Here is a 144,179-nt window from a genome sequence, read left to right on the forward strand (position 1 = left end):
AACTAATACATTCAGAACTATCTATCTGAGAAAAATTTTCTACTTGAGATCAAACAAAATGTTCTATGTAAGGTGAAGTGTGAGCATTAAAACTTCCTAGGAAAGAATCAACAGAATAGTTGCCAATTATATTATTGTTGTATGCTACCGGTTCATTTTCTCCTTCCAATTATGTTACTATGTATTTCTGATGTTTTTCTCGCTCAACCATTATCTGATTCCGCTTACCATTGTAAGGGACCCACATATGCGACCAATCGGTTGCAAAGTATCCATGAAGCTTTTCTGACCAATCCCTGCTAAGAATTAAGCCATAGAGTTCTGGAATGTCTACAACTAAAATATCGATAACTTGACATACCTTTGGATTAGATGACAGCCTTATGGTAACCTGATTTAATCCGCTGATCACTTCAACTTGCGACTGATCCAGCTGCACTATGCGCACAATATATTTTTGACGTTGAACGTTCAACTTTGCACAAATCGATTTAGGTAAGATGTTGGATGAGGCTCCTGAATCAACTAAACAATTATGCAAATTTTGATTGAAAATTTCATAAGTAAGAAGAAATGGCGGAGTATGAGATCTTGACCTTCCTCTAATGAGCGCGATGTCATTTGGATCAAATTTGTTAATCACAGTATTTGGAGGTCTTTCCATCTCATGGGAAGCTTGCGAGATTACGACGACGGGCAGAGGTGCAATTGGTACTCCATGAAATTCTTTCAAAAGGAGCTTTTTTTTATGTTTTAACTTGCTCAATTCATAAAAAGTGATGTTAGCCCTAGTCTTCTTCATGTCGTCTATGATATTATACTCCATTTCATCCGAAACAATCAATGTTTTAGATGGAGTTGGTGAATCTTTTTGGACTGGGCTTGTTTGAGACACTTTGGATGTCGTTTTCTTGGCTGCAACTTTATCCTTAGGCGTTGAGCTTGCGCTCTTTGGCTTAGGAGTAGATTGAGGAGGATCGGGTTGATTTCTACTTCGAGTACTATCTGGAAATGCCTCTTGATCCTCTTCATCAGGGAGGATGAAATCCCACATACATTGTAATTCTACAACTTCTTCTTCATCAGTAGGTACATCAGTAGTAATTTCCTCTTCTTCTTCTTCTGATTCAGCACTTGTAATAGCATTAGGCGGCTTTGAATCAGTCGAAGGATTTCTTCTATAAGGCTTGTAAGGCTTTCTCGAAGAAGTCTCTGCTACTTGTTTCTTTATATCAACCATTTTGTTAGACATGGTTTTCAAAACTTTTTGCAATCCTTCTAAATCAAATGGTTCTTTGGGTTGTTTTTTCTTTGGATCTTCTTTGAAAGAAACCTTTTTATACTTATGGTCTTCAATGGCATTTTTCTTTTCTAGAGCTGTTTTTCTTTTCTAGAGCTATGATACGTTTCTCTACCGCTATTGCTTCCTTCATATTGTCAGCTAAATTTGTTTTGTTAGCTCTATCAACAAAGATTGCTATGTTTGATGGTAACGCAGAGATGTACCATTCACTTCGCACTTCTTCGCTTGGTTTAGAAGCAGTAGGAATTTTGTTCTATAGTTTAGTAAAATGTGAGTTAAAATCTTTGATAGGTTCCTTTGACTCAGCTCTAAGGTTAGACAGGTCATTAATTAATGTTGCAGTGGACCTGTCATCACCAAACTTAGTCAAGAATTGTTCTTGGAAGATCTCCCAACTAGTAATAGACCCGGATGGTAATGAGAAATACCATGATCCAGCTGCTCCTTGCAATGTGTAAGGGAAAAGCTGAATGACAGTGTCTTCATTAGTGACCCTGTTGAGATTTATGGATAACATAAAATTATTTATGTGTTCTTCTGCTAGCATGCCTGCTTCATGATTAAACTTAGGCAGCCATTTTTCAGGATGGGCTGGTATTTGACTCAAGGGTGCAGGCATTAAGACTACCCCTGGGTTATTCCATGGCATTTGGGCCATCGTTGAACTGCTAACAGAGGAAAGAGCAGAAGATGATCGCTGCAGTTGGGAAGATGAGCATATTACAATTCCAGATGTTTGAGAAGGAGATGTTGAAGTTCCAGTGGTCTGATGAATGATGATTGGAAGTGGAGGAGTGGATGGTTGACTTCATGGTGGGGAATTTGAGATGGATGATGATGACGAAAAAGTCTCACTATTAGACCCTTTAGGTGATTTCCTTTCTCTCTTCCTTGTAAGTAGAGGTAACTCAGTGGACTCAATACCAAACTTTTCACTCTTTAATCTGGTGAGAGGATGAGCAGGATTATATTGTGAAGTCACACTACCTTGAGATTTATCAGATCTTTGAGGTGATATTGAAAATCACTGAAGTTTATGAATTAAAGATTCAACTTCAGGAGGTTCAATAGTATATTTTTCTGAAATGTCAGGGTTTTTGGCAGTGGTTATTGTTCTTTCGACTTCTTGCTCAAGATTTAAAGATTATAAGTGCGATGGAGAAGTCGAGGGAGATGGTGAGGGAGATTTACTCTCAAAATGGCATTTAGATTTAGACTTACTTGCCACTCATAGTTCGGGGCCCTCCTTGTAGTGCCAAATATGTTGAAGCCCCGAAAATCGGGTCTACAACAAGGGGGGATACCCACCCGATCTAGACCTTGGTTAGCAGCTCCTTTTCCGTTTGGTATAGTGGGTCCGACTAGGGATATGGGACCAGTTTCCCAATATATGTGTGTGTGTGTTGAGAATGGATATTTCTTTCCTAATGATTCCTAAGTAAAATGCTTTTTATTCTAAATCTAATCTAACAACATGCAATTATATTCTAATAAACATAAAAGCCTAATTCTAAACTAACCCGGGATGTAATCTTTCCGTTATGCAATCTAAAATGATTTCAAACGACAGTTGGTAATAAAGATCATTCAACTGCTATGAGAAAAGAAGTCAATAAAGATAAACCATTTCATATAAAAAGTTAGATGAAACAGTTGTGAAAAACATATCGCATAGTAAGCTACTCATATACTAAGCATAAATAAATAGCTATCACCGTACAAAAGTGCCAAATGATAACTCAAGCATTTAAGCATTCATATATAAATAACTGAATTTAAATATCACCATAACGCATAAGCAGAAACAATTAAGAGATAAAAGTACCATTTATAACTAGTTCTACTCATGAGCTGCAGCAATAATGGTCTATTTCTTCTTAATCTAACATCCACTAAGAGTACAGAAGTGCAACATCAGTAGTAGATATTAAACGCAGGTATCAATAAATATTGTTCCATTCATTCATCAAAACCTCCTCGAAGGGTGCAAAAGTGCATGTTTTGAGGACAAGTTTTTGATAAATTTCTGGACCCTTCTCTAAATGCATGAGAAGGGTTTAAATACTACTAACTAATTATAAAAACAATTTATTACAAAAATGTAGGATGTGGTTTAAATGACCGTCCTCATTTCAGGCAAAAATAAAGCAAAATTAAAACTAAAACTGAATCTAAAACTAAAACTACTAACTAACTATTTATGTATCTACTCCTTGAAGTCACAAGCGTTCAACATTTGCTTAAGGAGAGTTGGATGGCCGACTTCCGATTTTAGTTTTTCTACGAAAATGAAATCAGTAAGAGCTGGTGCCATCTTCTCGGCAAAACTGATGACACATTTGAGGATCATGCACTGGCTGTGTGGTTTCACCAAGTATGCCTAATAAGAATCCCAATTCAACTTGGTTAACCTTTGGATTGACTCTGCCTTTTCTTGAGCCTTCTGTCTCCAGCCTGTTTGTAGATGCTACACATTTGGTAGATATTTACATACCACTTGATGATATATCTGATAAATATCACTGGTTTTGATTTCCAGTTTCACTTTCCGTCTTTAGCACTTTTTCCTACAAATTTTCGCGCTTATAGCGACTGAGCAATTTGAGGCTTCCCAGCTCGAGGGGTTTTGCCTGGCGATGCGTGATTAGTGAGGTGCTAATCGTGCATCAAAAACTGCCTCCGTTTCTTGATCCGAGCTTCCCTGGTGTGAATTTCGCCTCTTGCACGCTTTTTTATTAGAGGATATAAAGCTTAAATTTTGTGGGAAGAATGACTTTATACGTTCTTGGTTCTGAGATTTAAATTCTCCATATGTGATATCAGCAATATCTAGTATCCATTTAACCATGTCTGTATACGGGATAATTTTGGGTCTCGCCTCTATCCTATGCAAGAAGGAACATGCTAGATCTGTAATAGACGCCTCAGAAGATCTATGTGAGCCTGCAGTAGCCATTACCTTGGGATATTCTTCCCCAAGTAAACTACACATGCCTTCCCAAGTAGTGATACCGACGTCTTTGTTACAGGTGGTGTCTGTGTACAAGGGAGTCATCTCTTTATCTTCAGCATTGGGAGCTTTACCCTTCTTTCCCATAATATCTTTAACTCTACTCTGTATACTTCTCAGTTCTTCGCTCCTCCAGTTTACAAATGAGGTGAGAACGATGATAAGAAAAGGTGACAGGAAAGCTTTAAATGCAGAAAACATATAAAATATATCATGTTACGTGAAATTTCTCCTTGATAAGATCAAAACCCATATTTTATTAATGATTTCCAACTAACTCATTGATTAAAATTAACGCACATAACTAGGCCTCGGTTTATGGAAAAAACTTTCTCGAATAACGGGCCATGCAGATCTGCGATAAGGGGATTTTGCAATTTTCTTCGCAATATCACAGATCGTAGTATCGCAGATCATAATATGGCAATATCGCAACATCGCAAATAACAGTTCCTCTATGTGTGGCAAGTGTCCATCAATGTGCTTTCTGCGAAATGTGATTCGCGAGATGCACCATCGCATATCAGCTTTTTAAGGCACTTCAGCGTAGGTGATGTTTAACGCATGCAATGCGATGAGAGTTTTTCGATGCGTGATTTCGAATCGCAATTTTTCATTTTTAGAATTCAGATTGTGAGAAGGTATACTTTACCTTTTTTGCAATGTGACGTGTTTTAAGATGTGATTTCATTCTAACTTATCATAAAACTTAATTATTTTTAGGTTTTTGAGGGTATTCTCCTAAGTTTATGATAGTAAGTTTTATTAAAATAGGAAATACAAGCAATAATCAATTTTTTTAAATTTTGAATAAGAGTCCCCACTTATTTATTATTATCACTAATACCAATTAAGAAGGGGGGTTGTTTCTAGCCACAACACATTCCCATGTCTGTTTTGGTAATACATTCGCATCTGACCCCAAATCCAAGATGACCTGGTCCATCTCATACTCACCAATTTGAGCTGTCAATCACATTTCCCGTCCGGTGCAAAAGGCATGCTTTCCCAGTTTCTGGACCACACATGGCTCTCCTAACCCTGCGCACCTAGTGATCAGTTCTTGTAGTCCCTTAACTACCTTATTGTCGTGCAATAGCTTCATACAGGTCTCGAAAAAGGTAGTAAGCATAAAGGGATCCATTCCTGGCTCAAGTGGATCCCTACTACCTGGAGTAGAGGCTTCCGTGAAGCTCTTCTTAGCTTCCTTAGATTTTCCCTTCCCATGTTCCATCTCATAGTCAGGTTCCTTTGTAGGAGCATCACAAACCTCCACATCTTCTTCGGGTTGTTTCCTCACATCTTCTCATGTAATTGTGCCACTCCTAAGTACCATGTTCACGCTAGGGTTCCCTTTGCGTGGCTCAGACCTCATCATTTGGATATTTTGAGTTGGAGTAGGCTATAGTACCCCCTTTTCACGTATTGGGGCAATCAATGTTGGACAATCTACCATTTCATGGTCAAACTACTCATAGTATGGACAAGATATTATCATCGGGGTAGTACAATCACAAGCGTAGTGCCCTGGACGTCTACAATTATAACAGATCAACTATCCGCACCCTCGTCCAGGTCCCATTCCTCCTCTCCCTCGTCCGCGTCCTTAGAATCCACCACGCAGTCCCACGGCTGGATTGAAACCTCGCATTTCAGTCTGCTTTCAATAGGCCAGGGTCCTTTCCATCATTAGCTCATAGTTTCGACATGTTCACTCGTCATGACTCACTGATCTATAGAAGTTGCAATACAGTTGCTGCGGAATCTGGGTATACTTCTATAATAGGTGACAGTTGTCAGTTGCATGCTTTCCTCCTACTTGACAAATCACGCACTAGAGCGCAGGTGCTGCACTTGTCCTTGCTTTTATCTCCAGTCTTAATGGCATTAGTCCTCCCACCAAATAGTTCACGAATACAGGGTAGTGATCCTTGTCGTGACCTTGGCCCTTGCATTTGATACACCACACTTCTTCACACGCCTCTGGTCGGGGTGCCTTATCTTGCTTCAAGCTTTGCATCTCCATGCATAGGTTTTGTAGTTACACGTGGATTTTTTGAACTCCCAACCCAGGATCCTGTATTGGAGTTTCATGCAACCTCATCACTATCTCTAATGCTTCAACTTGGGTTGAGATCTTTTGTTGTGACAGCGTCGTCCTCAGGTGTGGTGTTAGAGAGGCCACAGACCAAGCGCGATGCTGCACATCCGTTAGCGTCATGTGAACCTCGCAAATCATGCTCTTCAAGCACTGATCCAGATCCCAAGGGGTTTCACCCAGCAGCATCATTATTTCCTTGAATCCGATGATCGACTGCGTCTCTGATTTAGGCTGGCTAAATTCTTTGTTCAATGCATCCTGGATCTCTACTATTCCCACATTCAAATGATCATTATAGTGCTTTATATACCACGTCAACACGCGGTCCTGGAGCATGCTTACCAAAGTATCCTTTTTGATGTTATCATCCGTTATGCCTTGGGCTTCCCATACTGCCTTTACCACCAATCAGAACTGATCTATTTCCTCACTTCCTACACCTCTAAACACAGACAACTTGATCGCACTCACCATTCCAACCCTCAATGGCAGCAGAGGTGGGGTAGAAAAAGATGGGGTGGAAGTAGGCGGAGTGGGGGAGGGCTTGGATGGCGGCGGTAATAGTGGAATGTACTACTTTATCAACCTGACTACGCTTCTTGGAGAGAACCCTGCAAACTTCTCCTCGCTTTCTCATGAGATTGAAATCAGGGGAATGTTCTCTAACCCTTCAATCCCTTGAGAAAGTGCCTTTCCGCTTCGTTGTAGATCACAGTTGTATCTATCACGAAGTTAGTGATAAACCCTCCTATCACCCTATCCAACCAGTGATCTACCGCCCGTGTGATTTTATCTTCAGATGCCTCTAGCGTGCATACCAACTCTGGAGTTCACACGATGGGATGATCAAGTCTGCACCTTCCCTGACCGTCAACAAGCCTCACCATCCACTTATGAAGTTCTATCGAGAAAGACGCGAAGAAGATCTCGTGGATTTTCGTGTATAAGTACCGATCGAGCCACCTCTCTTCAAATATCTGTAGAGTTTTGTTTTCCTGTACCACGAACTCATGAAGCTCTGATGCAACCAATCTTCAAGTTCTTTCTTCGTAGGGTTCCAGTGTTTTGACATCAGACATCCCTTATGTAGATCCCAATCTTGGCAACGGAACCATTTGTTGGCTTGTTGGGGCCTGACCCAAGTTTGGAAGTTTTTTAGCCAAACAAATCCCGCACTACCGACCCTTTCGGCAACAATCCGTAGAGCGCGGACTTAAGTCTCACTCGAGGTAGTAGGTGAGGGTGTTGGAACCAGGTTTCCGCACCCTAGGGATATCTAGATGGGGACTGGAGGGGTCGTGATCCTATTGGTGCACTCGCACTACTCTGTGCAGCTGTCCGTCCTTAGCGTAGATCCACGACAGGTGCTTCCTTGATTATTATTATTATATGTGTTTATTATAGATCTGATATACTTCTAACAGTCTTTAAGCAAACATTTAATAGTAATAACTAGTGCACACAAACATAAACATGCATAAATTAAGAACATAGGAAAAAGATAGGTTTACGATAAAACACACAAAGATTCAAAAACTCTTATCTTTATTTATCTCCTATTTCGTACAACTAGATCCACCCTATTCACTCAGCTGCAGGGGTCCGCGCACATAGCTGTGGACTCTACCAGGCCTCTGCGCACATAGTTGCAGAGCCTTTATCTATCTACTATCACCCTTGACTCAGACTTATAGACGTAGAGAGAATATCATTTTCAGAAACCCATAAAATTCAAATCCAAAACCAAAAACTAATGTCTACCCTTAGAGCCTTTCTCTATTTATACATTCCCATGGTCCGTGGACCAAGGGCAGGCAGACTCACTTTCTATTTTCTTACATTATTTTTGGGCAGACAACCCTTTGACTTGACTCATTACATTTTGCGCACTGTGCACTTCGCGTAGCTTTTACCACACTTTTACCCAAAATTGTGGGCTTTAAGCCCCAAACCCATTACGCAGGACCTCCACTACCCAACACTTGGAACCCCTAGGGATCTCTTGCCAGATGAACAATGACAATAGGCAAGACTTTCACTTTTACTTGTGCATATAGAACTATCACCTCCAAGTTTGTACAAACCCTGGGTTGATAAGTAAAGTTGGTATCCCTGGGAGTTGCAGAATTATTGTTGCAATACCTAGGCTCATCAATTAGAAAAGGCTAGCGCAAGCGACATATCGAAACTCGAATTTTGGAAGGTTGGTCACTTTGGAACTTTGGAGTTCCGAATCACGTAATTTATTAATAATCGTAATTCTTTAGAAGCATCGAGGTAGCGAGAAGAAGGGATTTATAAAGGAAATCATTCGCAAAACCAAGGACCCCGGGCACCCTTTTCTCTCTCCACAAATATGAAACATGGTAGCAGGTGATTGGCTATGAGAACTTGACAAAGCAGATGACGTTAGCATGACGGGGTATTACGATGGACATTTGGCAGTTAGATTCAACATTTTTTGGGGCCCTAATGGGGTGAATCGGTGTGACACATTTCCTCACTAAGGAGACGCACGTGGAGTTAATTACATCAACATGATGTCATCTCGTAGGTGAGATTTTTGGAAGTTGGAATTTTCATAAGCTCTTGTCTAATTGTCTTATAGAAGGTTTCATTCCTATGTGTGGAGCTCTAATGTGACTACCATTGGATCATGGGGTCCCAAAGGACCAAGGGAATAGAGCAGGCCATAACACCTAGTACTGTGAAGATACCACGTGGAAAGTAACTCGGAGGTTTGTATTTCAGACAAGGTAGATCTCGTAACTCTTGTGAAAATTATATTTTAAAAGGTTACCATGGAAGGGGGCTCCGATATTTAGTAGCACTTGGTCGTAGGGACCCAAAATAACTAGAGGCATAGAACAAGGCTAAGTGTGCAAGTGCTATGGATAATATCTGGTAGTTACATATCGTAACTCAAGTGTGAAAGAATTTTGAAAAAGTTACGATGAAAGGCGCTTCAATGTCGAATAACATTTTGTCATGGAGCTCATAAAAACTAAAGGTGGAAAGAAAGTACACTAAGAAATAGGCCCTTAGCAGGACGCTTAAGGCCTTAGTTCCTAAGCGCTAAGCTTCTTATCATGGAACCCATTTCTATGAAGGAAATGTGATAAGTCGCTAAGCATAAAGGGGCTAAGGCATTGAAACTTTTTGATTTCATAAAGTTTCTTTTAATAGAGTTACGATATGTTAAGACTCTCATATTGCAGTAAAAACGAGTATGGAGGATGAATGGGTCAGCAACTATGAGCTTCATTTACCTAACAGCGAATGCATAGCACCTTCAATGACACCACACCAAATCACGACCAATTCCAAAAAGTGGCAGGCGAATTGGAAGGTAACCCTAGAAAGAATATAATAATAGAGGCATGGCCAAATCATCAACCCACCACGTACCCAAATAATGGATCCCAAGCCCAACTTAGTAAATAAGACAAATCGGCAATGGAGATATTTTGTTGTAACAATAATGACACCTTGTGTTTTTCATGTTGTGTTGATAATGCATTTTAAAGAAAAGAATAAAGTTTGTTATGTAATAATTATGATAGTTAGGCTAGTCACACAGTCAAATAGTTATGTAACTCATACAAATGGAACATTCGAAGGTATTTTGTAAGTTGTTCTTATTTTGGTTCTCCCTATAAAAATGGAGGAAAAACTCATTAGAAAGGTTATGCATTATGTTTTTAGAAGGAGGTTCCATGGTTTGATTCTCCTATTCTAAAGGTTGTAATTGTTTTTCAAATTGCACAATTTTGGGCCTAGGACAAGTATTTCATTTTTGAATATTAATGAAGAATTTTATGGTGATTCCAAACATTGAAATAGGTAGTATGTTTTCTTCCTCTCTCTGTCACTTCATGTGCTTTTTTGTTCTTCAATAATTGTGTAATTTGTAGTTGTAGAATTCACTCTAAAATCATATATTTACTTATGTTGGGTTGTAGCAGAAAGTACCTGTGAGATATTGAGTTGAAAGCCTTAAAATGTGCTCCATAATTTCTGCACTTCATTTCGTTTATCTTTTCATGATTCTACTAGGATTTTTTGCATAGGATTTTATGTATGTCTAGCCCTTTTCAATAGGTTCCTTCCTTATATTTCTCCTCTCCATATTTAATGGAACGACCAATCAAGATGCATTTTCTGTGTGTAGGCCACAAGACCTAAACATTTACTCTTGGGAATGATATACATTGTTTATGTGTATATGTTATGGAACCAACTCACAAAAAGATAGAAAAGATAGATCGTCGCCTTAGAATTCAGCCTCTTCGAGGGGGCAACCTCCTTTACATTGCATAAATGAAAAATTCTTGGATGATTCAAATGAAAAAACCTCTTTTCTATATATAGGAGTATAAGGAGTCACAATATAACCAAGCTGGCCTAACAATAATTATATAAGGGCACAAAAATAACAATAGAGGGATTCTATGGAGCATAGTAATAATAATATGGGGACAATAGGGGCACAACAATATTAATAAGGGATACAACTACAATATTAATGGGGGCGTCACTAGAATTATAGGGACCTAACATGCCCCTCTCCTTCAAAAAAGTGTTGTCCTCAATGCTTGAGTAGTTCTAGATGCTTCTGTATAAAATTCTCATCCTCCCATGTGGAATCTTCAGAGGATAAGTTCTTCCACTTGATGAGATACTCTGAAATGGATCGATTTCATAGTTGTTGAGTTCTTGTTTCTATGACTGCCTTTGGTTCCAATATAATCAAGTTCTGGCAATATTGTTTGAATTGGAAGCTTGTCACCTATAACCTTTTTTAAACATGAAACATGGAAAACAGGGTGCACTCGAGAAGCTGCAGGAAGCTCCAATTTGTATGCCATAGTACCAATCTTTTGCAATACCTTGTACGGACCATAATATTTTGGTGACAATTTGTTATCCTTCTTAGCTTGATTGAGGGACATTTGTTTATATGGTTGTAGCCGTAGGAATACCCAATCACCTACATCAAAACATATTTCACTGCGATGTTGATCTCCCTGTTGTTTCATTCTATTCTGTGCCAACACAAGGTTATCCTTTAAGAGTTGGAGAACTTGTTGTTGATGCTCGATGTGATGTTCCACTACTTGAACCTTAGAATTTTATCTTAAATATGATGTGATGGACGGTGGCTGATATCCATAAAGTGCCATAAATGGGGTCATTTTTGTTGCAGTATGGAAGTGTTATACCGCCATTCAGCCAGAGGCAACCATTTGACCCATTATATATGTTTATTAGATACAAAGCAACAAAGATATCCTTCCAAACATTTGTTAACTATCTCCGTTTTCCCATCAGATTGAGGACGATAAGATGAGCTATGAGCTAACTGAGTACCAAGACAAGAAAATAATTATGTCCAAAATTTTCCTGTAAAAATGGGATCTCTGTCACTTACAATAATTTTTGGGTTTCCATGTAGCTTTTGAATTGTTTTCATAAATTTCGTAGAAATTGTACTAGAATTAAATGGATGTGATAATGCACAAAAGTGTGCATACTTGGTAATTCTGTGAACTACCACCATGATGACACTCTTTCCCTCAGACTTGGGTAAACCTATGATAAAATCCATTGAAACCTCCTCCCAACATTGTCTTGGAATGGATAAAGGTTGTAATAGACCTGGTGTCTTAATTGTTTCAGCTTTATTTTGTTGGCATATCAAACATTCCCCCACAAACTTTTGAATATCCAATTTAAGGCCATCCCAAAAAAATTCCTTCCTAACCCTATGGTAAGTTTTTTAAAATCTTGAGTGCCCTCCTAAGGGAGAAGCATGCAATTTTAGAAGAATCTTTTGTTTGAGTTGGGAATTCTTACAAAGGTATAAGCGATCTTTGTACCATAGTGCATCATTTTTCCAAATAAATGTATCAGATGTACTAGAATGTTGTTGTAACTTTCGAATAAGTTCCCACACTTCTTCATCATTCTTCCATTCCTCCCTTGCTTCATTTATCCAATCTGGTTGGATAATAGAAATGGCGCACAACAATGCTTCCACATCCTCGTCCTTTCTTGAGAGTGCACCTGCCACAACATTTTGCTTCCCTTTTTTGTATATGATTTCAAAATCATAACCCAACATCTTTATGACCCATTTTTGTTGTTCTTCAGAGGATAATCTTTGTTCTAAAAAGTATTTAAGGCTATCATGATCCATTTTTACCTTGAAGTGTCTTCCCATTAGGTAGGGTCGCCATTTCTTAAGTGCATGTAGTATTGCCAACATTTCTTTCTCAAAAATGGATTTGTGTAAATACTTTCCCTTGATTGGACAACTTTTGAAAGCAATGGGTCTTTCATCTTGCATTAAAATATCTCCAATTCCATTTCCATAAGCATCACATTCCACAATAAAGGTTTTTGTGAAATTTGGTGTAGCTAAGACCGGTGCTTCGCACATTGCCTCTTTAAGATCTTTGAAGGCCTTTGTTGCTTTTGGAGTCCATGAAAATGCATCTTTCTTCAACAATGTTGTTAGAGGTGCTACTATTTTCCCATAATTCTTAACAAACTTGTGATAATACCCTATCAACCCGAGAAATCCTCACAAATGCTTTATGGATGTGGGGATTTCCCATTCCTTAATGGCTTTAATTTTGCTATTTCTACCTTAACTCCTTCATGAGATACAATATGACCCAGATATTCCACCTCTTGTACTCCAAAGAAACATTTGGATCTTTTTGCATATAATTGATTCTCCTCCAATAGTTGTAGCACCCTGTCAACGTGTTCAACATGATCCTTCCAAGACTTGTTGTAGATTAGTATATCATCAAAAAATAATAACACAAATTTTCTAAGGGTTTGAAAATGGAATTCATCAAACCTTGAAATGTTGAAGGTGCATTGGTAAGGCCAAAAGGCATGACCAGGAACTCATAGTGACCCTCATGAGTTCTAAATGTTGTTTTCAGAATGTCTTTAGTCTTCATTCTAATTTTATCATATCCTGAACGAAGATCTAACTTGGTGAAGTAAATTGATCCCTGCAATTCATCCAATAATTCATCAATGACAGGAATGGGAAACTTATCTTTAATAGTGAGATTGTTGAGCTCCCTATAATCCAGACACATGTGCCATAATCCATCCTTCTTGTGCACCAATACTACTAGAGCAGAGAAAGAACTTTGGCTAGGTTGAATTATACCAGCCTCAAGCATTTCTGCAACCATACGTTCAATTTCAGTCTTTTGGGCATAGGGATATCTGTATGGCCTCATTTTTGGAGGAACACTTCCTGGAATCAAATGAATAGCATGATCATGATCATGAATAGGTGGGAGACCTTTGGGAGTCTCAAATACCTTGGAATGATTGTCCAAGAATTTTTCGAGATCTAGATCAATAGATGAATTTTATTTGGAAACATCTAGCAAACATAATTGCGAAATTACACTTCGTTGTTCCTTTTTTTAGAAGCTTTGTCATACCGTTAGAGCTTATTATCTTTCCTTGTTTCTCTGCAATACCCCTTAATTCAACTTCCTTTCCTTCCGCATAAAATTTCATGAAAAGTTCTTGAAAGTTAAAAGATATTATACCCAAGGATTGTAGCCATTGGACTCCTAGTACAACATCAGCACCTCCCATTGGAAAGGAAAGCATTGGGCTTTCTCCCATGGATAGCTTGATATTATGGAACTTTCCAGAGCAATTAATCATTCCTCCGTTTGCAACCATCACTTAACACTCTTGTGCTAGATATAGGAAGCAACTCAATTCTTTTGCTATCTTACAGTGAATAAAATTGTAGGTACTTCCTAAATCAATCACCACTATCACCTTTTTCTTCTTGATTTGTCCTTCTATCTTGATGGTTTGAAGAGTGGTAATTCCAGCCAATGCATTACAAGATATGGTCGGATTCATTTCTTCTTTATATAGGCTTTTTTTCTGGAGTATATCCTCTTCTTTTGACCTTTCTTGCTCCTTTTATTCTTCCTCTTCACAATCTATGTAGAATAATTTCTTCTTAGCACACTTATGACCTTTAGTGTATTTTCTATCAAAACTGTAACAAAGCCCTTTTACTCTTTTTTCTTCCAATTGTTGTTGTGTCAACCTTATAGGTTGTGGAAGGCTAGGGGCAACAACACTTCCATATTTATAGTTGTGAGTGGTATGCTTCCTGGTTGCCATAATTTTGCTTTCCATTTTCCTTGCTAACCTGAATTCCTTCTCTACTGAATCAGGTTCCCAAAGGTGAAGATCATGTTGGATATTATCCTTTAAAGTCCCTATGAACACATCAATCCTATGATCCTCTAGAATATTGTTTACCCTTATGTTCAATTTTTGGAACTCCTCAATGTGCTCCATTATTGAACCCTTTTGTTTGAGTCTTATCAATTGGATAAAAAAAGTGTTGCTTTTTGTATCCTCATAATGTGCTGTCAATTCTTCCGTAAAAATTGCCCTAGTGATAATTTTTTTATGAGAGCAAAGCCATTGATACCATACAAACTGATTTGGTTCCAAATATAAAGTTGCAATATGTACCTTTTGTGTGTTTTGCACGTTATTGGGATCGAAAAATTACTTCATCTGTAATATCCATGTTGCGGGATCCTTGCCAACAAACTTCCTCATATCGATTTTTGGAATATGGTGGGTCTTGGATCCAACATTAGAATATATGGAATCATGATTAACATTTCTTTTGTTTTCATCATGAGTTTCCTTTACTACTATTTCACCATTAGTGACCATTTCTTGTAGCAACTTATTCATATTTATCTTCAATTCTTCCATCTTATCATCCATGCCATCTATTTTAGCATCCATGCCATTCATCTTAGCTTCCATGCCATCCATCTTAGCTTCTACACCTTTCTTTAAACAATCTATCTTAGCTTCCACACCTTTATTTAAACCATCCATCTTAGATTCTACATCTCTCTTTAAACCATCCATCTTAGATTCTGTTACCTCTTGTGCAAGTGACACTTGTTGTGTTGGGTCCCTATAATACTAGTGATTACCCCATTACTATTGTAGTTGTACCCCTTATTAATATAGTTGTGCCCCTATTGTCCCCATATTGTTATTACTGTGCCCCATAGAATCCATCTATTGTTATTTTTGTGGCTTTATATTATTATTGTTAGGTCGGTTGAGTTATATTGTGACTCCTTAGACTCCTATATATAGAAAGAAGGTTTTGTCATTTGAGACATCCAAGAATTGTTCATTTATGTAATGTAAAGGAGGTTTCCCCCTCGACGAGGCTAAATTTTAAGGCGTTGATCTATCTTTTATATCTTTTTCTTAAGCTGGTTTCATAACATTTGGTATCAAAGCTTTGGATTCTAGGGTTTCGCTACTCCAAACAGGTCATCGTGGCATTTTCGCTATAACTTTTTTTTCTATGACATTTCCAAAGCTTAAAAAACAACCCATTTGAGAAGACATCATGCTGAAGCTCGGGTCTGAATTTCATAGTTTTTTGCGCTATATTTGCAGAGATATGAGCTGAGGAAGTTGGTCTTTTTGCAGACTCCTGAATTACATTCCAAACAGGTGACCTGGGAAAAATCATCATAACTTTCTCTCTAAGAATCAGATTGAAATTTTGTAAGAAGTTACAGAAAGAGGACAGACTGTAGTTTCTTATATATATTTTTCGGAGCCAAATGTCAAAACAGGGACACGTGGCATGTCGTACAGGTTTGCTCTACTAAATTAGTCTATAATCAGGTCATTGTGGGATATTTGGCATAACTCTTCATTGGAGAATCCAATTGGAGTCAGATTGGTGGCATTGAAAAGAGGACACAGAGGGCTACCACATGTCACAATTTCAGAATTAGATGATTCGAAATTACAGAGATACATCAAAGGAAATATCGAGCTCCTACAAAGTGAAAAAAGGCGTGTAGATTTTTTAAATTTTTGCTTAAGCTTGGTTTGAAAAATTATTTTGAAGGAATTCAAAGGGCATAGTAGAGCATTAGTATCGGTAACTGATACCCTGAAGAAAGAAAACGCAAACACCTTGTAAGAAATCTGAAAGCTCTAGCATGACTCAGGAAGAGGAGGAAGAAATGCTACATGGTATATCAAAATTATAAGACCAAGTGCAACAAATTTCACTCTCACAAAAGCTAACAGAAGCTAAGATAAATGGAGTGGAATCTAAGATAAAGGGCGTGGAAGCCAAGATTGACGATTTGAAGATAGATTTGAAGGTAGATTTGACAAATTTTCTACAAGAAATACTTACTAATGGTGAAAGGGGAGGAAAGGAAACTCATGATGCAAACAAAGGAAATGTTAATCATGATTTCATAGACTCTAATGTTGGATCGAAGACGCACCATATTCCAAAAATCGATATGAGGAAGTTTGATGGCAAGGATCCCAAAACATGGATATTACAGATGGAGCAATTTTCTGATCTCAATAATGTGCAAAACACACAAAAGGTACGTATTGCAACTTTATATTTGGAACCAAATCAGTTTGTATAGTATCAATGCCATTTCTCTCGTAAACAATTTATCACTTGGGCAATTTTTACGGAAGAATTGATAGTACATTATGAGGATACAAAAAGAAACACTTTTTTTATCCAATTGATAAGTCTCAAACAAAAGGGTTCAATAATGGAGCACATTGAGGAGTTCCAAAAATTGAACATAAGGGTAAAAAATATTCCAGAGGAGCATAGGATTGATGTGTTCATAGGGTCTTTAAAGGATAATATCCAACATGATGTTCGCCTTTGGGCACCTGATTCATTAGAGAAGGCATTCGGGTTAGCAAGAAAAATGGAAAGCAAAATTATGGCAATCAGGAAGCATACCACTCACAACTATAAAGACGGAAGTGTTGTTGCCGCTAGTCTTCCACAACCTATAAGGTTGACACCACAACAATTGGAAGAAAAAAGAGCAAAAGGGCTTTGCTAAAGCTGTGATAGTAAATACACTAAAGGTCATAAGTGTGTTGAGAAGAAATTACTCTACATAGATTGTGAAGAGGAAGAAGAAAAGGAGCAAGAAAGGTCAAAAGAAGAGGATATACTCCAGCAACAAAGCCTAGATGAAGAAAAAATGAATCCGATCATATCTTGTAATGCATTGGTGGGAATTACCACTCCTCAAACCATCAACATAGAAGGAAAAATCAAGAAGAAAAAGGTAATAGTCTTGATTGATTCAGGAAGTACCCACAATTTTATTCATTGTAAGGTAGCTAAAGAATTGAATTGCTTCTTATATCCAGCACCAGAGTATCAAGTGATGGTTGCAAATGGAGGAACAATAAATTTCTCTGGAAAGTGCCATAATATCAAGCTATCCATGGGAGAATATGTATTGACTAGCCCAATGCTTTCCATTCCAATGGGAGGTGTTGATGTTGTATTAGGAGTCCAATGGCTACAATCCTTGGGTACAATGGCTTTTAATTTTCAAGAACTTTTCATGAAATTTTCTATGTAAGGAGAGGAAGTTGAATTAAGGGGTATTGCAGGGAAACCGGGAAAGATAACCAGCTCTAATGGTATGACGAAGCTTCTAAAAAAGGAACGAAAATGTGTAATTGCACAATTATGTTTGCTAGATGTTTCCACATTGGAATCATCTATTTCTCCAGATCTCCAAAAAGTCTTGGACAATCATTCCAAGGTATTTGAGACTCCCAAAGGTCTCCCACCTATTCGTGATCATGATCATGCTATTCATCTGATTCCAGGAAGTATTCCTCCAAACATCAGGCCGTATAGATATCCCTATGCCCAAAAGAGTGAAATTGAATGTATGGTTGCAGAAATGCTAGAGGCTGGTATAATTCAACCGAGTCAAAGTTCTTTCTCTGCTCCAGTAGTATTGGTGCACAAGAAGGATGGATCATGGCACATGTGTCCAGATTATAGGGAGCTCAACAAGCTCACTATTAAAGATAAGTTTCCCATTCCTGTCATTGATGAATTACTGGATGAATTGCATGGATCAATTTACTTCACCAAGTTGGATCTTCGTTCAGGATATCATCAAATCAGAATGAAGACTGAAGACATTCCGAAAACAATGTTTAGAACTCATGAGGGTCATTATGAATTTTTGGTCATGCCTTTTGGCCTTACCATTGCATCCTCAACATTTCAAGGTTTGATGAATTCAATTTTCAAACCATTCCTTAGAAAATTTGTGTTAGTATTTTTTGATGATATACTAATCTACAGCGAGTCTTGGAAGGATCATGTTGAACATGTTGACATGGTGCTACAACTATTAGAGGAGAAACAATTATATGCAAAAAGATCCAAATGTTTCTTTGGAGTACAAGAGGTGGAATATCTGGGTCATATTGTATCTCATGGAGGAGTTAAGGTAGACCCTAGAAAAATTAAAGCCATTAAGGAATGGAAAATCCCCACATCCACAAAGCATCTGCGAAGATTTCTCAGGTTGACAGGGTATTATCGCAAGTTTGTTAAGAATTATGGGAGAATAGCAGCACCTCTAACAACACTATTGAAGAAAGATGCATTTTCATGGACTCCAGAAGCAACAAAGGCCTTCAAACACCTTAAAGTGGCAATGTGACAAGCACCTATCTTAGCTACACCAGACTTCACAAAAACCTTTACTATGGAATGTGATGCTTCGGGAAATGGAATTGGTGTTGTTTTAAAGCAAGATGAAAGACCCATTGCTTTTGAAAGTCGTCCAATCAAGGGAAAGTTTTTACACAAAGCTATTTATGAGAAGGAAATGTTGGCAATACTCCATGCACTTAAGAAATCGCAACCCTACCTAATAGGAAGACACTTCAAGGAAAAAATAGGTCATGATAGCCTTAAATACTTTTTAGAACAAATATTATCCTCTGAAGAGCAACAAAAGTGGGTCACAAAGATGTTGGGTTATGACTTTGAAATCATCTACAAAAAAGGGAAGCAAAATGTGGTGGCAGATGCACTCTCAAGAAAGGATGAGGATGTGGAAGAATTGTTGTGCGCCATTTCTATTATCCAACCAGATTGGATAAATGAAGCAAGGGAGGAATGGAAGAATGATGAAGAAGTGTGGGCACTTATTCACAAGTTACAACAAGATTCCAGTACGTCAGATACATTTAGCTAGAAAAATGATTCGTTATGGTACAAAGATCACTTATACCTCTGTAAGAATTCCCAGCTAAACAAAAAGATTCTTATGGAATTGCACACTTCTCCCTTAGTAGGGCACTTGGGATTTTTAAAAACTTACCACGGGGTTAAGAAGGAATTTTTTTGGGATGGCCTTAAATCAGATATTCAAAAGTTTGTGGCGGAATTTTTGGTTTGCCAACAAAATAAAGTTGAAACAATTAAGACATTGGGTCTATTACAACCTTTATCCATTCCAAGCCAATGTTGGGAGGAGGTTTCAATGGATTTTATCATAGGTTTACCCAAGTCTAAGGGAAATAGTGTCATCATGGTGGTAGTTAAGACACTTACCAAGTATGCACACTTTTGTGCATTATCACATCCATTTAAAGTCAGTACAGTTTCTATTGCATTTACGGAAGCAATTCAAAAGCTACATGGAAACCCAAAGATTAGTATAAGTGACAGAGATCCCATTTTCACTGGAAAATTTTGGACAAAATTGTTTTCTTGTCTTGGTACTCAGTTATCTCATAGCTCACCTTGTCATCCCCAATCTGATGGGCAAACTGAGATATTAAACAAATGTTTGGAAGGATATCTTCGTTGCTTTGTATCTGATAAATAGACACAATGGGTCAAATGGTTGCCTCTGGCTGAATGGTGGTATAACACTTCCTTCCATACAACAACAAAAATGACCCCATTTATGGCACTTTTTGGGTATCAGCAACCATCAATCACATCATATTTAAGATAAAATTCTAAGGTTCAAGCAGTGGAACATCACATCGAACATCAACAACAAGTCCTCCAACTCTTAAAAGATAACCTCGTGTTGGCACATAATAGAATGAAACAACAGGCAGATTAACATCGCAGTGAAAGAAGTTTTGATGTAGGTGATTGGGTATTCCTACGGCTACAACCATATAATCAAATGTCCCTCAAGCCAGCTAAGAAGGATAATAAATTATCACCAAAGTATTATGGTCCATACAAGGTGTTGCAAAAGATTGGTACTATGGCATACAAATTGGAGCTTCCTGCAGCTTCTCGATTGCACCCAGTTTTCGATGTTTCATGTTTAAAGAAGGTTACAGGGGATAAGCTCCCAGTTCAAACAATATTGCCAGAACTTGACGAGGAAGGAAAAATTATATTGGAACCAGAAGCAGCCACAGAAACAAGAACTCGACAGCTACGAAATCGATCAATTTCAGAGTATCTTATCAAGTGGAAGAACTTATCTGCTGAAGATTCCGCATGGGAGGATGAGAATTTTATACAGAAGCATCCAGAACTACTCAAGCGTTGAGGACAACACTTTTTTGAAGGAGAGGGGTATGTTGGGTCCCTATAATACTAGTGATTACCCCATTACTATTGTAGTTGTACCCCTTATTAATATAGTTGTGCCCCTATTGTCCCCATATTGTTATTAATGTGCCCTATAGAATCCCTCTATTGTTATTTTTGTTGCTTTATATTATTATTGTTAGGTCGGCTGGGTTATATTTTGACTCCTTAGACTCCTATATATACAAAGGAGGTTTTGTCGTTTGAATCATCCAAGAATTTTTCATTTATGTAATGTAAAGGAGGTTGCCCCCTTGAAGACGCTGAATTTTAAGGCGTTGATCTATCTTTTCTATCTTTTTCTTGAGCTGGTTTCATAACATGTTGCACTTTGTCTCGTAATTTTGATATATCATGTTGCATTTCTTCCTCTTCTTCATGAGTCATGCTAGAGCTTTCAGGTTCCTTACTAGGTGTTTGCATTTTTTTTCCTTGGGGCATCAATTACAGATAATAATTCTTTACTATGCTCTTTGAATTCCTTCAAACTAATTTTTGAAACCAAGCTTATGCAAAATTTTAGAAAACTACACACCTTTTTTCACTTTGTAGGAGCCTGATATTGAATCTGATGTATCTTTGTAATTTCGGATCATCCAGTTTTGAAATTGTAACTTATAGTAGCCCTCTATGTCCTCTTTCCAATTCCACCAGTCTAATCCAAATTGGATTCTCCAAGGAAGAGTTATGCACAATCTCCCAAGATGACCTGATTATAAACCTTTCTAGAAGAGCGAACTTGTATGAAGTTCCACATGTCACTGTTTCAACCTTTGGCTCTAAAAATATATACAAGAAACTATGGTCCTTCCTCTTTCTGTACCTTCTTATAATATTTCAATCCGATGCTCAGAGAGAAACTTATGATGATTTTCCCCAGGTCACCTATTTGGAATGTAATTCAGGAGTCTGCAAAAAGACCAACTTCCTCAGATCATATCTCCGCAAATATAGTGTAAAAAGTTCTGAAATTTGGACCCGAGGTTCATTACGATTTCATCTCAAATGGGTTTTTGTTTTCTCCTCTGAAACGTCATAGAAAAAAGTTATAGAAAAAATTCCACAATGACCTATTTGGAGTAGCGAAACCCTAGAATCCAAAGCTCTAATACCAAATGTTATGGAACCAGCTCACAAAAAGATAGAAAAGATAGATCAATGCCTTAGAATTCAGCCTCTTTGAGGGGGAAACCTCCTTTAAATTACATAAATGAACAATTCTTGGATGGTTCAAATGAAAAAACCTCCTTTTTATATATAGGAGTCTAAGGGGTCACAATATAACCAAGCCGACCTAACAATAATAATATAAGGGCACAAAAATGACAATAGAGGGATTCTATGGGGCATAGTAATAACAATATGGGGACAATAGGGGCACAACAATATTAATAAGGGATACAACTACAATATTAATGGGGGCATCACTAGTATTATAGGGACCTAATAGTATATTGAATATGTCTCTGAGAAGGGTAATTGAGCCAAATTTTAAATCATTTTACATTTATCTCTTGGTTATTGTTAGGTTCCTACACCAATAGGAGTCATAATTTTGAATGACTAAGGTTAAGCCTTGTAATATTGTACATACCTTTGCTTTCTGCAAATGTTTTCCATATTAAAAAATTAAAAAATGTAAAGAGGGTATGTTCTAAAAGAAAAATAAAAGAACAAAAAGAATAAGAGAAGGTCAAAAAAATGAAAATATATGAACCCCGAAAACAAAAAGAGGCCATGGAAGTGTGCAAGTCTAAATGCCACTACTATTTACTTTTATGCATAATAATGATTGTGTGAAACTTGTTATTCATGCCACAATCCATTGTAATCAAACTATTTAATCTTGGTTACTTCATGCTTTGAATTTTATGTTTATAGCTAAAGAATAAAATCTGACCAAACAATTTAATCTTGGCAAATCATAGATATGTAGAGAAAATAAAAGGAGCTCATAAGCTTAATCTGAGCCCTTGGATGATATAAAGTTAGAAATAGATAGTTTGTTTTATAAAATAAAAGATAGAATAACAGTTTGCTAGCCTAAATGCACCCAAAGACATGAATAAAACATGTTAGAGTAAGAAATGGGTAAGTAGAAGAAAGGTTCTTGAACTACAAAGTTGATTGAATAAAAACACATGCATCATACTTAGACACATATTTCAACATGTATGATCAGTTATAAAGGAAAAGGCAAAGGTTTTCAAGTTATTGTGATTAACTCCCCCTCATTCATTTTTCCCCTATACTTACTAATTTCCTATCCACAAGTATGTTCTACTACTTTAATCCTTCAAGTCAAACACGGTCAGAGCATTTCTCTGACTCTTGGTGGGATTGGACCATCGGCTCAATGACTCACGGACATCAAGTGCTAGAATCCCCTTCATAAATTCCATTCCCCCTTCATTACCCCAATAAAAACCCTTTTCCTAAGATTAAACTTCATTTTCCTAGGAAAAGTGAAAACCCCCCATGTAACTCCTATTTCACCCAAAAACCCACAAAAAGCACTTTATCCTAAATATAAAGTGAAGTGTGAAAATATTACATTTTACCTTTTTACTTAAGGAAATACCCACTCCACCCATAGCATTTCATATTAATTATTAACTTTATTATATAAATCCTAATAAAAACTTTTTACCATATATTAGTTAAATCCCTATGTAAATACCCCCAACCCTTAGTTTTAATAGAAGCTATACATTTACCCCTTATCCCGACAAACAAATAAATCCCCTCGTTAACCCTAAATAACCACAAATTACTTGTGATTAAAGCATTGAGCCCCCTAAACCTTCGTACATTTCACCCATGCTATTTCACCACCTAACCACCGTTCATTCATTTGCGCCCAAATCCTATGACATGCAGCCATATCGAGCTCACCTGATGCCTGACCTTTACCCTAAGCTAAATTAAACCTTCATTAATCCTCACCTGATCATTTTAAACCTGTGATTAAACCTTAAATAATCCTATATCACTGAAGTTCAAAGCGTTGGGCCCCCTATAAACACATGCTTTTATCACCCGCGCATTTCCCTTGCCCGATTCCCATCCAATCAACATCCCACTCATCCAATGGTCCACAACCATATCGACCATGCCCGATGGCCGAAAGTTACCTTCCCGATAAAGTGGTTCCCCAACCCCCCTAAGGCTACGTGCCAGGAGCTGGAGTATATCGAGTGATTCCTCCTAAAATCCGCCTTCGCCTCATAAGCAGTGTGATGACCTCCAATACTACCTCCCTACCAACCCGATAAACCTCCTATTATCCATAAATATGAATTTCTGCGCCATATTTAAAAAGTTGGCCGTTAAGACTTAAACATTGAAAACTCTTGTTTTTGTGCCTTTCGCCCGTTTCACAATATAAACCCATTAAACCCTTCAACGCCACCCTGAACCTCTGTAACATAATTTGACCTTCGATTACATTCAAAACACTACCACAACCCCTTCCCCAGACATCCCTATGCTAGAAAGCCATCAATCGCCTTCCCTGCGAACCTGTGTTTTCTTAATAATTGTTGAATTTTGCAGGTAATCCGTAGAAGACTAGACCTTGGATAAACAATTCTGATACTAGTTGCAGAACTTGTTTACTCCAAGACTCGACAAGAAACCTATTCAAAAACTTGTATTCAGAAGAAGAACACAATTATACAAGGAACAGAGAAGAAGAAAATTACACACAGAGCCGAGAAGAAAACATTCACACAGAGCCTTAACTGTTAAAACAGAAGAATCAGACAAAATATGTAGTTAGAAGACAAATGGATAAAACATATAGAAAGTTGACCTATATCCATTACCCCATGTTGATACACATAAAAACAAAAGAATTTACTACGGAAACACATAGTAAAAGGTTAAAATGTAAAGTAAAAGGAAAAACTACAATGAAGGATAAAGATAGGGCATCAAAGTGAAAGAGTATCAGTGACAGAGAGTATCAGATGAAATCCTCAAGTAAATGAAGCCTCCAACATGAAAGATCCAAACAAGAAAGAGCATAAACAGCTAAAACCAAACCATAAAATCTAGCAGTACCACAATAAATGGGACAACATGAAAGTAGTTCAATAGCTGCCTCTATCTTCTTGCAAGAAGATATTTTGATTTCCTAGATTAAATCTCAAGTTAGTTTGGGATATTTTGTAATAAAACCTGAGTATAAATACTTCACAATTCAAATTTTATAGGGTGGATTCTTAGACATTTCTATAGACTTCTTGATCAAAAGACTGTAAATCCATTGGAGCATTGACTGAGCCAGCAAGCTGGATTGATGAATAAAGACTAGATATTTCAAAGGATTCATGTGTTGAACGAAGTGCAGACAAGTATTTTCTCACGTTGTTGTTATCTTTCTTAAATTTTTTCCATAATGTTTATCTAAATATGAATGCCATAACTAGATTATTATCTCAGAATTTGTTTAATTACACTATGTTTTAACGGTTATGCAAATACATGTTTTCTATTGATATCTAAGTTAAGGAATTCTTAGTTTCTCCTTAGTTTAGGTTGTTTCTTTATAATCTATAGCAAAGGATTCTTAATTTCCCTTTGTTTCTGATTACCCTTTGTTCCTCATTTCAATCCCAGTCTGAAAATTCTTAATTTCTCTCTCACCCTCGTTAAAACCTTTTCACCCCTCTGGCCCTAAGACTTGCACTCTACTCTGCTATCTTTCCCTTTGAACATTCCCTTTAGTGAGTTGATCTAGTTCTGCTACCCTTCTTTTGACTCCATAGCCCAATGGTCTAGAGACATCATTCTATCCATCTGTTTAAAGAATCCCACCACCCAATCTTCAATACAAATCAAAAACCCTTGAACATACAGAACTAGCCTAATATCCTAGAAAACAAATCTAAATCATATAGAAAGAGCCCTCTCTAAGCTTAGGTTGGCGAGAGCCTATGCCCAAAATTCGGTTTGTGGTTACCTTAGTGATTGTCTTTCTTCTAATAACTTCTAGAGACAATTCTGAGTGATAACAGGTAGCACTGATTCTTCTTCAAGGGAGACTAATATGTCCTAGGTACTGACCTCACCTCAACCTAGGGGTTATCTCTAGGAGAAAAAACATCTTCTGGCACCATTTCCAGGGATGAATCAAAACATTTTCCCTAGGTACAACACTTGTACACCCCTTTGTTAGGTGAGAAATAGTGGATGTGGGTTGAATATCTCTTACCTTGACGACTTGATTGTTTAAATCTTCTTTCAATCACCCTAGATTTTAAAAGGTCTCATACGTGTTCTAACACTTCTCAACAAAAAACTCGCCCTCTGTTCGACCCTGAAAAAATCATATCTATAAGGGTTTGGAAAGATAAGATCCTTATTACTCCAGATCTTGTAGTCTCATTTCTTAAAGTGTCAAACTCCATCTCTCAGAAGGTTGAGATAAACTACTCTATGTGCCCTTTCAAATCATTTGAATATTCAAAAGAATGTTTCCAACTATTTAACTCATTTTCCTTGAGAGTTAAATAAGAAGATTCTTCAACCCGTTCGCCTCCTCTCACAATCCCTACCTTACCAGAACCTAAAGAAGTCAAATATATCCTCGTAAATAGTCTGACTCAGAGAACTCCAAGCACTCCATCTCAATGTCATATAGCCATAATCCATACAACTCCTCAACCAGACCTTGTGGTAAATCTTCGATCACCTCCATTGTAACACATGGTTGTCCCTAGTTTTCTACTTAATAGGTATGGCCCACGAAAATTGCCACAACCTCTGAATGGAATGCCAAAATATTACCTTAAACTCATGCCAAGGTTCACAAGAGAGGATTATATTTCAGCCCAAAATTATGTAGAAAGTTTATGTGCATTTAATGAGGATTTGAAAGTGGAACATTTGGATGTCTTCCTAAGACTTTTTGTTTAGTCTTTAGATGGAGAGGCCAGGAAATGGTTCAAAATCCTAGCTAATGCTTATATTAATACTTGGAAGGAGATGGAGAACTATTTCATGCAGAAATGTGGTGCGAAGAGCGACCATGGGTATATCCTAAAAAAGTTTAATGGAATGAAGAAAAAGCATAATGATGATGTCTCAGAATTTATAATGAGATTTAATAAATTGTATGTAGGTTTTAACATCGTACAAAAATTTCCTACATACTAATTCTAAAACACAGAAAATAAACAATGGGAGAGGATAACACATAAAACACATATTCACACAAAGTTTCCCCTGGATCCCAAAACCAGGACTACTAGCTTGATTTTTCATTATGTTCCTTTCAATGTTACAATACATATTTATACATTCTGAAGCATCCAATACCATGGACCAAAAACCATCGCATCCAAAAACATGGACCAAAAACCATCGCTTCCAAAACCATGGATCGAAAACAATCATGTCCAAAACCATGTGCGAAAATCACGCACAAAACCATAGGTAGGTCCGCCCAACCTAATATAGGGTCCAAAAAAATAACACAACCCATCGTATAATAGCCTTCTTCCTGAAATTAAATGTAAGAAACCTGGTGAAAATTCCATGTAATAAAAGGTAATAAAGGAAAAAATAAGACCATGATTGAGGGACATGTATTCCAAGCTGAATGTTGGGCAAAGATATCCTAGTGTGCATCACTGGAGGTTTGTTTTGGAAAAGGAAAATTGGCAAAGGCATTAAAAGGCAAAAGGCATTTTTGGCACATTTATTTATGAAAATAAAAAAAATTAGGAGAAAAGTAAGGTGAAAGGTCACAAGGTTCATGTGAAGAGGAAATTGAAGGAAAATAATGGAAAATAAAGAAAACAGAGACTGAATTAATAAAAAGTCTTATGAGGATCAGTGGGAAACGTTTTGGGCTAACCTTTTGTAAGTCCAAGTTTGGATCACTCTCGTTATTCCCTCTCTCACTCACTCTTGATCAATTACATTTTTCTTGGATCACTCTAGCTTTGGATCAAGGAAGGAAAAGAAAGCAAAGGGAAAGGAAGGAAAGCAAGGATTAAGTAAGAAGAGAAGGATCAGGCACCTTCAATAGGAATACCTCCAGGAAAATTTTTGCAGGTGTGATTTCCTAAATAGTTTGGACATGCATGGATTTACCTGTTGGTGTATGTTTCTCTTGTTGCTGATGTCATGGTTTTTTCAGGTTATGGCAGTAGTTTTTAGCCTAGCCTTGCCTTTTTCGGATCCCATGGTATGTTTGGATGTTGATCATGGTGTTGAGCTTTGGTTTCCTGGATGGATTTCGGAATTCGGTGTGAAGGTGGTCTCAAGGTTCATTCGAAAAGGCCTAGGAATCCCTTGACCCGTTTTGTCCAGATACAAAGTAAAGCCTGAGGGAGAAGTCTCAGTTTAGGGTCTAGTGATCTGGGTTTTGATTGCAATAAAACCTACAAGAATAGTGTTGGTTTAGGGCATAATGATCTGGGATTGAGTTGTGGTAAATCTTGAGAGACAAGGATATGTAAAATTCTTCAAGGGTGGTGATGGATTTCAGATGGAATTCTAGGTTTGGTTCGATTGTGGTCGGAGCACTGATTTTGGTGTGATGAGGGTGGAGGTGGTTTAACCTCTGGATTCCTTTGGTTTTTCTTAGATTGGTTGTTCTATGAGATCCCACATTCATGTTTGGAATATGGCATGGGGGTGACTGGTTGAAAGATGGATTTGGTTTAGCCATGTCAATGGTCAGGTGGTACGTTGAAGTCCTGAATCTGGTTGGATTTGCCTATGATTAATAAAAGCTAAGTTCTCTTAATTTTTCATTGGATTATATGTGAATTTAATAGCTATCATATATGTGATATTTATATAGTTTTATACTAGTTATAAGCATGGTTAAATGAGTAATTCATGTCATGGTTATTTCATGTATTTACATGTAATTCTTAAACTGATGGACACAAGACCTAACTGATGATATAATAGCTCAATGGAGAAGGACGTGATCCTTTTAGTTATGTTTCATAAGTAATTAGGGGATTTTTGAGGTATAAAATGGGCCTCATAAGAAAATTATAAAATAATAGTGGAAATAATAAAATAATATTAGATTATGTAATCAAATTTTAGAGGAAAAAAAGAAAAAACATTTTTTCAACTCATATTTTCAACTTATCTCCCTATGGGTTTAGTCAAATTTTGAGAAAAAACACTCATTGGATGCAGAATTTGATTCATCATCCAAGCAGTATACATGATGCATACTTTTTATGGACATTGCTATATGAAAAATGAGAAATACATGAAAAACGTGATTGCGATCACGTTTTTTCGTGTATTTTTCATTTTTTGTGTAGTGGGGTCCCTCGAAAGTATGCAACATGGGTCCTCCTTGGATGAGGAATTAAATTTTTCATCCAAATAGTATTTCCATTCAAAATTTGAGTAAAACCTTCAGCAGATAAGTTGAAAATACGAGTTGAAAAAGTAGTTTTATTATTTTATTATTTTTTAATCTTTTTACTTTTTTATTCCCAAAATGGTGAATCATCCCTCATGGTTGACATCATCATCTTGAATCCTATTTCTTCTTAAAAATATTCTTTTGGTTGTACTTTTTTCTTAGGAGACCCATTTTAGACCTCAAAACTCCCTTAATGATTCCTCAGACCTATGCAGTTGTGGATAACAGACGAGTAGATCATCAAGCATCGATCATTGAGATGGACAGTAAGATTTTTGATCAAGTTGTTTCTATTTTGATTGATCATAGATCTAAATATAGTTATATTAATACTCACCTAGTGGATAATTGTGGTTTGAGAAAATAAGTGCATGCAAAATCTTGGTTGGTACAGTTGGCTATAGGTGCGAAAAAGACAATTCACCATTGGGTACGAGCTTGTGCATTTGAGTTAAATGGATGTTTACAACAACACATTTTAATGTATTTCCATTGTGTTCATATAATATGCTTTTGGGTATGCATTGGCTATACCTTCACAGAACCAAAGTGGATTTCTCTGACAAGGCCATTCAGTGTGTGGATGATAGTGCGGAAAAGAGGACTTTGTAGGGGAACAAGAATCCTACATCAGTGAGGATGGTTACAGTTGTGCAAGCTAAGCATAGTTGTAGCAAAGGTTGTGTGATGTCTATAGTACTCATTTCTAGTGACAAGGGTAAGGAGGTTGAGGATGCCAATGTGTTGAGAAGGTACCTATTTTTGCAGCAGTTTCAAGATGTATTTTTTGAGGACATTACAGAGTTGCCACCTCACAGGGAGGTAGAATTTTTTATTGAGTTGTTGCTAGTGGCAACCCCACCATAAAAAGAACCTTACAGGATGAGCACACCTGAGTTGGTTGAGTTAAAGTTGCAGCTGAAGGAAATGTTGGATAAGGGGTATATTAGAATGAGTGTATCACCTTGGATGCACCAGTGTTGTTTGTGAAGAAGGAATATGGTACTCATAGATTGTGCAATGACTATAGACATCTAAAAAAAGTAACGATCAAGAACAAGTATTGGGCATTTGGTTGATTAGTTGAAGGGAGTAGTAGTGTTATCTAAGATCAACTTGAGATTGGGATACCATCAGGTACACATCAAGGAATACGATATCTTCAAAACTAGATTTAGGACCAAGTATGGGAATTTTGAGTTTGTTTTTGTTCCATTCGGTTTGACTAATGCTCCAACTACATTTATGTGTTTGATGAATAGTGCATTGCATCCTTATCTGTACAAGTTTGTTATTGTATTCATTGATGACATATTGGTATATTCTAAGGATGAGGAAGAACATGTCAAGCATTTAGCAGAAGTGTTGAGATTTATAAGAGAGAATCATTTTTCTGCTAAACTTAGAAAGTGCAGCTTCTTTCAGAGTGAGGTACATTATTTGGTGCATGTTGTCTCCAAGGATGGCATAGTAGTGGATCCAGAAAAGATAACGGCCATAATGGAGTGGGAAGCTCCTAAGAATGTGGATGAGGTGAGACCATTTATGGGATTGGTAGGTTATTACCGAAGGTTCATCAGGAAATTCTCATGCATTGCATATCCTATGACATCATTGCAATGGAAAGGTAAGAAGTTCGAATGGACAAAAGAATGTGAGGCTAGTGTTTAGAAGCTTAAGCAGTTGTTGACACATGCACCAGTGATAAATATTGTGGATCCGAACAAGGAGTTTGTAGTGTGTATAGATGCTTGCAATACAAGACTTGGTGGAGTTCTCATGCAAGAAGGACAAGTGGTGTGCTATGAGTCATGAAAACTGAATGAGCATGAGAAGAACTACTTGATGCACAATCTTAAGCTAGCAACAATTACACATGTGCTGAAGATGTGGAGGCATTATCTTCTTGGCATGATGTTTACATTGATGAGCGATCATAGTGGGTTGAGGTATTTGTTTGATCAACTGAATCTAAATGTAACGCCAATGACTAAGGGGTCTCCCCAATGTGAAATCCCTATTAGACCTCACACTGTTTGGGATAGGAGCCCCATCCGGTATGTGGGCCTGGCTGCCACCATGAATATTTCTACTTTTGGTTATCAAATAAGAGGGTGGTAGAGTGGGACAAGAATGAAATGATGAGAAAGTGAAACAAAATCAGCCGAACATTGAAAAATTGCAGAAAGAGGTACAAAAATGTCTCAACAATAATAATAAGAGATATACCATGAGAAAGATCAATGAGCTAAAACCTCATCAGACATAATAAAGAGGAACATGCCATAAGTTAATTTCAAATTAGTTCACAATAGGTCACTAGCATGCAAAGGAATAAGTAAACATAGATTCAGAAGCGAAACATACATGTAACCACTATGTATCAGTCCATAACATTTGTGTGTATGTAAGCACACATACAAATAAAGTGAATTACCAGACAGTTAATACAACCACCATGAGTAAGCATGGGAATCAATGCCAAAGATAAATAATATCTTACTAATATTGCTGCAAATTCGAATACATGTCATGCAATTGGTTAAAACCCAATAGTGGAACATGGGTTATTCATAACATTATCCGATGCCTAAACCTTAGCCCCACTTCAAATCCACTCTACTAGCTGCCAAAATATGAGTGGCTCTAGCTCTCAAGCATAAACAAGCTATCTCTAGTCTTAGCTTCAACTCAAGTGCCAAAGTTCCCCCTTATGAGTGAGGGATGAGGGAACATTTATAAAGGTTAGGTGATCATTCACCTACCCTAACCTTTGGCCTTCCCTCATGCCCTTTTAGCTACCTTCATGCCTCTTGATATTCTTCACTGCTCTCTCATGCCTACTGCCTAGTACAAGCTTAATCAATCTCAGCTTAACTATTGACATCGTAGGAGAACATTTACATTATGATGAAAAAAAAAGAAGATGTAGAGGGTTATTGTAGACCCTAGAATGCTTGTCATGAAGGTTTTTGCTAGAGTACAAGACCAGATCGTATGGTTCCTTGGCTGCATGGAATGCCATTGTGGTTTCCATAGTGTCTCGATTAGCTATGAAGAGCTGACTTATTTACTGGTTGGGCATCCTAGCTGAAGGGCTTCCCACAAGTAACCTTAGATCTCTCCTCATAGGTTTAATTTCTTGCTCTCCTATACCCTGTAAGAAAATAACCATAGTTATACACGATTATAATTGAAGAGCCACACCATAAATGTAAAAATAGATAAATAAATAACAATAAGCACGAAAAACAAAAATCAACTTGGGACCCCTCGATAATCCTATTGTGTGCTATGGTAGGGCCAAAGCGAGTGGATTTCCTAGGTCTTCCCATACTTCCATATCATCCTTCATGGGTATAATCATAGTGAATATAAACCCTAACCTCTTCCTTGCTTTCAAAAATCAACTTTATATAATTGGCTCTTTGGGCAAGGGTGTGAGGAGCATGTGGTTAGCCATTGCATTTCAATGCATCATGTTCCTTCAGCTGGTGCATAGTAGAAAAGGTCCCTTATGCTCATTACACGACATATATCTAGATTTTGTTCTGGTAGGAAAACTAGCAGGACCTATTTTCGTCAGGCATTGACCTCCTTCCTTCAAGATTTCAGGAAGATTTTCTTAAATAAAATTCACCAAAATCCTCGGGGTTTTCCCTTGGGTGATAATTATACTTCATATATAGGGAAGCATGGCCAATCCACATTGGCACCTAAAGTGCATATAGATGGACCAACATTTTTTATTCTTGAGTGTGGAATACCACTGGATAAAGGAGGACATGTTTTATATGAGAGGCGTTTGCTTGTCTTTCATCAACCAACCATCAACTCTTAAGCACCCAGACTTCACACTCAGTTTCATTTTCCTCTTAGGATTGGGCCTAAATTATTTTCCATGATTTGATAAGCTATGTTGGGGAAATTCACTTAGTTTCTTCATAACAATGTACCATCACCCTTCCAGTGAGTGATTTGTGATTTTCCCAACATCGCATAGTCGCACTTCTAGTAAGTCATATTTCTAGCTAGATGCCTTCAATTAGGCACAACAAATGTGACCTAGCGACCTGTGTGAAGGTCGCATGGTCACAACTGATGGTTGGTTTTACTTATGTGGATCTCGCCTAAGGAGTTGTAATGCTACCTAGCGACTTGGTCGAAAGTGCGAACCCGTGGAGGTCACTAGGTCGCAACAAAGCGCATGTTTGATTTTTATTTTGGTGGCTTCCATGACTCCCTGATGCGAATTCATGATTGGTTGCACTCAACTGCAATCACAATTTATCTTCTGCATGTCCTAAGCCCTTATAGTGCGACTTCTGCCACTTGGGAAGTATCGTAATCAAATGATGCGACTTTGGTGAGTTGCACAATCATTGCACTCTATGGGTCACATTTTAGACTGCATGACTGGGGTCACCCTTACGACTTCACACTCTGGATGAGAAGATCGGGTCGTGTTTTACCAATTTCTTTACTTGGGACAAAAAAACACGTGATGATTGTTTACCTGCTTTCCTCTGCCATGAACAAAAATCTGTTGAGTGATAATGACACCACTTTGGTCTTTGTAGATGAAGGGGATATGCTTTCAATTGGTATTTATTGGAGACAATGATGATGATGGTCTTGGGGATGCCAGCTTGGCCTTTCTTGTACATCGATTCCTACAAGTTTTATGTGCCCACCGACTACGGAATGGTGATCTTAGTATGATGCAGATGTAGTCTCAGATGTATTATTTTGCCATGTTTAGTTGCGAATTGAATTTTAAAACTACTGTTCTTACAACCTTAAATTTGGAATCCTCCAAAAGGATTCCTTCGATGCACATGGTTGTAAAGAAACGTATGTGTAACGATCCCTCCAGTAAATCGAAACACTACCCTATAGCTCTGTGTTGCATTGTCACCTTTGATAGAGTCAGCTCACCTTGCAACGAAACATATTGAGCCAACGATGGTTTGCTTATTCTATTTACACAACAAATCATTACAAGGAATGAAGTTGCATGCTGGTCTTCCTCTGCACATGTTCTGATTCTTGGATTTGAGTACATCATATCACACCTGAGGTCGATACTTGAAACCGTCTTTCTTATTCTCATCCTCTCAGAATGACAGTTTGCAAGGCCCTTTTCTTTTGACAGGTTGTAATATGAAATTATGGCATCGTATTCGACTAATTTCAATGCAGCCATTCATGTCCCTTTAATGCCTTCCATTATAGAAAGTTACTGATGCTATACATGGTCTTGGATGGTTCAAAAGGCAAATCTTGATGCTCCTTCATTCGACGTGAATTTAACATGTCCTCTCAACACACACTATCGATGATCTATGTTCTAGTTGTGTTAGATGTGTTGGTCTCATGAGCGTATACTTCAACCAAACTGGCAACGCTATGAGTAGGTCAAAAACCCACGTTATTCTTATATTAAACCCTTGATGGTGCCACTTTTTCCTTGTGCATATTTTGAGCGTGGTTTGGCCATTGTGATGGCACCATATGTGCTTCAAGAGGGCTTCGAACAAAGGTGTTTTCTGATGCAAATTCATCGACAAAAGAATTCCACTAAACCATAATTCTTAATAATGTGATCGTGCCTCAAGGTGACATGAAAAGGGTGAATAGGGATGGCCCCGCAATCACATTCCTTTACAGTTACCAAGATGAAATGTGAATACATAATTCTTGTAAACCATAATGCACATGTTGAGTTGAAGGATCTATCAAGAACCTCGGAAAAATGCTCTACAATTATCTTTACCATGAATCCATGCGATGTCGATGAGGATGCACCCCAGAGGCATGTGAATTATGTAACAACATGGAGGGGATCACTCCTTTCACAATCTAGGGTTTCTCCCAAACCATAATATTATCAATTTTAAGGCAATCCAACTTGAACGCATGCTTTTTTTAAATATAGTACATCTACTGATCGCGATGCATATCACGCGAAGATGAGTTTCAAAATCATGAGAGACTCTTAATGCATCAATGAAGGGATTAACCTTTGAAACCCTAATGTGATTTTAATTCATATGCCTGAGATAAAACATGATGTGTAGATGCAATGTATGAAATGTGAGTGGGCACACCAAAGGGGTTGGATAGGCAAGGTCATGGGGAGAGTAACTGGTTTGGGGCCTTATCGAAACCCTAGTATCTTGGGGTGAGTGGTGGGGTACCCAAAATTTTGAATATTCCCAAACATTTGGGTGGTGTTGTAGCAGCTAAAACAATTGGGAAACCACTGGTAGAATCCATTATCTATATCAACACTCCTATAGTAGTCTGAGTGTGAATAATGATGCAAGTAAATGTTGAACAAATGTTATGGGCACCTCTTGTGTTGTCATGAACTTTTCAAATATGCCTTCCCTTTATGTCTCAGCTAGGTCTTTCCAGTCAATAAACACCAAATTAAAAGTTCACACGTGTTGGTAGTTTATGATCATGCAAAGAACAGGGAAAAGGGATTATTGTATTCAAAATTTGAAAACTAAGTTTCAAGTGTTTCTCCACTACCAGCAGGCATGGATAGTACCCTAGCGGAGTCACTCCAAGAAATCACAAACATTGCTCCACTGCCAGCGAGCCTGGTTAGTACCCCAGCGGAGTTGTTGCATTACCTCTCTGTGTAGGAAGCCTTTCTCGATCCTTTATCCTTTATTTAATCTCATTTTCTTTTACATGTGCATTTTCACTTATTAATCGACATTCATTGTGCAAAGGAGGATGAGGGATGCTAACTTATTTTACAAGACAGAGAGGTTGCTTCTTGTTTGACATAAACTAAGAGATATCATGATTCAGGTTTTCCCTCATGCTAGGCCTCCACATCTCACCTCTAGTTAACATGTGAAAAAAGAATATGATTCATCAAAACAGTCGAGACCATGCTAAGGACGAGGTTCAAGTTATGGGAACAGGTCATTCAAACTTATTAGGGTTCCCCATAAGAAATATGTTCTTATCTTCCTTGTTAATAAATTATACTCATAGGAGAGATATCTAGGAGGTAACTTTGATGATTGGTTCCAAAAGAGGCTACCCATAGGCGTAACCATCACAACTTCACACAATCATTAGGGATAGGGTTTTAGTTCTAGGGTTAGGTGATCATGGAACTCTCCTATGGTTTCAACACGTGTGAGGAGGTAAAAGCCATCACTTTAAGGTTTGAGAAAGTGAAAAAATGTGTTAGAAATCTATCCACAATACCCAATGTTTGAAATCTTTTAGGTTCAATAAGGCTCATGCAAAAGTATGCAACCTAGATGGAATTTAAAATCTAGGTCAAAGGTGAGAGTGTGCAAAGCGAGAGGAAAGGTGCATGATGCAATGCAACAAACATGGCTTATGATGAAATATAATTTTATGTGCAGAAGAGATCAGATAATGGCAAATAAAATAACTATGAAAAGATGTTATTCATGTTAAGTAGCAATGAGTAGTACAAGAATGTGAATGTAAGCTGGGGGAAAATTGAAAAGCAGGAAATAAAACCACCTATGGTAAGGGAAAACAAATTTTAAAAATTTAAACCATAAAGCAAATTCTAATCAACAAATGCATAAGAAAAACCTAAAAACTAACTATTCTAAACCCTAAATCCTAATTTAACCAAAGACGAGGTCAAGTCATGTGAAATCAAACTTCTAGTGCAGCCACCACAGTAGTTCCCGACCCGCAAGAACATAGATGACAACAATTAGAATTTGTAAAAATCGTTTTGCATAAAAAAAAATGATTACATGTAGGACATGCACATGAGACAAAAATTCTCTTCTATTTACATGGAGATGTGCCTGAAATGACCTTTCAAGGAAAACTGCGACCTAATCCTGGTAAACTAAATCACAAGCGTGAATTTTATAGTCATCATACCACGAAACACATCCATTCATGTTTAACCCTAAATCCAAGGCAAGTAAGGAAAGATGTTTCCAGCTAGTAAAGGAATATTCTAGATTAATCCAATAAACAACCTTATCCTGCTATAGAGGGTGATCAACTTGATAAATTTGAGAAGTGGGGCTTCTTCCGGGTGTAACTAAGATCCCTGAAGATTCAAACGTAGAAACCCTAATTTCAAAAACCCTAGTTTGAAAATGTTCATGGACTTTGTCTAGGGCATGAGGACCAGACATAACCATCAGCAGAAGCTAAATTTCCTCATCATCCTAACAAATATTTGAACCTTCAAACGATATGCCAACAAATATTGGAAGCTTTTCCAGATTTGTAAGTGGATGTATATGGTCATCGTCAGTTGTGACTGGACAACTATCATTGAAAATATTGTGGATTGGATCTGATGTCTGAATATTGATAGATTGGCAGCTCGACAAATCAGATTCTTTATATTCCCAAAAATGAACTAAATCAACCGAAAAAGTCTCAGGCAGAGGGGAGGTCAGGAGATGGGCACCTTCCCATATAGGAGATTGCAAGACATCATCTAATTTTGTATGTTGATAGACTATACTGGCTGGGAAATAATAAGAAAGCTTTGGGACAATGGCGAGGGAACTCCCTTCAGCAAAAAAATTAGGGTATAGAGGTTGATGCACATCAGCTAAAAGGTGATGGAAATATTTTATCAAAGAGACATCACTCTAATCATAGGATTTCCAAGATGAGCTCACATACAACAAGTGATGTTGAGAGGAGTGTGATGTGTAGAAACCCTAATTTCAAAAACCCTAATTCGACTTGGTTCAGGGTCTCATCAGGAACGTGAGAACCTAACATAACCATCAGCAGAAGTTGAAGTGCTCAACTTCCTAATGAGTCCCTAAACATTTTAAAGGTGGGTCATCAAGTTCTGGTGGCCTCATAGGATCAACAAATGAATACATAGGATAATCACCAGAGGCATGAGTGAACATATTTTCGGTAAAATGAGAATCGTTGAAACCACCACTTTGAACAAGTAGGGTATTTGACACATAAGGATATTATTGGATTGGGAGTGAAGAGGGATTAATGAGAGAACAAGATTGAGATGGGTGAGATACATAGCCCTCTTCTTCACATGTTAAATATTGCGAGTGGAAAAGATCAGGCTAGGGATTCAAAATCAACATCCATTGACTGTGAAACATCATCCCCATGTACATGGTCACAATCAACACAAGCAAGATAAACATGTGAATGATTTGTTAGACCCGTCAGTGTAGTAGATCCATAGACTAAATTAGGGTAGAATGGATGCACAGGGTCAAATGAAGGGGCACCAATCAAACTCAGACTGACATCCTTCCCATTTATGTTCGCCAAAGGGAAAGATGAATTTGCAGGCCTGATGTGGTCTGTGGACTTGATGGGACAATCAACTTTTACCTGAGACAAGATCCAGGAATATAGTGAGACAGATGTTGAATAGACTCGATCGGAGTTCCATGAGTAGGAAGAGATGTTATATAATTTTCATGTTCAAGATCAAAAGGATGTACGAGGAATTTAGAGTCGAGATCATTAGATTCATTTCCTAGAAAGTTATTTTCATCATCTGAAATATTTATGGCCAAAATCTTATTATGTAACAAGTCAGGAGGATGATGAGAAATCCCACAAGCAGTAATATCATCCTCAAAAGCTTGAGGTTGTTCTAGATTCAAATAGATATGAAAAACAAGATTACGGGTAGAATCTGGAAACTTTGTAACCCGCAAAATATGATGATGCTCATGTGAAATTTGATTTGTTTCTAATTGAAAAGTTGTAAATAAACGAGAACCAATAGTTGAAAATTTATATTCAAATACACCCGGTCGACATCTCTTTTGGGAAATTCAAAACAAAGATGTACAAATCTAAAATAAAAATCCTCTATAGATTCTTCATATTTCATCCTAAGCTCATTTATCCTCTTTCACACATTTTGAAAATCGTAACTGTGAAATGATTTTGCATCTTATCTATGAGTTTCTCGAACGAATCAATGGATGCCACTAGCAACGTGTGGTACACCATTTCTTGGCGCGACCTTCAAGGGTGAGGGAGAAGAACACACAAGAAAACTCTTGATCATTGTCTCAAAAGATTCACAAAACTCGGGGATTGAAAACTGAAAAATAGACAAACCAAATAAAAACCCCGGGAGCAAACTTTTGGTTGGAGCCATTAACAGATAAGAGACTAAATTGTAGGCTCCAAGGGCTCATCTTTTCATCTAGCCCTGGATACCCTTAGTGAGTTCGACTTTGAGATCAGATACATCAAATGGAAGGAGAATCAAGTTGCAGATGGTCTTAGTAGGAAGGTACAAGTAAATCATATAGCAACTATGATCTCTTATGCAACCGAATTATAGGATAATATCTTATAGGCTCGACATCAGGATGACAAATACATACAGATTATGCACGTATTACAACAGAGCATAGGTATAGGTCCAAGTATAGGTACATGTATAGGTATAGGTACATGTGCATGTACAAGTGAAGTTACAGGTACAGGTGACCAGGATGTAGACTATCGTCCTACAACAAATAGTTTGGTGAGGTTTAGAGACAGGATCTATGTGTTGAATTACAGTGAGCTCAAGAAACTCCTCTTGATGGAATTCACACCAAGCCATACTCGAATCATCAAGGATATCAAAAGACATTGGAAATGGTTAATAAGTTCTACTATTCGCTGAATCTAAAGAAGGAAGTGGCAGAATTTGTGGCTAGATGTTTAGATTGTCAGTAGGTAAAGGTAGAACGTAAGCATCCGAGTGGTTTACTATAGCATATAGAAACCCCAAAATGGAGATGGGAGGTCATTTCCATGGATTTCATCATAGGTATTTTGAGGACAGTAAAGAAACATGATTCCATTATGGTCGTTGACAATTTGAGCAAGGTAGCTCGCTTCATTCCAGTAAAGACTACATATTCAGCCGGTGAGGTAACCTAGGTGTTCATCAGAAAGATAGTGATACTTCATGGTGTTCCAAAGAATATTGTGTCAGACATGGATGAAAATTCACTTCCAAGTTTTGGAAGGAGCTATTTGTAGGTTTGGACATAGAGTTGTCCTTCAGTACAACTTATCATCCGCAGAGAGATGGATAGACAATAAGGGTCAATAGGATCTTAGAGGATATGTTGAAGAGGTACTTGATTCAACAATAGAAGAAATGGGAGGAGTATCTTCCATTAGTTGAGTTCGCATACCAGAATGGTTATTAGGAGTCATTGAAGATGAGTCCTTTCAATGCATCGTATGGAGTGATCTAGTGAATAGGGTACTTATGTGATCGGATATGTTGGTGGACATGGAGTAGGAAATGCCGGTTATAATGAAGAATGTAAAGGAAACATAGGATAGACAAAAAAATTATGCACATCAACACAAGGTGCTCAAGGAGTTTCACATCAGAGAGCATGTGTATTTGTGCATCAAGCCCAATAAAATCTCTTTAAGGATTGGTTCATGTGCCAAGTTGGCACCACAATATTGTAAACATTTCAAGATCCTTGAAAGGATTGGACCAGTGGCATATTGACTTGCAGTGCCTCCAACAATTAAAGTCTATGATGTTTTCCATATTTCATTTCTTAAGAAGTATACAAAGTATGTTGATCATGTTATTGATTGGTCTATATTGCAGGTGGATCAAGAAGGAGAGTTCCATTCGTAGTGTCAATGCATATTGGAGCGGAAACATCTCATGCTCATGAAACAAATCGTAGAGAAATTTAACGTCTAGTGGAAGCACTTTGGGCCTGAAGAAGCTACATGGAAGATGGCGGATCAGATGCGAGCCCTGTATCCTTCATTGTTTTCCAGTTGAGGCAAATAAGTTTTGGTTTGATGTTGGTATATGTATGTATATGTATATGGCTGTAAATACCTCCATGATCTAATTTATAAAGCTCCAATAAGTGGTATGGGTGTCATGTTATTATGGTTGGTATATTGTCATGTTATCATGATGTTTTTCTTTTGACCATGTATTTCATTGTAAATACTACATCAGGCTAAGTTATAAATCTCCATGGGCAGTATGTTTTCTTTTCAGCAGTTTTGTTCATGGTCTGGTTTCACATCGAGGACGGTGTTCCCGAAGGGGGAGGGATCTATAATAGGCCTGGTGAATATTTCATATAATAAAAGTTAATAAAGGAAAAAATAAGATCATGGTTAAGGGACATGTATTCCAAGCTAAACTTTGGGCAAAGATATCCTAGTTGGAATCACTAGATGTGTATTTTGGCTAAGAAAAATTGGAAAAGGCTAAGGCAAAGGTATTCAAAGGCAAAAGGCATTTTTGGCACATTTATTTATGAAAATAGAGGAAATTACGATAAAAGTAAGGTGAAAGGTTAGAGGTTGCATGTGAGGAGGAAATTGAAGGAAAATAATTGAAAATTAAGAAAATAGAGGCCTCATTAAAAAAATGGTTATGAGGATTAGTGGAATTTTTTTTTTCTAACCTTTTTTCAGATCAAGTTTGGATCTCTCTCATTATTATCTATCTCTCTCACTCTTGATCACTTAGATTTTTCTTGGAGCACTCTATCTTTGGATCAAGGAAGGAAAATAAAAAACGGAAAAGGAAGGAAAGCAAGGATCAAGGAAGAAGAGTAGGATTAGGAAGCTTCAGTAGCAATACTTGTAGGTAACCTTTTTCATGTCTGATTTCCTAGATCGTTTGGACATGCATGGATTTACATGTTGTTGTATGGTTCTCTTGCTGTCGATGGCATCGTTTTTTTGTGTTATAACAGTGGTTTTCAGCCTAGCCTTTGTTTTTTCCAAATTGCATGGTATGTTGGGATGTTTATCTCGCCGCTGAGCTTTGGTTTTCCAGATAGATTTCTGAATCCCGGGTGGAGGTGGTCTCAAGGTTCATTCCCAAAGGCCTAGGAATCCATTTATCTATTTTGGCAGGATACATGGTAAAGCATGAGGGAGAAGTATCGGTTTAGGGCCTAGTGATCTAGGTTTGGATTGTGGTAAAACCTGAGAAACTGGTCTTAATATAGGGCCTAATGATCTAATATTGAATTGCAGTAAATATTGAGAGACAACAAGACGGAAAATTCCTCAAGGATAGTGATGGATTCTGGATGGCATCCCAAGTTCGTTGTGATCAGAGTACTGGTTTTGGTATGATCATGGTTTGGTGAGGGTGGAGGTGGTTTAACATGTGGATTCCCTTAGATGTTCTTGGATTGGTTGTTTATGACATCCCACATTCATGCTTGGAATATGGCATGGGGGTGACTAGGTTAAAGAGATAGTAGGTTCAACCATTTCAATTGTCGGGTGGTACATGGAAGTCCTAAACCTGGTCGGATTTGCCTATGATTAATAAAATATAATTTCTCTTACTTTTTCACTAGTTTATATGTGGATTTAATGGATGTCATATCTCTGATTTTTATATGGTTTTATGTTGGTTATATGCATGGTTAAATGACTGGCTCATGTAATGTTTATTTCATGCATTTACTTGTAATTATTAAATAGATGTATGAATGACCTAATTGATGATATAATATCTGAATGGAGAAGAAGGTGACCCTGTTGGTTATGTTTCATAAGCACTTTTAGTCATTTATGCTTTGTCTTATATCCTAGGCCCGTAGGTTTCGTTGATGCCAAGTATTTGACAGAATCTAAGTTCCAGTTACGAATGCACAACTCTAGTCCTGAGGTTTATTTTTGATTTATAAGCATTGCTATCATGTCTTTGATGGAATTTGAAGGTTTTAGCCAGTTCTAGTTAGAGGCCAGGATTCTGGGCTAGAAAAGTGGCTCAAATCTTGGGGTCGTTGACACACGTCTTCTGATAAAAGTCCATATTCATTGGCACATAGGCCTATGATAGTGAATTTTGGTTGTTGGACAATATCATTCCTATAGGATGAAAGTGACCAGGGGTTAAAAGGCTTAAATCACCATTCTAGCTTAGGGACAAGATGTCTGAGTGGCTAACATGTCTCCTGACGGTGTTGGTTCTAATGTGGATGGGTTGTTTAATACATTTCATCAATTCCATTTCCTTAAGGTCACCAAAGAAGTTTAATCCCTTATAGTAGCCTCTCTTGTCGCATGTTTACCCTGGCTATCTAGTTTCTTGGGTGGACTAGGGAGGAGGGGGTGTTACATTAAACCCCCAAAGGTTGCTACCAAAGTGGTTTTTGCTAGGGCCTTTGCACCACAGTTTGGTTTTACTCTCAAAGAAATGAAGTCTCCTACTAAGGACCAAATCCAAACAAATGCCCTTGAAGTTGAAGAAAATTTCACCTCCACTGGAAAGTGGAAAGGGAAGGTTGAATATGGTGATAGCAGGAGAGGAAATGAAGAAGCTAGTTCTCTAGGACATGTGAAGGAAAATTAATAATAAACTCTAAATGATATGAGAAAGTTAACAAGGAATTTGTCTAACAAACTCATGAAAATGGAGTTGGAGAATAAAAACCCCTCTTGCAGAGCCAACTAGCTCTTAACAGAAATTTTAACCCCCAATATAGGAGGCCACCCTTGCAGCTTTTGAAAAGGGAGAGAAAGGATCAATTTGATCATCTGCAACCTCCCTTTTATTTAGAAGATGATCTAGAGGATATTTTTGAAGAAACTATAGAAGTTCAAGAAAACAAAATCTCTTCTCTCTAAGAGGGATAAGATGAAATAGAAGAAAATGAAGCACAAGGGGATAATCTAGATAACCCACTTGATGGTGATGATATAGATAGTTATTGCAAACAATTTTTTGATTTCATGCAAGCCCAGTTGCACAGAAAATATGATCTTAGGTGATCTAGGAAAAGGTCCCAGGGGCAAGATCAGAATGAACAAGCTCTCCATCTGAGTTCCCCTAAGCCAATAGATAAAGGGAGGAAACTACTCCACCTTGTCTCACCAACCAAAAAAGAATGTATGGTCCCACCTTACCAACCATCAGTATTATACTAAGGCCAACTCAAAATGCGACTTAAGATTAAGTTTTTAAGATGTAAAAGTTAATGCAAGGTTATATATCTATATTTTTATTTTCATTTTTATTGGTACTCTTTATACTACATACTAATTTCTACTAACTAAATAGCCCATGGTAATATTAAACTTCTCATTCAGGCTACAGGGTCATGGTTCCTCAAGATCCAAAAGTTACAACCATAAGTCTTAAAATCACATTTAAATCATAGAATCTTTAGTGGGATAAATAATATCAATATTTACAAACCACAATTTCCAATAAGGTAATTGTTCATTCTATTGCAATTAAGAGTGTTTAAGAGTGACTGATTTGATTTTTCTCTACATAATATGCTTATGAATTCTTTGGTAAAACAAAGGGAAGAAAAACAAGATAATTCAACTTCTGAAGGAGTGGTTTCAAATTATTATGAATTCATATGTGAGCTAACAATTACAACATTTCACCTAACCAATTTTCCTTCCATGGATTTTTACTTCAATGGAATCATCATGCTTATTCTTTGAGATATTTCCAAAAACACCTTGGTTGCAAATCCTAAATTTACTTAGCCATTTTTATATACAATTCATAGATGTAATTAGCTACAACCATTGAAACATTATGTCAACCAGTTTGCAAGCATGAAATGTATAGCCATTGAGGCATTTTGTCAAACACTTACAACCATAATCCTTAAGGTGATTTCACCAAAATTAACTAACATGAATCTAAGATTACATAATTTCTTTTTCTTTGTTAGTAGTGCCAAGAAGTGAACCTAATACATAAGTATAATTGTCATCCATCTTGATTGCTACATCACATAATGACTATAAATATTTAAGAATTTTTACAAATAGCTCACAACGATGTAGCTATAGCCTTTGGGAATTTTGAACAATGGTTAGCAATCACAAAACAAGCTGCTAACTACTAAATGATCAAACAAGCAGTCAAAATTTTATTAAACTATCAATGTATTAACCATTGATACTTTAAAATAATAATTCGAAGTTCATACAATAGACAGATTTCAAAAAAGAGATTACCAGGTAGATCATAGCTAGGAAAAAAAGGCAACAAGACAAACCACCAGGCAGCAACAACAAATCTGTAAAATATAGAAGATTACAGAACCGAATTCAAAAACTCTATTTTTTGAAATCAAAGTTGGGGTGACATGGAAAAAAGATACAGATACCCCCTGAAGTTAAAATAAATCGAAACAGAAATGCCCATAAATGTGATTATTTAAAACCACAACCAAAAACAATTTCATACTATCTGATTGTCAGGCGGAAAGAGTTGATAGTGCGGACACAACCAACCTCCCTAGGAACCTAAGACTCTCTAGTGACAAACAAGAGAAATCCTTCTCTAAACATGCATTTACTATATAAGAAATCAAGTGTTTAGATACTACTTGTAATCCAACGTTGTTGTAGCAGTCCAGCCTCACTGATCCGAATGAGCTCCTCCTTCACTTTGAAACCTGCATCCACTAACAATCAAACGATTAAATAGCACTTGATAATCTCATAGAATAAAACATATTTAACACATAGACCAAGGAGTACATGAAACAACTCATAAATAACAAGTTATTGAGAAGAATGGACTCATTTGCATTAATAGGAAACAAAAGGAACAATTACAACCTGAGCCTTGGTGTTGTGCAAGTCCCTCCCGGGGTCCATCAAGAGTTCTCCTTTACTTTGACAAAGCTCACCCACTTCCAAATAGAAAAATCAAAGATGGCAATCTCTCCTCACAAGATTCTAAATGGGAGTCCTAATTCCAGCAGCATCTACCCTTAGAAATGTTTAGCTTTCAACCTCTCCTCCTTCTGGCCCAATGCCTGTATTTATAGTGCTCTAGAGGAAGTTATTCAGGTCCACCATCAATGGGATAATCCCCTCTTTGGATGGGATAGCTCCCTCATTGATGGGATAAGTTCCTCTTTGGTAGGGGTACATGAACCATCTGGAGGTGCTCAATACACGTCGAACAACCTTCTAGAATGCTCTAGAAATGACCACAAGTAACTTTTTAAAGATGAAATTTGCGCATTTTGACCTTTACAGGGGGACGCACCTGCCCCTTTACATACAGAGCGTACAAGTACGCGGCTTTTGTGAACATTGGGTGCGTACCCGTAGGTAAGGTTGAGAGAACCTGCGTACCCAGAGATAAATACATTTATAAAGACTTTCTCTCTTTTTGGAGTTTGACATGGAGAGCAGAGGCATAAGACTTGCCTAGGAGGATAGCATGACTGTTGATAGAGCCATACTAACTGTAAATAGCCATGGTGACATTTTTTAGTGTAACATATTGCCCCCTAAAGTGCGAAGCCTGTAATAGATTAGGGTTTTGTATTATCTAGGAAGGGTGAAGCGCTTTATCATTTCAAGGATTATCTCATGGAGAGCCTGGTCAGAACCTGCAATTTTCAACACAAAATACATGTATAAGATTATATCATCACTGAGGTAGGCATTCCCATACTTAGATCAAAACTTTAACTAAGAGACTAACTACTCTGATACAGGAATGATCTTGCAGTACATCATAATCATAGACTTTTGTAGACACAGTATGGGCGCAGCCATCTGTTTATGATTGGTCTACTATATAATGAATACAAAACTCCTCACAGCCTGGATGGTGCAAACTAGATCCAGGGTCTTCATTTCTGCTTCCCGAATTGGTACGATTCTAGCCATGCGAATAAATGAGTTGATGTCGAACATGGTAGAAACCACTTGATTACTAGTCGATGATGTAAACTGTTAACAAGTGTGAGAGAGACCACCAGTAATGTCAATGGTTCTCAAAGTACCCAGTACAATACATGAGATGTGAATGAATGAGTTGATGTCGAACATTTCACGGAATCCTTCGATCGAAAGTCAATGATGTAAACTGACGTCAAAGGCGAGAAACCTACCATTGATGCATGCAGACTTCAAGGTACTGACGATTTCTAAGTCATCTCTCTAGATAATGTGCTGATGTCGATAGAAAGCGACCCATTGCAGACAAGACCACAACACGAAATCATTGGTTCAAGTTGAAGAAATGTTGCTGTAAGGACTGACTCAGGGATGGTCAAATGGATGACAAGTATTTTGCAGATGAAAGTTTTGCTTGCAGACCTCTTGAACACATAACGACACGACAGATGGCTTGGTGATAAACGACTCAAAGTTAATCCCCGGAACCCGACTGAAGACTTTCAAAGTGGTTTGATCAACTGTGGGTTAAAGGATTTCCCAACCCAGGTGAATGAAAAGTGTCGTGTCCAAGAGTGGTAATAAAGTTTCTTCCGAGACAAAAGATAACAAATAGGCTCATTCTTCTCTCTTTTCCCCCACCATTTCTGGCAAGTACCTCTTTATTTTTAACAAGCTTGAGGAGGATAACATATGCTTGATTATAAGCTCATCCTTCGGATGAGTCCAACCTAGTTTTGATTCGAACCCTAGGAAGGAGTGGTTCGTTCCTGTTTGTAATTGAACAGGTCCTTTACTGTGAAATGTTTAACGAGTCCAGTATAGGAGAAACTCGGCGTTTTTCAATTTTAGAGAGTCTGAAAAACTTAAGAAGACTCCAGGTTGAACTTTTTCGTAAATTTGTGTCCCTCAAGCCCGAAAAAGTATAAAATAATACCTAGGGGAACCGCTTGATCTTGCGACCAAGGAGTACTTTCATAATTAGTGCCACTGACCTGAAAAGTAAAAAGTGATCAAGGACACGTCGTTTTATTTCCAGTATCGAGTTTGAAACGACAAAAACCCGGTAATCTTTTCCTGATTTTACGGTCAAAAAAGAGCTATAAGGGGATCGTCTTTTAATTCCGTTTTAACGAGTGTAAAAGAAACGCTCGGCAATATTTTCATATTTAGGAGTCAGAAAAGGGCTTAAAAGATGACTCTGATATTTTGGTTCGTGAAAAATGACAATTTTCCCTCTAAATCCCTTTGTCCTGCACAAAAACGACACATTACTCATACCTGTTTAAGATAGGCAAAAATACATTGAAAAATATCCTTCCATGGTGAAAAATAAACAAACCTAGCATTCATTCATCCAAAAAACCTATAAAAAGACTTTTTACCATGTCATTTTTACCATTTTATTGTTGAGGCTGAGAAAAGGGCTTTTGGCAAGAAACTTCCCGTGGTCATTGCGGAGAATCCGACCGTTAGAATCGAACGCCGTCTCTTCCAGGTATTTCACAACATCCTCCTCTTCAATTTCATCCGATTAAAATTTTGTTTTAGGTTTTAGTTTTGGTTTTTGGGGGGTTTTAGGTTTTAAAAACCGCTCTACGGGGTACGCAGGTGCCCTAAGGGTGACCTGCGTCCCCCGACCTTTTCCTACACAGGAAAAAGGTCGGGGTACGCAGCCCACCTTCAGGCCAGCTGTGTCCCGGCGCTCTGTGTCCTAAACGCGGGGTGCGTCCCCCGCGAAAGGCGGAATTTGAAACCCCAAACCCCAAAAATAACCATTTAAAATTTCCCAAATTAATTCTAACCTTTATTTCTTGGTGTGTAGGGCACTCACCATGTTGGATTGGAGAGAAAGAGAGAACGAGGACGTTGATTTAGCCGCAATTGGTCACCAACCTTCCATTGATGCCCTAAAAGCATGCAGACTATATAAATACTGGGCCATACCGAGCATGAGGGCTCAGGTGAGGTTCTTGGAGTGGCTGGTTGAGAGATGGAACATTCATGAGCAATGCTTTTACATCGGAGGGCACCAGCTCGAGATAGAGCCCTCTGACATATACTTTCTCCTTGGCTTGCCAAATAGGGGCGAGCAACTCAATCTAGCCGGGACTAGGCTGGGTGGCCAATCCCTTGCTAGTCTCTGGGCAGATTGGTGCATACCCAATCAACACCATGCGAAAGGCGTAGAAATCAAATACATCTCTCGGCGTGAACTCATGGTTATAGCTTTCAAGGTTACCAGAATTTGCGGCGCAGCCACTCTACATATTGCCACCGGGTCCCAAATGCGAATGGCGATTGACTGTTTCCAACGCACCATCTTCAACTGGTGCGATGCTGTGTCGGCCAACATGAAGGGCCAACTGACTAGGGAAAAGAACAGACAACTGAAGACCTTTGGATATGGGCCTCTAGTTGTGAGCTTTGCCTTAGAGAGAGTTCCGATGCTGATCCCTCAGCATCTCACTGTTGATATCTTGGGTCCTCGGGAGCCAAAGCTGATACGATGGGTTACAGTGATGGCTCGGCATCCTGACGAGGGCGCGGCAGTTGTTCGATTCCCTGCTGGTTATTTTCACTGGTTAGAGGACCAGGTTTTTGCGATCCAGGACTTTCCATATACCGGAGTAGATTTTCAAGGTGATCCAGACATGGTTCATCCACAGGGAGAACAATGGGACGACAGAGGTACTTTATTTTTCATAAGTTTTAAATTTATCTATTTTTTTTTTATTTTTTTTTTTTATATATATATATCGTCTCAAAACTAACAGTACAAATTTTCAAAATGCAGATGTTGGTCCACACCGCCCAGCCAACCTCCGGCCTTTTGAGAGGAGAGCACCAGTTGTACCAGCACCACCCCCACAGGATGCGGACGCAGAGACCTTGGCGGAGCTGGAACAAGATCTAGAGCGTCTGACGGTGGATATACCAGAGACCACCATAGATGATATTCCTATTCGACTTCAACGCTATGTGGTCGTAGTCCCAGGACCTTTTAGGAGGTTCTTGTGTAGGGTAGCGCGGGCAATGGTCTCGTATAGAGAGCACCACCAGTGATTGGCTAGTCACTTTTGTAGACACATATGACATTTTTGGCTTTTTGTACTTATCATTTTTGCCGATCATAAGGTGTTTTTGAACCTATGATTGAAGACGATGTATATTTTTTGACACACTCCTATCTATATATATATCATTATTACCAGCTTATCTTGTTTAACATATGTGATGAAATGTTTTTAAATTTACTTGCATGATTATCGTAAATGTCTGTCCAACATTCGAGAAGCAATTGCATCTGTTAATGTATTTAAAGACCTTGGAATATGTTGATATTCAATGTAATCAAATTCACGTTCCAAGAGACGCACTCTCAAAAACAACCTTAATAACACAGGATTTCTAATGGCATATACTCTATTAAGTTGTAATACAACAAGTTCAGAATCTAACCTCACTATCAAACGTCGAATTCCAAATGAAATGGATTCAGATAATAATTCAACCACTGCACTGTATTCTGCAATGTTGTTCGTCGTTTGACCGAGGCTTACCCCATGCATAGAAACTAACTCATCAGAGGGCGAATAGATAACCCAAGCTGCGGAAGAGATATTCCGTGTACTACGACAAGCACCATCAGCAAATCCAATGTATGTTTGGAGAGGCGTCGACATCTACAATATCAAGAGTAAAACCAAGATAAGCCAGAATAACGACGAAAAACACACTTTCTAAGCTAAGCACACTAACTAAACTAACAAACATACTAGGTAGAAAGAAAACCTAACCTAACTTAACATTCTCCATATCCATCATTTAAGCATAATACCTCTTAAGGTAAAGTCCATTTCTGGGTTTACCTAAAGAGTCCCCATCACAATCTACCAGCTCATAGGCCCCTTTTGCTAGCTTTCGCTTTACAATGTAGGGTCCATGCCACATAGGAACGAATTTTCCAGCACCTAGCTTATCGTTAGCTTGATCATATAATAGAACTAGGTCTCCCTCCGAAAAACTTCGAGGGGTCACATTTCTATCATACTGAGCTTTCATTCGTTTCGCGTGAGTCTCGATTGCCAATGCAGCGTCACGTCGAGTCTCATCTAATTTAGCTAAGTATAATAAACGCTTCTCCTCTTCGGAAGTAGCTGGAAGTAATTCAAGAGCCATTTGAAGTGATGGGATTTCGCATTCAATGGGTAACACAGCTTCCAAGCCATAAACTAGCTGGAAAGGAGTGAACCTTGTTGAAGTTTTCACTGAGGTTTGGTATGCCCATAGCACTGAAAATAACATGTTATGCCAATTCGACCGATGAATACCAATGGTTCGTCGGATCATGATAACCAAAACTTTGTTGATAGACTCAACCAAACCGTTGGCTTGCGGATAATGAGTAGAGCTATCGTGGTGCAAACCAAGCTGGCTTGTAAGCTCAGTCATCATGATGTTTCGAAAATGGCTCCCATGGTCAGTGATGATTGCTTGTGGGACACCAAACCTAGTTATAATATGATTGAATACGAAAACTGCAGCTATTTTGCCGCTTGCGTCGAATGTAGGCATCGCCTCAGCCCATTTAGTAAAATAATCAACTGCGAGGATGATATACGCATGCCCTGCAGCCGAGTGAGGGTTACAAGTAATAAAATCGATACCCCATTTAGCGAATGGACCAACGGCAATTATAGGGTGGAGAGGAGCAGGTGGTGCGTGCATCTTGCGATCAAACACTTGACAGTTGTGGCACTTCCGGACCGCAATGATACAATCTTTAAACATGGACGGCCAGAAATAGCCAGCGCGCAACACCTTCTGAGCTGTGGCATACCTAGACATATGACCGCCACATGCTCCAGAGTGACAATCATTCAAAACCCTCTCAGCCTCTTCGTGAGTTAAACAACGTCGAAAAACTAAGTCTACCCCCTGGCGATAAAGTGTATCTCCAATAATCTTGTATTGCTGGGATTGAAACTGAATTTTTCGACGTTCTGACTTTGAAGCTTCAGGCCGAAAGGTTTGGGTTTGGAGATAGATGATTATATCCCCGTACCACAGATCTAAAGTATTGATAAGAAACAAAGATTCGTCTGCAATGGACTCCTCTGCCACAGTTTCTGTGTCACCATGCGGGAAATCACACATCAATTCCGCAAAAACTAAGGATTTCTTAGACTTGGACTTCTCAAACTCCAGGTCGAACTCTTGCAGAATAACGATCCATTTAGAGTACTTGCCCCCTAGCAGTTGTTTTGTCAAAATATAAATCATAGGGTTGCAATCCGAAATGACTGTAGTTTTACGGAGAAGAATGTAGTGACGGAAACGCTGGACAGCTTGAACGGCTGCCAGGGCCAATTTTTCCACATGTGAATATTTTAGCTCAGTGGGGTTTAATGTCCTACTAAGATAATATATCACATGTTCCGCTCCGAATTCATCTTCTTGAACTAACACCATTCCAATGGTGGAATGCGAAGCTGCGAGGTATAGGAAGTAGTCCTGGTTGTAGTTGGGAGGATGCAACAACGGTGCATGGGTCAACGCATGTTTAAGTGCATCGAAAGATTGTTGGGCAATCTCGTCCCAAAAGAATTGAGCGTTTTGTTTCAACAACCGTGTAAAACCTTTAGTGACCTCGGCGTAATTTGGAATGAATCGGCGTAAAAAGTTCGCTTTCCTTTGCAAACTTTGGAGTTGGCGCAAACTCGAAGGAGGAGGCAATTTGATGATAGCTTCAACCTTCGAGGGATCGACGTGAATGCCGGCTTTTGAAACAACAAATCCCAGCAATCGACCCGTCTCTATACAGAAAACACACTTGTGGGGATTCAACCGAATTCGATAATGCCTACACCTCATAAAGATTGCTCGTAAGTGGACAAGGTGATCAACTCGGTGTAAAGAATGAGCAGGCAAATCATCGAGGTACGGTTGCACAATGTGCTTGATGTCATGAAATGCGTAAGACATCACCCGTTGAAAAGTGGCCCCAGCATTCTTAAGTCCAAAAGGTAATTTGCAATAAGCAAATGTCCCCCATGGACAAATGACTGCCGTTTTTGGTTGATCGGCAGGTAGAATATTGATTTGATTATAACCCGAAAAACCATCCATGAAGGAAAACATTTCACTTCCGGCACAATCATCAATAATTTGATCGATATAAGGCGTAGGATAGTTGTCTTTTGGACAAGCTCGATTTATATCCCTATAGTCGATACAGATTCTTATTGTTCCTTGTTTCTTGTTGACCGGAACAATATTCGATACCCAATCCGTTAACGGGATTGGATAAATGAAACCTGCTTTCAAAAGCTTCTTGACTTCTGCTTTAATCGCAGCCGCTTTCTGAGGGTGAATCTGACGCAACCGTTGCCGGACGGGTTTAGCATCCGGGTAGGTCTTTATTTCATGAACAACAATGGCAGGATCGATTCCCGGCATTTCCTCGTAAGACCAGGCAAACACATCGCGGAATTCTTGGAATAGGGCCTTGTAAATTTGGATTTCATCTTCTGTAGATGAGGCACCTATATGAATGTTTTCCTCAATTCCGGGCTTCACTGAAATATCAATGGGAATAGTGCGAGAAATATTCCCTAAATTCAACTCTGAATCAGAATGTTTCGTTGGATTCTGAGCGTCTTTGACGTATTCAGTGGTAAAGATAGATGAAAAATCATTTTCAAAAGCATCATCCTTAGGTAAAAACGAAGATCTGTGATGAAGATCTTCCCATGGTAGATCGTCTACACTTAGGATTTCGCGAAGTTGCTCGTCAGATGACACGACTTCGGGGAACGCTCTCCGTTCTAAGGTTGATGTGAAAAGTGATTCTTCACTGACCACATTCATTTGGTCGATTTCGGTTGAACGCGAGTCGGTAAAAGACATGACGGCTTCATAAGCAATTTCATATGGACTCAAAGGCATAGCATCACCGAATGAATCTATCTCAGATTCAGATGGGACAATCCAAGGATCGTCATAAATAATGTTTTCTGATGTAATAATATGATTTGATGCAAATGAAGGGTCTGCGTTGATTGGAGGGAAAGGAAAAGTTCCCAGTAAACCGGAATCTTTAACTAAACCTACGCCAACGTCCCTATAAGGGATTGTCATCTTACCTACATGCTGGATACTCTCTGAAGAGGCTGGGTCGGATGAAAAGTATGGCAGCTGATCAATGGTCATGATCTTACCATTATATGGAAACTTTATTACTCTGAAGACCGATGAAACGACTATTGTCATAGCATATGACCAACTTCGACCCAAAAGAAGGTTGTAGTCTAGAGGGGCATCAACCACTTCCACATCTAGACTAACGGTTTTACCTTCTACCCCTATAGGCAATTCCTGTAGAATACCAAACGGACGGAACCCACGGCCATCAAAGGCCTTAAGGATGGTCGGGGATTGGTTCAACGACGGAGAACCAAGCGATCTCCAACATTGAATCGACATAATACACGTAGAAGCTCCCTCATCAATCACAGTCTGATGAATAGGCCTGTTTTTTACTATCACTGGAATTTGGAAAGACATTTGATGGGGGAGACGTAGTGCACTATTTTCTAGATCGAAGATTATCAGATTCGGGTCCTGAACATCAACAGCTCTGATAGCCGACAAAAGTAATTTTCGTTGTGCTGGGAATGATTGCAGCACTTCTAAAGCTGACATTGCTGAGGGTGAAACAGCTAAGTCCTCAACAATGTTGTAATTCTGGGCTGCTCTCGCATGTGGATTGAAAGCAGACCTTCGAAGTACACCCTTGGCGGGCGGTTTGATTACTAGGTCCGGGTTAGGTTTCTCGATCTGTAGTGGATCGGAACCGGGAGCTGAGGTTGATGGGTTAGAGTGAGAAGATTCTGCTTCCTTACCATCAACAGGATTCTTACTACCATAATCTTGCGATCGAGTCGCAATCCTCACATGAGACATCATCAAAATGGGTTCTTCATTGGCAGTCGAGGAAGAACCTATCATCTTACTTTCCTGCTTTGGAAATGGATCTTTTAACACAGCAGGAGTGGGAGAAACTTTGACTATTTTCACAACCTCGGCCCGATGAGGGCAATCTCTTGTAAAATGATCCTCTTCACAAATAAGACAAGGATATCGAGGTTTGCGCTTTTCTTCGTTGGTTTCCGACTTTTCCATTTTCTCCTTCGGAGCCTTGTCTGCTTTAGCCTTCTTCTTTCCTTTCTTCTTTCCACCATTTTTTGATTTGGCCGTAGATGATTCTACAGCGTGAATATCGGTGGAAAGTTCAGGAGAAGACTCTCATGTCGGAGAATCACGCAAAGTGATTATAGAAGTAGTTTAAGCCTTGGAAGACTTCTTCTTACTCTTTGTATTCATGATACCAATCATACCATCAGCGGCATGAGATCCCGAAGGAGCAGTAGCGATTTGATTCGATTTTGGAAGATCTGGAATCTTCTCGTGTAACGTACCCGACTGAGTATAAACTAAGTCAAGGTACTGCGCCTGAGCAATGAATTGCTCCTCAGTAACTACCCCGGCCTTGGCTACATCTTCAGTAATCTTCGGTAATAATGATTTAACAAACCATTCAGCTAAGATTTGGTCCGGAATAAAAACTTTCACTAGCCTTCTTCGACGTCTCCACTCATGAATGTGATCAGAAATATACGTGGACATTGATTGTTTTAGTGAAGTTAGTAACTCCGTGCCGTTATCGTATCTGACCGGCAACTGAAAGTGAGTTAAGAACGAGGTAGCTAACTGGCTGAAATTGTAAAAAGAGGCCCGTGGTAACTCAATGTACCACTTGGCCGCGAGACCAATGAGTGTACGCTGGAAAAGACGTAAGCGGATCGAATCATCCGAGATAGAATTTGAAGCACACCAGAGGTGGTAAGTCATCACATGATTGGACGGATCCTCTCCAGACTTACCTTCGAACTTGGGTATATCACTGGGAAACTTATTTGGCATTGGCGGCCAGAACGGAAGATATTGAATTGGATCGTTCATTAGGCGCGTCAAGTCTGGTAAATCCAAAGTTGTGATAAACGGTAACTGCCGGTTAGGATCTCTAAAACTCTAGGTCACAAGACCAGTCCCAGGAGGAGGATATCCAGGATAACTAGGAACAAGAGTCGCATTAGGGATATTATATCCTCCTGGAAAACCGGGATTAACCGGACCGTACTGGGGTTGTTGAGGTTGTTGATAAGTGTACCCAGGATACGGTTGATACTGGTAAACCGGCTGTTGGACAGCTTGCCCATGTTGGTACTGTCCCTGGTACGGTTGTTGAACAAATTTAGGTTGAGTAGTGACAACCGTACTTATACCAGGCTGACGTGTAGGCATCTGGACCGTGGTTTGAATCGTAGATCCAAACAACGGTAAAGATGTCTGAGGAGTGGTTACAGAGACAGTAGAAACCGGAGCCGTTGATACTCCAGAAGTAAGTGCGGCAGATGTAGCGGTAGTTGCAGCAGTCGTTTGAGATGGAGTACTAGGTGCAATTGGCGGCTGAGTAACTACCGAAGTTACAGAAGTTTGAAAATTTGACTGGACAGGTTGTGGTTGCTGGGGTGGACCAGAAACTACGGGCTGTCCAGCTTGAGGTACCAACTGTATACTTGGCTGCAACACCTGTTGACCCTGTGATGGATCCCACACTAACATTCCGGGGTATTGACCCGTAAAAGGTTGAGGATACTGAGATCCATAACCGGATTGAGGATAGGGTTGATAATTGACAGGTGCAGTTCCCATACCTTGAACATATGACTGACCTTGAGGTGGTTGATAACCTTGACTCGAGTATTGACCTTGAGGTTGATAACCTTGAGGTAAATATGGATACTGGGGTTGACCTTGACCTTGAGTTTGATACCCTTGAGGTTGATACCCTTGGGGTTGATACCCTTGGGGTTGATACCCTTGAGGTAAATATTGATACTGAGGTTGACCCTGGGGTACATATTGAGGCTGGGTTGACCTTCAGGCATGTATTGCACCATAGGTACATACTGACCTTGAGGTTGCCCCCAGACACGATTTGTGTACCTTGAGGTTGCCCCCCAGGCATTAACTGAGGCTGCCCCCCAGGCGGTAATTGGCCACCTTGAGGTTGGGAAACGGGAACTGAACCTGACATCATGTAAATGTCTCCTACACCCAATGGTATATTACCATTGTTTCCAGCTAATAACCCATGATCAATGGGTTGAGGAGATGCCCCCGCAAAGGTACCAGAAAGTGATTGATACCCAGTGGGAACAGAAGGACCGTCGTGTAAGAAAGATTCAGGAGTTTGAGTAAACACGGAAGACTGACCGGACATATTTACAGGAGTATAAATACCTCTAGGTGGGAAAGGAGTACGAGGTGTAGAAAAAACTACCCCTGAATTGTCTAAATAATTGGTTAACGAAAGGTACCAAGTAGTACTTCTAGGAGGACTGTAAAAGATGGATTCACGCTCCCTTAGATCAATAGTAAGTTGATCTTCAAGGTTAGAGACGCCTATTTCTTCCTCTGGAGCAAGTTCTTCAATAGCAATCAGATCAGTAGGAAGATTTTCGGTGATAACTCGTTCTACTCTTGGTGAATCTGGAACACTAGAAGTCGGAGTAACAGGTTCAGATATTTCAGGTTCTTCGCCTGTATCACTAGCAGACGAAAAACTACCAACAAGCTCAGAAACTGTAACATCGTCGGGATTATAACCTGTCTCTAGACCTTGGTAATCTGAATGGACTACCAAGGAATATTCTCCTTCTTCAGGTGAACCTACTCTATTGCCACTAGGAGGAGTTACAAGGACCTTCAAACCTTCTAGATTACTGGGGTCGTCTCGAGGAGGCTCACCCCGAAGTCTACGGGATCTTCTCAACAATTCGGCCACAGAAACAACTTCAGGAGACTGGCCCCGAAGTCTACGGGACTGTCTCGGTAATTCCGCCACAGTTAAAAACTTTTAACTACTACACACGAAAACAAAGTAAAATCTCAAATCAAAACCACCTAAAGTCTCTAAAGAACCAAACAAATTTGAATCACACGCCTAAAGAATCTAGGGCGTCAAACCAAGCACAAACAGTAGCCTTCCAGACTGAAAACGCTAGTTGGAGATGAAACCCAACATCGCCGGATTCAGTACAGAAGTGGCGGGTGGAACAGTTACCCCGGCAACCTGCTTAATGAATAGACCGACACAAGTTCCTCCATTTTAACCGTCTCGAGTGAAGTGAACCCCCCGGAAAATCCAAGTGAGTCTAGCCGACGTCTGCTCTAGGTACAGTGGGATCTTCCCTCCACTGTCACCTCGGTAGAATCCTAAAGATAATGGTCACTAAGGTTACCAACCGCAACAAATGCACCTGGGGGAACAGTGTACACTTCGACAGCACGCAAGGGCAGAGTATCAATCTCAATCCCCTTGTCGGTTCCTTGACAATAATCCAAGGTTTACCGACAAGTGACCCCTGGCTCCTCGACAATGGTTAATCCAAGGTTTACCGTTTGTAATACGTGCGTGTCTGGCATCGTTCCCAACGAGGGGGGATTGATCCCCTCACTGGTTCAAACACGAGCTCGTGCTTCTCCTTTAAGAGGAGCTTTCCCAGAGTACAAATGAGACAATTGGATTTATTCTATCACAAGATAAGCTACTTGTTTGGTTTTGTTGTCTTGGAGAGTTAATTACTCTCCTACTCCAAGACACTAGCCTGATCTAAATTGGTGTTTCAGAGCCCTAGTAAATAAAAGTTACTACGTTGATTTTACTTTAAGCGTTAATTTTATGGTTTTTCTTAAAGACAAAAGGTAGCGGAAGTGAAACCAATGGTGTGTAGACTCGACTCAAACCACTATAAAGATGCACCTAGGATGATTTACGCTACTTTTCTCTTTCAATGAAATTCCTAACTAAGAGAGTTGGAAATGCAAATTTTATAGAAAACAACTTTCTTAGTAAAGACAATCAAAGAAACAATTCTTTTTATCTTTCCAAGCATACAAACATGACCACTCCATACGTGCACGAAAAACTCTTTTTTCTTTCAAAACTCTTCAAAGCTACTTGAAACAAAACTTTTCAAAGGAGATGTTTTTGTATTTTCTCTTATTTAATAAAGCATATAAATCTATTTTAACGAAAATCAATCTCAAAAGCTATAAAATCTATGAAAACTTGACTCACAAGCAAATCAAAAAGAAATTTACACTAAGCAAACCTAACGAGGCAAAAGCCTACAAGGATGATTCTAGGTTGTTTTACTTGACCAAAATCAAGTCAAGGACCAGCTAATGCAGAATCAAAAGACCAGTCAAAACAAAACTCAATTGTTCTTTTTGTAAAATGGAATTCAATACTTAATCAACAAGCACTTCGAAATTTGCCAAAGAGATAACTCAAAGGTAAGTTGCTCTCACAGGTAGACTTTATGACAGTTCCGACTTCTAAGAAGGCTGACAAAACCAGAGAGATCTAAGGCTTGAAAACTTCTACTTCCAAAGTCACTACAAGACCTACTCAAAAATCAAACCCTAGGGCTTAAACTTCTATGAAATCCACTAAAACACTCAATGCTATTGAAACAAGTTCAGGTGAAGATCTTTGACAAGATACTAATGGATCTAGGCAGTAAAAACTAAGAAAAACAAAAACTAAGAGAAAAAATGCAAAAAATGGAATTTTCTTAAATTTTAGCAGGGGACGTAGGCAACCCGTTAAGACAGGTGCGGGCCCACTCTATGCACACAGAAACAGTGCGTACAGGGACGCACTGTGCAATACTCAGAGGGTGCGTCCTACTGGAAAATTCAAGAAAAACTAAATTGAATCTAACCCTAAGCTAACCCACCCAAAAAAAAAGTCACAGAGCCAAAAACCAGAAAATAAATGACTTTTCTCACATCAAAGTTTCATACAAAGGAAAAGACTTTCACATCAATGATTTCCCCAGCAGAGTCGCCAATTTGTCAGGCGGAAAGAGTTGATAGTGCGGACACAACCAACCTCCCTAGGAGCCTAAGACTCTCTAGTGACAAACAAGACAAACAAGAGCAATCCTTCTCTAAACATGCATTTACTATATAAGAAATCAAGTGCTTAGATCCTACCTGTAATCCAACGCTGTTGTAGCAGTCCAGCCTCACTGATCCGGATGAGCTCCTCCTTCACTTTGAAACCTGCATCCACTAACAATCAAATGATTAAATAGCACTTGATAATCTCATAGAATAAAACATATTTAACACATAGACCAAGGAGTACATGAAACAACTCATAAATAACAAGTTATTGAGAAGAATGGACTCATTTGCATTAATAGGAAACAAAAGGAACAATTACAACCTGAGCCTTGGTGTTGTGCAAGTCCCTCCCAGGGTCCATCAAGAGTTCTCCTTTACTTTGACAAAGCTCACCCACTTCCAAATAAAACAAGAAAAGATGGAAATCTCTCCTCACAAGCTTCTAAATGGGAGTCCTAATTCCAGTAGCATCTACCCTTAGAAATGTTTAGCTTTCAACCTCTCCTCCTTCTGGCCCAATGCCTGTATTTATAGTGCTCTAGAGGAAGTTATTCAGGTCCACCATCAATGGGATAATCCCCTCTTTGGATGGGATAGCTCCCTCATTGATGGGATAAGTTCCTCTTTGGTAGGGGTACATGAACCATCTGGAGGCGCTAATACACGTCGAACAACCTTCTAGAATGCTCTAGAAATGACCACAAGTAACTTTTTAAAGATGAAACTTGCGCATTTTGACCTTTACAGGGGGACACACCTGCCCCTTTACATACAGAGCGTACAAGTATGCGGCTTTTGTGAACATTGGGTGCGTACCCGCAGGTAAGGTTGAGAGAACCTGCGTACCCAGAGATAAATACATTTATAAAGACTTTCTCTCTTTTTGGAGTTTGACATGGAGAGCAGAGGCATAAGACTTGCCTAAGAGGATAGCATGACTGTTGATAGAGCCATACTAACTGTAAATAGCCATGGTGACATTTTTTAGTGTAACACTCATTTATCCCTTTTGTCAAACATATACTCTGAAAACTTATCTATAGCTGTAAAAAGAGAAGGAAAACCCAAATTTATGCTATTAACATGTTTTCATAAAACTCATGGCAATCTCAATGCTTTAGCCATTAATACATGATGTAAATCAACTTGCAATGAAACTGTACTAAAAAAGAACTTACATAAAACAACCTACAATTACTGAAAAATCCCTTCAACATTTAGTGTGCAACAGTTGATATACATATGAGTCATCAACCAAATAAGCAAAAGCATGTAACGAACTACAAAAAGAAACACAATATAATGTTTTCAACATACCTGGCAGTGAATTTATACAACTCAAAAAATGGGAGTATGCTCTAGCTCCAATGAGAGTATGCTCCAACTCCAATATCCTTACCAACTCATTGTGAACCACTTGGTTTTCCTCCCAACCATATCCAAGAATAACTTCTCCCCTTGGAATCCCCAAGCTTCAAAAGCTCACAAGCAGTACCAAAATACAATAGTAGAGATATTTGTAAGGAAAACTAAGGAAGCAAATTTCACTTCCTCTCAATACCACTCATGGCCAACCTCAATAGCTAGAGATCTTAGGACATTAGCAATAATTTCAAATTTATTATGGAAGCAATTGGCTACTCTCCATATCTCTCCCTCTGACTATTTTCCTCAATTCTCTTCCACTCTTGGCCTCCTAATTCCCCAGTGAGAATGCATGAGACTCATATATAGGAGGAGAAACCAATTCTTGTCATAAAGGAGGAGTAATGTGCATGCATTGGATTCCATTTAGAGGAGTGTAACTTATGCCATTAAGGAGAGGTATGCATGCCTTAGTTAAGGAGAGTGTAACATATGCATTAAAGAGAGCGTAAGAGGAATATTTTGTGACATATTTTTAATGAGAGAAAAGGAATATGCCATTCTTTGGTGAGTGCATAAAAGAGAGTATAATGAATTATTTAAGAGAGAGACAAAGAGCCATGAGAGTCATGAAGGAGATGTGTGAATTGATTGAGGAGATAAAATTGACTTGTAATTCCTTTTTAATAATAATATTGTAGTCTCATAAAATATAATAATAATATTAATAAAATTGAGTATTCAATCAAGACTGAACTATTAAGATTGATTAATGATAAGTTAATTCGTTTTTCTTCAACTCCGCTTGATTACCAATTTATGTAAAGTGATTTACTATTTTTGGAAATCCATCCTTGAGATGTTGGACAGGACTTTCTATTTTTAGAAAGTCATTCCAGAATTGTGAGAATGAAATTTTATTTAAGGAAATTCATCCATGAGTGGTATTTTTATTCTGGAGAATAGGGATTTTGCACCCCTATTTCATGCATCTCAGTACCTTAGTATATTGAGGACTCCACGCCCTGATCTACTCCAAAGATCCAAGCTTCCACAACTTGATCTTCTAAAATATTCAGGACTCTGCGCCCTAAATATACAAGGCTCCATGTATATATCTTTCTTGGATTTAATACTCCACGCCCTAATTTCCACGCCATATCATCTATTGTGCTCTGAAACTTTGTGTTTATCCTTATGGTACTGGTTGTGAGCTTTTACCCACCTGATGGTTCGATGGTAAGGCCTTGTTCAAAGACTTGCACGCATTACAATCTCATAGATCAAAGGAATCAAATGAATTTCATAATGAAATTAACTTAATCACATTTTACCCAGAATGGTGCATGGATTCCACAATCACTTTGGTTTTGAAGAATGACTTCCAAAGTCATTCATAATTGAACATCATTGTTGGAAAATGACCAAGTACCCAACCGCATCCTACTTAGTACAATATTAGACATATATAATCACACAAATCATGTATCATCCATGAATCATAATTAACCATCTATTCTGCATAACCATGAGAATCCGTGGGTATATGTGTCTCAATCTTGGATCACCATCCATGTCATACACCTGCTTCATAAATCAGATACAAACAGAAAAACATATGTACAACATTTTACTTAACCAAAACCATCTAATACATATAATAAATGATGCCACATATAAGAGGAAATATGACTATATAAAACATTGTTTCCCAATCTAGTGATCAATCTATCATACATAAACATAAAAGGAAATATAACTATGTATGTAAAAAAAAATTCCTCAATAATGTGATCAACCTATCATATATATATAACCCTTGATAGGAGTGACAAAAATATACTAGAAAAATAAGACACTACATACTCCCCCTCTTAGAGTAAACTTGGCCAGAATTTTAACTAAACAAAAAAGGAGACTCAAGATGCATAGAAGATGCATATTCCCAAGTGGCAGAACTAGGATTGTACGGGTCCCATTGGACCTCTACTTGGTCCAGCATGCGATGTCTAAGTTGTCGAGTGCGATGGTCCAAAATGAAAATTGGCTCTACCTTAAGAGTTCCTTCGTCTGTTACCTGTAATTCATGCCAATCTAAAATGTGAGAAGGATCATGAACATACTTATCTAGTACCAAAATATGAAATACATCATGCATATGATGAAATACTGGTGGTAAAGTAAGATGATATGCCACAGGTCCAACCCTTTTGATGATCTCAAAAGGCCAAACAAATCGAGGAGAGAACTTAGATCCTATCCCAAACCTAATAGAGCTTTTTTGAGGTTTTACTCGAAGAAAAAAAAATTCCCATTCTTTAAAACTATGATCCACTCTACTCATATCAGCATAGCTCCTTTATCTATCTTATGCCTGCTTTAATCTTTGCCTTATATGACACACTTGTTCTTCCATTTCTTGAAGAATTTCAGGACCTACTGAGATTCTGTCCTCTAATATATCCAAACTTAAAGGTGTTTTGCATGGTCTTCCATACAATAAATAATAAGGTGCCATAGCACGGGAGTGGTGATAACTATTATTGTAAGGAAACTCCACTAGAGGAAGATAATCTTCCCACTTAGACTGTTGATCCATTATGTACATTCTAATCATGTCCTCTAACACTTGATTTACTCTTTTAGTTTGGCTGTCAGCCTCTGGATGATACGATGTACTGAAATTTAATTGTGTCTAAAGGGCTCCCTAGAAACTAGTCCAAAATCTTTCTGTAAATATAGAGGCCCTATCTGATATGATTTTCTTAGGAAAACCATGAATTCTAACCACCTCCTTGATAAATATTTGTGCTATTTCAAATGCTTTGTAAGTATCTCTAACGGGTATAAAATGGGCACTCTTAGTAATTTTCTTTACCACCACCAAAATGGAGTTATGCCTTTTGGTTGTTTCAGGTAATTCAACAATAAAGTCCATAGATATTGCTTCCCATTTAGACTTAGGAATGTTATGCAGCTGCAACAATCCTGCTGGATGACCATGTTCTGATTTAATTGGTAGACATTCCAAACATTTTTCCACAAAATTTGCTACATCCTTCTTCATGCCTACCCAAAAGAAAAGTTGCTTTAAATTAGCATACATCTTCTGGACTCCCAGGTGAGCCACATATGTTGCATGGTGAGTTTCTTTCAAAATGAACTCATGAAGCCCATCTTGATCTGGAACTACAATATTTTGCATGAATCTCACCATACGTTGCCATCACAAGAATACAATTCTATCTTGTTTTTCTTAGCCCCCTCTCCAGAAAGAGAAACTTTAACTTCCTTGCACCATTCATCTACATGTTGTGCCCTCAAGGTGATCCCATAAATCAATCTTCAATGGAATTACTGAAACTATTCGTGGTCTTCAACTAAGTGCATCAACTACTTTGTTCAATGTACCCTTGATGTAAGTTATGTCGAAATCATATTCACTTAGGAGTTCTGACCACCTTCTTTTCCTACCATTTAGATCACTTTGAGTAAATATATGTTGCAAACCTCTGTGATCTATTTTCAATTAAAATTTATTTCCCACCAGATAATGTTGCCAAAGTCGTAAGGAATGACCTATAGCTCCTAGTTCTAGATCATCGATTGCATAGTTTTCGTCATGGGTCCTTGACTTCCTAGAGGCATATGCAATCACCCTACCATCTTGTAATAATATTGCATCCCAATCCATCTTTTGACGCATCGGTACATACTATGAATCTTCTATCCATATCTGGAACCTTAAGTATTAGAGTTGTAGTCAAACATTGTTTGAGCTTGGAAAATGCTTGCTCACACTCATTTGTCCAACTAAATCATACTCCCTTCCTAAGAAATGAAGTGATAGGGCTAGCGATTTTTGAAAACCCCTCCACAAATATCTGATAGTATCCTGCCATACCCATGAAGCTACACACTTCATGCACATTAGATGGTGTTGGCCATTCTGAAATTGCAGTGATCTTTGCTAAGTCAACAACAATGCCTTCACTGGAGATAATGTGTCCAAGAGAATGGATTTTTGATTGGAAAAATGAACATTTGGACATTTGTTCATAAATTTTATTTTCTCTTAATAATTGTAACACCAATCTCAGGTGTTTCTCATGCTCTGCTGGTGACTTTGAATAGATTAGGATGTCATCGAGGAACACTTGTACAAATTTGTCCAAGTAATTCCTAAATACACCATTTATCAGACTCAAACACTCATGGGGCATTAGATAACCCAAAAGGAACAACCACAAACTCATAATAACCAAAACGAGTTCGAAAAGCAGTTTTGGAAATATCCTCTTCTTTAACTCTGAGCTGATGATATCGAGATCGAAGATCGATCTTGGAGAAGACAGTGGCTCCCTTCATTTGGTCAAATAGATCATCAATGTGAGGCAAAGGATATTGATTTCTAATAGTTACTCGATTCAATTGCATATAGTAAACACAGAGCCAAAGGGACCCATCCTTCCTCTTTACAAATATCACTGGAGCTCCCCAAGGTGAAACACTAGGTCTAATCATACCCCTGTCCAATAACTCTTGAAATTTCACTTGCAACTCATGAAGTTCAACAATAGACATTTGGTAGGTAGCTTTGGATATAGGTTCAGTACTAGGATTTAGCCCTATGGAGAAGTCAATCTCCCACTTTAGAGGTAAACCAAGAAACTCCTCTGGAAAGTCATCGGAGAATTCTAAAAGGAAATGATATTGTTCAAAGGATGAAAACTCTTCCTCATTTAAATTCATTACAACATACATTTGAAATCTTTTCTTAAGACTTCTCTTCATCTGCAAGAATGAGATAAGTCTTAAAGAAAAAGGTCTCCTTTCCCCATGGATAACCATAGGTTGGCCCTCATCACTAAAAAAATGAAGGGTTTTTCTTAGACAACTAAGCACAACCCATTGGGCTTCAAGCCAATCCATCCCAATTATCACATCATAGTGACCAAGTGGAGTCACATAAAGATTCACATTTGTGACACACACTCCCAAGTCTAAAGGGAACTCTTTCACTAAGCATTCAACCTTTTGAGATCGCCCTTGAGGCCATATGAACCTGATCAAATTCATTTTTCTCTATTGCCACCAATCTACATTTCAATAAAGCATTAGGAGAAATAAAACTTTCGGTTACGCAAGGATCAATCAAAATATTAACAACCATACCATTTTACTTACCTGATGCTTCAAGCACTGTAGACTGATGCTTGACCTGGCGATTTTGCACAACTGCATGAATCCTATGGGCTCTTCCCATATCTCTAACAGTGACTTTTTCTTGCTCTGATTGTGCTTCAGTCTTCTTTTCAAGGGAATCTCACTCATAATGAGGTCCTCCACAAGTCAAACATCCATTAGTTGGAGCAGTTTTCATAAATTTGACCCTTTTATTAGGTGATTCTTGAGTGCGAGCATTACTTTGTTGAAGATGTTGCCTTGGGTTATTTCTTTGGTTCTTAAAAGTATGCTTCTTTTGAAATCCATGATGATGTGAACCAATTGAATTATCTCTTACATATTGGCCTCCCCTTCGTGGATGTTTCCCATGGAATGATAAATTTGGGGTTTTATCCCCCCTTTGTTCCCCAATAATTCTTCCTCAACTATAATTGCTTGTTGCACTACCTCCTGCAACGTAGTAGGCCTCAAAATGCACACCTTTTCCTTTATAATAGGATTCAATCCATACAAAAACTTGTTTACCTTGAGGGCTTTAGTATTTAGATGGGTAGCATATCTAAGAAACTCTGTGAATCGTGCTTCATATTCAAGGATTGTCTTACTTCCTTACTTAAGACCATGGAACTCATTCAATTTTCTCTCCAAGTATTCAACAGAAAGGTACTTTGCTTGAAATTTATCTTCAAATCATTCCCATGTCAAGGTAGACATGGAGTATCCCAATTGGGATTCTAAGTTCCTCCACCATAATAGTGCACTCTCCTTAAGTTGGTATATAGCCAACTTTTCCTTTTGGTTGCTAGAATAATTTCACAACTTAAAACATAGGCGTGTGTTTTCCAACCAAGCTTCTGCTATCTCCCCTTTTGTGGTACCCTTAAACATAGGAAGCCTAACTTTTTCCAACTCTCTATGTACATCTCCATTATATGGTATTTCTTGCCTCTCTAATTGAGATGAAGAACTAGGCACTGAAGTATTTCCCATAACCCTACTAATAAAGACTTCAGTCAACTTTTGGAAAGATAACACATTATCCCTTACTTCCTTGATGGATATTTGCTCATATTCTTTATCTTAGGGAGGTGGAGATGAGACTTCTTTCCTCCTCCTTGATGTTCCCTCCATGATTACTTAACCTGACCAAGGAAAAATTTAGGTAAGGAAATAAATATTAGCAGGCAAGCCCTAGGTCCGAGAGTTTTAACCTGCTTTGATACCATATGTAAGGTCCCACCTTACCAACCATCAGTATTATACTAAGGCTAACTCAAAATGCGATTTAAGTTTAAGTTTTTAAGACGTAAAAGTTAATGCAAGGTTATATATCTATATTTTTATTTTTATTTTTATTGATATTCTTTACACTACATACTAATTTCTACTAACTAACTAGCCCATGGTAATATTAAACTTCTCATTAAGGCCATAGGGTCATGGTTCCTCAAGATCCAAAACTTACAACCATAAGTCTTAAAATCACATTTAAATCATAGATTCTTTAGTGGGATACATAATATCAATATTTACAAACGAGAATTTCCAATAAGCTATTTTTTCATTCTATTGCAGTTAAGAGTGTTTAAGAGTGACTAATTTGATTTTGTTCTACATAATATGCCTATGAATTCTTTGGTAAAACAAAGGGAAGAAAAGCAAGATAATTCAACTTCTAAAGGAGCGGTTTCCAACTATTATGAATTCATATGTGAGCTAAAAATTACAACATTTCACCTAACCAATTTTCTTTCCATGGATTTTTACTTCAATGGAATCATCATGCTTATTCTTTGAGATATTTCCAAAAACACCTTGGTTGCAAATCCTAAATTTAATTAGTCATTTTTATAGACAATTCACAAATGTAATTAGCTACAAGCATTGAAGCATTATGCCAAACAGTTTGCAAGCATGAAACGTACAGCCATTAAGGAATTTTTTCAAACACTTACAACCATAACCCTTAATGGAATTTCACCAAAATTAACTAACATTAATCTAATATTACATATTTTCTTTTTCTTTGTCAGTAATGCCAAGAAGTGAACCTAATACATAAGTAGAACTGTCATCCATCTTGATTTCTGCATATACAAAGATTAGGCACATAATGACTATAAATATTTAAGAACTTTTACAAATAGCTCGTAGCAATGTAGCTACAGCCATTGGGAATTTTGAACAATGGTTAGCAGTCACAAAACAAGCTGCTAACTATTAAACTATCAAACAAGCAGTCACAAGTTTATTAAACTATCAATGTATTAATCATTGATACTTTAAAATAATAATTCCAAGTTTATATAACAGACTGATTTCATAAAAAGAGATTTCCAGGTAAATCACAACTACAAAAAAAAAGCAGCAAGACAAACCACCAGGCAGCAACAACAAATTTGTAAAATATAGAAGATTACAGAACCGGATTCAGAATCTCTATTTTTTGAAATAAAAGTTGGGGTGACATGGACAAAAGGTACAAATACCCCGTGAAGTTAAAATAAATCGAAATAGAAATGCCCAGAAATGTGATTATTTAAAACCACAACCAAAAACAAATTCATACTATCTCATTTATCCCTTTTGTCAGTCATATACTCTGAAAACTTATCTACAACTGTAAAAAGAGAAGGAAAACCCAAATTTATGATATTAACATGTTTTCATAAAACTCATGGTAGTTTGAATTCTTCAACCATTAAGACATGATGTAAATAAACTTGCAATGAAACTGTACAAAAAAAAAAAACTTACCTAAAATAAACTACAGTTATTGCAAAATTCCTTCAACATTTATTGTGCAGCATTTGATATACATCTAAGTTTAAGTCAACAACCAAACAAGAGAATAATGTAATGAACTACAAAAAGAAACACAATATAATGTTGTCAACATACCTGGCAGTGAATTTATACAACTCAAAAAATGGGAGTATGCTCAAACTCCAATGAGAGTATGCTTCGGCACCAATATCCTTACCAACTCATTGTGAACCACCAGGTTTTCCTCACAACCATATCCAAGAAGAACTTCTCCCCCTGGAAGCCCTGAGCTTCAAAAGCTCAGAAGCAGCACCAAAAGACAACAATAGAGAGGTTTGCAAGGGAAACTAAGGAAGCAAATTTTCACTTCCTCTCAATACCACTCATGGCCAACCTCAATAGCTGCAGATCTTAGGATTTTAACAATAATTTCAGATTTATTGTGGAAGAAATTAGCTACTCTCCATATCCATCCCTCTCACTATTTTCCTCAAGTCTCTTCCACTCTTGGCCTCCTAATTCCCCAGTGAGAATACATGAGATTCATATATAGGAGGAGCAACCAATTCTTGTCATAAAGGAGGAGTAATGTGCATGCATTGGATTCCATTTAGAGGAGTGTAACTTATGCCATTAAGGAGAGGTATGAATACTTTTTTTAAGGAGAGTGTAACATATTCATTAAAGAGAGCGTAAGAGGAATATTTTATGACATATTTTTAATGAGTGAAAAGGAACATTCCATTATTTGATGAGTGGATAAAATAGAGTATAATGAATTATTTAAAAGAGAGAGACAGAGAGAGAGCCATGAGAGTCATGAAGGAAATGTGTGAATTTATGGAGGAGATAAAATTGACTTGTAATTCCTTTTTAATAATAATATCATAGTCTCATAAAAGATAATAATAATATTAATAATATTGAGGATTCAATCAAGATTGAATTATTAGGATTGATTAATGATAATTTAATTCATTTTTCTTCAACTCCGCTTGATTACCAATTTATGTAAAGTGATTTACTATTTTTGGAAAGTCGTGCCTGAGATGTTGGACATGAATTTCCATTTTTATAAAGTCATTCCAAAATTGTGAGAGTGAAATTTTATTTAAGGAAATTCATCCATGAGTGGTATTTTTATTCTTGAGAATAGGGATTCCACACCCCTATTTCATGCATCTTCGTGCCTTAGTATATTGAGGACTCTGCGCCCTGATCTACTCCAAAGATCCAAGCTTCCACAACTTGATCTTTTTAAATATTCAAGGCTCTGTGCCATAAATGTACAAGACTCCACATCTTTATATTTCTTGGATTTAGGGCTTCACGCCCTAATTTCCATGCCCTCTCATCTAATGTGCTTTGAAACTTTGTGTTTCTCCTTATGGTACTGATTGTGAGCTTTTACCCACCTAATGGTTCGCTGGTAAGGCCTTGTTCAAAGACCTACACATATTACAATCTCATAGATCAAAGAAATCAAATGAATTTCATAATGAAATTAACTTAATCACAATTTACCCAGAAGAATGCATGGCTTCCACAATCATTTTGGTTTTGAAGAAATGAATTCCACAGTCATTCATAATTGAACATCCTTGTTGGAAAGTGACCAGGTACCCTACCACATCTTGCTTTGTATAATATTAGACATATATAATCACACAAATCATGTATCATCCATAAATCATAATTAACCATCTATTCTGCATAACCATGAGAATCCATAGGTATATGTGCCTCAATCTTGGATCACCATCCATGTCATACACATGCTTCATAAATCAGATACAAATAGAAAAACATATGTATAACATTTTACTTAACCAAAACCATCTAATACATATAATCGATGATGCCACATATAAGAGGAATTATAACTATATAAAACCTTTTTCCCAAATGCAGTGATCAATATGCCATACATAAACATAAAAGGAAATATAACTATGTATGTAAAACATTATTCCTCAATCAATTGATGAACCTATCATATATATATAACCCTTGATAGGAGTGACAAAACTATATTAGAAAAATAGGAAATATGATCTTAGGTGATCTAGGAACAGGTCCCTAGGGAATAAACTACTCAACCTTGTCTCACCAACCAAAAACAATTCATCCTATCCTATTCCAAATGAGTCTAGAGCCTCCAAAATAGAGAAATTTACCTCACAAATAAAACCAATCTACAATGAGAGCAAAGAGCATGTTGAGTCTGTTAAAATATATAAGGATCCCTTTGCCTTTAACCTTCAAAAAGAGTTAGAGAAAGTCAAGATAGTTGTCCCTTTGACCAAATTATGGAAATAACTGAATTATAAAGCTTAAGTGTCTCATTTTATGAGTTCACCCACTATTTCCCCCCTTCAAGATAGCCTTAACCTGAAAGAAGAAAAACTATGGTTGTGTTTGGATCACATGTGGTGGAGAAGGACCCTTCCACTCCTCCATTCTATGTCATCTTCGTGATTTATGACCTACTACTAGATAATTGTATGCTTGACTCATGGGCATCTCATAACTTAATGTCATTCTCTGCGATGGAACATTTGGGGTCGCAGATAACAAAACCATACAAATATTTATACTCTTTTCATTCCAGTAAAAGGTGTTGTTGACATCACTCCAAGATTTGGTATGATTTTTTCTAGGTCATCGGGAATGAAGATTGGGGGTTCCATTAAGTTGTATTTAACATATGCTACCATTCATGTATTTGGTGGAGAGGAGTGTGGAATATATGGGGAATCTATATTCATGAAGACAGTTACAAAGGAAGATTGTTTAAACAATGCTCATGTGTTTGGTAAAGATAAATATTTATCTTATTTTCTATTGCAATAACATGATCAAATCATAAGAGATGGGTAACTAGAATGTTCTGCTCAGCCAAGTAAGAAATCATTGGAACATTACAAGGTATTGAAGATGTATTATTTAAATAATGATATTATTTCATTAATTTATTAAAATTCTTAATAGGTAACAACTATATTAAATGGCTAGTAGTTTTTGAAAAATAATATTTAAATTAATTTATTAAAAAAAAAGAATCAAATTCAAAATTTAAAGGAGGGGAGTCAAAAATTATAAAAACGAGTCAAGGCCCTAATCTAAACAAGATCATTTGATAAATATGTTAGGTCCCTATAACGCTAGTGATTACCCCATTACTATTGTAGTTGTATCCCTTATTAATATTGTTGTGCCCCTATTGTCCCCATATTGTTGTTACTGTGCCCCATAGAATCCCTCTATTGTTATTTTTGTGCCTTTATATTATTATTGTTAGGTCGGCTGGGTTATATTGTGACTCCTTAGACTCCTATATATAGAAAGGAGGTTTTTTCATTTGAATCATCAAGGAATCATTCGTTTGTGTAATTTAAAGGAGGTTTCCCCCTCAAAGAGGCTGAATTCTAAGGCGTTGATCTATCTTTTCTATCTTTTTGTGAGCTGGTTTCATAACAAAATAATTAATGGAAATAAAATAAAATAAATTAAAAATAATTAATGGAAAAATAAATAAAATAAAACAAAAATATACACGAGTCTATATATATATATATATATATATATATATATATATATATATATCCAAAGAAAAGTAATAAATAAATAAAATGGGGTCAACAATAAAATATGGGGCTTAGACCCATTAAACAAATTAAAAAAAATACTAAAAGGAGTTAAGAACAAATAAGATGATAAAATACATAAAAAACACGAAGGATCAAGAAAATAAACTCTAATGAAGAATAAATCAACAACAAATACTATAAAAAGGATGCCAATACCTACATAGACAAACAAACAAAAAGAATAAATCCAAAAAAGAAGCCTAAAAAACTAGCAGGACAGGACAGGGACCCAACCTCTACTAATATTCCAACCATCATCTTTATTCAAATTATTGGGCCTTTTTTCAATTTCTAGGGCCTCCCTCAATTTACGATGATGGAAATGACTAACCCTAGCAACGACTTAGGCCTCCTCAATGCAGATGTGATGCTTAAATCTATCTACATGCTCCACCAAAGCAGAGGAGCGGGTCCTTCCATGCTTGATGTCAGGAGCATGCTCACGAATCCTTTGATTAATCGAGCGACCAATCACACCAATGTAGGGAATCCCACAAGAGCATGGGATAACGTAAACACCCTTCATATTCTTTGGGTCCACTGGGTCTTTTACAGATCTAAGGGAGCTTCAGATTGTATTTAAAGGCCTAAAGGTTGAAGCCACCTTATGCTTCCTTAGGATCCTAGCAATCTTGTCAGTGGTCCCTTAGATAAAAGGAAGATGAACACCAGAAAATTGATCCTTGGTATCTTTGTTAGCACTAGGACCTTTTTCAGCTTTGAGGAAAGCCGTAGTACATTAGTGTCTACTATACCCATTATTAAACAAAATCATTAGGAGATGTGCTTTATCTTCATTGAGATGGTTCTCATCATAAACTCTTAAAGCTCTAGTCGCTAAGGTGTTCAAAACACCAAGATTTTGAGCTAGGAAATGATCAGAATTAGCATGAAGATACTGTTATCTATGAGTTTTCTTACGAAATTCCTGTTGAGAGAAAGAGCCATAATCATTCCTTGAGAGGAGGATGTCAAGGAAGGGAAGACTACCATTACATTCAAATTCCATTATGAACTTTATAGAACTAGGTTGATTGTTAAGATGGAGGAAAAACAATTCCAACTTTTCTTTACTATGGGACCTGATGACACAAGTGTCATCCACAAACCTCTTCCACATCTTAGGCAGAATATGAGAAGAAGCTAAGGCCTTTGATTCAAAATCTTCCATGAATATATTAGCTACCATAGGGGAGAGGGGGGAACCCATGGAGACACCATAAGTTTTCTCACAGAATTCCCCATGGAATGAAAAGAAAGAAGAAGTAATACAAATACCAACCTAAAAAGCTATATCATGATGTGTGATGTGCTTGATGACTTCGATGACCTCGTTGATAGGGATATTAGTGTAGAGGGAGACAACATCAAAGCTCACAAGCTTCTCATATGGATCAAGCTTGAAACTATTTAACTCATTAACAAACGATGCAGAGTCCTTGACGAAGGATTCTGTATGGCCAACAAGGGGCTTAAGCTTCTGGGTGTTGGGGCTGCAAGCTGCTAAAAACCTTAACATTGGGTGCTTGACTATGTTTGGGGATTCAGAGCTGGTGGCGAAGAAAGAAAAAGGCAATGTCGAACCAAACATCCAATATTGAACTCCTATAAGAACGAAGTATGGGATTTGATTGAGAACTTTTTCTTAGCCTTCAATATTAGTTCTTTCCCATAGAGAAGAATAGGATGCCTAACTCTTTGGCAATTTTTTCTAGTAATTTCAAACACCCTCAAAACCCCTTGCTCAGTTATGAAGTTTAGGCCAGGTATCGACCTTCTATACCAGACAATAAAGTAGTGGAAGGAGTTTGGGGACGAAGAACATATCAAGCGCTTCATGGAGGTTGTTGGGGAATTCTCAAACTTGGTGATTAATCAGGAGGATGAGAAGATGACATGTGAACAATAGGCTAGTTTGAAAGAATCCATTATTGGTCATAAGATATTGTAGCTAAAGTGAAATACCATCCCCAAAGGTTTGGTTCCATTGGGAAGGATTTTCAACTCAAATGATGTCGTTGTTAAGCCAATTGAACAAGATCTTGAGGAGAAGCTGGAGGATTATAATATTTGTAGAGAAGAATACCCTAGATTCATCAAGCTAGCTAAAGGAGTTCCAAGGGAATACAAAAGAACATATCTTGACCATTACAAGGAGTACATGGATGTGTTTCCTTGGTCATATGATGATTTGAATGCTTTTGACACCAATATCATACAACACAAATTTCCTTTAAAAAATGGAGTGAAGCAATATAAGTAGAAGCTCGGGTAGATTAATCCTATGTTACTCCCATCAATTGAAAAATATGTGAAGAAGCTATTATAGGCCAAGATTATTATGCATTTGAGGTACTCAGATTGGGTGGAAAATTTAGTTCCTGTTAGGAAGAAGAATGGGGAAATAAGGGTATGTGTTGATTTCAGGAATCTTAATAAGACCTCACTGAAACATAATTGTCCTCGGCCTAAAATGGATTATATTCTATAGAAAGTGGTAGGCTCTGCCTGAATGTCTATGATGGATTATTTCTCTTGATACAACCAAGTCATTGTACACCCTAAGGATCAGAAGAAAGAAACTTTTATTTCACCTTGGGGAATGTTTATGTATGAAAAATTTATTTTGACCTCATAAATGTTGGAGCTACTTTCCAAAGAGAAATGGATATATCATCTGTTGGAGAACGAGATCAATTTTTAGTGATTTACCTAGATTTCATAATTGTTTTCCTTAAATCAGATGAAGATCACCTCAAACAATTGTAGCTAACTTTTGCAAAATGCAGAAAGTATGGTCTCTCCTTAAATCCCAAGAAATCGCAATTTACTTTAAGTGAAGTGAAGCTATTGGTACACATTATGGAAATGGAAGGAGTGAAGATTCATCCCAAAAGGGTGGAGGCTATCAAAAATATTCGATTACCACAGAATAGGAAATAAATTCAGGTTTTCTTGGGTAGAAGAATTTTTTTAAGGAGATTTATAACAAACTATGCTAAAATTGTCAAAGAAATCACATAAATGTTGAAGAAGGATATGGGATTCAAGTGGACTATAGAATCTTAGGAGTCATTCTCTAGAATTAAAAAAGGTTTTTCTAAATCCCCAGTCTTATCTAGCCCATATTATGAGAGGCCATTCCTTATTTTTCATGTGCCTCTCCTAACACGGTGGCGGTGGTTTTGCTACAAAAAAATAGTGAAGGAAACGATTAAAAAATGTCATTTTCTAGCTAGGTGTTGGGAGATGTAGATATGAACTATAATATCTTAGAGAAAAAGGCATATTCCTTGGTCAAATGACTAAATGCCTTTTAAATTTATGTCTTTCAGTGATATATAATAACTTATGTTCTTGCAACTAATGTGAAAGATATTCTTGTGCGGGGTGACAATGAAGGCAAGAGAGGCAAGTGGATTTCCAAAATTCAATAATATGATATGGATATCAAACCCACTAAGTTGATCATGTGGTAGGGATTATATAAAATATTTTCTGAGGCTAAATTCCATGCCTTGGGCATAAATATGTTGGCAAATAAGGACCTAGGAGAGGATCAAGACAATATCAAGGCCTCAGCACAAAAAAATCCAGATGAAATGCCTAGTTTCACAGTGGTATAAGTAACTTTTCCATTATTTACTTTTTCTCAAATTTACCTTGAATTTTGACAAAGTTAAATATAGGGCCTTGAGGCTACAAGCCCATAATTTTGTTATCTAAAATGCCCATCTATATTGGAAGGACCAGATGGGGTATCTTTATTTTATGTCTAGTAGAAGAGGGGATTACCAACGTGATTTATGAATTCCATAATTTTCTTTATGGGGGACATTACAGCTGGAGAGCCACCACCCATAAAATTCTCAAATATGGTTTCTATTGGCCAAAACTATTTAGTAAGTTTCATACATATGCTAGGTCCTCTAAAAAATGTCATATTTTTTATGAGAATCATAAGTTAGCACCCCTCTCCCCGATCCTTGTTTTTGTGGAGGATCCCTTTAGGAAATAGGGGATAGAATTCATACGAGAAATTCATCCACCATCTAGTGGTCATCACAAATAGATACTTACAACCACTGATTGTTTCACAAAATGGGTGGAGGCCATCTCAGCCAGAAATGCAACCGATGAAGTGGTCGTTGAACTTATGGAGGAGAACATCCATGCAATATTTGACTATCAAAGGAGGATTATCACTAACAATGCTCAAGTATTTAATTCACCCAATTTCTTAGTTTCTTCCAAAAGTACAACATCATTGTAGGACACTTACCCACCTACTATCCGAAGGGAAATGGACTTGTTGAATCTTCAAATAAAACCCTAGTGAGGACTATAAAAAATACCATATCAGAAAATCAGGAAAACTAAGATACATAACTGAAATTTTGTCTGTGGGACAACAGAGTTACCACCAAGAGGTCAACTAGTAAATATCCTTTTGAGTTGATATATGGAAAGGATATAATTTTCCATGTCCAACTAGCCATGCCAGTGGCTAAAATTCTACAGGATGTTGAAGAGGATCCAAATTCTTTTACCATGAGAATAAATCAACTGGTAGAACTGCAAGAAACCAATGGGGAGGTAACTTAGAATCCGATTAAATATTAGTAAAAGATGAAATCTCTTTTTGAAAAAAAGGAAAGGGACATATCCTTACTATCAGGAGATTAGGTGCGCAGATGGGATGTTAGGAGAGAGGACAAGGGAAAGCATGGGAAATTTGATCCCTGGTGGATCTTTTAAGATATATGAAGCAAAAGGAAACACCACTTTACTACTGGAAAACTTGGATGATTAGGTACTTGAAATTCTTGTGAATGGGCAGTTCCTAAAGCTATATTTTCAACATTAAAGAGGTTCATTTTCACCCATTGTATATACCGGTGAGCCATTGTACATACCAATAATGTTTTAAGTTCTTATTGCTTCTGTTTAACATTTTATACACTTGAATAAAATGGTTCCATGCCAAATATATAGAGCAATTAATCTGTAAGTTCTCAATGCATTGCTTGCAATACATTGTCCCCAATTGGAGCAAATGTTGTCACCTGTCATACCCTCTTGTAATTGTGTTGAATGGTCCTATTTTTATCCTGAAAGGAATAAGACAACCATTCGGAGTTGTTTATCGGAACATTGTATATTAGGGAGGGCTCACAACATCTGAACCCAATATAGGAAGGACTGGCAAGAAGCATATCAAAACCTCAAAAGGATGAAAACCTGAGGACCATGGAACTTCATGTCCTCAATGAAATTAATTGTTAAGAAAGTTACAATCCGATATGAGGGTAGAAGGGATGAATTTATTGGAGGTCAAGGTCTTAGTATATCGTAACCTCAACACATAACTTTAGAATATCAGGGCTTAGAACATAGGGACCTCAATGGTTTATTGAAAAAGGAAATCCAAATTATCGAAAGCCGATCATCAGAATGTTGGATATCGACAAGGGTTGGAGCAGGCAACATATCAGAACTTGAATTTTGGAAGGTTGGACATTTCGAAACTTCAGAGATCAGAATTTCGTAAGTTTTAAATATTTGCAATTCCTTAGAAGTGTTGAGGTAGTGAGGAGAAAGGATTTATAAAGGAAATCATTCACAAAACCAAGGACCCCAGGGAAACTTTTCCCTCTTCTCCTATATGACACACGCCAACAAGTGATTGAATCTAAGAAGCTAACGAAGCAGATGAAGTCAGAAAGATGTGGCAGTGCAAAGGACATGTGGCAGTCATATTTATCATTTTTGGGGGCCCTTATGAGGTGAATCCGTGTGACACATGACATCATTGAGACACGATGTGGAGTTGATGACATCAGCATGGTGTCATCTCAAAGGTCATATTTTTTAAGCTTGGAGTTTTCATAAACTCCTGCTTAATTATCTTATGGGAAAGTATTAGTCCAACATGTGGAGTTCTGATGTGACTAGAGTTTGTTCATGGGGGCCCAAAGGACCAAGGGCATAGAGAATGCTTTAGCACCTTGTTTTGTGAAGATGCCCATTCGGAAAGTATCTCGAAGGTCAGTATTTCTAAGGATGTATATCTCTTCACTCTTGTGAAAATGATATTTGAAAAGGTTATGATGGAAGGGGGGGGCAATGTTGAGTGGCTCTTAGTCATAGGGACTCAAAAGAACCAAAGGTATAGAGAAGAGTTGAGCACCCAAGTGCTATGGATCATATCAAGGAGGTAGATATTGAAACACCAGTGTGAAAGAACTTTGAAAAAGTTAAAACGAAAGTTACTTCCGATGATGAATAGTGTTTGGTCGTGGAGCTCAAAAAAACCAAAGGAAAAGAGAAAATACACTAATAAATAGGCCCCTGACATGATGCTAAACGCCTTAGTAGCTAAGTGCTAAGTCTCGAGTCACAACACCCAGCCCTATGGCAGAAATGTGATAAGGAGCTAAGCATAAAGGGGATAAATGCATCAAAACTTTGCAATTTCATAACGTTTCTTTTAATAGAGTTATGATATGTTATGGCTTAAATATTGTAGTAAAAAATAATATGGAGGATGAATTGGTCGGAAACTATCGACTTTGTTCAACCATCAACCAGTGCAAAGCACCTTCATTTCCACCACACCAAATCACGGCCAATTCCAAAAAGCGGAGATCAAAGAGGTTAAAGGGAGAAAACGATAGGTGTATAGGCATGTAACCATGTGAGGAATATAATGGCAGAGGCGTGGGTAGATCATAAACCCACCATGAACCTAGATAATGGAACCTGAGTCCACCTTAGGAAATGAGAGGAATTGACAATGGAGATATTTTTTTGTGTCAATTATGACACCTCATGTTGTTCATGTTCTGTTGATATTTCATTTTCGAGAAAAGAATCAAGTTTCCTATGTAATGATTAGGATAGTTAGGCTAGTCGCACGGTCAGAGAGTTGTGTAGTTCAGACAAGTCGAGCATTCAAATATATTTTGTAATTTGTTCTTATTTTTGTTCTCCTTATAAAAAGGGAGGAAAAAATCATTAGAATGGTTTAATTTTTTTTTTTCAGAGAGAGGTTCCATTATTTGATTCTCGTGTTCCAAATGCTACAATTATTTTGAAATTTTCACAAGTTTGGTCTTATGACAAGTATTTCATTTTTGAAGATTAATGAAGTTTCTGGTGATTCCAAGCATGGGAATATGTGGTATTCATTTTTCCTTTGTGTGTCACTTCATGTGTTTTCTTCTTCTTCAGAAATTGTGTAATTTTTAGCTACCAGCTTCACTCTTAAATCATAAATTTACTTATGAAATGTTGTAGCAGAACATACCTATGAGATATTGAGCTAAAAGCCTTAAAATTCAATCCATAATTTTTGCACTTCATTTCCTTTATCTTTTAATGATTCTACTAGGATTTATTGGATAGAATTTTCTGTCCTTCCAAACTCTTGCACTTGGTTCCTTCCTAATATTTCTCCTCTCCATATTTACTACAATGACCAATCAAATTATGTTTCTTGTGTGTAGGACACCAGACCTGAACATTTACTCATGGGAAGGATATATATTGTTTATGTGTATATTGAATATATCTTTGAGAAGGGTAGTTGTCCAAATTTTAAATCATTTTACATTTATCTCTCGAGTAACACTAATTAATCTTCAAGAGAGACTAAGATGTCCTAGGCAATAACCTCTCCTCAACCTGGGGGTTTCCTCTTGGAGAAACAATAAGGTTAAAAGGAAACTACATGACAATAGTCTTAAATATAAGCAGAGAGTTGATCTCAAGTGAACAGAGTTGAATTTTGGAGTTGGGGATATGGTTTTAGTGCATTTTAGGAAGGAAAGGTCCACAAAGCGTGAATACAACAAGATGAAACTAAAGAAAAATCCTCTGGACGATATCTTGAGGAAGTTATCAGCAAATTCTTATGAGATCGAGGTACACCCTAATATAATAATTTATCATATGTTTAATGTTGGTGAAATGTATCCTTATTAGGAACATGGAGAAAAGGCACAAGATGAAAAATAACAAATTTAGTGTCAGACTCAGCTACCTACAACTTAGATGCTATATATGGGGAGGATCCTTGACCCAAAACTCATCAAGGGAACCAAGAATAAGAATTACTATGATTATTTGGTTAAGTGGAAAGGTCTTCAGGTTGAAGAAACAATTTGGGTGATTGAAGCAAAGATTCTAAAGCATGGCCATACTATTGTAAACCTCGTGAGTAGGAGTTCATGAAACCTTCTTCTTCGAGGGAGTTTTATCCAAGAGAATCACTCCACATTTTTCTCCAAAAAATAATCTTGTAAATAATTTACATTATGTTGTTTCTATGTGGAACTTGGAAGGGGCACCTCTACAAATTGATTATTTTATGTTAAGCATATGTGTCTTTCTATTTAGGATAGACATAGTTTTATTTTAAGGGCTTATTTAAGTAGTCCAGTTGTTAATTTTAGAGAAGTTGAGTTTGGAAGCATACGTATGTTTGTTAGAGGATATTTTCTCTTTTCAGATTATATGAATGTATGCTTGAGGGTCGGTAAAAAAAAATCTAGAGGAAAAAAAGGAAGGAACTGTGTTTTTTTTTATGCCTTAAATGATTGTTTTATGTTTTGTTGTTGTTTGAATGGTTATTTTTTTTAATCCATGTACTTCACTTCTTTGAGTTTCCATGTTGTACATCTAATCTAATTTCTAGTGTAGAAAATCCAGAATCGTAGTTTAATTCTTTATTAGTTAGGAATAATGACTAAATCTCATGCTTGAATCACTATGATTTTGAGTCAAAATGGTTGAGAAGAACTATGAGAGAAGAGCTTTGAAATCATCACAAATAACAAAGAAATGATTGTTGTGGAGTAAGTGTGATTAACGTAACTTTCACATTTTACTCAAATAAAGTTGCAATGGTGGACCATTAGCCATATGTTGGCCCCTGCAAAACATATATAAGTGCCAACTCGTTCCAACCTAACACTGACCTTGTGTAATAGATTTCCATCTAGTTGATAGTCGAATAAATTTGGTGCAATAAATTGATGGAAGAGTGTGGAGTCCTGACTCCCTACTAAACTTGGAATCGTATATGTTTTGGGAATTGTGCATGGGATGACCCCATGAAAGTGTTGATTAATTTCTTAAAGGAAAAAAGGATCTAAAGGATATTCCTCATGTGGGGAAATGAAAAATGAGATATAATAATAAATTTTTTTTGTTGGTTGATTTTTAAAACAATGGGTTTTTCCTCATGGGAAATTCTGGAACGAGAGACTAGGAGGAATCTAAATATTTTTTTTCATGGCTTGTACTTTGGAGACAACTATTGAAATTTTTTTAGGGAAATCCATTCTTTTTATATTGTAGAGGATTTTTATTTATGGTGGAGATAAGAGGTTTGAATACATGTTTCTGTTGATTTATAACTCCTAGATCAAGAGAGTCATTATAGTATTTACTGTTGGCGAACAATTGAAAAATGACATGGATAATGGAGTCCTTATCCAGGTTTTGTGAATAAGCCATGGATGTAAATTTCCTTGATTATGCATCCCCTCATACTTTAGATATGACTCATACTTTAGAAAATTATGCAAAGAGTTGAAGTCCCTCCTTCAATTTCCAACCATCTATAATAGAAAAAATAAGTTTAAATTTCTCTTCTAAACTATCTTATGGAAAGTGATGATTCCAATTATGTTATGAAACCAGCTCACAAAAAGATAGAAAAGAGAGATCCACGCCTTAGAATTCAGTCTCTTCGAGGGGGAAACCTCCTTTACATTACATAAATGAACAATTCTTGGATGATACAAATGAAAATACCTCCTTTCTATATATAGGAGTCTAAGTGGTCCCAATACAATCAAAGCCTACATAACAATAATATTGTAGGACACAACAGTAACAATGGTGGGCTTCTATGTGGCATAATAGTAACAATATGGGCACTACATGGGTACATCAATATAATAAGTGGGTTATACTAATAACAATAAGGGGTTACACTAGTAGTATAGGGACCTAACATGCCCCTCTCCTTCAAAAAGCGTTGTCCTCAATGCTTGAGTAGTTCTTGATGCTTCTATATAAAATTCTTGTCCTCCATGGTGGAATATTCAGCGGGTAAGTTCTTCCACTTGATGATATACTCTGAAATTGATCGATTTCGTAGCTGTCGGGTTCTTGTTTCTGTGACTGCTCCAGGTTCCAATATGATTTTTCCTTCCTCTTCAATTTCTGGCAATATTGCTTGAATTGGGATCTTTTGCAACTTTTGAATAAGTGGCCATACTTCTTCGTTCTTCTTCCATTCATCTATTGCTTCGTTTATCCAATTTGGTTGGATAATATAAATAGCACAAAACAATGCTTCCACATCCTCATCCTTGAAGCGTCTTCCCATTCGGTAAGGTCGCCATTTTTTAAGTGCATGTAGTATTGCCAAAATTTCCTTCTCATAAATAGCTTGCTTGAGATGTAGCAGTAAAAATACCCAATCACAACATTTTTCACTACGATTTTGATCTACCTGTTGTTTCATTTGATTTTGCACCGAAGTGGCGTTATCCTTTAAAAGTTGGAGAACTTGTTGTTGATGCTCGATATGATCTTTCTCTACTTGAACCTTTTTCTTCTTGATATGTCCTTCTATCTTTTGACGAGTGGTAATTTCTTCCAGTCCTTTACAAGATATGGTCGGATTCATTTCTTGATGCTCGATGTGATCTTTCACTTCTTGAACATTTTTCTTCTTGATGTGTCCTTCTATCTTGATAGTTTGAGGAGTGGTAATTTCATCCATTGAATTACAAGATATGGTTGGATCCATTTCTTCTTTCTCGATGTGATCTTTCACTTCTTGCACCTTTTTCTTCTTGATATGTCCTTCTATCTTGAGAGTTTGAGGAGTGGTAATTCTTGCCAATGCTTTACAAGATATGGTCTGATTCATTTCTTCTTTCTCTGGGGTGGTGTCCTGACGTATATCCTCTTCTTTTGATGTTTCTTGATCATTTTCTTCCTCCTCTTCATATTCTATGTAAAATAATTTCTTCTCAGCACACCTATGACCTTTAGTGCATTTGCTATCACAATTGTAACAAAGCCCTTTTTCTCTTTTTTCTTCCAATTGTTGTGGTGTAACCCTTGTAGGTTGTGGAAGGCTGGGAGAAACAACACTTCCATCTTTATAGTTGTGAGGGGTATGCTTCCTGGTTTCCATAATTTTGCTTTCCATTATGTCACAAAGCCCTTTTACTCTTTCCAATTGTTGTGGTGTTGCTCTAAAGAAGGTGTTGCTCTTTATATCCTCATAATGTGCTATCATTTCCTCCGTGAAAATTTACCACGTAACAAGTTTTTTACGACAACAAAGCCCTTTGTACCATAAAAATTGATCTGGTTCTAAATATGAAGATGCAATACATACCTTTTGTAACAGTTGTACACCATGTATATCAAAATATTTCTCCATCTGAAGTATCCAATTTACCGGATCCTTGCCATCAAACTTCCTCATCTTGCTTTTTCTTGATTTTATGAGCTCTACCTTGAAACGACTATAACTCTGTACTTTCAGCTCTTTAAGTTCTGAACTTGTGACCTGTAGTAGCCCTCTGTGTCCTCTTTCCGATGCCACAAGTCTGATCCAAATTGGATTCTCCAAGAAAACGTTATGCACAATCTCCCGCAGTGACCTGATTATAGACTAGTTCAGTAGAGCAAACTTGTATTAAGTGCCACGTGTCACTGTTTCAACCTTTGACTCTGAAAAATATATATAAAAAAAATAAATTCCGTCCTCTTTCTTTACCTTCTTACGAAATTTCAATCCAATGCTCAGAAAGAAAGTTATGACGATTATCCCCAGGTCACCTGTTTTGAGTGTAATTCAAGAGTCTGCAAAAAGACCAACTTCCGCAGATCATATATCCGAAACTATCACGCGAAAAGATCTGAAATTCAGACCCAAGGTTCAGCGCGATTTCTTCTCAAATGGGTTTTCTTTGCGACTTCGGAAACGTCACAGAAAAAAAGTTATAGCAAAAATGCCACGATGACCTGTTTGGAGCAGCGAAACCCTAGAATCCAAAGCTATGATACCAAATGTTATGAAACCAGCTCACAAAAAGATAGAAAAGAGAGATCCACGCCTTAGAATTCAGCCTCTTCGAGGGGGAAACCTCCTTTACATTACATAAATGAACAATTCTTGGATGATACAAATGAAAATACCTCCTTTCTATATATAGGAGTCTAAGTGGTCCCAATACAATCAAAGCCTACATAACAATAATATTGTAGGACACAACAGTAACAATGGTGGGCTTCTATGTGGCATAATAGTAACAATATGGGCACTACATGGGTACATAAATATAATAAGTGGGTTATACTAACAACAATAAGGGGTTACACTAGTAGTATAGGGGCCTAACAAATTATGTTATGCATGGTATAATATTTTCAATGTTTATGAACTAGTTGAATGCCCAAATTGTAAATGATCATTGTTATGATTATGGCTAGAATCATATCTGATATGTTCGTGAGTGCTGATAAATAACTGGATAATTCTGCTTTTGTTTATGTTCAGAATGAATATGAGAAATGGTGTATTCATATGCATTTAAACTTAATTCTAATCTTTGTGACTAAGTTGTTTAATTATGGGTTTTCGTTATGTTAAACACAATAATGGTCCTATTTCTTTATATGTATCTTGCAAGGACTAGCAGGATATTAAGTTTAATCCATTTGGATGTTATGGGGTCAACACCGAGTGTGCACTAGGGGAACCTTATCCCAATGTAATCGTGACATAAAGGCTTGTTAATTTTGTAGCTCAGTGACAAAATCCAACCATCGGACAAGATTAATCTTTTGAAGATAACCAATTTTGACTATTGAAGCACTCAATTTGGACAAGGGAAAGTATATTTTTTAATTATCAGCCCACATTTTCATATTTGATCAGGGAAGCCGTAAAGTAAATTGGACACACTTGGAAGGCTATAAATTCAAGTAACCTAAACCTTATTTGGATATCATCATGGAGCATTCTTCTATTCTCTTCCTTTGTTTAGCTCACACAGGTCTGAGGACAGTTCACATAAATAGGTTGGTAGAGGTACAAGATTACAAGATCTGAACCTCACTTGTGTTTCTAGGGTTTTGGGTCATATTCACGGGCTTAACAAAGGAATTTTTTTATTGCAGTCGCTAGCTTGCAAGCTCAAGGAAGCGATTGGAAGATCTCAGTCACTCACATACCTCTTCCTCCTTGCTATTGGAACATAAAGTTTCATTTTCAGTTTACTGATTTTTCACTCGTTGACTACAGTGTTCAACTATTGATTACAGGTTCTTGAATCGGGGTTTTGATCATTGGCATGGTTGGGTTCATCTCATGGATATTGTTTTGTTGATTTTGCTACTTAGGTTTATGGTTTAAGGTATGGATCATTGTTTTCTCTTTTTCTTAATCATTCAATAAAAATATAATAATAAGAAGAACTTGAGAGGGCTTTCCCCATAGTGGTTTTTCCTCTAGTCTCTAATCAATCTTGGTGTCTCTATGTGTGAATGATTTTCTTCTATTTTTCCTTTATTTTCTATTGCATTAATGACGATGTTGTTATTTCTATATAATTGCATATGATGTTGAATAATCTAAATAATGTTATGGTGTTATGAGGTGAATTTAATGTGTAAATGAATAAATGAAATTATCAAAGCAAAGAACAACATAGACCTAAGAAAAATTAACATGGAATAAGAGTTGGGATGAAAAAAATCATTGAAGATCACCCGTATGAGGACACCTTTGATAGAAGTAAGGGAAGATGAAGGAGACTTAAAATAATAATAGGGTTTGAAGGAAACCCTAGGAAATTTGGTTATTAGGTTTTGATGGATATTATGAGGTTAGGGTTTGGGATAAACCCTGATTTATGGCAAGGTTTTGACATATGAAATTTAGAAACCCTGACATGACTAATGGGAAGATCTTCAAGCAACTATGTAAAATTTGATGAAGCCTAACTTTGTCCAGTTTTGGTCAAAGACTCTGCATTTGATGGAAGTGGAGAGTGCAGAGTCAACAAAGTTCTTTCCATTGAGAAAATGTCTAGGGGTTTGAGGTGGGTCAAAGCCCCTCATTTTGTAAGGGGTATCGAGGTTTTAGCTCATTGTTTTGTTGAATCCATAGTATGTGGATAACAATTTTGTAGTAATGAAATATACATAAGGAAATGTAATTCTTTGTTGAAGACACACACATATATGTATTGATCATACTTCTGTCTATAGTCAGTATTTTTGGGCCTTGAAGGGAAGGCTCCGCAACTGAGTGCACGAAGGCCTTGGAAGAGTCTATAGCTAAGTGTGCAAACTACCTATAGGTAGGTGCACAGGTCAAAGAAAGTATATGTACTGAAAATATCTATCTTAATAAAGAAGAATAAATTTTGGCAAAGTCTTTTGTATGTAAATTCCTAATATGTGTTCATATGTGCTGATATGCATGTTTTTTACTTATTTCTGTGGAATACATATTATATTGTTCTATTATATTTTTATTCAATAAATGCAAATCTATGAAGTAAATCATAAGTGCAAAGTATTTTATGTACGTGAAGTCATAGATCAATATAAAATGTAAGAAAACACATGGATACCACAACGCAATATCCCTCTAGCTGCAGAAACCCGGTTGTGGAACCCCCCATAACCGTTTTTGGTGAGACTGTGATCTGCTTGCTGGTCGTTGCCAAAAGAACCAATGGTTGAGGGTTTTGTTGGTGCACAATACATTTGGAGACTAGGTCCAACACCTTTAAGGCAAAAATTGGTTCTGTTTTCGAGACCGAGATCTGTTTGAGGGATTTGTAGTTCAAGAAAACATAAATTCGCGATTGTCGACTGAAACCTAGTTGCAGAAGTATCTCTATACAAAACAACATGAGATCTTCTTCGCAACATTTTCTAATGAACTATATGAATGGGTATCAAAGTTGACTGAGCATAAGACCTATTTCAAAAACAACGAGCCTAGTGCATGGAGCCCTGAATTGATACAACGACTCATGAATACTAACAACATTATCTCAACAACGATTGACTTTTGGATTGACAGTATTCTGGGAGGATTTATTACTGAATTCGTGATACGCATGAGTATATCTTACAGCGAAGATGAGCGAGGATATTTCAAGGGTTCTCTAGGTAAGTACCTAAATTCCTTAAAGCTATGGATTAAAATTCTTTTGTGTGAAAAGGGTGTAGTATGAATGCAGACAAACTGATGTTTGGAAGAAGAGGGAATAAGTATGAACCATGAACAGGACCTACGCGAAGTGGAAATTGATATAAAGTAGATCGTGAACCAAAGAGTTTTATTAAAACTGACTATGGTCCCTTGTTAGGCGGGTCTAAGAGTGAATAAGAAGGGAGTAACCCTGCAACCCCGCTATATCTCCCCGTTAAGGAGCATCAAAGTTAGGAGTTTAGAAAAATCAGGGTATCTTTGGGATTCCCAATCCATCTATTTCCCTTACCCCCCATCCCCCTCCCAATAATTCCCCTAAACCCCCTCCCCCTGCCCCTAACCCGACATGAAGAAAAATGAGCAATGATATTAAGGTGCCTATCTTTAGAGGCCTTGGATCCAAGGATCCTGACCATTTCTAGTTTTTACCTAATGCAGTATGGAAATCTATATAGATCGCTAATCAAGATGCAAATAAGGCACAACTCATCACGATGTTGCGAGCTAACATGGTACATGAAGTATTTTGTTACTAATCAGAATGCTTCATTGGATGATATTAAGAAAGCACTACTATCAGAATTCAAGAAGTTGAAGTCAAAATCACAATGCATTACAGTGCTGAAGGAAATCAAGCAGGCGACTACTGAGTCCATGTGGGAGTTGGATCAATAATTCAAGGTATTAATGGGACTAGTAAGTTTTAACATACCCCTGGAACAACATAAATAATGGTTTATAGCTACGTTGCTGCCACATATTAGGTTACCCCTAACACAAGAGAATATAGTGACTCAAGCTGAGGCATTTGAGATTTCCATGAATATGAAAGCCTTTTTGATTGCAAATACTCATGCAGGAGTACAAAAAAATTAGATTCAGCTAACAAATTTGACCTTGTAATTGAAAGATCTCAAGAAAGGTAAAGAAACCATATTAGAAGTGTGGTGTATGAAATGAAAAGTTGAGGGCCACTATAAGGATAAATGCCTTGTGTTCAGAGATTACTTAGCAATCATAGCACCTAATCTAGTCAACCTAGAACGAGAGGCCAGCATCGATCTGAAGATTAATATTTATTACAAAAGTATGTGCAGACCCCAAAGCATCTGTTTTTCAACTTTTGTAAGTGAGTTTGTCATGATCAGAGAAATTGTCGAAGTTATGACTTGATGATGGAGTGCACTACTAATTCTTATAGACAACAAGCTGAAGGACATACTCACGAGGAGCCAGGAAAACATGTTGGTCAAGGAGGCTTCCAAGGATGTGGACAAGGTCAAGGATGAGGCGTTGGTTGAGGAAATGACTAGATCATGTGTTATAACTATGGTCAGGTAGGACACTTCAAAAGAGATTGTTAGAACCCTACTACAACTTCAAACTACTACAAATATTTTGATCATGTGATAGAAGAATTTCCCATCCTTATCGAAAATATGTAGGAGAAAATGACCCATCAACCCTAAACAAATATTCAAATGATAACTGTTGAGCTAAGCAAAGATAAACCACGCATATATATTGTAACAATGAGTGGAGGTGCAATGGGAGATGATAAGGGTAAGAAGAAGGTAGAAGATACATGGGTAAGAAACACCACTGAAAAGGTCCCTAGGGTCAGTATCCAAAAGTAAAAAGAAACTTTCATGGGAGCTAAGTGAATCATCATGGATGTTGGGGCTTCAACATCTTGTGGGCAACCAAATTTAATGCCAAAGAAGGACTGTGACAAAGTGTCTACTTCGACGCAAGAATTAGATCCAATATTTTGAAATCGTTTTTACACTCTTGAATGAAGATGTTGAGGAATAAAAATGTTGTGAAAGGAATTCAGGAGTTGATAGACTTATGCACTGATAAAGAATTATCATGAAGCGATCATCACACAGTAAACAATTTACATCGACACAAGAAAAGAATGGGGAAGGAAATGACAATAACCTTGTAGATCAGAGAATATGATATGGATTAGGTCACACTAGATTTAGGATTTGATGCTAATGTGTTACCTAATAAAACTTGGGAATCAGTGGGAAGACCAAAGTTGTAGTGGTTTCCAATATAGTTGAGGATGGCTAACCAACAGAAGATCATCCCAATGGGAAGCTTATCTAGTCTCATAATATATATCGAAGGATTTTGAACCGTTGTAGACTTCGAAGTGATCAAAATTTTAGATGATAGAAACCCTTATCCAATGCTTTTTGGATTAGATTCGCCTTTCGATAATTTTTCAATAATCAATTTGAGGAAGAGAGAAATGGTGTTTGAAAGAGACGATATGAGTGCAATCGTCTCTCTAGACCCCTCAGAAGGAGTGTGATGTACAGAACCTATCCAGGATGAGTACTACGACATAGATGTAGAAAACATTTATGAGATAATAACTAAGGAGGAGGATTGGATTAATCCTACTGTAGATGGAAAATTGGGCTATGATCAAGATAGTTCTTATACTTCAAATTATGAGGAAGAACTAGAAAATTGGTAGAATGGGTTATATGAAGTCTCTACCAAAAAATCACTTTGTTGCATAACTTCCAAGGTATGTAATCTACCTTATTATGAAGGGATAAGAGAAGTAAGCATGTTTCTTGAAGAATATGAAAGAGAAATAATAGAAGAAAAAAGGTTGCAAGCTTTAAATTTATCCCTGAGGTATACACCTACTAGATGGTGGGGTAATCATAAAATAAATATAGCTGATTAGCAACAGTGTCAAAGATTAATGTTGATCAGGTTTGGCTCAATCGACACAAAAATTGAAGTAAAGCATGATGGTAAGTTTGCTCCCCCAAAGCATATTCATCGATGCACTTCGGTTTGGAAAGAAATTCCAGAAAAAGAGTGGGTACATGGATTTATCCACACTCTAGAAACTATTCCTATCAATTGGTATCTTGAAATAGAACTATGACATGGAACCGAAAACTAGAAAAATTTGGTTGAAGGATTCGTACTCACATTCAATTTTGACAATGATTGCCCATGTATAGACTTAGCTCTTCAGGAAATAAGAGTAAATGTTTTTTAGAATGAAGCTCCATTACCATGCAAACATGATTGGGATGTGCACTTACAAATTGCATTGGAATGTTATAATATCACTACCAAAGAAGATCAAGATCCGCACAATATTGACATAATAGAATCAGAAGGACATCACAAATTTGTTGGACCTTAACTAGAAATATATAATATCACACAGCGAGTAAAAACACATAAATTTAATATTGGGATAGAGGCAAATCCGAGGTTCGTGATGATTGGAGACTATTGGGATGCAGATAGAGTTAGTAAAACCACATAACTGCTACATGAATATCAAGAGCTATTCACTATGAAGTTTTTAGAAATGAAGAGAATATTAGGGGACCTAGGAGTTATGAGGATCGCTCTGAAACTTGACAGGAATCTGGTGAAGAAAATATCCTATAGGTTGAACGCGAAATACAAGGAAAAAGTGAAGGAAGAGCTAGAATTTTTTTTAGAAGAATGGATCATTGAACCTATCGAAGAGTATGAATGGGTAAATCCAATGATGGTTCAGGAAAATAATACCAAAGGAGAGATCAAAATTTGTGTTTAATTGAGGAAACTAAATGATGCATGTGTGAATGACCCTTTCCCTGCACCATTTACAGACCAAGTATTGGACAATATAGGACGTCACGAGCCATATTCTTTCATATATGGCTTTTTGAGTTACGATCAGATGAGGATTGCACTAGAAGATAGACATAAGACAATTTTTTCAAGAGAGTGGGGCTCATTTCATTACACAGTGATGCATTTTGGCTTGAAGAATGCACCTGCCATATTTTCTAGAGTTGTAGTCGCAGCATTTAAAGAGTACATACACAAATTCCTGGAAGTTTACTTTAATGATTGGACAGTCTTTGGGCTATTAAAGAAGCACATTGTGAGCTTAAGGATTACATTGGATACATGTAAGAAACATCAAATTTATATTAACTTGAAGAAGTGTATATTTTGCGTGCCTTGTGGCATACTCCTGGTGCATATTGTGTGTAAACAAGGTTTGTTGGTGGATCCCACAAAGATAGTCATCATTGTGAACTTACCAGCACCGAAAACAATGAGACAACTGTGCACAATGCCTGTCATGAGGCTCATCAAATGGTAAATGGTCAAATTGCCATTCTCTAGCTTATTAAAATGTATTTTCTCAAATTTATCCACAAATTTTGTTATATTGTGCTTAATGTGAGGAGTAAAGATGTGTTACTATGTCATGTGTCCTAATATGTGTTGAACGTGGGAATTGGAGAAAGTTTGCAAGAACTCAACGTAGACAAGAAAGAGAGGTTCTAAGAGGTGGTCTCCCTCGTTAACTCCTCAAATCACTCGAAGATTTCCCACTCTATCTCATCAACTTGAGTTCACTAGCAGCCAAGCAGGCTAAGTTCATTGGAAGCCAAGCCAGTTCAAGTGAAGGAAGATTACACCCACCTATACTTGAGTAAAGGAGCCAAGTATCCCTATTTTCTAAGGAGATGTTTGTAGCTCCATTTTTATATAAATAAGAAAGATAGGGGACTCATTAGGATTCAAAGTTTTATTGTAGCCAAGAGGCCATTAAGCTGAAGCACATTTGTCTATTATTATTATGATGTATTTGACACTTTTTTTTTTATAATGGGAAATTTTGTTTTGATCCACCACTGAGTTGACTTAGAGGGCTGAAGATCTTGGGTTAGGGCCCAACCCTAGGAAAAAAAGTTCCTCTCTTGTATCTATATTCTTAGCTTAGAATGTTTATTAACTACTAAAGTTTCTTTATGTTTCTTTTTAGCTGAGAAATATGACTAAGTTGTTGCTTATCCATGATTTCATTAGCTTGAAGAGCAAATTAGATTTGCAGACCATTAAAGGAAAATACATCAAAAAGCTTGTGACAGTCACCCCTATCTCATCTCCCTCATGGAATCATGATTAGAGGACCACGCCCTTTTGTTCATTGCATAGATTAAGTTTCATTCTTAGTTAGATAGTTGTTTATGATTTATTGGAAATATCTACAATTGTTGTTTTGCTTCTTTCAATTGTTTTATCTTATGAGGTATTCCATTTCATAGATTTAGTTCTTAGTAATAGTTATATCATATTTTCCAAATTCAACTCAGCTTTTCCACATTGACATGTAATGATTTGTAAATGAAAAGAGAATCAGGTTTGATTGCAGGGTTGTTGATCTACAGGCAGGGATTCCTCCTACCAACTCCATCTAGGCCTTCTTTACCATCTATTGATGCATGTTTGGCCATATTCTGAACCTTTGTTTCTAGCCACTGTTAACAAGCCGTTTTAAGAAAATCTGACCTGCTTTGAGTGTTGTGCTTGGCCTTGGGTGATGTTCACCTTCCCTACACCTTTCCCTATTGTCATACACACCACCAACACTTAATATCACCATTCTTACCCTCCAAAACCTCTCATCCAATTTCTTGTAGTAGTTCATGGCATCATGTAGTAGTTCAGGACATCCTGTAACAGTTTCCTATAGTAAACATGTAGCAACCTATTCTAACCCTGTTTTGACATGAAATGATAACATAGCCTAGTGTAGGATTAGGTTAAACCCTCATATTGGATTCCATGACCAGAAATGCCACCTAGACTAGTTCTTTCATGCATTTCCCTATTGCAAGATCAAATAGCATTAGCTTTTATATTTCTACATTTAGAAATTGGAACTTTTTCTATTCTGCAAGTGTGAATGAGATAGTTAATGCATGCATGTTTGAATTCTGAAATGATAGAACAACATTCTATTATCAAGCAACCCTGGTAGCTAGATGATCAAGTGAAAGATTATCATAGTTTCATTTCTGCAAGTGATTTGTGTTATTTCATAGATAGATGATTTATGTCATTTCATAGCATTTACAGGTTGGCAGCTTTCATTTCCTAAATTGACAAGCATTTACTTTCTCTACAGTAGAACTAGCCTTTACCCTCTTCATTCAGTAGTCAGACTCCTTTTAGTTGAATAGAGGAATGGTCTGGAACCCTAATCATCAAGGGCCCCATTTGAGAAGTAGCATGAGTAAAATGATGCATCTATTGTGTATATAGCACTGTTACCTCAATGTTTGTATGAAACACTAGGTTGATAAAGTAAAGATGGTATTCTTGGGAGTTGCAACATTCTTGTTGCAATACTAGTGCTCATCATTTTTTGGCACCTTTCTAGGGAGGTGTCTAGGTAGATGTGATTTCTGCTTTTTCTTTCCATTTTTCATTTACAAGATAGATGTTACTTTTTCTTTCCTTTTTGTGTTGCATTTGGTTTTAAAAAAAAACTGATAAAAGAAAAAATATATGTCTTTCGTGCCTCGTCGGAGTAGCGACACTTTAGGGGAATTATTTCCAAATACCTGTACACCATCAAACAATCAACCTTCCCTCTTCTTCGATGACTCTCAACATTCATCTTTTACTGTAGGAGAGTTATAGGACCCCTTAGGTGAACAAACTGAAATCTTTGAAGAGCCTATTGGGGAAGAAGAATAAGAGACCATTCCACACACTTACACCATAGTTGAAAACAGAAATGAGGGTAAAATTAAGAATGAGGATTCCTTTCCCATTACAGAGACTAATGGAGATACTAGGATAAAAATAAAAGCCCCTCTTCCCTTCCCCACTTCCATGGCTTAACATCAGAGGAGCCTAATACCTTCTTATTTGAGTCTGTTGTCAACTGTAGAACTTATGATTATGCCTCTAATGACCAAAAGTTGAATTTTTTCCCATCCATCCTTAAGGATGCAGCCTTGCGCTAGGTCATGGGTCTACCTAGGGATAGAAACACCACCTAGGCTCAAATGCAGCAATCATTTAACAAGTACAGGGACTATTGTAGGTCCAAATACACCAAAGGGAAAATCTTTAGAATGACCCTAGGACTTGATGAATCCTTCGAATATTATGAGGAAAGGTTCCAACTTAGTTATAAAAGGGTGAGATGAACCGTTGATCCTGAATCACTCAAGTTAGTCGTCCTTAGACGAATCGGGAAAGACATACTAGATCCCTAAACATATTGTCTAGAGGGGACATTTATCAACTACCCTATAAGGATATCAAGACAGTATTCAAAAACCATTATCGGGTTGCTAGAAAGAAGGGTAAGGCTAGTCAATCTTTGGTCGCCTCCTCTTCCTCCACCACATCTGTAAAAAATGAAATTGGAAACATGTTGGAGGACTTTAAAAGTGAAATGCTACACACCTTTTCTCTGCAAATGGACACCATGGAGATCAAGAGGAAGAAGAGAGATACTTAGCTATATTTTTCCCTAAATGCAGTATGAGGCACCCCAGAAATGAATGTCCACTGAATGTTATAAAGGTATGATCGGTCTATGAGGAGAACCATTCCATAGAAAAGTGTCCTTCTTTTCATGGATTTAAATTTGTATACCAAGGGGCTGAAAGTGGGGCTGAAAAACTCTGTTATATCAACTAATGGAGGCATCAATGACCTAGACCATACTAGCAGGGAATGCAGGGTGCATCCTATTTCTATTACCATCACAATTAGAATCCATCCCTTCCCCCTTGGTGTTCTCCTACTCATCCTTCATGGTCCACACCTTCTCCTTGGTATTGTGCACCTTAATATCCTCCCCAACTAGCCAATCAACAATTTCAGCCATATTCTTCTCCACATCCTCAATGGAATACCAAATCATAAGGTTGGAGGCCTCAATTCTACCAACCTCCTCCTTTGATGACTCCACCTCCATCTCAACCACAACTCGTTCATCCTGGTCCACCCAAGTAACCTCATATGCCTGCTCAAAATCTGAACCCAAACAACAATTAGGCATAGTAGGTCTATAGTGGAGAGACATCTTATCCTACCTATGTTGTGGATATTCAAGAAATTAACCTTAGGTGGGGAAGAGTCCTACCAAATAATTGACCTCCGTCTCCACCTTAGGAGCTTGAAGAGGAAAAGAAGGAGAGTGTTCCTCAAGCCAATCCACCTCCTTTTCCTTAAATATTGTTCCATCCTAACCACCTGATCCGGATTTAAACAGGAACGCAACAAATTACAGAGATAACCATATACACAAAGATGCAGCGGAAATAATACTTCATTTCATTAATGGAAAATACTGAAATATGCTTACAAACAGAAATGGAAATAAACTAGCTAGGGCGATGGTAGCTTATCTCTGAGAAGAGATGTGATGGCTACATGCCTCTGAACTGTGTTACAATGAGGTTCGAAGGCCTATTTATTGTTGATAAACAATGGAAAAAAACCCTTAACATTCAAAAACCTAACCCTAGGAGATGAAACGCCAAATTGTGGGCCCCGTTTGGGGGTAAGTTGGTACATCAACTTCCCGGGGTCGTAACTTTGGCATATGATCTCCGTTTGACGCGTACAATAGCTCATTAGAAAGATCCATCCGAGCACTAGAATGATCTATCCCTGGATTCCCCAAAAAACGTCGTTTAGGGCCTCAAAACGGCTCCGGAAGTTCAGGACCCGAAAAACTACTAAAAATAGTAAGTTGTGCTACAATTAAGGAAACTGAAAATGCTGAGAAAGACAATGGTGGGGGTCCAGGTGGACTTGGCAGGTGACCACCAATATCCACCTGGATCATTCCTCCCCCCTTAGGAAGCAATGGTCCCCATTGCGTTGAGCTCCTCCATGAGATGAGGAAACTTCTGCTGAACTTGTTCCCTGGTGAGCCACTTGCCCTGCTAAAGGAGTTGGCCCGCTTTGACAACTCGATACAGTTGGATATTCTGTTGGCGAGTGTTCTTGATCTGTGTGTCCATGATCCGATCAGTTGCAGCTTGTTCCATGCAATCTGGATTTAATTCTGTGGGTTTGAGTTGTTCTGCAATGTCGGATGTGTCTAGCAATGGTGGAAAGTATGGCCGAAGGCGGTCCACATTGAATACTGGGTGCAGGCCAAGGAATGGGGGAATGCTGAGCTCAAATGCATTGTCTCCCATAGCCTTAGTAATGGTGTAAGGACCATATCGGAGTGGTCTCAATTTCCGATAGGCTCCAGTAAGACGTTCCTTTTGCAAATGCAACCAGACTTTGTCGCCCACCTGAAACTTGTGTGGCACCCGATGTTGATCATGTCGTTGCTTGTACTTGGCATTTGATTTCTCAAGAATGTCATGGACCTGCTGGCGAATATTTTGGATGCGCTCAATGAAGCTGGTGGCCTTATCTGTTTCGGACTGGACATGAGCTGAATTCATGTGAGTAGCTGCAAGTGGCATGGCCACATCAATGGGGCATAGTGGCTGGAATCCCAAACCCACCTGAAAAGGGCTATGGCCAGTGGAGCTGTGAAGAGCTCGGTTGTAGCTGTGCTGAACGTAGGGGAGACTCTCGTCCCATGTGCGTGGATGCTTTGAGTTATACATGCGCAGAATGTGCACAATCATCCTATTGACAACCTCTGTCTGGCCATCAGTTTGAGGATGGAAGGCTGTGGACTTCGTGAGTTTGGTGTCCAGCATTGACCAGAGACTGGACCAAAAGGTGCTGAGAAACCGACTGTTCCGATCTGAGATGATAGACTGTGGGATCCCAAAGTGTACCCACACTCGTTCAAAGAAGAGTTTAGCAGTGGCTTCTGCTGTGATATTCTTCTTGCAGGCCATCATAATGGCCATCTTTGAGAACCTGTCGACGACCACAAAAACACAGTCATTTCCATGCTTAGTGGAAGGAAGGCCTGACATGTAATCCATGGAGATGGATTCCCAAGGTCGACTAGGGGTAGGCAACGGGGTATAGAGGCCTTGCTTCTTAATGGTCGGTTTGGCAATGGCACAGGTAGTACATGATTGGATGTACTTCCCAACATCCTGTCGAAGATTCGGCCAATAGAAATAGTTTTGCAGTACTACCACTATTTTCTTGACCCCGAAATGCCCAACAGCCCGACTGTAGTGTGATTCCCAAATCATCTTGGCACGCTCACTTGAAGTAACACAAAGGTGACCGAGGTGGCATAATAGGTCATCCTGGAGGTGAAAATTTGCAACCTACCGACCCTCCAAGAGTGTCTGGTATGTGTGCCCGAATTCTGGGTCGCTTTTGTAGAGAAGTGGCCAATCAGAAGTCTCGTGCCCACAAGAGTTGAGCACGGTGGTTAGCGCCATGATCGGTGGTCGACTGAGGCAATCTGCAACATTATTGGTGCTGCCATTTTTATACTTGATATTCAAGTGAAACTGTTGCAGGTATGTAGACCACTTCTGATGGCGATCATTCTGCAATTTCCCTTGGGTCTATATGAACTGCAGAGGTCGGTGGTGTGTGTGGATGACCGTTTCCTTCCCCAAAATGTAATGCTTTCATTGTCGGCAGGCCTGTACAATGGAATACATCTCTTTATCATAAGTGGGGTACTTCCGGACTGTGTCTGAAAGTGTTTCACTGTGATATGCCACTGGATGTCCCTGTTGAGTAAGGACTGCCCCAATAGCATAGTCAGAGGCATCTGTCTCGACCTCAAATGGTTGTTGTAAATCTGGTAACGCGAGCACTGGTGCCGTGCAGAGGCGATCCTTCAACTCCCTGAATGCCTTCTGTTGAGATTCAAACCAAAAGAATTTTGCTTTCGCCCTGCCCTTGGTGACTTGACTCAAGGGCCAAGAAATATGAGAAAATCCCAACACAAAACTGCGGTAGAAGTTGGCAAGACCTAGAAAGCTGCGGAGCTCTGTTAGAGTGGTTGGAGAGGGCCAATCCCGAATGACTTGGACCTTGGCTGGATCGACATGCACCCCCTGTTCATCAATGATGTATCCCAGATACTGAACCTCAGTCAGGCCAAAAGTGCATTTCTCCAAATTGGCACATAGCTTGTATTGCCGCAGTGTTTGGAGAACCTGACGGATGTGGTGGAGGTGCTCTTCCCAACTCTGGCTGAAGATCACAATGTCATCCAAGTATACTACTACAAAGGAGTTGGTGAATGGCCGCAAGATGTCATCCATTAGCCTCATAAAGGTTGCAGGAGCATTCGTCAATCCGAAAGGCATGACCAACCATTCGAAGAGGCCCTCCTTGGATTTGAAGGCAGTCTTCCACACATCTGAGGGTTCAATTGGTACCTGGTGATATCCTGACTTCAGATCGATCTTGCTGAAATATTTTGTCCCCTTTAGTTGGTCTAGGAGGTCATCAATCCGCAGGATCGGGTACCTATTACGAACAGTGATCTTGTTCAGCGCCTGATAGTCAATACAGAGTCTCCACGTCCCATCCTTCTTCTGTACCAACACTATCGGGCTCCCACAGGGCGAAGAACTCGGACGGATGTGACCTTTCTACAGGAGCTCCTGAATCTACCTCTTGATTTCATTGTTGTCCAGAACGGAGCGCCGATAAATTGGTCCATTGGGTAGGGGCGCACCTGGGGTCAGATCGATGGAGTGCTTGACTTGACAGTGCAAAGGAACCCCTGCCGGGGAGGTGAAGATGTCTTCGTACTCCTCCACAATCTTGTCCATCTGTAGCTGCCGTGCAGAGGGACCCCGTTTGGAGGCCGCGGCCACTGTCTTCTTCTTCCCTTGAGGGCGTATCATCAGGAAAACAAATTTCCTGGTTTTGGAAATGATCTTACTGCATTATTTTGCAGTAATCAAAGAGATGGCGGCAGGTGGTGCTACCTCTGGTATCCTGAACAACTTATTTCCCAATGTAATAATAACAGCACGGGGCCTTGATTCATACACAGCATGTCGCTTCCACAAGTATGGTTGTCCTAGTAATACATCACAAACTTCAAGGGGAGCAATGTCACACAATACCTCATCCATGAAGGGCTTGATGTTGTATGGAAGGCGACACTGCTGGCTCACGCGAAGATCTCGCCCTTGGTGAAGCCACCCAATGGTGTATGGTTGTGGATGTGCTGTGGTCGGTAAGCCCAACCGCTTCACGACCTCTGCCGAAATGAGGTTCTTTTGACTCCCGCTATCAACAATGAACTGTATCGGGGAGCCCTTTACCGACATCTGGGAGTGGAAGAGACGCTCCTCCTCCTCTGGATCTTCGGGTTCATTTTTCTGGATCTTTGCGGTAGCAACAATGGCGCTGGGATCCGCATCAATGATCTGCTTCCCTTTTTCATACCCCTTATCGGGTTCTGACTCAGAGTCAGAACATGCATTTGATTCTGAAACCTTTAGCTCAGCCACCAGTGACTGCTTAGTCCGACACTCACTTGTGTTGTGAGTGGAGCTCTTATGGAACTCGCAACATTTTCCAGTGTCCTTTCTCGGCTTCGCGGCGTTGCTCTTTGCTTGCAGCTTCGGCTGGTTGTCTTGGGCTGTCCCGCCTTGGCTTTGTCCTTTGTTCTGCGGTTTAGGGGCACCTTTCCCCTGCTTTGGATTCGCAGATCCAAAGTCTCGCTTCTTTTGTTTAAACTTCTGCTCGACCTTGACGACATACCGGTATGCTGCGCCGAGCGAGGGGATGTTTAGGAACTGTATTTCTTCCTGGATGTACTTGTGTAGGCAGCCACGGTATTTGAGTATGGAAAATATTGGTGAACTCTGGCACGTCTTGGTCCCTTCCCTGCCGCAGCGTGGTCCACTTTATGTGTTCATCCTCATAGCTTCCGACAGGGTAGTACTGCTCCTTGATGGCATCCCGGAATGAATCCCAGGTGGGTGCGGATGAAAATAGTGAGCGAGTACTTTCATCCTTCTGCTCGCAGTAGGTTTCCCACCAGTCCTTGATGTGGGGGGCTTCTTTGAGAAGAGCAAAAACAATCTTTTCCCGACTCGAAAATTCATGAACAGAAAAATAACCCTCTAGTAGATTTAACCATTTATCTACGGCATCGGCGTCTATCTGACCCTCGAATATGGGGATTTCAAAATTAACTTGTACCTTAAAGGGTGTGGCGTTTCCAGAGGAGCTGCTGGAAGCCGATGCGCCGCTTCTGGGTGGCCGCTGAAGGATCTGCGCAAAGCTGTCCATCATCGCGTTCCATTGTCGCTCGAGCGCTTCTTCGAGCAAGATTTTGATGGGATCTCCTGCCCCCTCGTCTTTCTTCTCGTCCGCCATGGGAGGCCGTCGGGATTTGCGAGGCTGGTCTTGCAAAGGTTCAACCAGTTCAAGCCCTAACTCCTTATATCCCGACCTTGTTGGGGACATGCAAAGAAAAATAGAGAAAAAGCAGACCACTCTGATACCACTGATCCAGATTTAAACAGGAACGCAACAAATTACAGAGATAACCATATACACAAAGATGCAGCGGAAATAATACTTCATTTCATTAATGGAAAATACTGAAATATGCTTACAAACAGAAATGGAAATAAACTAGCTAGGGCGATGGTAGCTTATCTCTGAGAAGAGATGTGATGGCTACATGCCTCTGAACTGTGTTACAATGAGGCTCGAAGGCCTATTTATTGTTGATAAACAATGGAAAAAAACCCTTAACATTGAAAAACCTAACCTTAGGAGATGAAACGCCAAACTGTGGGCCCCGTTTGGGGGTAAGTTGGTACATCAACTTCCCGGGGTCATAACTTTGGCATATGATCTCCGTTTGACGCGTACAATAGCTCATTAGAAAGATCTATCCGAGCACTATCATTGTTGGAACGGGCAACACCAGTCCATTCCATGGACTCGTGTTGCCCTTGGATTCCCCAAAAAACGTCGTTTAGGGCCTCAAAACGGCTCCGAAAGTTCAGGACCCGAAAAACTACTAAAAATAGTAAGTTGTGCTACAATTAAGGAAACTGAAAATGCTGAGAAAGATAATGGTGGGGGTCCAGGTGGACTTGGCAGGTGGCCACCAATATCCACCTGGATCACCACCACACCCCAGAAGAGGCTAAACTTCTGGAGAATTGAAAAACTTGTGTGTGAAAATCCCACTCCTCCAAGCTATCAACGATGTTCCCATATACAATAACCATATAAAAGAGAAATGCTTCAAACATCCTGGGAGCAGAAACAAGGATACCCCTACCATCAATGTTATTATTCAATCTTTTGATCGAATGCTAGGAAGAGTGATTTTCCAAAAATATCTAGATCTTGGAAGTATTGTGGTATATTTACACATTGAAGGCATCATTGTCCTTAAGACCTTGACTGATCTTGGGGTTGGCATCAATGTGATTACTAATGAAACCATGCACAAACTAAATGTTATGAAACTAGCTCAAGAAAATATAGAAAAGATAGACCAACGCCTTAGAGTTCAGCCTCTTCGAGGGGGAAACCTCCTTTACATTACATAAATGAACAATTCTTGGATGATACAAATGAAAATACCTCATTTCTATATATAGGAGTCTAAGTGGTCCCAATACAATCCAAGCCTACATAACAATAATATTGTAGGACACAACAGTAACAATGGTGGGCTTCTATGTGGCATAATAGTAACAATATGGGCACTACATGGGTACATCAATATAATAAGTGGGTTATAATAATAACAATAAGGGGTTACACTAGTAGTATAGGGGCCTAACATGCCCCTCTCCTTCAAAAAGCGTTGTCCTCAATGCTTGAGTAGTTCTTGATGCTTCTATATAAAATTCTTGTTCTCCCATGTGGAATATTCAGCGGGTAAGTTCTTCCACTTGATGAGATACTATGAAATTGATCGATTTAGTAGTTGTCGGGTTCTTGTTTCTGTGACTGCTCCAGGTTCCAATATGATTTTTCCTTCCTCTTCAATTTCTGGCAATATTGCTTGAATTGGGATCTTTTGCAACTTTTGAATAAGTGGCCATACTTCTTCGTTCCTCTTTCATTCATTTGTTGCTTCGTTTATCCAATTTGGTTGGATAATATAAATAGCACAAAACAATTCTTCCACATCCTCATCCTTGAAGCGTCTTCCCATTCGGTAAGGTCTCCATTTTTTAAGTGCATGTAGTATTGCCAACATTTCCTTCTCATAAATAGCTTGCTTGAGATGTAGCAGTAAAAATACCCAATCACTTACATCAAAACATTTTTCACTACGATGTTGATCTACCTGTTGTTTCATTTGATTTTTCACCGAAGTGGCGTTATCCTTTAAAAGTTGGAGAACTTGCTGTTGATGCTCGATATGATCTTTCTCTACTTGAACCTTTTTCTTCTTGATATGTCCTTCTATCTTTTGAGGAGTGGTAATTTCTTCTAGTCCTTTACAAGATATGGTCGGATTCATTTCTTGATGCTCGATGTGATCTTTCACTTCTTGAACATTTTTCTTCTTGATGTGTCCTTCTATCTTGATAGTTTGAGGAGTGGTAATTTCTTCCATTGAATTACAAGATATGGTTGGATTCATTTCTGCTTTCTCGATGTGATCTTTCACTTCTTGCACCCTTTTCTTCTTGATATGTCCTTCTATCTTGAGAGTTTGAGGAGTGGTAATTCTTGCCAATGCTTTACAAGATATGGTCTGATTCATTTCTTCTTTCTCTGGGGTGGTGTCCTGACGTATATCCTCTTCTTTTGATGTTTCTTGATCCTTTTCTTCCTCCTCTTCATATTCTGTGTAAAATTATTTCTTCTCAGCACACCTATGACCTTTAGTGCATTTGCTATCACAATTTTAACAAAGCCCTTTTTCTCTTTTTTCTTCCAATTGTTGTGGTGCAACCCTTGTAGGTTGTGGAAGGCTGGGAGAAACAACACTTCCATCTTTATAGTTGTGAGGGGTATGCTTCCTGGTTTCCATAATTTTGCTTTCCATTATGTCACAAAGCCCTTTTACTCTTTCCAATTGTTGTGGTGTTGCTCTAAAGAAGGTGTTGCTCTTTGTATCCTCATAATGTGCTATCATTTCCTCCGTGAAAATTTACCACGTAACAAGTTTTTTACGAGAACAAAGCCCTTTGTACCATAAAAATTGATCTGGTTCTAAATATGAAGATGCAATACATACCTTTTGTAACAGTTGTACACCATGTATATCAAAATATTGCTCCATCTGAAGTATCCAATTTACCGGATCCTTGCCATCAAACTTCCTCATCTTGCTTTTTCTTGATTTTAGGAGCTCTACCTTGAAACGATTGTAACTCTATACTTTCAGATCTTTAAGTTCTGAAATTGTGACCTGTAGTATCCCTCTGTGTCCTCTTTCCAATGCCACAAGTCTGATCCAAATTGGATTCTCCAAGAAAGAGTTATGCACAATCTCCCGCAGTGACCTGATTATAGACTAGTTCAGTAGAGCAAACTTGTATGAAGTTCCACGTGTCATTGTTTCAATCTTTGACCCTAAAAAATATATAAACAGAAACTACAGTCCATCCTCTTTCTGTACCTTCTTACGAAATTTCAATCTGATGCTCAGAAAGAAAGTTATGACGATTTTCCCCAGGGCGCCTGGTTTGAGTGTAATTCAGGAGTCTGCAAAAAGACCAACTTCCTCAGATCATATCTCCGAAAATATCGCGCGAAAAGCTCTGAAATTCGGACCCCAGGTTCAGCGCCAATTCTTCTCAAATGGGTGTTTTTGCGACTTCTGAAACGTCACAGAAAAAACTTTATAGCTAAAATTCCACGATGACCTGTTTGGAGCAGCGAAACCCTAGAATCCAAAGCTCTGATACCAAATGTTATGAAACTAGCTCAAGAAAAGATAGAAAAGATACACCAACGCCTTAGAGTTCAGCCTCCTCGAGGGGGCAACCTCCTTTACATTACATAAATGAAAAATTCTTGGATGATACAAATGAAAATACCTCCTTTCTATATAAAGGAGTCTAAGTGGTCCCAATACAATCCAAGCCTACATAACAATAATATTGTAGGACACAACAGTAACAATGGTGGGCTTCTATGTGGCATAATAGTAACAATATGGGCACTACATGGGTACATCAATATAATAAGTGGGTTATACTAATAACAATAAGGGGTTACACTAGTAGTATAGGGGCCTAACACTAAACTTTCAAGGATCCTTGAGAAATACCAAAACAATGTTGCAACTTGTAGAGAGGTCCATAGTGGCTCCTAAGGGGGTCATTGAGGATGTAATGGTATCTATTGATTCCTGGGAGTATCCTATTGACTTCCTAGTTCTCCAGCCCAAGACCAAATTTAATGGCTACCCTATCATATTTGGAAGACCATGGATAGCCACTGTTGATGCTCACATAAGTTGTAGAGTTGGGAACATAACCATTAAGAATGGGCATTTGCCCAAACAATTGGTATTGTACCCTCATGCTCAACCATCCCTTGAGAATGACTTGTACCTATGGTTGGAAGAGGAGGAGGAAGATGAGTGTATCATACTACATCCCATCCAATTTGTACCTTAGATATTGTCATAGGAGGGGAGAAACCTGATGTAGATGACCTCATTGACCAAATCCTCTAGAACCAACACCCAAACACCATACCCCTTGATGAACTTGTGAAGGAATATGGGGGTAATCCTTGGACTGAGTTAGGCCTAGTTGACCCAAGTCTTGCACATGTCAAAATGGTGGAATTTGGTCCATATAAAAATTTGAAGATGAACCCCTCTCTCATCCAACCAAGAAGAGAACTTTTGTAACATGCTGAGAGAACACATAGATTCCTTTACTTGGAGCTATAAGGAAATGAAGGGAGTGCATCCTTTGGTGTGTACTCACAACATCTACATCAAGGAAGGATGAAAACCAGTGTGCCAACCCCAGAGGAGAATGAACCCATCCCTCAAAGAAACAGTAAAGGAAGTGTTGGGTGTGGAGCTTGATTATCTTCTGTATTCAATGGTATCGCCACATTGGACCCCAATTCGAAATCGGGTGGAAATGCCAATGGTAAAATATTGGCTGAAGGGGGGGTCAAGGGGGGGTGGTTGTGAACTTTTAGGAGCCCCCCCCCGAGTGGGGGGATCGGGGGCAACACCCCCGAAGCTAGGAATAGATATAAAATTTCCTTGTAAAATGTTGTAATTTCGTAGTCAATCTAGGTTGTTCATTAGGTGGAGATTTGATGGTAGAAGTTATGTTTAATTTAGGGTTTTTTTCTCTAGAAGGCAACCCTTCGCTATATATGAGGGAATTGTATTGCGTCTATGTAGATCTATATTCTGAGTGAGGAAGAGAGAGGAGATTGAGAGTGAAGAGGGAATTACAGTAGATATGTTGTAGGTTGTATCTCTTCTGTTTGCTAGATAATATAAAAGGAAGGAATGGTTGTTTCTACGTGGATGTAGCCCAAACTGGGTGAACCACGTATATCTGTGTCTCTCTTGTTTTATGCATTTTCTATGTTTATATTTCTGCGATATTTTATGTGTTCCATTTCTCTGTAATATATAATTTTCTAACAAGAAGAGTTGTAGAAATTTTTGGATACATGGTTCATTTACCCCATCTCATATAGTGAGTGGGTGTACCCTCTAGTTTTGGTCCCAAAGAAGAATGGAAAGTGGAGGATCTATGTGGATTATATAGAGCTGAAAAAAGCCACTAAAAAGGACCATTTCTCTTTACCTTTCATTGATAAAGTCTTGGATGGTCTTGCAGGGAAGAAATTATTATATTTTCTTGATGGATTCAGTGCTTATAATCAGATCCAATTAGCCCAAAGGACCAAGATAAAACTACATTCACGTACCCTTAGGGTACCTTTTCTTATAAAGTCCTTCCTTTTGGATTATGTGATTCCCCTACCACTTTTCAAACTTCTAAGCATCTTTGCTAAGCTAGTTCATGACACTGTAGAGATCTACATGGGTGATATCACTCCCTATGGGCATGAATTCCAAGAGGATCTCCCTAACTTGGGGAAGGTCCTAAGGAGGTGCATTGAAATGAACCTCTCACTTAGTCCCGAGGACTGTGAACTCTTGATGAATGAAGGGACTATACTAGGCCATTCAATATCTCAGGAAGGAATAAAATTGGACACCAATAAAATTCCCATCATAAAAAGGGTCCCTAATCCTAAAATGCAGATGGATGTTAGGAGTTTCTTGGGCTTATTTGGATATTATAGGATATTTATAAAAGACTTTAGCAAAGTAGCCTCACCATTTTTTGGATTTCTGGCCAAGGACTCTAAATTTTGATGGTCATATAGTTGCAAAAAGGCCCTAGAAACCTTAAGGACAAATTGACTACTACAGCCATACTTAGAGGCCCAAATTGGGCTCTTCCTTTCCACATCCATGATGATGTATATAACAAAGTTGTAGGAGCAGCTCTAGGATAGATAGTTGACAAATTGTCATATGCCATTTACTTCATTAGCAAAAACCTGTCTAAAGATTAATTAAATTACACTGTGACTAAGAAGGAACTTCTAATGTTGTCCATTCCTTGAACAAATTCAGACTCTACATCACTAGTTATGCAACCTTTGTGCATATTGACCATGCTGCTATCAAGAACTTAATGAATAAGCTCAATGTGAATGCTAGAATTATTAGATGGTTGCTTCTATTACATCAGTTTGATTTAACTGCCATTGATAAGCCATGTAAAGAAAATGTAGTTGCAGATTTTTCATCTAGACTTGCTTTACCTATAGGTGTAGAAGGGATGGTTGATGACTAGCTAACAAATTAACACCTATTTTTTTATTTCAATTCTCTCTCCATGGTTTGTTTACATAGCCAACTACCTACTTGCTACAAAGTTCCCTCCAAATATGTCATCTAGGGAGAAGAGTAGGATTGTAAGGAAGAGTGCCCCAGTCACTTAGATTGGGGGAAATCTCTCCAAACTGGGCCCAAATAAAATCTTGAAGAGGTGTGTCAAGGAAGAGGAATTTCTTGACATCCTCTTAGCCTTTCATGATGGGTCTTGTGGAGGTCACTTTGCTACCGAGAGGACAACTTTCAAGTTTCTACAAGCTGGCTACTACTAACCCACTCTTCACCAAGATGCCAGAAGATAAACCAGTTGATGTGATCAATGTCAAAGAATGGGGAAACCTACTCCTAAGGATGAAATTACCTTGCAACCTCAACTTGATTTAGAGCCATTTTCCAAGTGGGGCATGGATTTAATTGAGCCAATTGATCCACCATTAAGGCATAAAAAGTAAATAAATGTATGCACCGATTACTTGACAAAGTGGGTTGAGACCAAGGCTGTCAAGATAGCAACAAAGGAGAAAGTGGTTGAGTTCTTAAGGGAGAATGTATTGTACAAATTTTGGTCTCCTAGAGAACTACTTACCGATCGGGGAGCTTAATTCACATCACATCTGATTGAAAATTTGTTAAAGCAACATGGGATAAAGCACAAAAAATATGTTTCCTATCATCCTCAGGCCAATGGACAAATATAGGTCACCAATAGAACACAATTATTTCTTTAAATCCTTCTGACTTGGTCTATGGAAAGAATGTTTTTCTCTCCATTGAGTTTGAATACACAACTTTAGAATGGAATCACAGTTGGATTTGGATGTTACAAAGGCACAACAAGAGAGGTTGCTCCATCTGAATGGTCTGGATGAATTCAGAATGTCGACCCTCCTACACACTGAAGTTATCTAGGTACAGTGGAAGGTTTGGCATGACAACAAGGGGATTGGGCTCTACTACATGAATCCAAGTTCAAGGACTTCAAAGGAAAATTGATGACAAGGTGGTTAGACCCATACCTGATAGAGAAGTGCCATGAAAATGGAGCTGTTCAAATCAGGACCATTGATGAGGAAGATATTCCCTTGCTTGGAAATGGATACAGATTGAAGGCTTACAAAATACCTATGTCTAGGGAAGAGTTCATCAACACCATTAGCTAGGAGGTAAATTTGATTGGAAGTGTCCTAGCTTCCAAGTCACAACATTCTTGAAAATTGTTTTTATTTGTGAAAAAAAAGAAAAGAGAAAAACAAATTAAGAGGCTTGGATGAAAAGCTCCATGAGGCATCTCAGGCCAACTGTTGGTTTGAAAACCTCCTTGAGGCAACCCATGAGTGAAAAAAAAGAAAAAATATAAACCAAATATCCCTAGGCAAAAACTTCCCTTAAGGCGCCCAGGGCAGGCAGGCAGGTTGAAAACCTCTCTTGAGGCAACTTGTGTGTCCTCAACAAAAATAGAAAATAACACCATGACAAGGAACTCCAAGCTATCCATTAATAAATTTTATAATGTTGTAGGTTTTGAAGACAATGGAAAATGCAAAGCTACAAAGACAACATGCTCAAGTTTCATTCCATTTCCCCCACCATCCACTCCATACCATCCATGTCAACCATGTCCCTACCAATCTCATCCCTCCCCAGGGCTCAAAACTAAACTTTTTTTCATTCTCTGGTTTCTTAGAGGATGTCCTGTAGCTGCTACAAGAAGATCTTGTAGCACTACATGATGTCCTAAAATGTTACAGGAAAAGGGATTTGATAGAAAAATCTTTTTGTATGGCTTGTCCCGGGTTGATGAGGGTCTCTTCACTTGATCCAACCACTCGCCCATCATCCATGCATCCCTAGTTAACAAAAAAAAAACACCATCTCGCCATACCTAAGATCTATCTCATTCAAAAAAACAAGGAAAAAAAACAGAGGACATGTCCTCCATTTCCACAGCCCTTCACTACTCCATCAAGGTTCTGCTATCATCCTGTAACCCCTACAATACTTCCCAACATCCCTCTGAAGAAAAAAACCTTTGAAAAGAAAAAAGTGGTTGCGATAGGATCTCATGTAACAACTTGTGCCACCATTGCATCAAGCCTGAAATATAATTTTCTTTGTATCCAAGAGGAGGAGAGGGTACCATCATCCATGGGCTTCTTCCTAGCAAGACTCCAAAGTAGCAACAAAAACAACACCTGAGATATCAAGAAGCTACACATAGGAACAGAAACAAGCAGTCAACTATACAGGAGAAAAAATAAATACAGAGACAAAAGGGCAAGGAAGAACTTCCCTGAGCAGCATCATAGAAGTCCAGCACTCCAACATACACTAATCAAGCACCAAGTAGGCACAACTATGGTAACTTTTGGTATCTTCCATGGGTATGAAATAATGAAAAATGTGTAAATGTCAAGGAAAGGTCGTTTTTATAAGCTCGAGGTGGCCAGTTAACTTGGCCACCCTTATCTAGTGAACACATCAATCGAAATCAGTTAAGAGGGAGGTCAAAACTAGTTAAGAGGGAGTGGGTGATGATTACAAGGAACAAGAGAATGATCACCCAAGGTGGGCTAGTGGTCTAAATGAGGAAAACTTGTACCATCAATTGCCAACACAACACTTTGATCCTTTACCACAAATAGCATAAAACCCAATAGGAGATAGGGACCAACTTGGGAAGCCATCGAAAATATGAACCTTACTCTAGAAATCCTGCATGAGGAAGCTACAAGAAACAACTACAGGAAGTGTAGAAGGCAACAAGAAGCTACAAGAAACACTGAAATTCCATAGGAAGCATGCAAGGGTGAAAGAATGGTGCCTAGGGTCATCTTGGTCCTCAATTGTCATGATACCAGGCATTACAGTGAGAAGTAAGTTGTATATCTCTCCTTTGTCCATGATTTTCATATTGGTACACTTTGAAATGACTTAGTAATTATAGTCAGCCTGTGAATTAAAAAGAGTTTGGGACTCTAAGAGTAAATAATTTTATGGTTGTAAGGAGTTGTAGTAATTACATTAATCAGCTAAAGTTTAGCTCTCAGCTACTGTTGAATTCATACTGAATCTATCCCATAAAACCTCCTACACCTAGTTGAAAATAGAGAAGAAAATGGGACGGGATTGAATAGGAGAGAGCCCATAGATTTATAGAGAATTCACCTTCATCCCCTTGTGGTAGAAATCTTCAGGAGCCATCACTAGTTAGGCTTCTTTGAGTTCCTCAAGGCATATGATGACGATATAACTTCTGAATTTTCCATGGCTCTAAACCCTCAAGCAATAACAAGTGCTACCACTATGGTGAGAGGGCTATCCATTACCATCAATCCTAAGGTGATCAGAATATTGACAACACTTCGTCTATGGGTCCAATGGAGAAAGGAAGACAAGGCCAACCGTACCCTTGCTAAGAAATATTTATTCACCAAAGATGAGAAACCAATTGAAGATAAAAATGGGGTCAAAAGGGAGAGCCTTTCCTATCCCTGTGATGAGGTAGCCTACCACATCCTTAAATTCATTTCTTGTGAAGGAAGACTAAGTGTAATCTATGGCTATTAGTTTAGGTTTCTCCATGAACTAAGATTTCGAGCCAAATTCCCCATAGCCAAAAGACTTAGTGTGCCTTATTTTCTCCTAAACTCCATCATAGACATGAGCCCAATGGTGAAAGACAGAAAGCAACAACAGTTAGCACACAATGGTCTCATCATGCTAATAGTGGAGGATTCTTTGAGTAAATCAAGAGGTCTTGTCCTTTGGTCCACCTTCAAATATATTAACAAAGAAGCCTTCCTTAAGACTCAAGTCCTTGCACTTGGTGAGAACCCAACCTTAAGTTTTGAAGAAGTGGAAGGAGAAGAAGAGGAATCAGAAGAAGTCAGGAGAAGAAGCGAAAGAAGAAGAAAACGAAGAGGTAGAAGTGGAATATGGAGAAAAGTAAGAGGCAAAGAAAATAGAAGGATAACCATAGAAAGAGGAAGAGGTGGAGGAAGAAAAAAATGAATAATAAGAGGAGATGTCTCCAGAGCAACAAAGGTTGTCTCCTGAACCCACCAAAAAGGAGGCAGCTGCTACCCTAGATTCCTTGCGCACACCCATCAAATCGAAGAAGAAAAGGTAGTGGATAATTCTCATCCATTTAAAAACAAGGAAAAGCACTAGGATTAGACAGGGGGAACCTCAACACCCACAAGGAATCCTATTCTAATTTACGAATCACTTAGCAAGAGAGAGCATATTGAACATATTGAAAGGAAGGTTAAGGAAACCACATCTCTTGGAGCCATCTCAAAGACTCCCATAACCTCTGTAAGGAAGCATGTCACAAGGGAAACCTACTTTAAATAGCCCAAGGCACTTGTCACACTCCAACAAGAAGGAAAAGGCCTACTACAGGAAACACATGCAGTGCTACAGGAAAGATAGAAAATGATACAGGAGGAGAAAAATGGGTAGAAAGAAGGCAAGAAGGCAACATAACTGGTATAGGAGGAGAGATATTTTCTAGAAATTTAGGAGCCTATCCCACAACCAAATATGAGCTCCTATTACAAGTTCATTGAAGGAGGTATAGTGATCCCATAGAAATTTGCAGTGATCTTGAAGCAGAGAGAGGAAGGAGACGGAGGTGGATGCAGACTGCCAAATCTAAGAAAGTGGAAGATGTGGGCCTTATGGAAGAAAGACTCATAGAAGTGGGTAAGGAGTTGAGTGAGTTGAGGGATAAAGAATACAACATGATAACACAACTGTAGGCAAAAAACAAATGGTTGAGGGAGAGATTACAAGAGAAGGAGACTCAATTGGCCACAATGGCAAGCCTCTCCATGGAGGCGCTTCAATATAGATTGGCATCCAAATCCTATGCATTTTTCCTAAAAGACAAATTGATGGAGCTCCAGATCAAGACACTAGCAGAGCATGGGTCCATTCCATTCCAGGACTATAAATAGTTCATTGAGTTGTGTGGAAAAGGTAGCATGGAAGACACAGCCAAATTGGTTGAGTTTTACCTACACAACTTCACCCTAACTGATATGAATGTTTGGGACCCCAATGAAAAAATGGGAGACTTGTAGCTGATGGCCATTGAATCATCGATAAGGCATGAAGAATCCATGGCTAAGGAGGTGAAAAAAGTATTGGAAAAGGAAGAAAAGGAACCCCTCTACACCATGGGAGAGCAGATATGTTTTGTTGTTGTAATCAACAATCACAACATCATTTCCAATGATGCTAAGCTAGAACCTAGATACCTTGCCACCCAAGAACAAGCCATCTGTCACTTTGAGGACACTGTCAGGATGTTGGAGGCAAAGAGCCAATAGGCATGTCAGAGAATGTGGAATACCCTGCCACACAGTCTCTAGATATGAGAATATCATATTCCTGATAGATTGAAAAATGCATTGGCCATAACACTTTTATACAATAGGGCCATGTAGAGATTGAACATCAAATGGATTGGAATGAAGCTCAACCCACAATTGCTATTAAGTCTACATGATGGAAGGAAGGAACAAGAGGAAAGGAAGCAGTCGCAAGAGATAGAGAAAAATGCAAGCTTCTACCCTGAGGAAGAGACACCATCTACATAAGCTTGGAATGTCAGAGAGGCCACCAAGGCCATGAAGGAGATGGATATAGATGACTAGGTTTCTCAAAGGATGAGGAATAGTTTCAATATGGAGGTGATGATGAGTCTCATAAATAGGTAAACTATAAGGGTCACAATGCCATTCTCCAACTTATTAAATTGTCTTTTCTCACATTTATCCACATATTTTGTTATATTATGCTTAATGTGAGGAGTAAAGATGTGTTACTATGTCATGTGTCCTAATGTGTGTTAAATGTAGGAATTGGAGAAAGTTTGAGTTGATTTGGGTGCAGGAACTCAAAGTAGACAAGAAAGAGAGATTCTAGGATGTGGTCTCCCTCCTTAATCCCTAAAATTAATCGAAGATATCCAACTCTATCTCATTAGCTTGAGTTCACTAGTAGCCAAGCAGGCCGAGTTCATTGGCAGCCAAGCCAGTTCAAGTGAAGGAAGAGTTAGACCCACCTATACTCGAGTTAGGGAGCCAAGTATCCCTATTTTCTAGGGAGTTGTTGGTAGATCCATTTTTTTATAAATAACCAGCTAGGGGACTCATTAGGATTCAAATTTTTAGTGTAGCCAAGAGGCCATTAAGCTTAAGAAAATTTGACTATTAATTTTATGATGTATTTGACACTTTTTGATTGATAATGTGAAATTCTATTTTGATCCAACACTGAGTTGACTTAGAGGGTTGAAGCTCTTTGGTTAGCACCCAACCCTAGCAACATAATTTCCTCTCTTTTATTTGTATTCTTAGCTTATAATGTTGATTAATTGTTGAAGTTTGTTCAGGTTTTTTTTAGCATAGAACGTTGATTAAGTCGTTTCTTATTCATGCTTCCATTAGCTTGAAGAATAGATTAGTGTTGTAGTCCCGTGAAGGTAAATACATCAAAAATCTTGTGACAGTGACCCCTATGTTATCTCCCTCATGGAATCATGATTAGAGGACCCCACTCTCACAACCCAAAAATAAAGTTTTTCTTTTGTTCATTTCATATATTAAGTTTCAATCTTAGTTAGATAGTTGTTTATTCTTTCTTGGAAATATTTGTAGTTGTTATTATGCTTCTTAAGATTTTTTTAGCTTAGGAGGTAATCAATTTCATAGATCTAGTTCTTAGCAATAGTTAGATCAGATTTTCCAAATTCAACTCATCTTTTCCATGTTAACATGTAATGATTTGTAAATGAACAGAGAATTAGGTTTGATTGCAGGGTTGATGATCTACAGGAAGAGATTCCTCCTACCAACTCCATCTAGGCCTTCTCTACCTAATGTTGATGCATGGCAGCCCATATTCTGAACCTCTATTTTCCAGTCACTGTGAGCAATTTGTCTTAAGAAAATCTGACCTTATTTGAGTGTTGGGCTTGGCCTTGTGTGATTTTCACTTCCCTGCACCTTTAACAACTATAATACACTATTTCGACACTTCATCTCACCATTAATACCCTCCATAAACTCTCATCCAACTTCTTGTAGCAGTTCAGGGCATCCTGTAGCAGTTCAGGACATCCTGTAGCAGTTTCTTGTAGCAAACCTGTAGCAGCCTATTTTGACCCTGTTTTGACCTGAAATGATAGCATAGCCTAGTGTAGGATTAGGTTAACCCCTCAAATTAGACTCCATGACCATAAGTGACACTTAGACCATTCATTTCACTCCTTTCACTCTTGCAAGATCAAATAGCATTAGCTTCTATATTTCTGCATTTAGAAATTATAACTTTTATCTATTCTGCAAGTGTGAATGAGATATTAATACATGCATGTTTGAATTCTAAAATGATATAACAACCTTCTATTTTCAAGCAACCCTGGTAGATAAATGATTAAGTGCAAGATTAGCATAGTTTCCTTTCTGCAAGTGATTTGTGTTATTTCATAGCTACATGATTTATGTCATTTCATAGCATTTACAAGTTCGCAACTTTCATTTCCTGAATTGACAAGAATTTACTTTCTCTACACTAGAACTAGCCTTTACATTTTGCTTTCAGTAGTCAGACTTCCTTTAGTTCCATAGAGGAATGGTTTGGAATCCTAATGGTCAAGTGCCCCAGTTGAGAAATGAAATGAGTAGAATGATGTATTTGTTATGTATATAGCACTATCACCTACAAGTTTTTATGGAGCCCCATGTGGATAAAGTAAAGCTAGTAGTCTTGGGAGTTGCAACATTCTTGTTGCAATACTAGGGCTCACCAACTTGGACAAACTGACTATTATATAAATTTAATAAAAGGATATGCACATATAACTGCAATAATGGATAAGTTATTGAAGAAATATGTCACTTTTAAATGGGGCAAAGAATGTTAGAAGAGTCTAGATATATTGAAGGAGAAGACAGTAACTGCATCAATCTTAGTTTTCCAAACTAGGATAAGGAATTTCATGTACATCTCAATGCATCTTGCATAGTGATGGGTATAGTGCTAGCACAACTAGGAGTAGGCAAAAGCAAATTTAGCACAAAAGAAAGAGAATGGTTAGCTATGGTTTATGCATTACAGAAGTTTAGGCACTACTTGTTGGGAGAACATTTTAAGATGTTCACTAATCACTATGTGCTAAAATATTTGGTGAATAAGCCTATTTGAGGAGGAAAATTATGTCGATGGTTGTTGTTGTTACAGGAGTATGATTTTGAAGTTGTAATCAAACTTGGAAGATTTAATGTTGGGCCTGATCATCTGTCGAGATTGGAGACAGGAGAAGAACCCACTAATATCAAAGATAACCTGCGTGACACGTAGTTGTTCGCAATGAAAATCACGGATGATCACTTCACATATATTATTCATTTTTTTCCACGGGAATGGCACCCACAAAGTAAACTACACAGCAAAAGAAGGAGTTGGTGATAAAAGCAGTTGATTTAACGTTGATTACAAGGAATTTATACAAAATGGGACTGGACAAAATACTGCGAAGATACATCCCTAAACATGAGAGATAGAGTATTCTAGAAGAAGCTCATGCAGAAGTTGCAGGTGGACATTATGAAGGAAAGGCCACTATGCAGAAATTCTTGAGGTTGAGTTATGGTGGCCCACAGTACATAAGAATGCAAAAAAAAATTGTCAAGCATGTGATATATGTCAAAGATCGAGATGGCCATCTAGAAGAGATGAAATTCCATTAAATCCATAAGTAGCATTGCAAACATTTGACAAGTGGGCTATTGAATTAGTTGGACCTATTAACCTACCAAGAAAGAATACTAGCGCAAGATACATAATCAATGCAACTAAGTATTTGATGAGATGGGCCAAAGCACAACCAATGAAGGATTGTAGCGTAGATAACACTGTGAAGTTCATTTTTGAATACATTCTGTCCAGATTTGGGTCTCTAAGGATATTGATGAGTGATCAAGGGTCACACTTCTAGAATAATATCATTGAAGCATTAACTGGGGAATTTCAAGTATACCATTAGAAAAGTACCCCATATCACCCTCAAGAAAATGGGATATTCGATGCTTTCAATAAAATTTTGGAGAATGCACTCACAAAGGTGTGCAATGTGAACAAGCATGTCTGGGATCTATTAATTCTAATGGTGTTGTGGGCATATAGGAAAACATGCAAGAAATTGACAAGCCAGACACCTTTTAGGTTGGTATATGGACAAGAAACAGTCATGCCTATGCAATACATTGTGCCCATTTTAAGAAGCAACCTTCACATACATGGAAGATTCTGATATAATGGAGGATAGGATGGTGCAATTGCTTTCTTTGGTAGAAGCCATGTTTATGACAGGTTTTCATCAACAAGTCCAAAAAGAAAGGGAGAAAGCCTAGCATGATAGGCATATAAAGAAAAAAATATTCTGCGAAGGAGATCTTGTACTCTTATATGATATAAAATTCAAAAAGTTCCCAGGAAAATTTAAGACACACTAGCTAGGACCATATATCATCAAACATATCTATAATGGTGGCACAGTTCAGCTCGCGAAGCTAAACAGTCAACTGATTCTAGGGAAAGTAAATGGTAGTAGATTGAAGGTATACATGGACAAATTTGTCCCTAGAGCTCCACATTGAAAGATGAAAAGAGAAGAGTCTTAGTGCCACCTACAGTTGAATATGGGAACTGGACTATAAACTACTCTGAAAAAGGGGACTTCGTCGAAATAAGGTTAATGTGCAATATTAGGGGTATGTCGAAGTCCGAAGGAACTGTGCTAAAGAAGGATTACTCCACAATATTCAGAAGTATGTCAAAGTCCAAAATAATTGCGACAGAGGGTAAACTACTGCATGAGTGTCGAAGATAACTGGAAAAATATGACCATTGGAAGGAAATAGAGACCGTTAAAAGAATTTTTTTGTTAAAAGGCGTGGGAGAAACACATTTATGAAGTGCATCTAGCCGAATCTAGCACCATACCTACATTAAATGAGTAAAATCTAAGCTAATCATGAGGTTCAAAATTCAAATTCGCTATAAAAGCCATGTCCCACTCCACATTTTACACTTTGTTGTCTAAAGAATGCATAATTTGCAATTAAGTGCAAGAGAAGTGAGTTGTTGTATGTCTGAGAGAAGCTTTGAGGAAATTGCTAGAGCATTTACAAAGAAAGGGCTAACAAGAGTCATGGAAGCCTAGGGTGGTCAAAGCAGAGCACCAAATGTACCCATGTCCCCAAGGTTCACAAGGCTGCTATGGAAACAAGTATTTACAAGAGAACAATCCAAGAAAATACCTGAAAAGAGGCCAACTGAAGGAGTAGAGCTCAAAACTTCTCCAAGGAAGAAAACAACAAAGGAGTAGCATATGAAGCCCAAGCAATATAAGAAACCCGAGGAGAAGCTGAAGAAGGCAGTACAACATGAAGAACCAGAGGAAATTCTTGACAGCAAGGACGAAGTCGAGATGACTCAAATAGAGACAGAGGACACATAAATTCCCTATGTACTATCACCATATTTTCCATGGATAAAATCGAGTGCCAAGCCGTTCAAGGATCCAAAATATGTGAAGTTCGACATGTTCCAACCATTTCTACAGGAGAAGGTGTAATTTCAAGGTGAAATTCTGGGGAAAATCCTACAAATAAAAATGGAGGATTGGGACTTTAATGACAAAGAAAATATCCATAGTTAAAACCAAGAAAGTACCTACACCAGGTTTATTATCCAGAGAGAAGAGTTACAAGGTTGGAGCCGTACCAGTGGGCTGCAAGATTGCAGAGATCAGGCTTGTTAAACATGTTATATTTCCACACTTTGGTGGAAGCACATCGAACACAGCTCATGTGTGACAATTACTAGCATTGGTGCATGATGGATGCCTTTGTCTAGGGACTAGGATCCCAATCGACAAAATTTTGATAAGAAGGATTACCAGGCTACCTCACTAAGGGAACGACCCTGCTAAAGATTTTGTTGGTAAAAACCAAGACAAGGCAATGGCACATACCATGAAGGAAAAGTTTGGGATTATCAAGAAGTTGCGTGATTATGATATCAAATCTATTAGCGACCAAGGGGTGTGCTTCACCACACATACTTTAGCGGGAAAAATAATGAGAAATTTTAGAGCGAATGAAGTTCCAACAGCTATGGTTTCTTTTGCTGTGCTCTATAGTGATTGGATTATGTTCAATTAGGTTGGATACTTATGCAGGGAGTTTTTGGAGGAATTCTGGGAAGCGCAAGAGGAAGGGAAGACATTTCATTACATGTGGTTGACCTTGTTCATCATGTTGATTGGATGGAATGAGCCGAATGACTCATAATTTCCTCCTCTTGAAATAGATGTATGTTAAGTTGTGCGGTATGCCTCTCTTTGGAATACTAAGGAGTCGTTGCGTGCATGGGAAAAAATCATTTATTTGTACTATTAAGCATGGATTTGCACATGGTGGTGAGCCAATATCCTAGGTTATCACCTAGCTTGTATGAGTAGTATTTCAACATCGCAACATTCAAGATTGATTTTCAAAGAGTCTACATCAAGGCATGGAAGGATCTAACAGATACATGGCATCTTCTTCCATACTTGGTTAGTGAAGACAATTTTCTTGTAATAACACAAAAATGGTTAGCCGAATGGATGACCCTATCCATAGACAACACTGAAGTAGCAAGGAGCACCACACAGCATGTGGGTCCAAATGGGACAGAAAAAGGAAAATAAGTAGAGGAACTAGAGCAAGAGATAGAGCCAGAGACATAACAAGATACCCAGGACCCTCTCAGTGACGTACATCCAATAGAGGAATCACCATTCACCATCAAAAAGAGGGTACATATAGTAACTACGCTAGGCCAAAGGATGAAGCAGAAGGTGAGCAAATATAAGAGCATGATATCGCTTATTCTCACTGATGGGGACATTGATGAGATTGGGGAGAAGTAACAACTGAGATCTAGGACAAGGTCAATTATCATTACAAAATTATTTTGATAGAGGTACAGTAAGGCATCGTGGAGTTAGAGATACTAGTACAGACAACCAGGAAACCGGCACAGATTGGTCAACTACCATAGCAAGAGTGACACATATAAACAACATTTGGAGTAAGGATTTTGAAAGTACCAGCTAGAGAATTTTAGCTTGAATCACCAAAGGATAGAGAATGAGAAAAATATTTGGATAGCATCAAGATGAACATTTTCACGTTGTCGATTCAGGTATTACATGAAATCCATCAAAGTATTATGGATGAACTAAAGGAGCGAGAACAACGCACTCAGTTCTTAAGTATTTAGGTGGAGAAGTAGAGAGATTCACTAAAGAAGGATCTCAATCAATTGATAAAGGAAAGGGATGGAGCATGTTAGCAATAGAAGAAACTATAAAAATTCATTGCAGATACATGTAGTATAATTCTGGACGTGAAGGTCCACTAAGAGGAGTCACCAACAGAGAAGGTTGCAAAGCTTTCCCTCACTATAAGAGACTCAAAGAATAAGATCACAGAGATGAAGTTTGAGTATGAAGTCAGGATTACTGAGCTACAAATGAGGTTGTAGCTAGTGACGCCACATAATTTAATTGAGTAAAGGGAAAAGGATTTGAAATCTTCACTAAAAGGCATCTTTAACACAATGGTGGACTATGAAAAACTACTAGATGAAACCATGGATATCTGGACCTCACTGCAGGAAGATCCAAATATTCATAGGATTGAAGAGGAGCTACAAGCGAAGTAAAAGTAGCGGGAGGAGATCCTAGCAACTGCAAATACCCTACCAGTCTCACAAAGCCTCGCCAACATCACTGAAGGGAAGAATATCCAAAATTAACTGGAAGATCTTTAGAGGAAAGAGCACATTTTGATAGTGAGAACTCAACCGTGGAAGGATGAGGCCCTCTAGCTTTCTCAAGTAGTAGATGAAAGGCTTAGCAAGCTATGATAGAGGGAGAAAGTAATGTTACAGAAGACTACCAAACCAACCACAGAGGCATTGCTGGAAGAAATGCACGGAGAGGAAAATAACGTAGCAGAAATAATCCATCAATACAATGTTGTCTATAATGGCATCACAACAAATATCAAGGGCATTGCATTTGAGTGACTCAGGACGAGTCACATCTGAGTGCTAGGGGCCTGTTGGTTGGGACCCAACTTAGTCCAATTTTGGTCAAAGACTCCGCATTTGAAGGAGCGGAGCGCACAGAGTCTGCGAAGTTCTATTCATCGCAGAAATGTCTAGGGGCTTTGAGGTGGGTCAAAGCCCCTCATTTTGTAATGGGTATTGGGGTTGTAGCTCATTGTTTTTTCGAATCCATGGTATGTCAACCATGGTTTTGTAGTAATGAAATATATATAAGGAGATGTAATTCTTTGTCAACGACACAAACATAGATGTATTGACCGCACTTCTGTCTATAGTCTATATTTTTGGGCCTTGAAGGGAAGGCTTCGTAGCTGAGTGCACGAAGGCCTTGGAAGAGTATGTAGCTAAGTGTTCAGACCACCTGCAACTAAGTGCATAGGTCAAAGAAAGTATATGTACTAAAAATATCTCTCTTAATAAAGAAGAAGATGTTTTGGTGAAGTCTTGTGTATCTATATTCCTAACCTATGTTCATATGTACTGATATGCATGGTTTTTACTTATTTTTGCGAAAGAATACATGTTATAATATTCTCTGATATGTTTATGTAATAAGTGAAAATATGTGAAGTAAAGCATAAGAGTGAAGTCTTTTATGTATGCAAAGTCATAGATTAGCATAAAATATAAGGAAACACATGAGCTCCACAGCGCAATATCCCTTTAGCTACATAAACCTGGTTCTGTAACCTCCCATAACTACCTCGGGTGAGACTGTGATCTGCTTGTAGGTCATTGCTGAAAGGGCTAGTGGTTGATGGTTTTTATGGTGTGTAATACACTTTCAACCTAGCTCCAAGCCCCTTAAGAAAACAATGCAAGAAAGGGAATATGAAGGAGACTTAAAAGAATTCCAGGGTTTTGTTGAAGATAATGGAGAATATCCTAGAATAGGTAGAGTTGGTTCACGTAACCTCAGGATAGGAATTAGTTTGTATTTCCTAGGATGTTGTTCTAACTTCCCTAAAACCATGTTTTCTATTTAATTTGTAATGTGTATGAACAATGTAGAGCATTCTGCAGAGCCAGACTCTCCTAGTTCAGACTCTCTTTCGTAGAGCTGACCAGTGGGTTTTATTTTATTAATATAAACATTGCCATTTTTATCATGGTATCAGAGTGTCAGGGCTGAGGAACCTATATGTTGGCTGGTGGGTGGTTCTTTGAACTGATATCATCGCAGTTGTAAGGCGGATAACTGCGATGATTCTGAAATCGTCACTAGTTTTGACTATACCTCTGCGATGAGTTCACTGTAGCTCCTTCGCACAAATTTTCTAACTTTTTCATCACAGAAAAGACATGTACAATTGCGACGATGTCACAGAAATGACAGGCACTTCTGCGATGATCATGTAAGCGAAGAAAAAGGTTGTAGCTGCATGAGGAAATCCAATAACAAGGTTGTAGCTACGAGGGGAACCGAAGAAAAAAGCTATAGCTGTCAGAGAAGCTATGTGGGGAAGGAAATAACAAGGTTGTAACTGACAACAGAAGGTTGTCTGGAGGCTGAGAAGGAAGCCACGGTGATTTGCGTGTGTGCTACGAGATCAAACAACATTGAAGATCAGTGATTTGTCTCTGCCATAGATCTGGGGTAAATTTAACGTCTTTTACCAGTCAAATTTTTTTTTCTAAATCGCCAAGATGAATAACAATATATTTGAAGCATGCATGAACAAGCATAACAAGCTCGATGGTTCCAATTATGCAAATTGGAAGTTCAAGATGCAGACTTTGCTAGAAGCGCAAAGTGCTTGGACAATTGTGAATGGGGATGACCCGAGGCCTGCGGCTGGATCAACATCGGTCCCAAATTGGGAGAAATGAGACATTAGAGTGAGGATAGTGTTAAAGATGTTAGTGAAAGAATACATTATACTGCACATCAGAGAAGGTAAGTTAGCTAACGAGATCTAGGGAATTCTGAAGGAATTGTACGAGATCAGAAATTCAAATAGTCTTATGTTCCTCAAGAGTAAGATCCTATCCCTAAAGATGGAGGAGAATGAAACAATTTCTTCATTTGTAGTAAGGATTAAGGATCTGAAAACCAAATTATTAGATATTGGTCATACAGTTGACGATACAGATCTTGTAACCATTACAATGAATGGTGTCACTTATGATTATCAAATGTTCATCAGTAGGATAAATGCCAGAGAGAAGATCCCACATTTTGAAGAGCTGAGAGGTATACCGATGCAAGAAGAAGAGAGGAGATAGACTTTGAAGCCCTAGAGTGCTGATCTTGCATTCATGGTGAAGAAAAACTTCTACAAACGGAAAGGAGGTTCACAACGACAAAATGGAGCAAGTTCACAGAAATGACCAAATAAGACTCAAGGTATGCATCCCAATAAAAACTACTCTAAAACTAAATGCTTTTATTGCGGAAAATTGGGTCATATTGCCAGGGAGTGTAGGAAAAAGAAATATCATGAAGAACAACATAAGCCAAAAAGACATGCAAGTTATCTCGCGAATGGTGATTAGGTGCAGAATTTTAGATTGTTCATGGCAGATCATGATGAAAATGTTGATGCAGACATTTGGTATGTAGATTCAGGAGCGTCAACACACATGACAGGGAATAAGCATTGGCTTGAAGATTTTAAAGAAATCAATGAAGGCACACAGATTTACCTAGGTGATGACAGAAGTCATGAAATCAAAGGATGTGGGAAAGTTTCTATCATTCTACCTAATGGTAATGTCAAACAAATTTATAATGTTACATATGTGCCTGGTATAACAAAAAACTTGATTTCTGTATCTATGATTACAGATCAAGATTTGGAAGTTGAATTTTTAAAATATAACTGTTACATTAAATATTTGCTAGACGGCATGAAGACAATTGCTACAGGAATCCGAACAGGAGGACTGTAGAAGTTGAATGTGTCACCTGCACCGATTCGAGCATTGGCAGCAACGAGCCTGACTACAGAAGAGCTTTGGCATCAAATATTCAGCCACATCGACTACAATGATTTTCTGTTACTAAAAAAGAAGGAAATTGAAAGAGATCTTCCTATGCTAAAGCAAGTTCATAATGATTATGATGCCTGCACATTAGGAAAAATGCATAGAGGATAATTTCCCATTCGAGTAGAAAAGAAACAGAGGGATATACTGGAATTAGTGCACACTGACCTTTGTGGACCAATGCAGACAAAATCATTAGGAGGTGCACTTTATTTTCTACTGTTTATTGATGATTGTATGAAGTTTTCATGGGTGTATTTCTTAAGTAATAAGAGTCATATATTCGAATACTTTAACAAGTTTAAAAATATGATTGAATGACAAATAGGGAAACAGACAAAAATTCTCCATTCTGATCAAGGGGGAGAATACAGGAAAGATGAGCTTATTAGATATTGTAAAGATCATGGAATATTGCAGCAGTTCATAGTATCCCATACTCCACAGCAGAATGGAGTGACAAAAAGAAATAACAGAACTCTGGTGGAATGTGCTAAAAGTATGCTGAACGGTAAGAATATTTTGAATGGTTTTTGGGTTGAATCAATGAATACTGCAGTTTATGTGAAAAATAGGAGTCCCACAAAAATTCTTGAGTCTAAAACTCGTTTTGAAGCATTATATGGATATAAGCCTGTAGTAAAACACTTAAGGATATTTGGATCAAAAGAATTTTCCCACAGACGAAAGGAAGATAGAAGAAAATTAGACTCGAAAGCCATCAGATGTACATTTATAGGGTATTGTTCATCATATAAAGCATACAGATTATTTAATCCCTCTACTCAAAAGATCTTTGTCAGTAGAGATGTTAAATACCACGAGTAGGATAATGAAGAACCTAATGAGCACCATGATGGATGGGACATTCCGTACTTTTATGAAGAAGAAGCAAAGGACAATCAGGGTCAGCAACAAACAAAGGCAGAGGATGAACAACAACAGCAACAAGAAGAAATAAATGATGATCGAATAAGGATTGAAACCACCACCCCACCACTCAGGAGATCAGGTAGGAAAGCTCAAATTCTTGCAAGATATAGAGAAAATTCTTTTATAACTAGTATGATGAATGTGGTTGAACCCTCTAGTTATAAAGAATAAAATGAAAATAGTGAATGGAAAATATTCATGGAACAGGAATATGATTCAATAATGAGAAATAACACTTGGGAATTGGTTGAACTTCGTAGAGGAAAACAAACCATAGGTTGTAAATGGTTATATAAACTGAAAATCAATGGAGATGGAACTATAGAAAAACTGAAACCTATGTAGGTTGCAAAGGGGTACACACAAAAAGAAGGGATAGACTATGAGGAAACCTTCGCCCCTATAGCTAAATTGAACGCCATCAGAATTTTAATCGCTTTAGCTACTAAGAAAGATTGGATGATGCACCAACTAGATGTAAAGTCTGCATCTTTGAATGGATAACTAAAAGAAGAGGTTTATCTAGAGCAACCGGAAGGGTTTGTCGAGAAAGGAAAAGAACATTTAGTTTGTAGATTGAAGAAAGCACTTTATGGACTAAAACAAGCTCCCAAGTCGTGGTATGAGAAAATTGATTAATTTTTTCTACAAGATAGCTATAATAGAAGTAAGAATGACCCTAACATTTACACTATGAAATATGAACAAGGGTGCATAGTGTTGATTTCATTATATGTAGATGAATTGATAATTACAGGTGATGTTACATATCTAATTGATGAAATCAAGCAACGAATGTCATAGATGTTTGAGATGAAGCATCTCGGTGAACTCAGATATTGTTTAGCTCTCGAGATCTAGAGAGATTCAAGTCAAGCATTTCTGTCTCAAGAAAAGTATGTCAAATGCTTGTTAGAAATGTTTAGAATGGATCATTGTAAGCCTGCAATGATACCATTGCAACAGAACATCAAATTGTAGTGTGAGGATGGCTCAAAAGTGGTGGATGCAACACTTTATAGATAGTTGGTTGGGAGTTTGATCTATCTAACCACCACTAGACCTGATTTGGCTTATGCAGTTAGCGTGTTAAGCCAATTTATGTCTAAGCCACTTGAAAGTCACTGGAATGCAGCAAAGAGTGTTTTGAGGTATCTACAAGGTACTGTAGATTATGGAATTATTTACACTGACTCTTTTGATGTTAGATTGGAAGGATTTGCATATTCATATTGGGCAGGAAATGTATATGATCGCAGATCTATAACAGGTTATGCATTCAGTCTTGGATCCAGGGTGATCACATGGAGTAGCAAGAAGCAGAACACAGTCTCCTTGTCCTTAGCAGAAGCATAGTATCAAGCCATGTGTGCAGCAACGTGTGAGGTGGTTTGGTTTTGGAGACTTCTCTAGGATGTTGGGGAAGGACAAACAGTTGCAACAACAATCAGATGTGAAAATCAAAGTTCAATCAATTTGGCCAACAATCCAGTGTTTCACAAAAGCACTAAACATATTGATACTCAATTCCACTTTGTCAAGGAGAAAGTGAAATCCGAATAAATTCATCTAGAATATTGTAATACATGTGATAATGTTGCGACATTTTCACTAAGCCTCTTGGAAAAGTTATGTTTCAAATGTTTAGGGAGATGTTAGGCATATATGTGAACCCATTCTCCATTAAGGGGGAGTGTTGAAGATAATGGAGAATATCCTAGAATAGGTAGAGTTGGTTCATGTAACCTCAGGATAGGAATTAGTTTCTATTTCTTAGGATGTTGTTCTAACTTCCCTAAAACCATGTTTTCTATTTATTGTGTAATGTGTATGAACAATGTAGAGTATTCTACAAAGCCAGACTCTCCTGGTCTAGACTCTCTTTTGTAGAGCTGACTAGTGGGTTTTATTTTATTAATACAAACATTGCCATTTTTATGAGGTTTGAAGGAAACCCAAGGCAATTTGGATATTAGGGTTTGATGGAGATTCTAACGTTACGGTTTGGGATAAACCCTAGTTTATGGAAAGGTTTTGAAATATGCAATGTAGAAACACTGACATGACTAATGTGAAGATATTCAAGCACATATGTCATATTTGATCAAGCCCTAGATGAGATAGTCTCTATTAGGCTTGGTTGCTGATAAAGTTGGTTGAAATGTTGAAGGAAACATTGTCATGTGCACAATAGATAGTGATGGATATTTAAGGTTGGTTCAAGAGGAAGTTCATATCCTCTCGTTAAAGTCTAGGTACCTTTTATATTTATGTTACCTCTTTGTGATTCCATTCTTGTTTGAGTTTATTTCTTTAATTATTACTTATACTTCTTGCATGTATATGTGAGTATTTGGATACTTCGAACCTCTTGATGAGATGTGACAAGTGGATCCTTATTAAGGATCATCTAATATGCATGAAAGAATGGCTAGTGCAGGAAGATAAAAGCTACAGTTTTCCATGAAAATGAAGCTGACAAAGTGCTCCAACAAACCATGTCAAGATGCACAAGTATCTAAATAATATAAGGTATATATGATGTATTGTTTTAGCTACAATATTAGATGGAAAAATAAACCCTATGGTATGATGAGAATGTATCATTCACAAATGTCTCATGTGTGCATATGAAAGTGATTTGGATTCATGGTACTTAGGATGAAATGGTGCACTTGGTATTGAACAAGTATCTTACTTCTTAGACATGATCAATTTATTGATTTTATGAATATACTTGGAAATTTTCATTTTTGATATATTGGTATACTTGATGTCTGGCTAACATCTACTATTTTGGATATCTTGATCCCATAAAGAAGGCTCACATATTGATTCTTATATATGGTAGCTTGATGTTATTAATAATGCTTGTGATAACCATGATAACCATGATGATAGAAGTGTAACAATGAGAATGATATTCAAGATCTTTTTGTTGACCATGGTTAAGTTTTGATGAGCTTAGTAATTATGACATATGGTGAAATTGAATTCCGTGACTTGATGAATTGATTTATGTGATAAAGAAGTGATGTTGTTATCATGATTCTTGACGTATACTTTTATTAGCTATTTGACACTAACCCTTGTTGAAATATTGATATAATGATGTAATGATGAAGTAGTTGATGCTAACTTGTTATGAACATGATGGATATATGTTTTAGGACATGATATAGATTTACTTTATTATCTGACATTTTTGCTTATGCTTGACAGTATGATAGACATGTTGATGACTTATGGCTAAAGGGGCTACTCATTAAGAGGGAGAAACTCTCCATAATATCCGTACACCTATTATCATTTGCATTATATGTATAGAAGATTATTTAATATTGAAGTATGATTTATGGACACAAAGAGACAAATATATGATATTGTTGGTCTACAACAAGTTGTGTTATAATAAGAGAGAGTTTTCCTTACTATAAGCATCAACCGCACGGAAGCAAGGTTGAGGCTACAACTATAGCCTTTGAACTACATGGAAGAAATCATATCGGTGGAGTTATGCTCGTAGGTCACAATGCTAAAGCCTTCTGCATAAAACAATGAATGCACCAACAGTATGATAGTCCTTCAGATATAGAGCAGACATTAGAAAGTTCCATGAGCAGGGAGGTTCAAATGTTTGAATTACTATAGAAAATGTGAATGTCTTGACTAAAGTTGTGTTTTCATGTGACTGGAATATGCATATTAGTATGTTGTTTTTATTTTCTCATTGAAGCTAAGATATGATAACAATTGCAAGGGTTTGACAAGATTTGACCTATTGGCTTGACTTAGTGAGCATATTGGCTTGAATGATTCATGATGTATTTGAAATTTGACATAATACTTGATGGTTTTGTTGTAGCAGTTGCAATACCCTCCAAAATTTTGTCTTACACTCAAATTTCAGAGCCTTCATTGGTATTTTACATTATTGTTGCAAACACTAGAGCTCATTTCCTGAGATTTCTCACAATTCTTTGGTCCCTTTTGCATATGGCATATTTGACTGTCATACAATGTTTGCAATCCTTTTCTAATGGTTTCAAAGGTTGATCTTTGTGTATATGAGTTGTCCCAACAATTTAAATATTTGTTGCATCCATACAAAAATCCTTGAGCACTATTATGTTCCTATACCAATAGGTGTCATAATTTATGATTGACGTAGTTTATCTCTGAAATATGTACATACCTTTGATTTTTGCAAATTTTTTCCATATTTGTAAAAAAACAAAAAAAGAAAAAAATGTAAGGAGGGTATGTCCTAAAAGAAATATCAAAGGACGAAAAAAGAAATAAAGAAAAGGTAAAAAGAAAAAAGATGAAAAATATGAACCCCAAAGAAAGAAAGACCATGAAAGTGTGCAAGACCAAATGCCACTCCTATTTTACTTTCTGTACAATAATGATTGTGTGCAAAGTGTTGTTATACCACAATCCATGGTAACCAAATAGTTTAATCTTGGTTATTCCATGTTTTCAATTTCATGCTTAGATATAAAGAATAAAATCTGACCAAACTGTCTAATATTGGAAAATAAGTAGATAGGTAGAGTAAATAAAGGAGCTCAATAGTTTAATCTAAGCCCTTGGATGTAATAAGGATAGACTTAGATAGATTTCCAATGTAAAAGAAAAGAAAAGTTTCATAAGGGTTTGCCAGTTTAAGTGCACCCAAATAAAAAGTAGAAAAAATGGTAGGATGTGTAGATGGGTAAGTAGATGGATGGTTGCAGAACGGTGTATGATGAATGGTTAGTTAAAGCTCATATCATTTACTGTCATCATCATATTAATTTAAAAGTATGAATAACAGAGACATTTACAAAGTCAGGTTATTAACTTCCTCATTTTCGTTTACCCCTAATATCACTAATTTCCCACAAATAACAATCAAAGCACCAAAAACCTCAAACCAAAGAGGCTCAAAGCATTTCTCTGACTTTTGGAGGGACCGGACCCTCGACCCAATGATTTACAGGTTCCAGGTGCTAAATCATCAAAATGCATTCCTCCATAACTTATCCATTTCATCTAAAAAATCCATTTTCCTAAGGTAAAATCATTATTTGCCTAGGGAAAGTAATTAACCTCATATAAAACCCCTTTTTCCCAAAAAAAAAACCACAACATGCATCTAAGCCTAAGTTATGAATTTTTATATGCGGAAATATAATATTTTTCGAAACATTTTACTTAGCGTACTCTCATTTCCACATCCATTTCATATTAACATAATTTACTATAGTTAGCTCCCGCAAAATATACCCCATCCCCTATATATTATTAAAATCCTTTATTCTAATATCCCACCCTAGTTTGAAATATAAACCATAAATAAAAGAATAATTTGATAGATTGATTAATTGATAGATTACTTAATCTATCCATGATCAAACTAGGCCATATAACCTCTCCACTGCATTAAAAAGGAATTAATTAGTCAACTTGTGATTAATTAAGAAACTTCCACCAATCGCATCACCCCCGACGTAATTAATCTTCGTAATCCATAGTTACTACCCCGTCAGGCCCCTCCATTAAATCCTGATCAAGTCCCTTCCCCGTCCACCGTATGATCTGACACCTTTAGATCTAATGGCCCACGCTCATATTGGGCCGCTCCCGATGCTGAACTTTACCTGCTTAATACGAGCGGTTTCACAATTCCCCCGCCGCTACGTGTCACCTGATGAATGGAATCGGGCAAACCTCTCCCAATACCACTACACCCTCATAAGCGGTGTGATAGAATCCAATTATCACCCCCGCTTACCACCTTCGCTAAATGACAAAATGTCCCATCCGTTAACTGGCACCAACTGTCATTTTCACCATACCTGCCAAAAAATTGAATTTTCCAAATAAAAACAAAAATACTCATTATTTTGTCCTACCGAGAAAAGAGACTTTTGTTCTCCATGCACACTCAGAGTACGTTCGAGCCATCACCCTGCTTCCAACCGTCAACTTCCAGAAGCTGCTGAATTCCAAATTGCCATTGTAGATCTGTGCACTCCATGCAAATAGTGCACTAGATCCATTTGTTCTTTCATGCAACCTTAACCAGGTATTTACCCACTTTACTAAGAAAACCCTACTTTCATATTCAACTTGGACTGAATTGCTGTGAAAATCAAGTAAATTTAATGATAGCAAGCCATTCCACAGTCTATAATTTCTCTGAAACAACCCCATTCTTCACAAATTCCCTGAAATTCCTTAGCCTCGTCCTTGAATCCACAAGAACCAAGGATGGATGTTTCAGTTTCTTTGGATGCCAGGCCCATTACCACTCCCCACGGAGATTTAGACCATCTTCCCCTGGCTGACAAGGATTTCTAGATAAAGGACCTCACCTTTAATGAAACCCCTTTGAAATTGCATTGCAGATACAGAGATAATTAATTAAACCATGAAGATAATATACGTGTCTAGGAGTCAAACTTGCCCAAATATCAATTCCCAACTGTTGACATCTTTCCTGAAATTATTCATTACTGCCATGCAAATTATGACCCCGTTTTGAAAGTTGTAATGTCCTCAGACCAGAAAATCCTTTTCACCATTACAACTAAGTCCATAAACGAGATGTTACAGTTACATCCTAGTCAAGACCTCACCCCCCTATACATCCCTGGTTTTCTTGAAAGGTTCACCAAACTGTCTAGCTCCAGATGTATTCAGATCCTCCAGACCTTCATTTCTAAAGAGAAATACATGCCAAAGGATCCCCCTACTTACATGTCAGACTACTTTTCTGATCTAGGCAGAGCCATCACAACAATGTTATCATGCATTCTAGGTTCCACCACTAATGAGTATATAGATGAAACTATTTTTGCTGGTATGTTTATATTTACCCCTGTTCAACCTCCTGCAGTCAAGTTTGATTATGCCAAATTCATAGCAGATAAAATGCATGATCAGTTTATGAGACTAGAAGATGAGAGGGTGTTCAAGTATTCATCGGTCCTGTATCATTTGTTTCTTTATTACCAAACTGATAGGTTTCAATTCTCTATACAAAAACTTGATACCAGAGGGAATCCTAGATTCGTCATTTTCTGGACTTCTCTTTTCCACATGTCTTTTGATTCTCCCTATTCATATATAGATTTTATTGACCAATTTGTGCATCCAATGACTACAATGTTGATAGGCAATCCCCCTCCCAAAATTAGTGCAGATATTAAGAGGGTTCTTCAGCTGTCCAAACAATACAAAGTTGGGGATTGGTATTTATACCAAGACCATACCGAAATTAGGATTTATGGGTGTGAGCTGCCTCCATATAAATTACCTAGATACCTCCCCATTCAATTATTTTCCCTGGAGTACTATAGGTAAATGATTAATTCTGATGAAATTCACTTTGTCAAGACCAAGAAGAAAGCCCACCTGAGGATAAAGGATCATCTAGGCCCATTTATTTGCAATAATAGAGAATCCGGAAAGGTGGCAGATGAAATCCTTGAGAGATTTAAATTAAAAAAGAGTTTCATCTGGCCCTATGACCCTCACGGATTCATTTGTGACAGAAGGCAGAAACATAAACTATCACCATATATCCACCATAGGATCCCAAAGATTGAACAATATGCCAACCAATCAGAATGGGTGGAAGGCACACTGATAGATCAAGATAGCACTCAAGTTGAAGTTGACAATGTAATGGAGGACTTAGAAAGAATATTTAATGAGGATTCATTTGTACAGGTGTTTGGAGAAACTTCATCCAGGAAGCAGTCACAGGAAACCAATACACAACCATCAGAGCAACAAGGGACCTTAGAAAGAGCAGAAGATTCAAAACAATAAGAAGAATCTGAGCAGCCCGAAATCTCAGAGGAACTGGCTCAACCTCAGCAAATCATGGGTGATCCTCTTGTGTTGCAGACTCCTCTCAATAAGGAAAGAAATCTCAAAAGAGATAGACAAGAGGCCACTCCTTCCAGCAGGCCTTATGATCAAACTTTTGCTAAAAGGCAAAGGTTGAATCCCTATTCCAAAGAAGAATATACTGAGGAGACCACAAGTAACGTAGTGGCTCAAAAGACAGATAGTTTGCAGACTATCCCTGTTGGTGGTACACCGTACACCTCCCACATACAAGAATTGGAGAGACAACAAAGCACAAAAGTATCTACTCTACCTTGACTATTAAAGCCATCACAGCACACCAATTGAAAAATTCTCTACACAACACAACAACACAACTGCAACTGGAAAAAGCCTCCTCTCAGGCTAAATACATAAGAATAAAAACCTTAGAAGACTTGGTGATAGAGCTCAGACATGATCCCAAGGATGTCAAAGCAACTGAACAATTGATTAAAAAGAAAAATGATGATATAGATGCATCGAAGAAGCAACTTAAGATCCCCCCTCTCCACCATCCCCAAACTGTAGAGGTTATAGAGAAACAGAAGGAAGAAGAACTTATGGACTTAGTCCTTAAGTTAAATGAACAGCTAAAGGAAACTAAGAAGGAATTGGAAAATGCAATACAGTATAGGCAGAGTGAGTTGGCCACTACTCCTCCACTCTGCAGTAGTACCCTCCACTCTGGCAGCATCTTTGGCATCAACACTTCCACCGGTAACAGCACTGCCAGTAGCAGAAGCTATTCCAACTATAGGTACATCAACCAATGTAGGGACAGATGCAGAAAAAATAGATGAAGTGATCAAAACCATGGAAGAGATGAGTATGCAGGCTACTAAATTAAAGAAGTTCAAAGAAAAAATATCAAGTATGGAAACAAATTATGAACTGGCACAAATTCAAAACAAAGAAGAATAAAGGAAGAACAAAAGAATGGAGGAGAGAATCACAGTCCTGGAAAAGGACTTAACACTAGAAAAGCCACTGGGAGATATGAGAAGTATATTGTGGGCCAATATCATTGATTCCATCAATGATATTTGGCCTTCTATCCATATAATTTTTGAACAGACTGAGCTAGTCTAGATAGCTATGGAAGCTATAAAGAAGACAAAAGAAAAATTAGGAGATAAGCCTGAAGAAGAAAATCAATTGATTGACTTCTTGAACAGCAGGAACAAGTACCAATTGGATGCATTAGAAATTGAAGATAGAACAGCCACCATTCTCAAAATTAAGAAATTTCTTACTAAGAGGAACTTGATGCTCAACTTGGAGAAAAGATGTCAAAATATTCAAGCAGATATAGATGACTTCATGTTGAAGTATGGCATCTTGAGAGAGAAAGGTCTTCCAAGCCCATTGGTCATAAATGACAAGTTGATGACACAGGATGACTACATCAAGAGACTAAATAAACAAGCTAGGAGCCAAGCTAGCTCTTCAGCAGTAAAAGCACTACCTACAGGAAAGGTGTTTTATGATGGCTTGGAAACCTCTTTTACATTGGACATGAAGTGAAACACCTTTTCACCAACAGGCCCAATTTTGTTAAATATACCAAAGCTGATGAAGTGTACAGGAAAATGATCAGAATGAAGATATTGAATGATGAATGGTGGACTAGTATGACCAATATACTATAAAGTTACTATAGTAAATCCATGGAGTAAAAATATTTACTACAGGTAAATTCTAGTAAATACAGGTAAAGAGTATCAGCACAGGTAAAAAGTATCAGTAGGTAAAGGTAAGAGTGAAATCGATCATATAATTACCAAGACAACTGCATGAGACAAATCTGAGTTCTAGAATCCAGCACATTCACAAAAAGAGGGACAACAAACAATCTGTTTTCCATCTGTCTCTACCTTCTTGGGAAAATAAATTTTATTTCCTATAATGAATCTCGTATAGTTATGAGATATTTTGTAATATTTTTTGTATAAATACTTCAGAAATTGAAGTAATTAGGGTGGATTGAAAAATCATTTCTGTAGACTTTTATTTTGAGCTAAAGGAGCTACTGCAATCAAGGCTAGACTAGTTTACTGAATTGAATAAAGCTGAGGACATTTCACTCGATTCATGTGCATCGTGGGAAAGAAATAAGTATCATTTCTCTAAGTTTGAATATTGTTTTCCTTCATGTTATAAAATATCATATGTGTTTTCTTGTAAATTCTTAAAAGCAAACAAGGAAAAATACTATTAGAATTAGCTTAAATTCTCTATGTTTTAATTGTTTTCTCATTTAATGTTTTCTACAAAATTGCTTAAGTTTGGGAATTCTTATTTGCTCCCTTATTTCTATGATTCATTCCCTTTATTGGCCCTTGGTATAGGATTCTTAATTGTCATTTATATTTTCCAAACCGCCCTTCTTCAACTTGATCCCTACTAAGGATTCTCCATTTCTCTTAGCCATGGTTGAGTTCTCCATCCATTGAAGCCTTTAGATTTGTCCCTATTGTTCTATATTTCCTTGCGAAATCTTACCTCAGTGATTAATCTGATCTTGATAAACCTTTCCTACTCGACTCCATAGACCAATGGCCTGAATATCTGCTCTACCCATCTGCTTCCTTTTAATTCCACCAAACAAATCAAAAAAAATCCCTTGAACGTTAATAACTAGCCTAACATCACCTCAAAACAACAATAAATCATAAAGAGAGAGCCCTCTCTGAGTATATATTGGCTAGGATCTGTACTTAAAAGATTGGTTTGTAGTTACCTTGGATCCTTTCCTTCTTTAGATAACTTCTAAGGAAAATCTAAGTGATAACATAATGGCGACCATACTGAGGAAGAATAAAGCGTCAGTTAAATAAACCTTTAAGAAACCTATAAGTTTAATTTAAAAGCATCTTGAAGGATTATTGGAATTTATCGTGAAAATTCACAAAAGAAAAGCATTTAAATGACTTGAAATCTAGCTTGAGAGAGAACTCATTCACCAGGGCTAACCCTGATCCAAATCTTGCCCCTGTGTTTGAAAATCCCAACCTGATTCCCATAATCATTATAAGACAAGAGAGTTTAGTTAGTCCTAGACCTTTGTTCAGATCACATTCTTGCCCTGTTGAGCAACTGTTCTTGGAAGACCTTCCTTTTGACGAAAATTTTGAACTTTATCTGTATAGAACCACATTTGATAGTGAACTATTAGACCTAGTCCAAGACCCAGAATTTCTCAGAGAACTCGAAACCCAACGAGCCAATTTGTCAATTGATCGATATCTGCAGAACTCCACTCAGTCATCCCTTACCACAGACAGAACCCCTGAAATTTTTGAAACCACATCACTTTCTGCTAGTTCATCATTATTTCCTCACTTTTCTAAAGTCCATTCCACCCCTCCATTCATCCCTTTGCTTCCTCTCCAGCCAATCATAACCAAACAACCCACCACTACTTCTAGTTCTTCCTCCACAACCAAAACACTTCCTATTACCCCAACTCCCGTTCACACTACTACCCAACCTAGAATAATGGTCAATAGATATGCCCCCCTCGTGATGCCTACCCCCCAAGGTGCAATGCTACAGGACTACCAGAGTAAAATTGCTACCTTTCATGGCACTGGAACATATACAACCCTACAACACACTAGGAAAATGACAGATTACCTCAAAATTTATGAGATTGATGTGGCTGATGTCCAAATGAGAATTTTTGTTCAAAGTCTAGCTGGAGAAGTGAGAAAGTGGTCTATATCCTTGACCCCTAAAAGCATAGATAGTCTAAGAGTCCTTTACCAGCAATTCTTGAATACATGGGAAAAGAAGAAAGACCCCCTTCAAATTTTATCTGAATATGAAAACCTAAAAAGGGGTCTGTTGGAAATAATACTGAGAGGGGTGGGTGAATTAGTATTATTAAGTCAATAAAATTTTTTCATTTCCATACTCTGATTCATATATGCTGCTTCACTTAAGAATACCCGCGTATATTCAGTAAACTTATGATTCAGTTAATTGATCTTCAACAAGATCATTATAACATTATTAACCATATTAACAGTAAACAGGTGCAGTAAAATAGAACAGATCATCACACATGAACACCATGATATAAGGTGGAAACCCAATGTGGGAGAAAACCACCTGCTACAAGTCATCTCAATCTTCTTCTTAATAAGAAAATCCTTTTACAAAAGTTTTGTACTAGTGCAATCCTTTACCAGTACGCAGGCTAATACCTGCAGAGAGCTACAACCCTCTCTCGTTCTCCAGTCTCTCCTGGAAGGGAGCTACAACCCCCATAGTTCTTGTACTAGCCGATCCATTTACTAGTACGCAGGCTGCTACCTGCTACAATGCTCCAAAGTTTTCAACTGCTACTGGAAGGGAGCTACCACCCCCTTAGCTCTTGTACTAGCTAAGATACTAGTACGTAGGTGCCGGCCTACAATCTTCTCTCCTCCAGGTAACACGTTTCATACATTTTCATACTGGATACTCCTAAAGCACAACACATAATCTGAAATGCCACGTTTCATCCAATTTTCATACTGGACCCATTAATATCATTGAAGCACATAATCAATCAATCTTCTGAATCACCCAAACACCAGATCAATACATATACAAGGATAATATGTGAGTTAGCAACCAAATCTAGTCCATCAGATCACATAAATATAAGTCATTAAGAACTTGATCCATTCAACCATCAATACTGAAGCTAAACATAATCATGTTGTTATCAGAACTCAATACCAGTAACCAGACATCAATTATGCACCCAGAACCCTACAGAATAGTCAAAGGTAGTTAAAAAAAATTTCAAGCAGGGTCCGCAACTTCACCAATAGACATCTGCGAACATTCGCGCCTGTGCTGCTTTCTGATGTGCAGGTATCCGCACCTGCACAGTCTTCTTATCTGCGGGTATCCGCACCTGCGCACTCTTCTGCTCTGCCGGTATCCGCAGCTGCACCATGTCGCACCTGTGGTCTTGCGGCTACATCCGCACCTGCGCACTCTTCTGCTCTATGGGTATCCACACCTGCACCGTGTCGCTCCTGCGGTCTGGCAGCTAGATCCGCACCTGCACACTCTTCTGCTCTGCAGGTATCCGCACCTGCACTACATCGCACCTGCGGTCCTGCTAGTATAGATAGTTTTTCAGCCTTCAAGCATACCCCAGACTATCAGATCTACAAATCTGATCATGCGCCATGGAGATCTCGACCCATTCAGATCTAGCTATCACTCAGATCTAGCTATCACTAACCAACCGATCACAAGTATTTCAGATCTAGCTCACCTTAAGATATTCAACCCATGAGTGTGCAGCCAAATGATCTCCTTTCCTTTTTATAGCCTTAGGCCTTTCACAATACCATGGACCAAAAACCATAACAAATCATTACCATGGACCCAATACTTGGGATCAACACTTTTGGATGCAATACCACGGACCAAAAACATAGGATAAAAAACTGTCGCACTAATACCATGAACCAATCATGAAAGTGCGTGATCTTTTCTCTACATGAAAGAAACTTTTCTCAGCATGAAAGTGCGTGAACATTTCTCTACATGAAAGAAACTTTTCTCTGCATGAAAGTGCGTGAACTTTTCTCTACATGAAATTGCATGAACTTTTCACCATATGAAAGAAACCATTCTCTGCATGAAAGTGCCTGAACTTGAAAATAACTTTACTGCACTATAATTTATCATCTGTGTGATTTGCCATCAAGGACAACACTTGTCTCATAATGCCAACAGGGCCCCCATGAAACTGTTCAGGACTATTGTACTAGGTTTAGCACTGTGTATAATTCCATTCCTCTTGACCTTAGACCTCCACCTGGTTTAGCCCTGACCAAATTTCCAGATGGATTTGATTTAGATATGGCTTTTCAATTAAGAGAATGAAATCCCCCCACTCTGGAAGAAATGCAGAGCGTAGCAGTAAGTGTTGAAGCTAACCCGCTTGCTAAAAGAGCTAGAGCTAGGAGTGAGAGAAGGATACCATTGAAAGAGGAAACTACCCACTTTGAACAAAAAATCGATGCTTTAGCTAAAGGGATGGAAAGACTATTAGACAGAGTTGAAATTATTGAAAGGAAACCTCACTGGGATAACAAACAAGCTAATCCAGGGAGAAATCCTAATTTTAGGAAAAACTAGAACCAGAATACCAGAAAGAATATTCCTGACCAGAATATCAGACCACCTTTCCAAGAAAATTATGCAAAGACCTCACACTTAGAAGACCCTGAACAAGACACTCAGATAAACTTGATGGGTTTAGACGATGATGAAGATATTTTCCTAACTCAGGATGACCAAGAGTCACACATGCTCCAATAGTTCTGAATCCAAACAGGGGAATCATTTGATTTCAAACAGGGGTATGACTCTGCTATTTTTGAAGTACATAGCCACTACAACTTAAGAAGAATAAGGAATACTGATTCCCTAGAGAAAAACAAGGAAACAATTCCTAGTCAGCCTAAGAATGGAAAAGCCTCAAATCATAATCCTCAAGTTATAAAAACTTTACAAATCCTTTTGAGACCACCTCAAGATCCTCCTAACCCAACCATTGAAGATGTAACAGATAATCAACCTTCTAATGAGCACCCTTCCACTTCAGTTCCCCTCAAAGGAATAGTGGAACAACCTCCAGAAGATCCAATTGAAAATACTCCCAATAATGAAAAAGAAAAACATACTACCCAGAGCTTTGGTTCTAAAAATCCAAATATTCAAACAGATAAGTCTCCTCTACCATTCAATTTGGGAGCAGAGGTGGCTAAGCTCAAAATTTCAGTACCTTTGATAGAATTGGTAAAACACGAAATGTACAGATCTCAAATTAGTAAGTCTCTGAACTATGTTGAAAAAAATATTCTGTGAATCTCTTTAACGGCCAACCTAAGTTAATTTTTGGACCAGATGTCAATGGAAAGCCATTAGAAGGAGGGATACCACCTTTCTACATCAACCTTAACCTTCACAACAAAATCCTACATAATGCCATGCTAGACTCTGGAGCCTCACGCAATCTTATGCCTAAATCAGTAATGGAAAAGCTCAACATGGATATCACCAAACCTTATAAAGACCTATTCCCCTTTGATTCAAGCGAGGTTAAATGCTTGGGGCTTATAAAAGATTTGTGTGTCTCTCTAGTCTAGTACCCTACAAAAACCATACTCATGGATATTGTTTTTGTTGATATACCACCCAAGTATGGTATGTTGTTGTCTAGATCCTAGGGTGCCAAAATCCAAGGATCTCTGCAATTAGATATGTCTTACACAACCATTTCAGCCTTTGGACATCCTAAGAAATTAAATAGAGAAACTTTGAAGAAGTATGTAGTGAGTAGTCAGGGGAGGTCTTAGAACTTCCCTATATACTTAGTACATTCAGACATGGATTCTTTTATTCTTTATAATGCTGAAATTAATCAAGAAGAAACTTCAAGTGATATAACAACATAACCAAAATAAATTGTAAAAGAAAATTCAAATATCCAAATTCATGAGATATTAGATGACAGAGAAAATCCGGATGCCCTAGTTAAGAAAGTTTCCACCACCCCAGATGAAAATTATGAACATGAAATCTTATGGCATCTGGAATTTGATGGTTTAGTAAACAGGCTAGGTGTAGGAGCAGGTGTATGGATTTATAACTTAAGAATGATCATGCAGAAGGTCATGCCTATAGGTTAAATTTTAAATGCAAAAACCTTATGGTAGAATATGAAGCACTCCTATTAGGTCTTAAACTGGTCAAAGGATTAGGAGCTATAAGGGTATCAATTATGGGAGATTCTGAATTGATAATTAAACAAATTAATGGTGCCTATTTAACTAGAGATCCTAGATTAGGATTTTACATAGGAATAGTTGTAGAAATCCTTAACACTTTTTTCGAAACCAAGCTTGCCACTATCCCCAGAAAACATAACATGAAAACTCACAATCTGGCTATGTTTGCTAGTACCTGTAAGTTGTCTTTCCAGCCCAACCATCAGTATACTGCTGAGGTTAGGCATAGACCATCTATTCCAGACAACTTAAAGAACTGGAAAGTTTTCGAAAATGATAAACAGATTAACTATTTCTTAACTTTAGATAGTGAATTTGTAAATACCAACATAGATACTAACATAGCAATAGATCTTAATTTCTCTAATGAAGAAGAAATAAATGAACTAGAAGAAGATCAAATAAAAAACAGACTTTATCCTACAGAATTCACAAAAACAGATATTCGAGATTTAAAACAAATGGAAATCGATGAAATAATTGATGATGAAACTGAGTCATAAAACTTAAAGACAATTTCTTACCCAAAGGATTAACTCCTTTGGCAGACTTATTTGACTCAAATTATATTCCTAAAAATCCTAAAATGGAACCTTTGAAAATAGACATTGAGGAATGTAACATAGGATCTGAAGAGAATCCCAAGCTTATAAAACTGTCTAAATCATTGCCTCCCAATGAAAAACTGAAATATATGGAACTTATGAAGGAATTCTAGGATGTTTTTTCTTGGAGTTATGAGGATCTGAAATCCTATGATACCAGCATTATACAACACACTATCCCTTTAAAGGAAGATCAGAAGCCCTTTAGGGAGAAGCTTAAAAGAATTAACATTGTTCTACTACTATCTATTGAAAAGGAAATCAAGCAAATGTATGAAGCATGAATTATTGTGCCCATTGGGTTTTCAGATTGGGTATCTAATCTTGTCCCTACAAGTAAGAAAATAGGAGAAATAAGACTATGTGTTGACCTAAGGAACTTAAACCAAGTTTTTCCCAAAGATAACTATCCCCTACCTAAAATGGATCACATATTGCAAAGGGTAGTAGGTTCCACAAGGATCTCATTGTTAGATGGTTTCTCTGGTTACAACCAAATCCTAGTCCATCCTAATGATCATGAAAAAGCTGCATTCACTACCCCATGGGGTACCTTTATGTACGTTAAAATGCCTTTCATATTGAAAAACATAGGAGCCACCTTTCAAAGGTCAATGGATATTGCCTTTGCCAAAGAAATCCATGCTTTCCTGGTTATATACCTTGATGATATCACAATGTTTTCCAAATCAGATCAACAGCATATGGATCATCTTAGACAGGTCTTTATTAAGTGCAGGAAATATGGTATCTCACTGAATCCTAAAAAGTCTTTATTTGGTTTGGAATAAGGTAAACTATTGGGCCACATCATCTGCAATGATGGAATCCAGATTGATCCAACCAGGATTGAATCTATTTTGCAAATACCTCACCCCAGGAACATTAAAGAACTTCAGGAATTTTTAGGAACAAATAATTTCTTAAGAAGATTTATCTCAAATCTAGCTGAACTGATTAGACCATTAAATAACATGTTGAAAAAATATTTGGCTATTAAATGGACAGTAGAGGTAAAAAAATCATTCGAAGACATAAAACGATCCTTGACTCAAACACTAGTCCTCATAAGTCCAATGTTTGACAGAGAATTTATCATTCTTTCTTTTGCATCAGAACATAGTATTGATGCAGTTCTACTACAGAAGAACGATCAGGGATTTGAACTACCAATAGCCTTCTTTAGTAAAGCTCTAATATATGCATCCTTAAAGTATAACATAATGGAAAACATGCTTTTGCTTTGATACAAGCCATCAAAGATTTCAGAGTCTATATCTTATATTCTCACATTGTAGCTTATGTTCCTAGTGCTGTAGTCAAAGACATTCTAACGCAGAATGGAGTTGATGGCAAAAGAGGAATGTGGATAGCTACCATATTAGAGTATGATATAGAGATTAAACCTACAAAGTTAATCAAAGGCCAAGGGCTAGCTAAACTTATGGCTGAAACCAATTATCAAGCTTTAGGCATAAATTTTAGAGCAGAACTGGACAACGAAGAGGAGATGGAGACTCCACTGATAGGCCAAGCCTTTTTAGACTCACCCTAGTATGCTGGTCCATAATATACGTCCTACAAAACTTACAAGCTCCTCCAAGGTTGTCCAGAACTAAAAGTAGGTTCTTGGAAATCAAATCTTCGAAATTTTGCATAATGGATAATACTTTATTTTGGAAAAATCATGAAGGCATTCTGTTAAATTGCTTATTAAAGGAAGAATATGACAAAGTACTCCAATAATTTCATGCAGGTGATTGCAGAGGAAACCTCTACTTGAAGACAATAGCTGATAAAATCCTAAGAGCAAGATTCTACTGGCCAACTTTGTCTTCTGATGTAAAAAAGTTTGTAACATCCTGCCACAAGTGTCAAATCTTTCAAGGAAAAAGAAAGCTTATGCCTTTACCTTTGAAACCCATTTCTACTAAAAATCCATTTCAACAATGGGGTCTAGACTTCAATGGAAAAATTAACCCCCCTTCTTCTACTCAACATAGATGGATACTGACTACCATAGATTACTTTACAAAGTGGATAGAAGCTATTCCCTCTAGACAAGGCACTGACACTGTCATCATAGGATTTCTAGAGGCCAATATTCTGTCTAGATTCGACTGTCTAGACAAAATTATCATAGACAATAATGCAACATTTAAATCAAAAAGGATGATTGATTTCTACGATAAATACCATATAACCCTTGGTCACTCCACATCCTACTATCCCCAAGGAAATGGACTTGCAGAATCCTCCAATAAAAGCTTAATGAATATAATTAAAAAATTGTTGGAAGACAATAAGAAAACATGGAAAAAAAAACTAACCAATTCTTTGTGGGCAGACAGGCTTACAACTAAGAAATCCATTGGGACCAATCCCTATTAGTTAGTCTATGGGATGGAAGCTATTTTCCCTTCATCATTAGGAATTCCAGTAATGAAACTACTCCAGGAATCTCAAGTTGAGCCAAATGATATTCAAAGGAGAATCAATCAGACCATTCATTTGCAGCAAACCAGAGAGGAAGTATACATCAGAGCCAAAATATTGCAGGAAAAACTCAAGAAAGGTTTTGATAAAATGACCAAAGCAGAAGACTTCTATCTTGGTGACAAAGTTTTGAAGTGGGACTCCAGAAGAGAAGAAAAAGGGAAAAATGGGAAGTTTGACTTCCTATGGAAAGGTCCATACATTATATATGACTTTAGAAGGAATAATTCTTATTTTATCAAAGAGTTAAATGGTGCAAAGATAGAAGGAGGGCCAGCCAATGGACGGATGTTGAAACACTACATCGATCCAAGCTACTAACTCTACTCACTTTACTTGTACATAATATATCCTTCAAAATGTGTAAGTG

Source organism: Pinus tabuliformis, chromosome 1_1 (genome assembly GCF_031772625.1).
Source record: "Pinus tabuliformis cultivar Carrire ecotype Pingquan chromosome 1_1, CPIR1, whole genome shotgun sequence".
Lineage (NCBI taxonomy): Eukaryota > Viridiplantae > Streptophyta > Pinopsida > Pinales > Pinaceae > Pinus > Pinus tabuliformis.